Below are 142,352 nucleotides of genomic sequence, written 5' to 3' on the forward strand. Positions count from 1 at the left end.
CGGTTCTAGTACAACATAGTCAAGCACCAGTTTAATTGCGGCGACTACAGCATTGAAGTTATCCCTTTGGGTCCTAGCCTCTTGCACTAGCACATCAAACTATGCCTTGGCTTTATGACGGTAGCCTGTAAGTGTTACAATGTTCCATCATATAAGGAAACTACTTCGACAGTAATTCTGACCAGAAGGTATTCACCTTTCAGCTCCTCGGCCAGTTTGTCTGCTCGCTCAGACTCCTTTGCCTTCTCCCATCAAAGTTGTTCGACGGCCTGGTGCAGTTGGCCGAGCTCCGCATCTTGCTCTACAAGCGCAACAGTTAGCACCAAAAATATGGTTGTTCAGCAATACCAAGTGCATTCACCGATATACTCTACCTACTTTCTGCTCGGATACACTTCTAAGCTCTTCGGATTTCTATTCCAACTGCTCAGAGGCACTCCTTAGTTGTCTAGAGACAGCAGCCAGCTGCTCGGATTGGCTCTATAGCTGCTCAGACTAGCTCCGCAGCTGCTTAGATGCAGCCGCTAGCCGCTCGGACAGGGCACCCTTCTAGTATTCTAGGTCCCGCGTGTTGGACTCTACAAGGTCTCGTTCACGCTGGGCCCTCTAGATGTTTCTCTCCGAGATATTCACCGCCTCTTTGAGTTTTTCGTTCTCCTCGGTGAGGGGCTCCATCCTCTTTATCAGCTGGCGGCGCTGCTCGGCAGTCCGCGTTATCTCCTGCAAATGCATAATGACAATGTCAAAATCCAGTTACAAAAGTCAAAGAGGAGCATTTCAGACATAGTACTAACCTTGATTTGCTTCGTCAACCCAGCAAGGGTGGTTTCTAGTCTCCTGAACTCCCTGGTGGTGTCCTCCTCTTCAACAATTACTATGTCACCGCCATGCTTTTGGAGGATTCGGATAGCTTGGGGTCAAGGTTCCTCACACTCGATCTCCTCCACCTCATCCTCCTCTGTTGCAGCCGGAGGCACCACCTGGGGGCTCGGTGGCTGGATAGCGGGTCTGACTATGCCTTCCAACGACTCGGGGAGCGCCGTCTGCTCCTTCGGCACTGCAAGATTCTCCACTCCAGATTCTAGTGCGATGCTTGTAACTACAGTTTCTACTCCAGAGGATGTGGCGGCGCCTCCCATCGCTGAGGGTACAGTCATCGACTCATTCATCGTTGACGGTAGCTGTTCGTCGCCGCCAAGTCCACCAACGGCGGTAATTGGCTCCACCGCGTGCTAACGAGCACCGAGGGACTCTAGGATGGGGTCCAACGACATTCCCTCTGTCTCAGAGCTAGCCTTCGGCTGCTTGTCAGTCTGGATGGACGGGACTGGATCCATCGTACGCCTTGCTCTGCATCAAGTTAGCTCATCAGTCGTCACAAAAGTTAAGAACCTACAGCAAATTAACTCCAAGGCAAGGATACTTATGGTTTGGTCTACCGGTTCAATTTCTTGAACCGGTGGTGCCTGCCCGAGCCCCCAAGCACAGCCATGGGATCGACTCCCATACTCTATGGAGGAGGTCTTGGCTCCTCCATAGTCAACCTTTGTTCTGCCTGATGCTCTGGGGCCCTCTCCGCCTATTGCTCTGGTTTTCCCTCCGCTTGTTGCTTGGGGACTCCCGTCGTTTGCCCCGTAGGGACTCCCGTCGTCTACTGTGCGGGAACTTCCCTCGCCCACTGCTTAGGGACTTCCCTCATCTATGGCTCAGGGACTTCTTCGACTCCCCTTGGTTGATTCCCCATGGGAGTGCTGCGTGAAGGCTCTTTCATGCTCTATGGAGGATCCGTCGGAACTTCGTCATCATCCGACCAGTCGAATACAGCGGTCCTTCACGTTCGATTGGTCTGATCATCACCAAGCGAGATGCCGTCCGGTTTGATGGAAGCAGAACCCGTCGTCTTTCTCCTCTTCTGGGTCGGCTCATCTGCCGCTGCCCTCTTCCCCTGGGCTTTCTCCGATACCAGGGGAGAACTCTCCGTCCAACCAACATCCGTGCCTCCGGAGTCCGATGAGACGCCGATGGCACTTCATTCAGGTTGAGTTGGTGGTCGTGCATCCATAGCTAGTGGCCAATTGCCCTTTGGCACACTTGAAAAGTACACCGCCCTATCCTGTGAATGGATCTTCGCATAGGTAAATTAGTCTACTGCTCGGCAATGAAGAAGGGTAAAAAGCATCAGGAATACACAACTGAGATATTTACCCGAGGAGGCAGATTTTTGTAGTTGAAGGGCCTCGTATACCCTGACATGTTGAAAGAGGAAAACGGATTGAATAGCTCTGTGGCCTGCTCTTCACAAACGTTCCTCGATAGCATCTCCGGCCTCTCCCGGGTACCTTTGGTTCCCCCCTTGAACTCGAAGGCTAGATGCACCCTCTCTTTATAGGGCTGCACGCGGTGTACTATAAAGCTTGCTGCTACTAATCCGTCGTTGGTTCTCACACCCCTTATTAAGGCAAGAAGCTCCCTCACTTGCTCCATGTCAGTGCTGTTCGGCATCTCCGACCAGCTCCTCCGACTCTCTGGGATGTGGTCGGCATCGCAGCGGACGGCTGGGTGGCTCTATTTTATGTAGAATCACCTGGCGTTCCACCCCTTCAATGATGTGTTCAGCGGCACAGTAAGGTACTCGCCGCCATCCCATCACGCAGCTGAAGGTACACCCCGCCAACCACTTTGGAACCACCGCCGCCTCTCTTTTTTAGCCAGAACAGGTAACGGAAGAGGTTGAAATGGGGGAGGATTCCGAGATTTGCCTCACAGAAATGGATGAAGATTGAAATGTGCAGAATTGTATTGGGATGGAGGTTGCACAGACTAACTACCCAAAGCTCCAACAGATCCATCAGGAACAGATGAACAGAAAATCCCAACCCGCGCTAGAAATAATCCTCGAATACCACCACTTCATCGGTATGAGGTGTTGGGAAGGACTCACCAAGGGTAGGCCGCCATCCGGCGGTGGCACGGTCAGGAAGAATGCTAGCCTCCACCAATCTGTTAAGCTCTGCCTCTCCCGTTCGCGATGGCAACCACTCTTTGTCCCACTGGGCGCCGGCGCTCGCCTTCTTGGGGCTTGTTTTCTTCGATTTGGCAGTTGTTTTCTTCGGCGCCATCTCTCTGATGTGATTGGGGTTTGGTGGTGGAAGCAAATGTGGAAGCGAATCTAGAAATGCGAGGATTGAGGATGAAGACAGAATGGTAGAGTGGCAAAGGTATGAATGCGGGATACGGCGGCGTAGTTATAAAGCACTTTCCCCACCCTCTCGCATTCGAGGGTTTTTGGGAAACCGTGCCCGCAATTTGCGCCCCTCTGAATTCTTTGACGCGGATTAATGGGCCATAGCCTGGGCTTTCGCGTAATTGCAACCCATGTAGCTCATTTATCGCCGCTGTTGGTTATTACTCACCGAATAATCGCCGCCTTCTCCGCCATTTATTGAGGCTCAGTAACGGTTACTGTACATCCATTACTCCAGTTTTTTCTCCATGGTGGAGTTTTTCAGATATCTCCATACACGACTCGGAGACTGGCTGCCTGCTCGATCGGTCTTTTTAATATTTTTCTGTTTCTGACCCTAGCACCACGTGACTGCGTCACCTACTATCAAGCTCGGAGACTAAGTGGGCATACTTCACCTTGCGGTGAATGTGCTCTCTCTCATTTTCAGGGCTACGCTCGAGGACTGGCTTCCTGCTCGGCTGGTCTTTTGCTATTCTTCTACTTTGGACCCTAGCACCATATGACTACGTCATTTAATGTCAGGATCGGGGACTAAGTGGGCACACTTCACCTCGCGGTGAATGTGCTTGCTTTATTCTGGAAGACTCCGCGCCTCTCGAAGCTAAGAAAGATTATCTCCTTTTCTCGTGGACGGACTCTACGTGGGCACACTTCATTCACTATAAAGAAAATTTTTATTATGAACTTGAGCTCCTTACACCTTTATAGCAAGCCGTGCTTGGGTTATGCCGCTCGCCTATGGTTCGTGCTGCTCGGCTACGGTTCGTGCTGCTCGGAAACAATACACGCTGCTTGGCAACTACTCACAACTGCTCAGCAACTCATCACGGTGGTCGAACCATGAGTTCGACTGCTCGGCTTTGTTTGCACCTGCTCGGACAAGCTCAAGACGGCGTTGCATAACGGGTACAAGGCGCTCGGGGACTAGCTGTGGGGGGTATGACCCCGGATACCCATGGCAGACCACATGGGCTGCGCCCTCAGGGGTGGCCCAACCCACAAGACGAAGCCTTACAGGGCATGACTCTGGTCGGCGTCTTCCGCAAGACATCTGGGAGATATCCCAAAGATACTACGAGATTTGTTAGGATATGTATGATCCTAACCGACTTGTAATCCTGCTCCTCGGACTATATAAGGTGGGCCGGGACCCCCTCCAAACACACGCAATATCAGACGATAGCTAATACAAACCAACAGACCACAGGAGTAGGGTATTACGTCATACTGACGACCTGAACATGTCTAACTCGTGTGTCTCTGTTGTCTTCTTGTTCTTGATCTCACGCTCCTCTACCGATCAATCTACCTTCGTGGGATACCCCTCGGAGGACTGCCGACGATATTCTATCGACAGACGGCGACATCAAGGCAGAGATGGTGTCGCCGCCATAGAATAATTTTCTCCGGTATGTTTCTCCGTTTTATTGTGGTTAAATCTAGCCACGATGAAGGACTAGGGAGAATAAGTTTCAGATTGGTCTTCCTCATCCTTCGGCGACAGAAAGAAGGAGACACCAGAAAGAAGAAGTTTCTCAACTCCACCTACATGAATGTTGGTCGTCGTTCGTTGGGCATATGTTCTTATGCCTTTTGTCGATTGTTTGCCTGTACGAACATCCATACGGCAAAGCATCGTACATGTTTGGTTTTGAGATTTGGAGCTATTCACAGCATGGGTATAATTTAGATGAAAATCAGTTTCTAAATAATTGTGTAATCCAGAGTGCTTGTAACGTGTTGATGTACCCCGCTATTACCGAATATAATTCTTCCTTCGCCAAAAAAAAAAACGAGTGAACGTGGATCCAATAACAATATGCACAATATACTTTACGTTGGGCCATCCACCGAGTAAAAAGAAAATCGCGCGACACGGAGGGGCGAGCGGGCTGCGGGCTGCCACGTACGCGGTTGAAGGCCCGGAGAGCGCGGGCCCACGACGTTGGCGCGAGGCCGCCGGTGGGCAGGAGCAGAACGCCTGCCGCGTGCGAAGGCCCGCAACGGCCCACCGGGCTGCTCCGGCGCCGTTCCTGCTCGCTCTCGCCAAGCATGTTGAACTGAAAATCGACTGCGCATGTATCGGTTCACCAGAAGAAATGATTCCAAAAAAAATGATATATAGCATACAAAGTCTTTTTACAGTCAGTTCGTATTGCGCCAACCGACAGTACAAATATCTGTACTGTTGGCTCTACACCTTCCTGCAGACGTTGTGCCTACGTGTTTGGCTCTACATATTGTACTAGTGCGACTTGGTACTATATGTGAGAAAATTAGTTTCTAGGTCCTAAAAAAAAATTTGTGCTTAGTTTCTTGACCCTTTTTCTTTTAAACTTGTCTATTTAGCCTCAAAACGAATTTGGTTTTGTTCCTGGGCCCTTCGTCCATTCTGTCATATTTCACCGTTAACCAGCCAAGTGGAGCAACGCGAAAAGACCAAAGTGCCCCTTTACTTGTTCGTTCCTATCTGCAGCTTGGTCGGTTGGCTGGTTCGTATCGTTGCTTGTTCGTGAAGAAGTACGGTTGACTGGTTTGTGTCAGAGAAAAATACTATTCCGATTGAAAATTTACGATCGTTTACGACAAGCCCAAATAAAATGTAATTCTAGCTAGGTATGCAATTCTATGTACGAATGTGCTTGTCTAGATTCGTATCTAGAACTACATTTTATTTGGGATGAGGTTAGTGTATATTCTTGTAGTTGTAGCAGCAAGAGGCCTGTCTCCATCTATCATCACTTGGCGTAGGACTACTTGACTAGGGTGATTATAAATCAACGGAGTGCGTGCTACTTGGGATGAAGGATGATTGATGGACAACATCTTGGTGAGTCGATTGAGATGGATGGACGAGTGAAAGCAACATGCACTGTCTGTTTGTGAGACGACGACGACTCAACTGTGGCCACTGCTTACTAACCATATGCATGATTCTGTGCGAACACATTCCGCTAGAATTTAGATCTTCCATTAATTTCATACAAAATATCTTAAGATTTGTGTCTTAATCAATTTTTAATTTGACTAAATTTATAGAAAAGACCATTAAAATTCTCTTAATTTATAACATCAAACTAGTATCATTAGATTAGATGCACTATGAAAATATATTTTTTACAGAAATATTGATACTCTCTTTTCCCTGTGTAAAGTAATAAATAAATTCAGAACAACTCAAGAATTTAATATATCTAAGATAGAGGTACGTAGTAGCTCTAGCTGACACTAATGTTTGTTTATATTCATATCGACAAAGATTTAGGCTATATTAATTTTAAAAGAAGAGGTCGTACGTACCTTCTTTTAAAATCATTACGCTAGGAGTATTATTTTAAAATGGCTATGCTTGCCCTTGGTTGACGTTCGAGGCTTACATCACTAAGATGACGATTTACATATGTAATGGCCTGCCTAATGTATGCCTCTGTGGCTGCTTGACTTTCTAGAATCCAGGTAAGCATGTATTATTGGTGAACGTCGAAAGCAGATTTTTTTTTCAACATAGATGTGTATGAGCACGTTTTTTTATTATATTGGAGCAAGGCCCCAAGGCAGGCTCCTTAGCTTAGTCCCAAAGTTTTGCGGTTGACGTCCTTGGTTTCCTTCCAGCTCGATCGTCTCCTCCTTTTCTTTTCTAACTAACGAATGTTTGGTTGGGACCTGGGAGCATGCTTGACCTTTTGAACCCAATCTTTAGCTAGGACACTGCTATTGATACGAAAACCATTTTTATAGGTGGAGAGTAACGCATTTCCACATGTATTTAGCCAATCGTATGCATAAATGCCTATCCCACAACATGCAATTCTAAGTGAACCACCGTGGAGCGGGGGGGGGGGGGGGGGGGGGGGGGGGGGGAGTAGTTTTTTTATTTAATTATGATTGATTAGAACGTGTGTTATGATTAGGGATGAAACGGGTGGAAAAACCATATACAACTGTTTTTCATTTTTGTTTCGTATTTGATCATTGAAAACGGGAATGGGACCGAGATACCTAGGAACCAAAACGAAAACGGGAATATGAAAATGAACAATCACATACGAGAATTGGATCATGGCATGTTCCTATTTGACATGTTAGGAGCTAGCCTCATTGAAGTGCCTCGTGGGTTTTGTGGGCGTGGTTGGTTCCCTGGAGGAGCCTGCGTGTCTGCACTGATTGGTTGGCTGAATGGAGGCTTCAGCTGACGGGTGTAAACTAGCCCACCTAACCTGGTTGTCCAGAAACGAAATGAGATTGGTGAGTCTGGCTCGTGTAGCGCACGACACCCGTTCCCACAAGCACTTTTCTCTCTATAAAGCTAGTTCATCCGTCGACCCAAACAATCTCTCTCTAACATGTCTCTGTTCAGCTGATAACCAAGTAGAATGCTCTTGCACGAGATGAAACTGGTGGGCAGGGGCCTGGCTAGATGGTATGAGCCAGGCTCAACCTTTCTTCGAACCAGTCACGCTCTTGGTGCCTGTCAAGAGAACTTTCTAAATTCTTGAACTAATATTTGACGAAAAGATCTACGGCCTGGTCGTTTGTTGGTTTCAGCCAGCCCAAACCAGCCAGCAAACAGTGTTTTTCTCTTACAACAAACCAGCACCAGCCAGCCCAAACCAGCACAGAAATCAACCAGCGAACATGCCGCTAATATTCAAAGGTTGCTATAGTAATAACCACTAAAATTTATCACGTATTTCATAGATATAGGATGAATACATGTCTATTCCGCCTAAAAACATGATTCCACATAAATACAACCTGTTCGGTTGACTGGTTCGTATCGTTGATGATTCGTGAAGAAGTACTGCTAGCTGGTTTGTGTGAGAGAAAAATACTATTCCGACTGAAAATTTACGATCGTTTACGACAAGCCACAGCCAAACGAGCTGATAAACCGAAACATCTCCTCCCGCGCGCGCTTCCCCGTTCAGTTTCCGTATTCTTTCCACAAATTCGAAAATAAGCACAATAAACATATAGAAAATGGAACAGAGACATAAGTTTTTTTTTTGTGAGGATAACAGAGACATAAGTTATCTGATCCTTTTTTATCTCTGAACAGAATGCAAGTGGTGCTTCTGCATCTTCATTCTTATTTTTTTTTGGAAACCATCAGCTTCACCGTGAAGCATAAGTTTAACTGAATATGTAAGGAATCGAAGGAGAGCCGCGAACAATTTCTTGTTCTCGAATTAGAATGTGTTAACAGCAACTGACAAGTGGGCCCACTGATTAAAGGACTTGGGAGAAGCTTGCAGCCACATCATTCCGCTCACTCAAGTGGTCAGTGACTTGAGTGTCCTGTCTGCCCACCCCGAGAAAAAAAAAAACACCTCGCAGCATTCCGAGTGGAACAGCTTCAGCCTCCAGTGCACGCTGGCGGCGGCGGCGTCCTTTTCTCCTACCGCTGGCCTGCCCGCGCGATAAATATCTCTCCCAACTCCTCTTCCTCTTCGTACTGTTCTCCAGGGCGAGGGCTTGTCCTCGTCTCCAACGCCGGCAAGAGCTACTACAGAGCTTCTTCCCAAGCGCGATATGAAAGATGCGTGCGGCGGAAACGCAGACGGCGGAGCTGTACTGTAGTGCCACCATGGGATTGCCAAATTGGTTAGCTCTTCCTTCACGTACTGTACATGATTTTATTTTTCCCAGCAGCTCGTAGTGGATGTGGATGTTTTGGCTCCTCCATTTCGATTTTTGGGCAAGGAAGCAGGGCTTTAAGGCAGATTCCATTTCCTCCGTTCCAAACACCATGTGCTGTCAGCCAACAAACATGGGACTTGGATCCCTTTGTAATTCCTTTGAAAAGCCACCGATCCAAGCATGGTCGCTGTCCGTTTTTATTTGGCTATTTCCTAGGGGGATTTGGCGATGCTTTCAAGTCACGGTGAACTGTCCTTTGTATTTTCAGATTTGGAACCAAAGAATTAGATTTTTCTTGTCATGATGTTTGATTCTTTTCTTCCAAATTATCCAAGAATTATATATAGGTTTTCCCATCTTTTCTTCCATTTTCACTGCTCAAATTATGCCTTTGCCCACTGGTCCACTGGTTAATTACTCTATTTATTAAATTTCTGTAGATACAGGTGGCCAAGAAGACATCAACAAATGGGGGCTTTCTTGAGCTCCGCCGCCAGCAAGGACCAGCAGTGGGAGCACGACGAAGCTCCACGACCAGATTCCTCCAAGAAGATGCGGATTTCGACCCCTCTCTGCAGCCACGGCCACCCGAGGCTGATCCCGGGGCTCCCGGATGAGATCTCTCTGCAAATCCTCGCGAGGATGCCGCGGATGGGGTACCTGAAGGCCAAGATGGTCTCCCAGAGCTGGAAGGCGGCGGTAACCGGCGCAGAGCTGTACCGGCTGAGGAAGGAGCTTGGCGTGGCCGAAGAGTGGCTGTACATACTGATGAAGATGGCAGATGATCAGAAGCTGGTTTGGCACGCTTTCGATCCTGTTAGCAACCAATGGCAGAGGCTGCCACTCATGCCTGGGATCAGTCATAGCAGAGTCTATGGGTTGGGCTTGGGGGATCTGGTGAGCGCTGGCATAAGGATCTTTGACATTATCAGAGGCTGGCTTGGTCAGAAGGAATTGTTAGGCAGTATACCATTCTGTGGCTGTGCCGTCGGCGCTGCTGATGGCTGCCTCTATGTTTTGGGTGGGTTCTCTAGAGCTTCCACAATGAAATGCGTGTGGAGGTATGATCCCTCTGTCAATTCATGGCAGGAGGTGAGCCCGATGAGCACCGGGCGTGCCTTTTGCAAGACTAGCCTGTTGAACAGCAAGCTGTATGTTGTTGGTGGTGTGAGCAAAGGCAAGAATGGGTTAGCTCCGCTGAAATCCGCTGAAGTGTTTGACCCGGCAACTGGGGTTTGGGCTGAGGTGCCAGATATGTTATTCTCCAAATCGCAAGCTCTACCGATGGCCTTAGCTGATCTACTTAAGCCTATTGCTACCGGAGTGACCTCATACAGAGGGAAGCTGTATGTTCCTCAGAGCCTTTATTCCTGGCCCTTCGCTGTTGATGTTGGTGGAGAGATCTTTGATCCTGAGACAAATTCATGGGAACAAATGCCTATGGGCATGGGTGAAGGTTGGCCTGCAAGGCAGGCTGGAATGAAATTGAGTGCTGTTGTAGATGGCAATCTGTATGCCTTGGAGCCAGCAACTTCTTCTGGCAGTGCCAAGATAAAGATGTACGATGCTCAAGAGGATACTTGGAAGGTTGCTGTAAGCCAGGTACCTGTTGGGGCCTTTGCCGAGTCAGACAGTCCTTACTTGCTTGTTGGATTTCTTGGAAAGCTCCATTTGATCATCAAGGATGCGGGTAGCAGAATTGATGTCATGCAAACGGACTCTCTGAAACCAATGGATTCACCAGCCCTTTTGACTGGCATAACATGCCAAGTCCCAGATGTCTCCTTGGAACAAGCAGATGTTTGGAAAGCCATTGCGTCGAAAAGTATCACAACTGCTGAACTTGTCAGCTGTCAGGTTCTTAGCATTTGAGTTTTTAAGGTTGAGTTTCTCTGGATCTTTGTATAAGTTTGTGCAGTAGATATGTTTGTGCCGCACATCTAATTTGTCAGGCAACTTCTTGTGGTTTCAACCTGAAGAATAGGTAGTCTCCGTCTTCTGTTACAAATGTAATCAGTGAACTGCAGAGATTATTTTCTGTCAGCAATGTACATATGTGTGTGCAATCTGGGTAATTCAGTTTTGTAATTGTTTTCTTCTACTCTTATCTATGTATATAACATTACATAAAACTGAATAAGGTTGTTGCAGCTTTGTCCAATTCCAAAGGCAACAGTGCTGAGTCAATCACCAGAGCAATCTGAACCCAGTTCATTGTTCAAACCGCTGTAAATTCCAGTTTTCATACCATGGACTTTGGTTTCTCCATGGAAAGTGTGTGCAATGATCCCCTTGAAGAGACATGTGTTTCCTCCATCCATGATGCATTCCAGAACCTGTGAATCTTTATTCGCAATTTTTTTTTAAAAAAAATCCTTTTTTTGGTCAGTCAACTTGAAAATATGTTCCGTTCCTGACTTGCTTTCACAATCTTGGATCTGTACATACTCCTATGTTCCTCGAGCTCCGCATCAGAACATTCTAATTCAAGAAGATCGGCATGATCTCTGGATAATATAATTTGGCATTTTAGGAGCAGGCAGTACCAGTATGAATCGAATCCATGTTATCATGATGCCTTACCACAAGTTCCTTTGAACTGTTGCTGGTCAAAAAATGTGAGGCTCTTCAGTTCAGCCGCATACTTGGCGTGTTTTTTTTCTTATTGACTCCTGCTGTCACTTGCGTGATGTCGATATCTGTCTATCTGTTGATTGTCAATAATAGCTGCGAACAAAAAAAAATGTGGAAGCGTCTCATGATTATGATGTTGGCAAGTGCTCTTCGGGCCTAAAATAAAAGCACTTCTAGAATATGTTGGAGAGATCAATTCTGTTACTCATCTGTCCCCAAAAAAACCGAAGTCTCGTTTACCAAAGAGTTAAGCAATCTCTTAGTTTTGTTTGACTTCTCATGAAGCAAGATTTTCATTCTTTGGTTTCTCCAGTTCATTGTTCAAACGTTGGTGTGGTGTTCTGCAGATTGGAGTTTAAACCCTCCATTTCAACATTTACAGGCATTATTCCGATATCTTACATAAAAACGTTGAAGTTTCACAAAGTGTTTAGTGAGATTTGAAAAAATATTGAGATCCTCTTTGGAATGCGGGACCTTTTTTCTATTTCATATGAAAACAAACTTATTCCAAAGTGCCCTGGATCTAGTATTTTCAAATGTTGACTAGTAGTTCAAAATTTTAGATATACTAAATATTTTTAATGTATTATTTCAAAATCTTCACATAAATGTTTCCAAACTGGTAATCAGGTTTTGGGAATTGTTAAACCAATTACACAAAGTATTGAAAACACAAAAACATAAATATAATAACACTAGAAGGGCTCAGGATGCACGACTTTGGGCTGACATCCGCGAAGTGGGCCGACACCAACAGAACCGGGCCGCTACTTGCGAGCCGGATGGGCATTGGGCTCGTACTAACTCACAGACACGTGGGTCCGGAGTCACGCTCCCCTTTCGCACGTGCGCGCCGAAACCGGACGCCGTCACGCCGGTGCCGTCGCCGCCTGAACCCGCCGCGGTTTCGCCATCGCGCGGCCGCCCACCATTTCTGCGACCCACCCCACAGAAAAGCTTCGCCCATGTCGTCGCCGCCGACGCGTCTTCTTCTTCTTTTTCTCCCCCCTGCTCCTCCTCCTCCTCCGCCCCTCCTCATTCGAACCCGCCATGGTCACCTCCAAGCCCCTGCCGCTCCGCCTCGCGGTGCCGCTCGCCCTCGCCCTCCTCCTCGCGCTCGCCCTCGTCGCCAACTTCCTCTGGGCCTCCTCATCTCGTCGAGCCTCCCCGCTCTCGGCCTCCTCTTCCAGAACGGTAACCACGCCTCCGCGCGCCGCATTGCCCTGGCACGAACCAATGGCATGTTCTGAACCATTGCTCCTCTCGCAGGTGATGCGGAAGCGCGCCAAGGCGGTGGGGCACCTGAACGCGACGTACGCAGACCTGCCGGCGCCGCACTGGGACTGGGAGGAGATGCCCGCGGCGCCCGTGCCACGCCTCGACGGGGCGTCGGTGCAGATTGGGGATCTCCTCTACGTCTTCTCCGGGTACGGGAACATCGACCATGTGAGGCACCTTTGCTTACTATCGCCTTGTTCTTCTGGAGTCTGGACGATTTCCCTTTCGTAATGTCTTCACGCTTCCTTAAAAGATTGAACGGCTAGTGTAAGTGTTCGGTTTTGCTGGTAAATAAGTCACCAATCGAATTATGAGCTAATTCCATTACATCGAAGGTGCAATCTGTGTAGTATTAGCTTCATTTGGTTAGCAGCTTTGAGTTTTTCGCTTTAGCATAGAAATAGAATGCCGGAAAAAGGAATTGCAAAACTAATCATACACGTATATCACTGATCGAATCTAGCTGTAAGGTTTTAACTTTTCCGGGGATGTAACATTTAGAATTTCAAATAGTAGGATCTGTAGTATATGAGCAAGATCAAGCATTTCTTACTGCGAATGATTACTACTGCAAATCTTGGCAGTATCCTTCCTTTCTGAACTATTGCTTTGTTCATTGCTTTTCAGGTCCATTCTCATGTTGATGTTTACAATTTCACTTCTAACACATGGGCCGAAAGGTTTGATATGCCCAAGGAGATGGCACATTCTCATTTAGGAATGGCCTCAGATGGTAGGTACATCTATGCAGTTTCAGGACAGTATGGACCACAGTGCCGCGCCTCGATCAATCGCAACTTCGTTTTCGACACAGAGACTAGAGAGTGGCATGAGTTGCCCCCTTTACCATTTCCTAGGTATGTGTGGTACAGTGCACTTAGTTTATTAGCCATAAACCCGTTCATGGAGTGATGCTTATGTCTTTTCTATGTTTTTTTCTTCTATATATCATTTATTATCATGTACACACTTGTTCAAATTTGGTTCTAGTCCATTGGCTTTACCAATTCATGCTACTATCCAACAAACATGTTAAACACATAATGCCAGGCATCTGCTTGTTATAATTTTGCTTCTAATTTTGCATTTTCTAATGTCTGAGCAGTTAACTAAGAATCAAATTGTAGTATTCTGTATGGAGAATAATCTTTTAGTATGCCACTTGATCAGCCTAAACCTACAAAATGACATTAACCTTTTAGCAATACATGGAATTATTGTATTGTAAGGCCCTCTATATACTGCCAATGTTTATTTTCAAAATCTGCTGAAATGGTTTATTGCTTGCATTCTGTATTTCTCTAGTTGTTGCTGGCACATAGCACCAAAAAACTTTAATTTGTGAAAATTTTCAGGTATGCACCAGCTACTCAGCTTTGGCGTGGGCGGCTCCATGTGATGGGTGGAGGCAAAGAGGACCGTCATGAACCTGGATTGGAGCATTGGAGCCTTGCTGTCAAGGATGGCAAGGCACTGGAGAACGAGTGGCAAGCTGAAGTACCCATACCACGTGGTGGACCTCATAGGTATGTCGGAGTGAACTTGTGTCATTTGCCTGCAGTCGCGATGAGTCATGCCTGTTTTGAGGGATGATTGTTGGTATCTAGTGCTTAGAGACTCATACTGTTTATCCTTTGTTGTGGTACAGTACAGATGTTATGTCGGTTGTCATTTCCTTTTTGCGAGACCCAGTTACAGACGACGCTCACAAACACGAGCGCACACTCACCCCCATTAACGCACGCACGCACACCCTACCTCTATGAGCACCTCCGAAGAACTGAGTTGGACCGGCAAATCTTGAGATTGATGAAGTCACCATAGGCACCTCGCTGTCGACGGGCACGTCGCCTACCACTGAAAGTGTCGGTGTTTCGTACGAACACCGGCAAGTAAATTTATAGTAATGCGCGTTAGGCTCGGATGGTGTGCTAAAGGACACAAAATTTATACTGGTTCGGGCCGAATGTCCCTACGTCCAGTTTGTTGCTGCTCGTGTTATTAGCACCGTGAACGGTCTGTAGTAAGGGGTACAAACGATCGAGAGAGGGGGACTGGTCCCAAGTCTCTGATGGAAGGGTTGAAAGGAGGTCAAGAGCTTCGTAGCAGCTTGACTGTGTGTATGTGAGTCTTCTTGTTCGGTTCAAAGTTCGTCCTTTTGATGGAGGAAGCGCATCCCCTTTTATAGAGGAAGGGGCTGGCTTATACAAGGGTGAGGGTTTAGGATGTATACTCTATCTAGTCTTGTGGCTCACGTCTACCTGGCCTGGTTCTTCATTCTGATGAGTACGAAGGAAGATAAGCGCCTACAATACTGTCGATGTCTCTGTAGAATGTCAGATTGATCACAGAATGCTGCCCTGCGCAGGGTATGGGCTGTAGTAGCCTCTCCCAGCCTTGCCCCGCACGCCTTCTGGTTCCTGTGAGTCTTCGTCGGAGGGACGAGGGGTCGGGGTCCGGAGTAACGCCGTGGTCAAGGCCTTCTGACTTGGTGGACCTGAGGGGTCGGGAAGCGGGCGCCGCTCCCTCGGGTCCATGGCGTGGTGACAGAATATCCGTCGTTCGTGGAGATAGCAAATCTTTTTCTGGAGCGTAGCGGTTGTCGTATATCTTCGTCGGGTTCTGTGTCCCAGGGCTAAAGGCGGCGCCTACAACTTTACAGGGCGAGGAGCACGCACCTGTAAAGCCTTTCGGGCTCTGCGGCGCCCGGAAGGGTCTAAAGCTCCTGTCCCATCACTCCCTGGCCTGAACGTCCTGTCTTTGCCCTGTACCTATCATCTCGAGGGAACGGGGAGAAGTTGTCAGGCAAGATGAATCCAGTCTTTAGATATGGAGCAGGGTGAGGCTCGTTCCTTGCCGTCGGGCGAAACGGAGACCAGTCCCTAACTCTCGGGCGAGACCGATCCTGCCCCTCCGGGGTCGGGCGAGGCGGAATCTATCCCTTAGCCCTCGGGTGAGACCGAGCCCGCCCTAAAGGCGTCGGGCGAGACGGAGACTAGCCCTGAGCCCTCGGGCGAGGCAGAGCCACCTCAATGGCGTCGGGTGAGACGGAGTCTATCCCTCGGCCCTCGGGCGAGACCGAGCCCGCCCTAAAGGCGTCGAGCGAGACGGAGACTAACCCTGAGCCCTCGGGCGAGGCAGAGTTATCTCAAAAAGGCGTCGGGCGAGGCGGAACCAAACTCCTGTCATTCGAACAAGGGACGAAACGGCGCTCTTGTGCGTCCAGAAGTTTTTAATGTTTGGTGGTTATTGGTTCCACCTTCTGGGGTACCCCGGTATTAGGTCCCCGACAGTAGCTCCCGAGCCTCTAGGTGATTCGAGCAGAACCGCCTAGAGGGTGTTTTTTGACTTCGTCGAAGTTATTTTGCCGAAGGGTGCGTGCGAGCGCACCCGATGGGTGTAGCCCCCGAGCCCCCGGGTGATTCGAGTAGAGTCGCCCGGGGGGTTGTATTGGTCCCTTCGCGGGTAAGGCTGAAGGACTTAGTTTTTCGTCAACTGGATGTTTTTCCGAGGGGGTCGTGGTATCCCGTTCGCGGGGATTTTATTCAGGGCTGACCTAGCCGGGGCTCGACCATGGATCGAGACCTCAGTAATGCTTGCGCCCTTGATTTTGGATTGTTCGCGGACCCGTCCCTAGTTGGGCCGGTCGCTAAGTTTTTGGGCCTTAGGTGGGCCAAAGAGAGAAAAGGTCTTCGTGGCTTGCGTCTCCCTGGTGGGTAGAGAGTCCGGATTCGCCTGGGGAAGGCGAACCGTCCACCGTGATTTTTGGGGTGAGAGGATAGGGACTGCGAGCACGTGTCCCATGACGTGACGCGGTGGTGCGCGTGGCAGCCCCGGAGATCGAGGCGGACGGTTGCCCTTGTCGCGTCCGTCGCCTCTATAAAACCACGGGGTTCGCCCCCAAGGTTCCGTATTTCGCTCCCCTGCCTTTGCGCTCTGAAACATCCGCCGCCAATCGCCCCAGCCTCCTGCACCCGCATCGCCACCGTCGATCGGCTCGCGTTCGTGTTGCAGCCGCCGTCAAGCTCGCGCCTGCCCTTCTCCCCAATCGCTTTAATGGAGTTGTGGGGCAGATCTAGCATCACCTCACGGCGTTTGGAGGGCCTCGTTCGCCGTGGCCTTCTCCGCCCATTGTCCGCCGTCCAGGAGTGGCTGCTACCTGGCGACGAGGGTGAGCCGGTGCCGCCTGAAGGGTATGTCGTCTCTTTCGCCGTCTTCCATGAGCGGGGATTCGTGGTACCCGCGCATAGATTCCTTCGGGGGCTGCTGGATTATTATGAGGTGGAGCTGCAGCATCTAACCCCGAATGGGGTTCAGCATATGGCGGCGTTTGTTGCCCTGTGCGAGGGTTTCTTGGGGATCGATCCCCACTTCGATCTGTGGCGATATTTCTTTACCGTTAGTTTGTCGAAGAAGAAGGTTGGGGGGAAGGATGTGAGCGTGCCGATGGGATGTGCCAGCGTTCATCTGCGCCATAATCGGTCGAAGGGTTACCTGTCCATGCGTCTGGCAACCTCCAACAAGGGATGGCACTCGCAATGGTTTTATGTCAGGGATGATGTGAGCGCCACCCTGCCGAGGTATACCGGGCGCCTTATTGAAAAGGCTCCGGAATCGTGGGCTTGGGGCGTCCAGTACAAAGACAAGAAACACCTTGCCGACCCTCTTTCCGCCCTCCAAGCCCTGAAGGAACGGGGCGTAAAGGGGACGGGGATTATCGGCGCCTATCATGCGAGGAGGGTGGCGCCGCTGATGGCGCGCGTGCTTCCCCTGCATCGGATGATGCCCGGGATGTCGTTCGAGGGGACGGTGCTCGTTGACGAGGCGCTCCCCTTCTCGGAAGTGGTGCAGCGTATAAAGGAGGCGACGGAGCCGACGAAGGATTCCACAGGCAGCGTCCTCGACATTGTGTATCCGGTGCCCGGACATCCCCCAATGCGGCCGGAACCTGGGTTCCTTGAATTCGTAAGCCCTCTTCTCCCGTGCCCTTTTCTTTTCTCTGAATTTGTATTTGTTGATACTCGCCTTCGTGATGTTGGAACCAGCCGAGGGGGCTAGTCTTCAAGAACAGTCCGGTTCCGCTGCCCAAGGACAAGGCCGTGGCGGCGGCGAATCGACTCGCGGCCGAGCGGGACAAGAAAGCAAGAGAGCAGATGAAGGCGGCGAAACGACTGAAGCAGGAGGCACAGGATCGGGGAGAGGACGTGAGCAGTGAGGATGACGACGATGACGATGACGATGACGACGAGGTAGCCGTCGGCGTGGATTGGCTCCTGGAGGGCGAGGACACGCTGACAAGTGGCCACCCGTCCGTGCAGGACCCTTCCCGTTTCACGTGGAGGGAAGTGAATCGGTGAGGTCGGTGGAGGCCGGCGAGTCCGCCGCTTCGCACGGCGTCCCGGCCGAGGACCGGTGGATAGAGGAAAGCGGGCCTGCCGCTGCCGACCCCATGGTGATGGTGGAGGGGGGTGGCTCTGGTGCCGCGCCCCATGAGACGATGGAGGGGAGCGGCTCTAGTGCCACGCCCCACGAGGTGAGCCCCCCTGCTCCGGAGCAGGGGGCAGGCTCGAAACGGTCCCACCCAGACGAGTCGGGGCAGGGATCTGGGGATCCGTCCCCAAAACGCTTCCGCCGGCCGAGGACGTCAACGTGAGCTGCTGATCCCATTCTTGACACCCTCATTTTATTTTTATTTCTATTCTATTTTAAGCTAATGGTTATTACCTTTGTGTAGGTTCTTGCGGACGGGTCACCCCCTGGGGCTGGCGCCCAAGAAGAGTCTCGCCATTCAAGCGGGACAGATGACGTCGCCTGGTGTCACCCCTGTTTCGAGCAGGAGTGGTGCCGACGTCGGGTCTGCGTTGGCCAACCCGACGGCGTCTGTGGTGGCACCCACGCCCGCGAAGGTTACCGAGCAGGCGGCTTCCTCCATGGTGGACGTGGTACAGCCGGCCGAGGGCCGCATACCGCCGGTGGAGGTGGTCGTGACCGCACCAAGCCAGGATCAGCCGGGGGCGGCCGCGGTGGCGCTCGAGGGCGTGGTGCAATCCGCGCCCCCGGGGGCCCAGGTGGATCCGCCCGTGGCGCTCGAAGCGGCCCAGATGGAGGAGGGCCCAGTCGGAGGGTCCTCGAGCGCGGCAGTGGTGCCGCATAGGGTCAGGAGGGAGCCGCCCCCGGCCCCTTTGTCGGGAGGAAGCCGCTCCCCCGCGTGGGGGGAGCCGCCGCTTCAGTGGATGGCCGCTCAGGACCCGACGTCGGCTCTTTTCTCGCTCGATGATCATTCTGAGAGCATGGAGCGGGAGGGTCTTGACATCGGAATTTCGACCATGCTGGAGGCCCTGGACCAGGCCAGAGGAGCCCTGCGTGAAATCGTTGTTCCTACTACCTAGGTATTCGCTTGATTTTCTTCTTTCTTCACATGTTTTTGTGTTTTCGTATTTCTGATACCAGTCTTCTTCCTCTTCAGGTTCTTGTTGCTCGTAGCTGGAATAAATCCCGATTCCTCCGCGAGCAGAAGGCGGAGTGGGATCGCCTCTCCGAGGAAGCCCGGCTGCGAGCAGATATGGCCGCACAGCTTGCTGCCTTCCAGGAGCGGGAGGCCCAGGCGCGTCAAGACGCGGAGGAGGCCCACGGGATGTTCGAGGATTTGTCGGCGAGGTCCAAGCTGGATGGGGAGGAGATCGTCAGGCTCCAAAAGGAGCGAGACGAGCTGCTGCAGAGGAATGCCGCGGCTAATGAGAAGGCCGGCGAAGTCCTGAAGGAGCTGGAGATGGAGCGGGACCTCTGGCGGAAGGCCGAGAGTAGGGCCACGGCCCTTCAGCAGAAGGTGGACGAGGACGTTGAGGTGGTCCGCTCTCTCCAGGCGGAGCTCGGTGACGCGGTGAGCCGAAGGTTGAGCGCCGAAAACATCTCCGTCAAGCTAGAAAAAGAGGTTGCCCATGCACGAAGGGCCCTTCAGGTTGAGAGCGATGAGCATGATCTTCTGCAAGCTACGGTCGGGGTGGTCCTTAATGCCCTGAAGGTGGTGGAGCCGGTGGAGACCAGCCCGCTCGCGGCTCGTGCTGCAGGTATCACGGCTCGGGTGGGCCAGCTTGAGGAGAGTGCTTTTCACGCCGGGATCACCCAGGCCTTCACTGTCGCCCATGCCCATTACGAGAAGGAAATCAACCTGAAGGTGATGAGCGAAGGTTTCTCGTCCACCTATGAGGATGAAGAGCTGGAGGAAATGGAGAAGATGGTTGCTCCCCTTGCGAAAAACCTGGCGGATAGTCTGAAAGAGATGGTTCTCCCTTCGCGGGAGTAGTTAGTCGAATAATTTTGAGAACAACTTATATGTAATATGTGGACAAGCGTCGGTATTTTCGAGTCTGGACGCGGTTTCGTGATTTTGCGTCGTAATTTCGTTTTGTTTGATTTTTTGCGATCTTACCAATCTGTTCCCCCGAATCTTGTCGCTGGTCTTGATGCGAGGAGATTGTTTTGAAAGAAAGAAGGGAGGTAGCCGTACCTTAACCAGCCCCCGAGTAAGGTCCGACCCCCTGCATTTGCTGGGGTCGGGGGTTACTGGAGATCAGAACTGTGGTTTTGGTGACAGGGTCGACGAAGTCTTTGGATGGCATTGCAATATTCCCCGCCCTGTCTTCAAACAGAAATCCCCAACTGAGGACCCTATGGGCTCGGCAAGGTGGGGCCTTCGAAACTGTGTCCCTGTATTGATTGGCTCAAGCCCCCGGGCCTTGTTAGGGTCTGACAGGGGTCGGCCGTAATTTGTGTGTTACCCCGTCCTCGATTTTCGTAATCGGAGGGGCTGAGTAAACGACACTTGTCTCGACGGCTTGAGTATCGCGCTCAACAAGCTCACTAACGGGTACGTTCGTGTGGAATCCGGGTCCATCATTTGCTGATGGGGTTGGCAGAGCCCTCTGGTGGCACTCCACAATTTCTTAACCCGCCTCCCGGCAGATGCCCGAGCCGTTCGATAGGCTCAGGGGGTCCGATGGCCTCTCCTCGATGGAGATTCTGTGGGTTTGGCTTGGGGTTAGAATCGAACGAGAAAAGGTCGAGACATCCCTGTCTGCGTCTGAGAGGGGTCGGGCAGGGCCGCTGGGGCTTGTCTCAGTTATTTCTCCCTGGCTCTGTTCGGCATGAGGCGGCCTCGAGCCCTTCGCGGGCCGACCTTCGAACCTCGGCCTGTGGCCGCCTATATCGAATGAGGCGACGGTCGTTTCGTGATGCGACACGAAGCGTTGGGATGTTTTGCATATGTATAATGTAATTGAAATGAAGGCGGGGTCGGTAACGTTACCTTGGCGGTATGAGTGACGAAAAGCTCATACTAGATGTGTCCGTGCGGGGTTCGGACCCTGATGTTTGCGATGAGGTTGGAGTAACCTGCATAAGAATCGCTATTCTTTGTTTTTCGTATCTCGGTGGCGTTCCGAGCCGTTTAATTAAATTGGGCAACCTGACAGCTTCTCTTTTGGGGGAGATTCTGTAGGTGGACCCCTCCGAACCCTTCTTGAGAAGGCAGACGTCGAAGCTGGAGACGCGAGGGGTGTTGAGCATGATTTTTCTGGCGAACAGAAACACCGTAGCTACCGAGGCGTAGGGTCTGCTAGTGTCGGATACCGTGAGAAGGGGTACCCCAAACAAGAACCAATAAGATAAACGAGGTCTCAGCCAAAAATCTCCGATTCGCCCGAGGCCCCCTCGCCAAGGCCCCTTCGCCCGAGGCCCCCTCACCGAGGCCTCAGGAGAAGTACCGATTGTCCGATTCGCCCGAGGCCTCCTCGCCAAGGTCTGCGATTCTCCTATTTTCGCGCGAGGCCGGCTCGCCACCAGCCCCGCGACCATCGCTTTAACTAGACTACCCCGGCTGGACATCACATCTAATCAAGGCGCTCAACCGCTCCGACAACCACACGACGGCACAGTACGGCGAAGTGACAGACCAGCACGTCAGCGCCCTGCCATCCACGACGGGACTGTGCAGGGGTTACCGGCTACTGTGCTGCCTAAACTCCTGCACCAAGGACGAACACGACGTGGGGAGTCAGAACTGGGTTCCTGTGACCTCGGGACCAGCGTACTGACCGAGTTCCGCCTCGCCCGAGACTCCCGGTAGGGCCTCAGGCGAGCTGGCCATGCTCCGCCTCGTCCGAGGCTGGGCTCGACCCGCAACCTCGTCGCCTCCGCCTCAAAAGCCGCTCTAGCAGGCTGTCGCATCCAATCAATGCGCCCAGCTGCACCCACTACGTAAGCCACGATCGGCAGTGCACCGCGACAGGAGCGACGGGACAACGATCAAATCGCCTTTTTTACCATCCCTTGCTGACAATACAGGGTACCATATCCTGTAGACGCATGTTCCGCACTGTTCCGCCTAAATCAACTACGACGATGGTCGCCAAGACCCCGCATTGCCGTCTGCAAAGGCCTCGGCACAGCAGGCCTCGGCACAGCGGGTCTCGGCCTCAGCGCAGCGGGTCTCGGCACAACCGACTGTAGCAGCCACCAGGCCTCGGCACTTCATCAAGTCAACAAATGTACAGGAGCGCAGCATGTCGCCGGCCTGGAGACCATACCGACTAGACACCGATGGGAACTCCCATAACGCCGCGCTGCTCCAGGGAGCAGGATACGTCAGCAAATAGTAGCCTTCTCATGTACTTCTGGCTTCCTCCTTGCGGTTATAAAAGGAGGTAGCCGGTACCATTCCGAAGGAGAGCGAGAGGCAGAAAGACGAACTCCCCAATAGAACTACACACTTCTACGCTGCTTGAGGACAACGCCTCAAGCAGCCCGCACCACCCCCGCCGAGACCTGGGACTAGCTCCCTCTCTCACCTAGCTTGTAACCCCCTGCTATGAGCACCCCGGTGCAAGGAATACAAGATCGAACTCTCAGACTGGACGTAGGGCCTCGATCGCCTGAACCAGTATAAACCTTGTGTCTCTTTGCATCACCATCCGGTTCGGGAGCACGCAGCACAAATTTACTCGTTGGTTGAGGACCCCCCGGTTCCGAAACACCGACAGTTGGCGCGCCAGGTAGGGGCAGCTGCGTGTCGTTTTCGTCATCCCAGCAAGACCCGGATGGCAGACCCCATACGACCATTGCGTCTCGGCACCGTAGTTTGGTTCGGGAGCCTAGAGTTCATGTCTCTAGGGCATGAGTACGACATGGTGCTCCTCACTCCTCGAGCCCCACCGTCCGACGATGAAGTCACGCCCCGGCAGCCCAGGCACAGGCGGCGTCCGGGCGGCCGCTCTCGTCGCGCTCGCCAGGCACGACGCGAGCAAGGCGACCCTGATGCTACGCGAACCCGGGGCTGCACGCCACTCCCCGCCGATATCCTACGACCAGCTGTTGGTACGGGGTCCCTGGCTGGGGACCTGTCTGGCCTGAGCCTGGACAAAGGAAAATCGCCGGTGGCTCGCGGCGATGCCCAGTCGTCTAGCTCCGCTCCACCACTCCCTGAAGAGCCGACCCTGGCGAGGCAGAATCTGGAGACGGCGCCGTCCCCATACCCCTTTGGGTTGCGAAATGCCGCCGCCTCTTATGCCTACGCTTACACTGCCGCTCACGAGCACTCCTCGGAACGCCGCCAGCGCTTCGCTCTCGACCTGAGCACCCACTCCGACTCCTCGGACGAGGACGAGGCATGGCCCGGGGTGGATTTCTCCGAACTCCACAACCCTGGGGCTTTGCGCCAATTCTTGGCCGCAAGCGACTACTGCCTCGGCTATTCCGACTCCGACGACGAAGGGACTTACTGAAAGGACCTAGGATGTCGCCTAGAGGGGGGTGAATAGGCGTTTCTAAAAAATCAACACCTTTAAAAGCGGAAACGATTAGTAATAGGAGTTTCCAAAATGGAAACTCCAAATCAAAGTAATACCACCCCTCACAAGTTAGCCACAAAGTATATAAAAGATACTAGATAAACCAAGTGAGCCAAACAGCGGCAACCAAAGAGTTGAATCAAAATGCACTAGTCTGTTAATGTCGGAAGTCCCGACGTTTGGGTCAGAACTTCCGACGTGTCAGAAGTCCCGACGATTGGGTCAGAACTTCCGACGTGTCAGAAGTCCCAACAGTTTGGGTCAGAACTTCCAACGCAAACTGTCAGCACTTCCGACCCCTACGGGAAATGAACTACAAGTGCTAAAATGAACTTTGTGATGCCGATAACTTACAAACCCACTTCCTAGTGGTAAGGTAAGGTGTTGGGTCACTCTCTTGACGTTGATAAGCCACCACTCCGTAGATCGAGTCCCAAACCCTAATGAATAGCTAGAGAGAGGAAGACAACCAAATACATGTAATTTCAAGCAAATTACAACAACAACAAGCACGCGGGAGACAAGAATTTATCCCGAGGTTCGGCAGCCCCACAAAGGAGCTCCTACGTCCTCGTTGTTGAGGTGACCACTTAGGTCGGAGTCTTTTCCACCTCCTTTCCTCACTCAAGGATACCACAAAGGTCACTTGAGTTTCTTCACTAGAAAACAAGGGTAATACAAACTTCCCAAGGCTCTTCCACAAGATGGAAGCGCTTGGGCGACGCCTAGCCGGCTAGGGGAAAATCCCCAAGAGTAACAAATGCAAATCAAACCGGCTTGACGAAGAAATCAAGTGCTCAAGCTTGCTCAAAGTGTTTTTCTCACTCAATCCACTCTCCAATCACTCAAACCCTTTGGGAATCGAAGTTGGAAGCAAAGGAGTGAAGAGAGGGGAGCCTAGAATGCTTGGAGGCTGTTTTGGCCGAGTGTTCGTCGCAATGAAATGAGTGGGCAACGGTTAGAATGGAGGAGACGGGTATTTATACCCCAAGGCAAAATCTAACCGTACAGATCTACGTCGGGAGTTCCGACGCAGATCTCGGGACTTCCGACGTATGAAGAAAACACTGTTCACACGAGGTCAAAAGTCCACGGGTGCAAGTCAGTGTCGGAACTCCCGACTAACATCGGGACTTCCGACGGTCGGAACTTCCGACGTTCGTCGGGACTTCCGACGTGCATAGTTGAACAAACAGTCAGCACCACTGATGCCGGGACTCCCGGCCTGGGTCAAGTCAGTGTCGGAACTCCCGACAAACGTCGGGACTTCCGACGGGCACATACAGCAGGTCAGTAGAACCATCGATGCCGGGACTCCCGGCTTGGGTCGGGACTTCCGACTGCCGGGAGTTCCGACTCACGTCGGGACTTCCGACGTCCACAGTCACCGCGCAGGCTGTGACTGGGAGTCAGCACTTCCGGCAAGAGTCAAGACTTCCGACTGTCGGGAGTTCCGGCTTACGTCGGGACTTCCGACACCGACAGTCACAGGAAAATATGCTATGTGCTCGTGAAGTGCTCGAGTGTCTCTCTATTGATTTTGTTATTATGCTTGAGCACTCTATCTTCCTCAGACCACCTAAACTTGCATCCCTCTTAATAGTACGGCATACCTATTAACTCAAGATCAAAAGAAAAACAAGATTAAACCTTTTGAGTTGATCTTCTTTAAAATTGATGCCGTGTCTTTCAATCTTCATCAAGTGAGGGTGCCAACATGTCAATATTGATCTTGTCACTTGAGCATAGCCATCTTGAGCACGTGACTTGATTCCATTCATCAAATATGAATAACTCCAAAATGTATCAAGTCACTTCCATCAAACATTCCAATAGTGATTTGATCCTCCACATAAACATGGCCATCATAGCTTGATTAGTACCTCAACTAAATGCAAGTACTTCCTTCTTCACCCTAGCTAGGTTCTTCGGCCGCCAAGCCGTCGCTTGCCCTTCACCCTTGCTTAGTACCTCGAAGCCTTTCCTTGCTATCTTCACCATCTCAAGCCATCAAGTCACATCTTGTGTTGAATCATCCATTCATGTATTGTCATCTTTTTCATTTCAATTTAGCAAGCTTCAAATATGAGACCATTCCATATGCAATCCCTTATGTCTCATTAACTAATACTCATGAGCTTGCTTTCACATAGTACATGGAAATCCCACAATAAAAAGCATTTGCATGAATTCCATTTGCATTGTTGTCTTGTGCTTGAACTAGATTGTTTATACAACAACACATCATTTTGGCTTTAATTAAGTGCCTGTGAGATAACCTATTACCTGTCCACACTTAGCAAACGGGTTAGTTCTTTAATCACGTTGTCATTCAATCATCCAAAACCCACTGAAGGGCTAGATGCACTTTCAATCTCCCCCTTTTTGGTGATTGATGACAACTTGATTAAAGCTTACAAAATGATATAAACATTTAAACTTTTGGGTTCAATGATTTATGAGAGGCTCCCCCTTAATATGTGCTTATGATTAGAATTCACAAAATGACCTCAAATGTCAATTGCACATACTAAAACATATAGGAGACTCCCCCTAAATCATTGCATCCGTGGGGTGCATGTGTGTGTGACAAAGTGAAACCATGATGCATATGACAAGATATATCACACAAGAATAAATATAAAGGCATCACATCAAATATTTTCATTCTAGCATGCATAGTCCTTATGAAAATAAATATAACACATGTAATTCACACATAGCACTCATTACGCATTTTCTCAAGTCCACAAGCCACTAAAATATAAATAAAGATCATGTCTCAAGAGATACATAGATAAAGAATAAGTAAGTCTCATCTCTCACATGATACAATCTATCTCAAATCCAAGATACATCAATGAAGCTTAAAAACAAGAATCGACAGCCTGCAGTACATATCTTCAGGTACAAAGATAAGCAAATGAAACTATCCTGAAGCTTTAATCAGTCTCTCTCCCCCTTTGTCATCTATCACCACAAAGGTTCAACAATGACATACTAAGGACAAAGGGGCTACAAGCTGTCACACAAAGCACAAAGGGTGCTTAAGGTTTAAACTTTGTACCAATCTCTCCCCCTTTGTATTAAACTCTCCCCCTTTGTCATAGCGTGGGTCATATTACTTGTCACTCCCCCCTTTGTCATCTTAAAGAGGTTGTACTTGTCACTTGTTAGCAATTCAAAATAGATCAAGTACATGGGTTTACTAGCTCATGAACAAACTCATACACTAACCACTAGATCATATAATCATTCAGGCAATAGTGGTAGTCTATGAATCTAAAAAATTTCATTTGTAGTGCATGATCCTATATGCATGTACTATATGCACTAACCGCATACTAGTAAGGGATGAAAAAATGATCATGCACAATACAATGATACCTTTGCTATGTTGGAGAGGAAGATAGTCATATAGATTTCAATTCATTTCTCCAATAGCACCATGAAGTCCAATTATAAGCTTGGTGAAGACCAATAGATACCAATTCTTTGAATTCCTATTCTTCACCCATATGAATTGAGAATCACTAATGATCAAGTGCACTTTTCTTGTTGTGGTTGGCTTGCTTCTTCTTTGATCATTGCTTGCTTGAGAGAACTGAAAGATGCACCACTTGTAATTACCACTTGAAATTTCATGATACCACTTGAAATTTTATGACTTGTTCTCTTTTGGGTGTTGCTTGCTTTTTAGACCAATCTCTTGATTTTCTTCAACCAAGTACCTCAAATGTCCCTTTAGATTACCACTTAGATTTTAGCCATCCAAGCCTAGAGCGAAGTGACCTCTCTCCAAAGAACCATCCTTGATATTCACTTGAAATAACTTGAAAGAAAATCACTTGATCCACTTGAAAGATTTTGTTTGACTGATCCATATTGTTGGACTTAATTTGATGAATAACTTTAAATCATTCTTTAAGTCCTTTTTTTCTACTTGTTTAAGTCCTTTTCTTTCTATCAAAAGATCTCCAATTATCGCTAGAATTTAAACTCCATCTTCATCTTGATCTTGGTCTTGATCTCTAGCTTGAGTACCAAATGTGTACTAGATACACTCTTCAAATAAATTATCTTGTACTCATCATTTGTCATGCTTCTGTCTCAAACCAAAACCAAGACATAGGTACCTCAATCACTTATAGATATGATTCTAATTTGAGGACCTTTGAATCTAAGTGACTTTTGATCAATCCAATAATTGTCACTTTTCTGGCAGATTCTGTACTCTTCAAAGAATAAATCATATCTCCCAAATTACATATCCAAAAACCACGAAATTTGGTGAAGATGTGACACACTAAGTCTTCTAGTAGCTGTAAAAATTTGAGCTTCTTAGGACTTCTATATTGCTACCAGATTTCATATCTTTCCACACAGGTACATGCTGAAAACTGCTGCACTATAGCTGACAAGATCTACTCTAAATCCGAAGTATCACTTATCCAAATCTCATGAAATTTGCACAGCAACTAATAGCATAAGTGTAGAGCATGCAGACCAAATTTCAAGCCAATACAAATAGATTTGATTACTCAAACATGTCTATGATCACTGCTAGCTCAGATTTTCAATATTGGACAGATTTCAATAATTGAGCCATTTTTCTCCAAATTGAACCAAACTTGAAATCAACTTGTTTGAATACTCTCACAAGACATATGTCCATTCAAACCACTTACTAGAAGAAATCTTATGAACATATCCAATCAAACCAACTTCAAACTTGATTACTTAAGCATTTAATCCATTCAAACATCTCATAGCAAGCAACATATGCATATATATCCAATTCAATTAACTCATATGCACCCAAATAAACTTTGATCAACAAGAGATATACCTTGATAGCTTATGATCATCTTTGCAAGCTTCAACTCCACTTATTTGCATGCCTTCAAATATATCAATAAATTCCCACAACTTGAATATGACACTTGTATGTTGATAGCATATGGACTTCACTCAATTTTGACTTGGCATTGGGATAGAATTGCACTAGGCTTCAATACTTGACTCAACATAAGATGAACAATAATAATTCCATTGAATCAAGTCTCCAATGCCATGGTACCTACAAACGATCATCCACTTTTCGATGGTACCCAAACTAGTTTGGGTCCTCCCATGTTAGACGCAACATACTTATGCATAGCCTTAGTATGAATAGCGGAATATTTTTGCAATACTAACCAATAGGGTACCATAATAAACCTTCCTAGACATAATATTTGCATCAATTGAAATAGGCTTAGGATCTTCACTTAGGGGACATGAATTAGCCAAGAATTGATTTTCTCTTTTTCGAATATTTGGCAAATTTATGATTTTCAAAACTTGAGAGAGATTTTAGAGGGACATAGGGATATTTATAGACTTGAGAGAACCATGTCACGTGTGATTAGGCAAATAATCAACCAAGGGTAGCAATAATCACAATATGACATGACTAGGTCACAAAGACCTAAAAACCACATGATTTTCAAAAACCACACCACCTACACATGCTAGTTAGGGATTTTCAAAAACATCTATCCTATATCATACAAATGCACACACTAGCATATGAAGGACCTTAGATGCACTTACAATGCATGTATGTAAATACATACCTTTGCCTTAAGCCCACAATATCACCACTAAGATAATACATGGCATGACAACATCATGTTGACCTCACTTGTCAAATAATCATACCATATATGAAATCAATTTTCATCCAAAGGACTACAAATAATGCTAGATAAATTTGTTAGTCCACAATAGTGCAAAATAGAAACTGAGCTCCCCCTAAATAAGTACCACAAGTAATTTGAATGACTTTCAACAAGCACTTTATTCTTTTAAGAATTTAGGAGTCAATTTTCTATTTTGACCAACACAAAGTAATTTGCCATATTTAAATTTCGTTGAGACATACTCACAACCCACTTAGGTTTGATGGATCACAAGCTTCTAAGCAAATTAAGGATATATGAAATCATATGGATCAAACCTCAATTGCATCCCAATTAGTGCTCTAGTTCCTGCCATACCAGACACGTTTGGTAGGTGCAGGACAAACACAATTGAAGCGTTGCTTGTGATTCTTCGTTTTAGCTCTAGTACTTCTTGTATGCCTGCATCTGAACAAATGCATTGCTCTACTAGAGAGCCATTAAAAGCATCACATGGCAAACATGATAATCATTAAATGAAACTAATTAGCCACTTCCAATTATTTCACAAATATGCTTATTTGTGAGCCATTGAGCACTAAACACAAAGTGGCTATCCTATAAGATTTTTAGGTACTTGTTACCAATGGTAGAGATGAAGTAAACGATATGGTCATTGATTTATCTTTGGGTCAACCATATATGAGATTATGATAAGAATTGATTGATAGATTGAGTGAATATTTTCAATTTGCTTGCTCAACCACCCCGAAGCTTTCATCTCACCACCAAGTACCTACATTATCAACCTAAGCACATTTTGGTACCCAACTCTTGTTGGGTCCTTTTGGGTTAGTCAACAAATGCTTAGGCACCCAAATGGCTTTAGCACTAGTTTGTGGTGAACACATCACCTTGCTAGTGTTAACTCCATTTGTGGTCTTCCTAAGCATATTATCATAAACAAATGTGTTTGGCTTAGGGATGTTACCATTTGGGCAATCATAACTTAGATGCCCCTTTCTCTTACAAGCATAGCATATGCGGCCTTTGCTTGCTTTATGCTTGTTTTGCTTGTATGGACATCTATCAACCTTGTGGCCCATCTCATTGCATCCATAGCATCTTCTTGTTGCAACTTGGGCTTCCTTTCTTGCCTCCTTGTACATTGGGCATTTCTTGGTTAGATGCCCCAACTTCTTGCACATGAGATAAGTGCTTTGTCCATCACTTTTTCTTTGGTTGACCAACTTGTTTGAGGCCGTTTGATCGGCCACTTCACACTTGTCGGCCCAACTCTTGTGTGGACACATGGTAATCTCATGTCCATTCACTCCACAACCATAGCATAGTCTTTTTTCATGTTTCTTGCTCTTGGTTGTGTTGGCCTTGCTTGAAATATGATTCTTTTGTTGGGATTTAGAGGAAGCAAGGTTTGAACCCTTCTCAAGCTTCTTCACCATGTTAACACGGTTATCTTGCGAAGGTTGTGCTCTCTCCTTACCCTTCAATCGAATCACATCATTTCTTAGCCTTTCCACTTCTTCCTTAAGCTCTACATTTTCTATAAATTTTTGCTCAATCGAAGATTGGCTTGCTTGAGAAGCACACTCATTAGTACAAGAAATATTCAATTTAGATTGTGTACAAGTGAGTGTGTGAGTAGGAGGTTGAGATGATTTTACCGTTGTAATCACAACCTCATGAGCCACCTCAAGCATGATGCTTGATTCTACTAATTCTTCATGAGAGCACTTGAGATGAACATAGTTTGCTTGTAGCACATTATATTTGCTTGAGAGTTCATCTAATTTTGCCTTGAGCTCAAAGTTTTCCTTCTCTAGTTGTGAAACACTAGAAGAGGAGTTAGTAACTAAAGCATGCTTAATTGATAATTTTTCATACCTCTCATTTATGGCCTTTAGCTCTTGCAATTTGGAGATGAGAAACTTTTCTTGATTTTGAAGTGATTGCTCTTGTTTCTCATTCTCTTCCTCTAGCTCATCATTCTTCTCAACTAGCTTCATGAGAATGAGCTTGTCTTTGTTGCTTAGATGATCAAGAGTGTAGCTATCTTCAATTTCAATATCACTCTCTTCTTGATCATCTACTCGTGCTATCTCCTTGGCTTGATCTTTCTTGCTAGCCTTCTTCTTGCTTTTCTTGGCCATGAGACACAAGTGATGAGTATCATGAGATACTGAGGTTGACTCATCACTTGGCCGCCACCGGGCTTGAGCCTCATCATCATAGACTGCCTGCTGTCCGGCTGCCTCAGCCATACCGAACGTGTCAGGTAGGGATACCGGACATGTCCGGCATGCGCTTGCAGACAGCGCAGTCGTCTCGGCTTGCTCCTCTTGCTCCGGCTCGGCGCTCTTGAGGTCTTGTGAGGCTTCTTCGCTACATGAAGACATAATGGACATATTTTTCATTGACTCGACCTCAAGTGCATCATCGCATTTGGATTTTCCATATAACTCAACGAGTTTGGTCCAAATGAGATGAGCACTCTCCGGAGGTGGTTGTCCATTGAATATTGCCTCATCTTGAACCTCTGCACTCAATGTACTCAAAATGATATTAATAGCTTGAGCATAGAGTTGCACGCATATCTCTTCCTCTTTTGATAAATTCTTATAGTTGCTCCAATCAACTATAGGAAGAGGTATGCTTGCAAACACAATATGCTCAACAAGAGGACTAATATTTCTAAAAGCATTGAGTACATGAATTGACCAAGATAGAAAGTTTGAACCATCATTTTGGAGAAGCACCGGCTCCAACTCGATAGGCGTCGACATCCTTTTCTCACGGCGGTGAAGCTTTAGGTGAGAACCTCGCTCTGATACCAATTGAAAGGACCTAGGATGTCGCCTAGAGGAGGGTGAATAGGCGTTTTTGAAAAATCAACACCTTTAAAAGCGGAAACGATTAGTAATAGGAGTTTCCAAAATGGAAACTCCAAATCAAAGTAATACCACCCCTCACAAGTTAGCCACAAAGTATATAAAAGATACTAGATAAACCTAGGGAGCCAAACAGCGGCAACCAAAGAGTTGAATCAAAATGCACTAGTCTGTTAATGTCGGAAATCCCGACGTTTGGGTCAGAACTTCCGACGTGTCAGAAGTCCCGACGATTGGGTCAGAACTTCCGACGTGTCAGAAGTCCCAACAGTTTGGGTCAGAACTTCCAACGCAAACTGTCAGCACTTCCGACCCCTACGGGAAATGAACTACAAGTGCTAAAATGAACTTTGTGATGCCGATAACTTACAAACCCACTTCCTAGTGGTAAGGTAAGGTGTTGGGTCACTCTCTTGACGTTGATAAGCCACCACTCCGTAGATCGAGTCCCAAACCCTAATGAATAGCTAGAGAGAGGAAGACAACCAAATACATGTAATTTCAAGCAAATTACAACAACAACAAGCACGCGGGAGACAAGAATTTATCCCGAGGTTCGGCAGCCCCACAAAGGAGCTCCTACGTCCTCGTTGTTGAGGTGACCACTTAGGTCGGAGTCTTTTCCACCTCCTTTCCTCACTCAAGGATACCACAAAGGTCACTTGAGTTTCTTCACTAGAAAACAAGGGTAATACAAACTTCCCAAGGCTCTTCCACAAGATGGAAGCGCTTGGGCGACGCCTAGCCGGCTAGGGGAAAATCCCCAAGAGTAACAAATGCAAATCAAACCGGCTTGACGAAGAAATCAAGTGCTCAAGCTTGCTCAAAGTGTTTTTCTCACTCAATCCACTCTCCAATCACTCAAACCCTTTGGGAATCGAAGTTGGAAGCAAAGGAGTGAAGAGAGGGGAGCCTAGAATGCTTGGAGGCTGTTTTGGCCGAGTGTTCGTCGCAATGAAATGAGTGGGCAACGGTTAGAATGGAGGAGACGGGTATTTATACCCCAAGGCAAAATCTAACCGTACAGATCTACGTCGGGAGTTCCGACGCAGATCTCGGGACTTCCGACGTATGAAGAAAACACTGTTCACACGAGGTCAAAAGTCCACGGGTGCAAGTCAGTGTCGGAACTCCCGACTAACATCGGGACTTCCGACGGTCGGAACTTCCGACGTTCGTCGGGACTTCCGACGTGCATAGTTGAACAAACAGTCAGCACCACTGATGCCGGGACTCCCGGCCTGGGTCAAGTCAGTGTCGGAACTCCCGACAAACGTCGGGACTTCCGACGGGCACATACAGCAGGTCAGTAGAACCATCGATGCCGGGACTCCCGGCTTGGGTCGGGACTTCCGACTGCCGGGAGTTCCGACTCACGTCGGGACTTCCGACGTCCACAGTCACCGCGCAGGCTGTGACTGGGAGTCAGCACTTCCGGCAAGAGTCAAGACTTCCGACTGTCGGGAGTTCCGGCTTACGTCGGGACTTCCGACACCGACAGTCACAGGAAAATATGCTATGTGCTCGTGAAGTGCTCGAGTGTCTCTCTATTGATTTTGTTATTATGCTTGAGCACTCTATCTTCCTCAGACCACCTAAACTTGCATCCCTCTTAATAGTACGGCATACCTATTAACTCAAGATCAAAAGAAAAACAAGATTAAACCTTTTGAGTTGATCTTCTTTAAAATTGATGCCGTGTCTTTCAATCTTCATCAAGTGAGGGTGCCAACATGTCAATATTGATCTTGTCACTTGAGCATAGCCATCTTGAGCACGTGACTTGATTCCATTCATCAAATATGAATAACTCCAAAATGTATCAAGTCACTTCCATCAAACATTCCAATAGTGATTTGATCCTCCACATAAACATGGCCATCATAGCTTGATTAGTACCTCAACTAAATGCAAGTACTTCCTTCTTCACCCTAGCTAGGTTCTTCGGCCGCCAAGCCGTCGCTTGCCCTTCACCCTTGCTTAGTACCTCGAAGCCTTTCCTTGCTATCTTCACCATCTCAAGCCATCAAGTCACATCTTGTGTTGAATCATCCATTCATGTATTGTCATCTTTTTCATTTCAATTTAGCAAGCTTCAAATATGAGACCATTCCATATGCAATCCCTTATGTCTCATTAACTAATACTCATGAGCTTGCTTTCACATAGTACATGGAAATCCCACAATAAAAAGCATTTGCATGAATTCCATTTGCATTGTTGTCTTGTGCTTGAACTAGATTGTTTATACAACAACACATCATTTTGGCTTTAATTAAGTGCCTGTGAGATAACCTATTACCTGTCCACACTTAGCAAACGGGTTAGTTCTTTAATCACGTTGTCATTCAATCATCCAAAACCCACTGAAGGGCTAGATGCACTTTCAATCTCCCCCTTTTTGGTGATTGATGACAACTTGATTAAAGCTTACAAAATGATATAAACATTTAAACTTTTAGGTTCAATGATTTATGAGAGGCTCCCCCTTAATATGTGCTTATGATTAGAATTCACAAAATGACCTCAAATGTCAATTGCACATACTAAAACATATAGGAGACTCCCCCTAAATCATTGCATCCGTGGGGTGCATGTGTGTGTGACAAAGTGAAACCATGATGCATATGACAAGATATATCACACAAGAATAAATATAAAGGCATCACATCAAATATTTTCATTCTAGCATGCATAGTCCTTATGAAAATAAATATAACACATGTAATTCACACATAGCACTCATTACGCATTTTCTCAAGTCCACAAGCCACTAAAATATAAATAAAGATCATGTCTCAAGAGATACATAGATAAAGAATAAGTAAGTCTCATCTCTCACATGATACAATCTATCTCAAATCCAAGATACATCAATGAAGCTTAAAAACAAGAATCGACAGCCTGCAGTACATATCTTCAGGTACAAAGATAAGCAAATGAAACTATCCTGAAGCTTTAATCAGTCTCTCTCCCCCTTTGTCATCTATCACCACAAAGGTTCAACAATGACATACTAAGGACAAAGGGGCTACAAGCTGTCACACAAAGCACAAAGGGTGCTTAAGGTTTAAACTTTGTACCAATCTCTCCCCCTTTGTATTAAACTCTCCCCCTTTGTCATAGCGTGGGTCATATTACTTGTCACTCCCCCTTTGTCATCTTAAAGAGGTTGTACTTGTCACTTGTTAGCAATTCAAAATAGATCAAGTACATGGGTTTACTAGCTCATGAACAAACTCATACACTAACCACTAGATCATATAATCATTCAGGCAATAGTGGTAGTCTATGAATCTAAAAAATTTCATTTGTAGTGCATGATCCTATATGCATGTACTATATGCACTAACCGCATACTAGTAAGGGATGAAAAAATGATCATGCACAATACAATGATACCTTTGCTATGTTGGAGAGGAAGATAGTCATATAGATTTCAATTCATTTCTCCAATAGCACCATGAAGTCCAATTATAAGCTTGGTGAAGACCAATAGATACCAATTCTTTGAATTCCTATTCTTCACCCATATGAATTGAGAATCACTAATGATCAAGTGCACTTTTCTTGTTGTGGTTGGCTTGCTTCTTCTTTGATCATTGCTTGCTTGAGAGAACTGAAAGATGCACCACTTGTAATTACCACTTGAAATTTCATGATACCACTTGAAATTTTATGACTTGTTCTCTTTTGGGTGTTGCTTGCTTTTTAGACCAATCTCTTGATTTTCTTCAACCAAGTACCTCAAATGTCCCTTTAGATTACCACTTAGATTTTAGCCATCCAAGCCTAGAGCGAAGTGACCTCTCTCCAAAGAACCATCCTTGATATTCACTTGAAATAACTTGAAAGAAACCCTTTCCTTCCTTGATGCGTATTCCGGTTAACACCAAATCAAGATGAAAGAGTCCGACCAGCTCGTGACTTCTTTCATCACTCCATTCGGCATGTACTGTTACGTAACCATGCCGTTCGGCCTCAGAAACGCAGGGGCTACTTACCATCGGTGCATGATCAAGTCTTTGGCGAACACATCGGGCGAACCGTCGAGGCCTACGTGGATGACATCGTAGTCAAGTCCAGGAAGGCCGGTGATCTCGTCGGCGACTTGGAGGTTGCCTTCACATGTCTCAGAGAGAAGGGCATCAAGCTCAACCCCGAGAAGTGTGTCTTCGGGGTTCCCCGAGGCATGCTCCTGGGATTCATAGTCTCGGAACGTGGAATCGAGGCCAACCCGGAGAAGGTCTCGGCCGTGACCAACATGGGCCCGATCCGAGACCTCAAAGGGGTGCAGAGGGTCATGGGATGCCTTGCGGCCCTAAGCCGCTTCATCTCGCGCCTCGGCGAAAAAGGCCTGCCCCTGTACCGCCTCTTGAGAAAGTCCGAGCGCTTTTCTTGGACCACCGAGGCCGAGGAAAGCCTTGCCAAGCTCAAAGCACTGCTCACCAACCCCCCGTCCTGGTTCCACCCTCCGAGGGCGAGCGCCTCTTACTCTACGTCACCGCGACGACCCAAGTGGTCAGCGCGGCCGTAGTGGTCGAGAGGCAGGAGAAGGGACATGCTCTACCCGTCCAACGACCTGTCTACTTCATCAGCGAGGTGCTCTCCGAAACTAAAACGCGTTACCCCCACGTCCAGAAGCTGGTTTACACCGTAGTCTTGGCTCGACGCAAGCTGCGTCACTACTTCGAGTCCCACCCGGTGACTGTGGTGTCGTCTTTCCCTCTGGGAGAGATAATCCAAAACCGGGAGGCCTCGGGTAGAATAGCCAAGTGGGCTGTCGAACTCATGGGGGAAACCTTGTCTTTCGCGCCTCGGAAAGCGATCAAATCACAGGTCCTAGCCGACTTTGTAGCCGAGTGGACCGACACACAGCTGCCACCCGTTTAGATCCAATCAGAATGCTGGACCATGTACTTCGACGGGTCTCTGATGAAGACTGGGGCTGGCGCGGGCCTGCTCTTGGTCTCGCCCCTCGGAGTACACATGCGCTACATGATCCGGCTTCACTTCGCCGCCTCCAACAATGTGGCTGAATACGAGGCCCTCGTCAACGGCCTACAAATCGCCATCGAACTTGGAGTGCGACGTCTCGACGTACGGGGTGATTCGCAGCTCGTCGTCGATCAGGTGATGAAAGAGTCAAGCTGCCATGACCCCAAAATGAAGGCGTACTGCACGATAGTACGTCGCCTAGAGGACAAGTTCGACGGTCTCGAACTCAACCACGTTGCGCGAAAGTTCAACGAGGCCGCAGACGAACTGGCAAAGATGGCGTCGGCGCGGACCCCGGTCCCCCCGAACGTCTTCTCCAGAGATCTCCACAAGCCATCCGTCGACTACGCCTCGGCGACGGAAGAGGGCCCATCGGCCGAGCCCACCGCAGGGCCCGAGGCCCCCTCTGCCACCGAGACCCCGCCAGCCAAGCCCGAAGCCATGGCGATTGACGCAGAGCCTCCCAAGGCCGATCAAGGAACGGACTGGCGAGTCCCTTTCCTTGATCGCCTCGTTCGAGGAGAGCTTCCTGCGGACAGAGCCGAGGCCCGACAGCTTGCGCGACGAGCCAAGACTTACATCCTCTGCAACGGCGAGTTGTATAGGCGTAGCCCATCTGGTATTCTCCAACGATGCATCACCACCGAGGCTGGCCAATCCCTACTTCGGGACTTGCACGCGGGAGTCTGCGGGCACCACGCGGCGCCTCGGGCGCTCGTGGGTAACGCCTTCCGCCAAGGTTTCTATTGGCCAACAGCAGTGGCCGACGCCACGAAGCTAGTGCGCTCCTGCGAGGGATGCCAGTACTACGCTCGACAGACGCACCTCCCGGCCCAAGCCCTCCAAACCATCCCCATCACATGGCCATTCGCCGTGTGGGGGCTGGACATGGTTGGGCCTCTGCAGAAGGCACCCGGGGGCTATACCCATCTGCTGGTAGCCGTCGACAAATTCTCCAAATGGATCGAGGCTCGTCCGATCGCTCAGATCAAGTCCGAGCAAGCGGTGCTATTCTTTACGGATATCATCCACAGGTTCGGAATCCCAAATACCATCATCACCGACAATGGGACGCAATTCACCGGCCACAAGTTCCTGACATTCTGCGACGACCGCCACATCCGTGTGGCCTGGTCGGCCGTAGGACATCCCAGGACAAACGGCCAAGTAGAACGTGCGAACGGCATGATCCTACAAGGTCTCAAACCTAGGATACACAACCGATTGAAGAAATTCGGCAAGAAATGGCTTGCCGAACTCCCATCGGTCATGTGGAGCCTGAGGAATACACCGAGCCGAGCCACGGGATTTACACCGTTCTTCCTGGTCTATGGGGCCGAGGCCATCCTCCCCACTGACCTGGAATACGGTTCCCCGAGACTACAGGCCTACAACGAGCAAAGCAACCGCACTACCCGCGAAGACGCCCTCGACCAACTGGAGGAAGCCCGAGACGTCGCGCTGCTACACTCGGCCAGGTACCAGCAAGCCCTACGACGCTACCAAGCCCGGCGCGTCCAAAGCCGAGACCTGAAGGTGGGCGACCTGGTGCTGAGACTGAGGCAGAGCAACAAGGGCCGCCACAAGCTGACCCCACCCTGGGAAGGGCCATACATCGTCGCTCAAGTGCTGAAGCCCGGGACCTACAAGTTAGCCAACGAGAAGGGCGAAATCTTCACCAACGCTTGGAACATAGAACAGCTACGTCGTTTCTACCCTTGAATTTCCAAACGTTGTTTACATTGTTTTTCGAAATACAATAAAGAAGCGTTCTTAGTTGTTATAATCTTTCGAGGAACCCCCTTATAAACAAGTCGATTGTATAGAACCCAAGGATCGTACGATCGTCTCAAAGGTGAAAAGGCCGGCTGAGCCGTGAGAACGGCCTACGCCTCCGGGCTACGGCAGCTCCCTCACCACCTTTTCACCCAAAGGACAGCGTAGGCTCCGAGGAAGTTCTATACAGAGAGCTTGTCTATCAATAGGGGCTCGACGCCACAATAGCGCTATAAGGGAGACTCGGCTCTGCCTCTGCAAAACCGAGCCTCCCTCGGGGGCTATAAAGGGGGAACCCCCTAAGTCCCGAACACCGTTTGTTAATGGTCTTTCAAAAAATTTCTACGCCAAACTCTCTCGCGCTCCGGCGGGACTTTCACAGGAAACCCAAAGACTAAAAGCTTGTCTCAAGGCCAAAGGGCCGGTCGAGTCGTGAGAACGGCCTACGCCTCTGGGCTACGGCAGCTCCCTCACCACCCTTCGCCAAAGGACGGCTTAGGTTCCGAGGAATTCCTTTGCGGGTTCCCAAGATTGAGACAGAGGGTACAGGCTCGGAAGTAGAACAGAAAACGGTTAAAAGACGCACATACGCAAATACTTTAAAGGCCTCGACGGCCACAAAAACGTCACGGTATGGCAACTAACTCAATCCGGTTACATGGCCCTTTTTGGCCCAGGTCAAAGCTCAAGGGTCGGCGGCCGGCGCGGGAGGGACCACCTCTTCTTCAAATAGACCGGCCAGCGCTGTGCCAGGTGCCTCAGCCGCCTCCAACAGCTTCACGACCTCCGCATCAGCCTCCTCGTCATCTTCTGGCAACACGTAGCCGTCGCTGACAGCCTCGAGGTTGATGGCGTAGTGCGAGGAGACGACGTCCAGGGCGCGCTTGACGCCCGTGTGCAACGCCCCCCGGAGCCTCTCGTGGACGCGGCCGCTCAACGCAATCAGGCGGCTCCCAAGGGAGCTGCCTGATTGGACTCCCTCGACGTCAAGGGCCTCGCAGGCGGTACGGACAGCGCTGCGCAGCGCCTCGTGCTCCCGGACCTCAACATCCAGTGCCGCTTGCGCTGCGACGGAGGCCTCTGCCGCCTGGGAGGCCTCTTTCTCCAGATCTACGTCGCGACGAGGGGTCAGGAGTCAAACGCGAACCAGAGCAAATGGAACGAGGAACATGGTTCGGCGGAACTTACCCTCGGCCTTGCTCTTCCAGGCTGAGACCTCGACCCGAGAGGCCTCGGCCGCCTTGGTAGCCTCTGCCAAGGCGACTTTCGTCGCCTGATGCTCGCTCTGCTCCGCACCCAGCTGCCCGGCTGTGACCTTGGCAGAGGCCGTCGCTTCTTGGGCCCGAGACCTGAAGGAGTCTCGCTCCTCCTCCAGTTCCTTGATCTTCGCCACCAGAGGGGCGGACTGCTCCTTAGCCGTGGCCAACTCGGCCTGAATGTCAGCACAACGAAGGCGGAGGTCCTCCACTTCCGCACTCCGCGCCGACAAAAGCCCCTGGGCATCGGCAAGCAGGCCCTTCTGCCGCTGGAGCTGGTCCCAGATATCCCTCTCATTTCGCAGGAACACCGATTTCCCAAGGGATCGGGTCTCGAGCTCCTAAGGAGGCAAAACAAAAAACGCACGTCAAACATTGCGAGGGGGCTCGGAGAGAAAACAACGCGGCACGAGAGAGGAAAGTATTTACCTGTGTGACACCGGGCAAGTCCCGCCCCATAATAGTCATCGCTGTCTGCAACGACCGCACTGCCAGTTGGCGGTACTGCTCGAGGGTGTCCCAATGCCCCCCCTCTGCGGTATCTTCAAGGGCGAACACGCGCTCCCCCTCGGGGTCAGCCCGGTTCCGCCAGAAAACACGCGGGAAGTTCCACCCACGGGGCTCGGGCCGTAGCCGGACAAGGGCCGAACTCCCCTCGGCGGGATCTGGGACTGGCTGCTCCACGGTACTAGCCGCCTCGACGTCCGCCGCCTCCTTCCCATGGGAGGAATCATCAGACGAGATTGCCTGAACCAGGGGCGGCGCCAAAACTTGCTCCGTCTCCATCTCCATCGCCTCGGCCTCGACGGACCCGGGGGCTCTGGCCTCCGCCGTCTCTACCTCGTCGGCCCCGGCGTCCACCGCCCTGACTTCGGAGGCCTTGGGGGCTCCGGCCTCACCCTCAATGGCCTCGGCAATGGCGGACGCCCCAGCCTCATTCGCCCCAAGACCCACGACATCGCGGGGCGGGGGCTCCTCCTCCTCCACTCGCTCCGCGACCGCCTCGGCACCCTTTTCCTGGGCAGCCGCCTCCTCCGAAACGACCCCGCCCGACGCCGCGCCACGCTGCACGCCAGCCTGCGCCTCCGCTGCCTGATGGGCGGAAGAGCTAACGTTCACCTTGAGCGCCTTACGGGGCGCCAAGGCAGGATCTTCCACCAGATGCTTCTGGCTGGGAGCAAAGACACTCCCAAGGTCAGCATGCGACCAAGGGGTGAACAAGAAGTACTACGGACTCCACCAGAAAAAGACGCTTACCGCGAACGGGGATGCAGCCGCTTCGACACCGCCAGCCTCCTCTGCAACGGCGGCGGTGGTGGCAGCAGCACGGCCTCTGTGTCCACCGGCGCCAGCTGGCCTCCGCCGGACCCCGGCACCTCCTCGACCCTTCGCGGAGACAATGGGGTCGCCCCCACCGTCGCTCGCTCCACCTCCACCATCGAGCCCATCGGGCTGACGGCACGCTCCTCCGACACCCGCGCCTCGGGCATGTCGGCCTCGGCCCCGGGACGGGCCGCCACCGGCCCCGGGACACCTCCTCCAAGGGGCGTCAGGCTCCTTGCCGGCGCCCCGGGCACCATCTCCCTAATGTCGGGGAGGTTTTCCAGGCAAGCCGTCTCCACCTCGCGCCCGCCGCCGTCGCCCGAAGAATCCGACACCGACGGCGAGGGAGACGGCTCCAACGGGAGACCGTCGAGCCTCTGACGCCGGCGACGGGCGTCCAGCTTTTCGCGCGCGAGGAGCTTCTTCGTGCGCTTCGCCTCCTTGGCATCTTTCTTCTTCTTCTGCTCCTCGGCGCGCGCCCTGTTCGCGGCTCGCCGCCGGGCGTCCTCGGGAACGGGCGTCGGGGAGTCTCGCACGTCTCTTATCCCCTGCGGGAACGACGAAGTAAGACAACAGACAAAAAAGGCGGAAAACAAGAAGGCCGCGAAAGCCTCGGCAACATCCAACTTACCAGTGAAATGTGCCCCCACGACGGACGCATCGGGAACGGCGCCAAATCGTCGATCTTCGGCTTCCCGTCTACCGCCTCTCTCACCCGACGCAGGGTCTCGTCGTCGGTAAGGGCGAAGGCGGACATCTTGATGCCGGCAATCGGGTCGCTCGAGGTCATCTCGAACAGCCGCCGCCGCCGGGCCATCAGCGGCAACACCCTCCGGCGGTGAAAAGCCGCCACGACCACGGCCGCCGAAAGGCTGCGGTCACGCAGCTTCCCCAAGGCCCTCAAGAGCGGCTCCAGCCTAGGCTGATCGACCTTGATGACGCCGTATCCCCATTTCTCTGGCTGACTCTCTACAACCCGCCCGGTATAAGGGGGAAGTCCTCCGTCGTCGTTGCGGAGGTAGAACCAGCTGTCATACCAACGACGGTTGGACGATGACAGCTGGGCCGGGATGTAGAGGGACTGCCGGTCTTGGCGCACGTGAAGAGTGCAGCCGCCGGCCCTCGTCACCTTCCGAGCCCCCCTCGTCCCCCCCGGCTTGGTGGTGAACGTCGCTCGGAACAAGTGGAGCCACAGCTCCCAGTGGGGAGCGATCCCCAAGTACCCCTCGCAGACGGCGACGAAGATGGCCGCCTGCGCGATGGAGTTGGGGCTGAAATTGTGAAGCTCCACGCCATAGTAATGCGGGAGCGCCCGCATGAACTGATCCACCGGCGACCCGAGGCCTCGCTCGTGGAAGACGACGAAGCTCACCACGTAGCCGTCACGCGGCCTCGGCTCCGACTCGTCCCCCGGAGCGATCCACTCCGGCTCGTCAGGGTCGGTGATCGGGCGAAGAAGACCGGCCTCCACGAGCGACTGCAGCTTCTCCTCGGTGACATCAGACCGCTCCCAGGGATCCGCCGGGAGGATGACGGGACCACCAGCCATTGCGCGGAGGAGGACGCTGCTACGGCAGTAATCTCTCTCTCTTTCTTTCAGTCTCTCTCTCTCGCCCTTCTCCTCCCCGCTCTATGCTCTCAACGACGGCACGGAGGCAGCGAAAGCGAACGTGGAAAAGGTAAGGAGGGGGAGGGCGAGGCTCTTTGCGTATTTATGCAGGGACGAGACGAAACCGCCGGGCGACGAAATCGGGGGCTCTCCCCAAAAAATCCGCTGCGGTTACCCAGATCCGGTCTTACCGCCCACGCACCCACTCCCTCCTCATCAATTGCGCGTGCAGTTACGTCCCGTCGGCCGACGCCACGTCGCGTCCAACCGCAGCAGCAGCAGGCGCCGTTTCGCCTCCCCGAAAAAGCCGCCTCAAAAGACGCGCCTGCCGTTGTTAGCCGTAGGGAGAGAAATAACCCCCACCCGATTCCTTTCACGCGAAGGAACTGGGCACCGAGCCCACTACGGTCCAGGGGTTCGAAGGCTGGGCCCTTAAGGGTTTCGACAGCCGCCCCAGGACAACAGAGTCAGGGGCGACTACGGGCGAGCCTATGCGAGGCCGAGGCCCAAGCAAGCGAAACGCTTGGGATGCCCTGTGTCGCGTCCGAGACCGGCAGGGAGGTCTCCGAATGGGATCCCACCGTAGGGAGGCACCGAGCCACCGAGGCCCAGCGAACGGCCTCGGCACCCACTAGAGAAACCCTCCGGTACTCTTGGAGCGCGTCTCCGGACCGCTAGCCGACCCCCAGCGAACGGGGTACGGGCCTCCACTCGGACTTACCCGATAACAGCTCACCGGAAATGCCGTCGCTCGCGCCCACCGAGGGTAGCGTGGCATCTTCCACCCCTCCTTCCGAGCGAAAAGGAAGCGCGAGGGTCGAACAAAAAGTCAGGAGAATCCCTGACGGCCCTCTTGCTCCGCGCAGAGGCTAAGGGACTCTTCCTGCGAAACATTGCCGAGTCCCAGCGACTTGGGCCCGCACACGAGGGGGCTCGGCAAAACAAACCCTCCTTCCGAGCGAAAAGGAAGCGCGAGGGTCGTTCAAAAAGCCGGAAGAACTCCTGACGGCCCTCTTGCTCCGTGCAGAGGCTATGGAGTTCCTTCTGCAAAAGACGCCGAGACCCCGCGACCTAGGCTCGCACCCGAGGGGGGCTCGGCAGACAGACCCTCACGCGCGAGGGGCGAACCAAAAGCCAGGGGACCTCTGACCGCTCTCTCGCTCCGTGCGAGAGACTCGGGGGCTCCTCCTGCAACTTTGCCGAGACCCAGCGGCTCAGGCTCGCACACGAGTGGGCTCGGCAAACAACCCCCCGTCCGAGCGAAAAGGACGTGCGAGGGACGGACAAGAAAGTCAGGAGGACCCCTGACCGCCCTCTCGCTCCGTGCGGAGGCTCGGGGGCTCTTCCTGCACCCAAGATAAAGACTAGCGACCCAAGCCCGTTACGGTCCAGGGGTTCGAAGGCTGGGCCCCCAGGGGTTTCGACAGCTGCCCCAGGGCAAAAGAGTCAGGAACGACTACGGGCGAGCCTGTACGAGGCCGAGGCCCAAGCGAGCAAAACGCTTGGGACGCCCTGTGTCGCGTCCGAGACCGGCAGGGAGGTCTCCGAATGGGATCCCACCGTAGGGAGGCACCGAGCCACCGAGGCCCAGCGAACGGCCTCGGCCCCCACTAGAGAAACCCTCCGGTACTCTTGGAGCGCGTCTCCGGACCGCTAGCCGACCCCCAGTGAACGGGGTGCGGGCCTCCACTCGGACTTACCCGATAACAGCTCACAGGAAATGCCATCGCTCGCGCCCACCGAGGGTAGCATGGCATCTTTCACCCCTCCTTCCGAACGAAAAGGAAGCACGAGGGTCGTACAAAAAGCCGGGGGAACCCCTGACGGACCTCTTGCTCCAGGCAGAGGCTAAGGAGCTCTTCCCGCAGCATCGCCGAGGCCCAGCGATCCGAACTCGCATCCACGGGCTCGGCAAACACAATGTAAACCCCTCACTCGAAAGAGAAAAAAGCCCCTGAAGAAGTGAAATCACTCCTCCAGAGCCTCGGGGGCTACACCCGGTGGGTGCGCTCGCGCGCACCCACCGAAACCTTAAATACGGAACACCATCCGGACAGGAACTATCAAGAGCCAATTCTCGTCAGAACCTCAGGGGGAGTGCCTCCACTCCCCCCAAGGCTCGGGGGCTACTGTCGGATACCGTGAGAAGGGGTACCCCAAACAAGAACCAATAAGATAAACGAGGTCTCAGCCAAAAATCTCCGATTCGCCCGAGGCCCCCTCGCCGAGGCCCCTTCGCCCGAGGCCCCCTCACCGAGGCCTCAGGAGAAGTACCGATTGTCCGATTCGCCCGAGGCCTCCTCGCCAAGGTCTGCGATTCTCCTATTTTCGCGCGAGGCCGGCTCGCCACCAGCCCCGCGACCACCGCTTTAACTAGACTACCCCGGCTGGACATCACATCTAATCAAGGCGCTCAACCACTCCGACAACCACACGACGGCACAGTACGGCGAAGTGACAGACCAGCACGTCAGCGCCCTGCCATCCACGACGGGACTGTGCAGGGGTTACCGGCTACTGTGCTGCCTAAACTCCTGCACCAAGGACGAACACGACGTGGGGAGTCAGAACTGGGTTCCTGTGACCTCGGGACCAGCGTACTGACCGAGTTCCGCCTCGCCCGAGACTCCCGGTAGGGCCTCAGGCGAGCTGGCCATGCTCCGCCTCGTCCGAGGCTGGGCTCGACCCGCAACCTCGTCGCCTCCGCCTCAAAAGCCGCTCTAGCAGGCTGTCCCATCCAATCAATGCGCCCAGCTGCACCCACTACGTAAGCCACGATCGGCAGTGCACCGCGACAGGAGCGACGGGACAACGGTCAAATCGCCTTTTTACCATCCCTTGCTGACAATACAGGGTACCATATCCTGTAGACGCACGTTCCGCACTGTTCCGCCTAAATCAACTACGACGATGGCCGCCAAGACCCCGCATTGCCGTCTGCAAAGGCCTCGGCACAGCAGGCCTCGGCACAGCGGGTCTCGGCCTCAGCGCAGCGGGTCTCGGCACAACCGACTGTAGCAGCCACCAGGCCTCGGCACTTCATCAAGTCAACAAATGTACAGGAGCGCAGCATGTCGCCGGCCTGGAGACCATACCGACTAGACACCGATGGGAACTCCCATAACGCCGCGCTGCTCCAGGGAGCAGGATACGTCAGCAAATAGTAGCCTTCTCATGTACTTCTGGCTTCCTCCTTGCGGTTATAAAAGGAGGTAGCCGGTACCATTCCGAAGGAGAGCGAGAGGCAGAAAGACGAACTCCCCAATAGAACTACACACTTCTACGCTGCTTGAGGACAACGCCTCAAGCAGCCCGCACCACCCCCGCCGAGACCTGGGACTAGCTCCCTCTCTCACCTAGCTTGTAACCCCCTGCTACGAGCACCCTGGTGCAAGGAATACAAGATCGAACTCTTAGACTGGACGTAGGGCCTCGATCGCCTGAACCAGTATAAACCTTGTGTCTCTTTGCATCACCATCCGGTTCGGGAGCACGCAGCACAAATTTACTCGTTGGTTGAGGACCCCCCGGTTCCGAAACACCGACAGCTAGTTCGCCTAGTTTTACTCAAAGTTTATGCCCGTATTTCGCGTCCTTAGTTTCAAGTGTACGGAGGGGGTCGGGTGAGGAGGATGTCTAGATTGGTAGACATCCTCGGCAGCCCCCAAGTGATGTTCGTGTTTCCGCCGTTTGACGGGGTCGGAAGCCCGAGAATGAATTTTAACGCGTAAAAGTAAGAAGGCAGAGATGCTTATCTTTCTTCGGACGTTCGTTCGTCGTCTCTTCTGGGCCGAATGGCCGGCCCGGGAGATCTGAAAGGTCCTGTCGTCGGATCGTCCCGTGGTTCCGCATGGGGAGGTGAAGGGTTGTCTGCCTATGTGGGCGCCTTAATTGCCGCGTCTGGAGCGGGTCAGTGGTGGGCCATACCCGGGCAGTGTTCAGTTTGACCAAGGGGGGACGTCTCGCCGACCGGGGCGCGTCCCGTCAGTTCCGGCGTGTCTCCTCAGGTATCAATCAGCATTGATTTCGTATTTAAAGAGGGGAAGAGAGAGGGTTTTTTGTCCAACTTTTCGCCTTTCCTTAGCTACAGCGCCACCTCTTTAAATAGGGAGGGGGAGGGGAGTTCTCATCCCACCTCCCCTTCTGCCTCTGAGCCGCTATCTCTCCTTCTTCCTTTCCGCCGAATGCGTCTGTATGTCGCGGCGGTTCCTGAGTGAGGAAGAGTAATGCCAGAGAGAGAAAACTCACAAATTCGCTCGTGAGTCTGGAGCGTGATGTCGAGCCGGAGGTTATCCAGCGTAGATGAGATGGTGCGTGCCGCCCTTGCCGAGGAGTCACTGCTGCCGAAGGAGAAGAGACGCCGGTGGGCCTCGTACGTCGTCGACTGCGCCGTCGTCCGCTGTGCTCCTCCTTCGGCGGGAGGCGTTTCCTGCCTTTACACCGTTGCCAGGGTGGTGGCTGGTGACGATGGCATAGTCCTCGGACGCCTCGGCGGAGGCGTTGCAGATGATGGTGCCTTCGAGGATCCCGCGAAGCGGCGGGATATCGTTGATGGAGAGCGTGGCGCGGCGACCGCAGTGGACGAGCTGGCCCGTGTACATGCCCCGGGCGTCGCCGATGGAGAGCGTTGCACGGCGACCGCAGTAAACGAGCTGGTCCGTGTACACGCCCCGGGCGTCGACGATGGAGAGCGTGGCGCGGCGACCGCAGCAGTACTTGTAGTAGAGTTAAGCAGAGACTGTAATTGAATAACTTTGTGGGGAAGCCCCCGAGTAAACAGTCCTCTGAATTTACAAGTATATTGTTCCATTTTGTAATGAAATCATTTTGTAAGTGATGAATTTGCGTAGAAAATGAACAAATTTTCATCTTTTGCCTATAGCAAGCAATTTTTTGTCTTTCTCCTTTTTGTGGAAATGATTTTAGTGCTTTTCGACCCTTCTCATGGTCTAAGTCATAAGAACCTTGGAACGTGGGCGAACTAATTCTGATTGAGCTGGTGAGCAAAGAGGTTGCAGCCGCTGGGGCGTGGGTGTCCCGCAGTCCTACCAGTTATATTCAGAATTGGTTCCCAAAATCTTAGCCCTTAGGACTCAAATGGAAAACTTAGAGAATGTTTGTAAATATAACACAGGAGGTTTTTGCAAGCGTAATACTTGTATTACATGTCATATGTTATGTTCACATGCCAGCCCCCGAGTGAGGTCTGGCCCCTCGCGATTTGCAGGGGCCGGAAGTCACTAAGGACCGGGGTTTTGTTATGATAAAAACTGATAAGGAAGAGTATATGCTTATTTTAAGGATAAAAACGACGTAGCTGCTTAATGTTCCATGCGTTGGTGAAGACCTCGTCGTTGATGGTTTTCAACCGGTAGGCACCTGGACGAAGTACTTCCGCGACGACGTAGGGCCCTTCCCAGGGCGGGGAGAGTTTGTGGCGGTCCTTGTTGCTCTGCACAAGACGGAGGACGAGGTCTCCGACGTTGAAGGCTCGACCCCGCACCCGTCGGCTGTGGTACCGTCGCAACGCCTGCTGGTACTTAGCCGAACGGAGGAGGGCGACGTCGTGGGCTTCTTCTAGCTGGTCCATGGCGTCTTGGTGGGATGCCTCGGCTCCCTGTTCGTCGTATGCTCTGATTCTTGGCGCTCCATAGTCAAGGTCCGTTGGAAGAACGATCTCGGAACCGTAGACCATGAAGAAGGGTGTGTAGCCGGTGGCCCGGCTAGGAGTTGTCCTTAGGCTCCAGAGCACGGCCAGGAGCTCAGCGAGCCAGCGTGCGCCGAACTTGTTCAACCGGTTGAAAATTCTGGGTTTGAGGCCTTGAAGGAGCATGCCGTTTGCGCGCTCGACCTGCCCGTTCGTCCGGGGCTGTGCGACGGCTGCCCAATCGATTCAGATGTGTTGTTCATCACAGAATCGAACGAATTTTCTGCCGGTGAACTGCGTGCCGTTGTCTGTGATGATGGAGTTTGGTACTCCAAAGCGGTGGGTGATGTCGAGGAAAAACAGTACCGCTTGTTCGGATTTGATCGTGGATATTGGTCGAGCTTCAATCCATTTTGTAAACTTGTCTATGGTGACAAACAGGTGGGTGAAGCCCCCGGGCGCCTTTTTGAGTGGCCCAACCAAGTCGAGCCCCCAGACCGCGAAGGGCCACATGATGGGGATCATCTGGAGAGCCTGGGGCGGGAGGTGTGTTTGCCGAGCGTAGTACTGGCACCCTTCGCAGGTGCGTACAATTTGCTCGGCCTCGGCTACGGCGGTGGGCCAGTAGAAACCTTGTCGGAATGCATTCCCAACCAAGGTTCTTGGTGCGGCATGATGACCGCACACTCCGCCGTGGATGTCGCCCAGCAGGAGTTTTCCCTGTTCGCCAGGGATACAGAGTTGCAGAATCCCGATGTGACTCCGTTTGTAGAGTTCGCCCTCTACAAGAACGAAGGATTTGGCGCGTCGTGCGAGCCGTCGGGCTTCCGTCTTGTCTGTCGGTAGTATGTCGTGGAGGAGGTAGTCGAGGTAAAGCGTTCTCTAGTCATCGGGAGGGTCGGACTCCGCTGCTAGGTCCTCTTCGAGCTCCATGACCTCGGGGTCGGGCGGAGCGGTTGGAGGATCGGCCCCTGGGGTCGGACTAGATGGGCCATCGTCGGCTTGTTCTGACCCCGTGTAGCGTACCGAGGGTTTGTGTTGGTCGCTGGAAAAGACGCCTGCCGGGACTGGCTCTCGGCTAGATGCTGCTTTCGCAAGCGTGTCGGTTGCTTCGTTGAGGCGCCTTGGGATGTGATTGAGTTCGAGGCCGTCGAATTTGTCCTCCAGCCGTCGGACTTCTTGACAGTATGCCTCCATCTTGGCGTCGTGGCAGCTTGACTCCTTTATGACCTGGTTGACGACCAGCTGGGAGTCGCCCCTGACGTCGAGGCGTCGGATGCCCAGCTCGATGGCGATTCGTAGGCCGTTGACGAACGCTTCATATTCTGCAGTATTGTTTGATGAGGGGAAATGGAGCCGAACCATGTACCTCATGTGGACCCCGAGGGGAGATATAAAGACTAGTCCTGCTCCGGCGCCCTTCTTCATCAGTGATCCGTCGAAGTACATTGTCCAGTACTCTTGATCGATAGGTGCTGGTGGCATCTGGACCTCGGTCCACTCCGCGATGAAGTCAGCCAGTACCTGAGATTTGATCGTTGTTCGGGGGGCATAAGAAATGCCCTGATCCATCAGCTCGAGTGCCCACTTTGCGGTTCTTCCCGTAGCGTCATGGCTACGGACAACCTCGCCAAGGGGGAACGACGTCACTACTGTCACGGGGTGTGACTCGAAGTAGTGGCGTAGCTTCCTCTTGGTGATGAGGACGGTGTAGAGGAGTTTCTGGATTTGGGAGTAGCGAGCTTTGGAGTCGGATAACACCTCGCTGATGAAATATACAGGGCGCTGCACCTTGAAGGCGTGCCCCTCTTCCTCTCGTTCTACCACTAAGGCAGAGCTGACCACTTGGGTGGTGGCCGATATATATAGTAGGAGGGATTCTCCGTTGCATGGAGGAACTAGGACCGGAGGTTTTGTCAAAAATCGTTTAACCATGTCAAGCGCTTCCTGAGCCTCGGCTGTCCACTCGAAGTGGTCAGATTTCTTCAGGAGTCGATAAAGGGGGAGTCCTCGTTCGCCGAGGCGCGAAATGAATCGGCTGAGGGCGGCAAGGCACCCTGTGATCCGCTGAACCCCCTTTATGTTTTGGATCGGGCCCATCCTTGTGATGGCTGATATCTTCTCTGGGTTGGCTTCGATGCCACGCTCGGAGATAATGAAGCCAAGCAGCATGCCCCTCGGGACCCCGAAAACACATTTTTCGGGATTGAGTTTGATACCGTTTACCCAGAGTTTTGCAAAGGTTTGTTCAAGGTCGGCGACAAGGTGGTCAGCTCGCTTGGACTTGACTATGATGTCATCGACATAGGCCTCAACGGTTCGCCCGATGAGGTTTCCGAAGCAATTGAGCATAGAGCGCTGGTAAGTTGCCCCAGCATTCTTCAGACCGAACGGCATTGAAATGTAGCAAAACGATCCGAAGGGGGTGATAAAAGATGTCGCGAGCTGGTCGGACTCTTTCATCGCGATTTGGTGGTAGCCGGAGTATGCGCCAAGGAAGCAGAGGGTTTCGCACCCTGAGGTGGAATCGACTATTTGGTCTATTCGTGGCAAAGGAAACGGATCCTTTGGACACGCCTTGGTGAGGCCGGTGTAATCGACACATTCTCCATTTCCCGCTCTTCTTTCGCACAAGAACGGGATTTGCTAACCACTCTGGGTGGTATACTTCCTTAATGAATCCTGCGGCCAGCAGTTTAGCTATCTCGTCGCCGATGGCCCTGCGTTTCTCCTCGTCGAAGCGGCGCAGGCGTTGCTTCACCGGCTTGGAGCCCGGGAGGATCTGGAGAGTATGCTCGGCGACCTCCCTCGGGATGCCCGGCATATCCGAGGGTTTCCACGCAAAGATGTCTTTGTTGTCGCGGAGGAAGTCGACGAGTGCGCTTTCCTATTCGGAGGAGAGCGCGGTCCCGATACGGACTTTTTTTGCCCTCGAAGCTGCTGGGGTCCAAGAGGACCTCCCTGGAGCCTTCTGCCGATTTGAACGACCCGGTTGATTTCTTCGCGTCGGGTGCCTCTTCAACGACCTCTTCCCTGAGGGTGGCGAGCTCTTCGGAGGCGATGATTGCGGATGCGTGTCCGCAGCATTCGACTTCGCACTCGTAAGCGCGCTGGAAGGAGGTGCCGATGGTGATGACCCCGCGGGGACCTGACATCTTCAGCTTAAGGTACGTATAATTGGGGACGGCCATGAACTTCGCGTAGCATGGTCGTCCCAGGATGGCGTGGAAAGTCCCCGGGAACCCCACTACGTCGAAGGTGAGGGTCTCGGTCCGGTAATTGGACCGATTCCCGAAAGTGACGGGCAGATCGATCTGCCCCAGTGGCATAGCCTGCCTACCAGGCACGACGCCATGGAAAGGCGCTCGGATGGGGCGGAGGTTCGTTCGATCGACGCCCATCTCGTCGAGCGTCTTGGCGTACATGATGTTGAGGCCGCTGCCTCCGTCCATCAGTACTTTCGTGAGCCGCTTAGGTCCGACGATCGGATCGACGACAAGCGGGTACCTTCCCGGATGTGGGATGGCATCCGGATGGTCGGTCCGGTCGAAGGTTATGGCGGACTCCGACCACCGGAGGAAGGTTGGCGTGGCCGGTCCGGCTGTATAGACTTCGCGGCGCGCGAGCTTCTGGCGACGCTTGGAGTCGTAGACCGTCGATCCCCCGAAGATCATGAGGCGCCGGTCGGCGTTGGGAAGGCGTCGTCCTTCTCTGCGTCATCTGTGGCGGGAACAGGCTCCTTCCCCTGCTCCCCTTTGTTAAGGCCCCCAGACAAGTATTTGCGCATGAGGCCGCAATCCTTGTATAGATGCTTGGCCGGGAAGGCGTGGTTTGGGCATGGCCCCTCGACCATTTTCTCGAAGTGGTTCGGAGTGCCCTCCGCGGGCTTCCGGCCACCTTTGCGGCCGGCAGCGGCCACGAGCGAGTTGTCGCGCCGTTGCTTCTTATTTTTCCTTTTGGTGGGACGGTTGGAGGCGCCTTCGCCGGCGTCCTCGTCCCGCCTCATCTTTCCGTCGGAGCGATCAAAGACGGCTCCGAGTGCCTCCTCTCCAGAGGCGTGACTGGTGGCGATGTCCAGGAGTTCCTTGGTAGTCCGCGGGCCCCTGCGTCCTAGCTTGTGGACCAGGGATTCACAGGTTGTCCCGGACAGAAAGGCTCCTATTACGTCGGCGTCGGCGACGTTAGGGAGCTCGTTGCACTGTCGAGAGAAGCGCCGGATGTACCCGCGAAGGGTTTCATCGGCCTTCTGGCGGCAGTTCTTGAGGTCCCATGGGTTTTCAGGGCGTTTGTGCGTGCCCTGGAAGTTGCCCACGAAGATCTCCGTTAGATCAGTCCAACTCTGAATGACATTGGACGGTAGGTGCTCCAGCCATGCTCACGCCGAATCGGCCAAGAACAGCGGGAGATTGCGAATAATGAAATCGTCATTACTCGCACCACCGGCCTGACATGCAAGCCGATAGTCTTCGAGCCAAAGCCCGGGATTTGTTTCGCCAGAATATTTAGGGATGTTGGTAGGCGGTCGATACCTTAGGGGGAACGTGGCGTTGAGGATGTGCCGACCGAAGGCCTGAGGACCTGGCAGGCCGGGGCTCGGGCTTCGGTCCTCGTTGCTGTCGTAGCGTCCACCACGTCGGGGATGGTAGCCGCGGTGTGCTGCTTCTCCATCGTCGCCGTGGGCGTGTTTCCGAGCGTCGATGATGCTGCGTACGTCGCGGCCATGACCGAGGCGTTGACGTACTGGGACGGCGGAAGGTTGCCTGCCGCCTGGCGGTGTTTGGTGAACGGATGCGTCCTTGGTGGGACGCACTGAGGGCGTGCGCTGGCTGGTGTCGGGTTCGCGTCGTCGGGACAACAAACTTTCCGCCTGCTGCGCCGCCGCACGCTCGAGCAACGTGCGAATTTCTCGGCTGGCGCGACGATCCTCGGACGTCGCAGCCTCCGGAAGGCCATGCAGCAAGGCGGTTGCTGCGGCGATGTTCTGGCTGGCTCGGGCAAAGTGAGGAAGGGCCCCATCATCGGTGAGGATCCTTTGGTGTACGGCGCGGGCCGTGGCGCGCGCGCGCCCCCCGTCTTTGCGGCGTTCAATCTCGCGATTGATGTCCGCGTACTCCCGGACGAGCCCTTGCCCGGCCTCATCGATCTCTTGCTGACGGGCCCTCAACTGCTCCATCCTTAGGCGAGATGGGGCAGTCGTCTCTTCCCCGGATCTGCCGTCAGGGTTGTTTGGAGGGGTGACCTCTTCCTCGGGGATACTTTCGACGTGACCCTCGGGGGTCTGAGTCATGAAGCATTCCCGGGAAGGGTGGTGGCTCCCCCTACTGGAATCCGAGCTGGAGAACGATCCTGGTTCCTCGTTGAGGAGCGCGTAGAGGGTCTCCGTATCATGCTCGATCACCCCCACGAACTCGATGTCCGTGGGTGACTGAACCACACGTAGTGCCAGAGGGTGGCCAACGGTCGCCGCAGCGTTGCGGAGACCGAACGGAAACGCTGTCGGGGCGCTCCGTACGGGACCTTCCGGACACAGAGTGACGTTGTGCGTGACCTCCCTTGATGACTGGGGTCCAAGGGAGTTGCCCGGCGGGCCCTCAAGCCTAAGACGGCTGAGGTCGATGGAAGGGAGAGACCGTGCGACCGTGTGGGTCAGCGCCAGCTCTCCTCCTAGTGTGATGATGAAATCTAGGTCGCCGAAACGCACGTGTGCGCCCGGGGCCCAGCTGATTGCGTGGGTTGCCATCCGAGGCCTTTTCTGGAACGCGCAAAGCCCCCTACCTGGCGCGTCAACTGTTGGTGTTTCGTACGAACACCGGCAAGTAAATTTATAGTAATGCGCGTTAGGCTCGGATGGTGCGCTAAAGGACACAAAATTTATACTGGTTCGGGCCGAATGTCCCTACGTTCAGTTTGTTGCTACTCGTGTTATTAGCACCGTGAACGGTCTGTAGTAAGGGGTACAAACGATCGAGAGAGGGGGACTGGTCCCAAGTCTCTGATGGAAGGGTTGAAAGGAGGTCAAGAGCTTCGTAGCAGCTTGACTGTGTATGTGAGTCTTCTTGTTCGGTTCAAAGTTCGTCCCTTTGATGGAGGAAGCGCATCCCCTTTTATAGAGGAAGGGGCTGGCTTTTACAAGGGTGAGGGTTTATGATGTATACTCTACCTAGTCTTGTGGCTCACGTCTACCTGGCCTGGTTCTTCATTCTGATGAGTTCGAAGGAAGATAAGCACCTACAATACTGTCGATGTCTCTGTAGAATGTCAGGTTGATCACAGAATGCTGCCCTGCGCAGGGTATGGGCTGTAGTACAGTGGCTTTGACTTACTAGCCTCTCCCAGCCTTGCCCCGCATGCCTTCTGGTTCCTGTGAGTCTTCGTCGGAGGGACGAGGGGTTGGAGTCCAGAGTAACGCCGTGGTCAAGGCCTTCTGACTTGGTGGACCTGAGGGGTCGGGAAGCGGGCGCCGCTCCCTCGGGTCCATGGCGTGGTGACAGAATATCCGTCGTTCGTGGAGATAGCAAATCCTTTTCTGGAGCGTAGCGGTTGTCGTATATCTTCGTCGGGTTCCGTGTCCTAGGGCTGAAGGCGGCGCCTACAACTCTACAGGGCGAGGAGCACGCACCTGTAAAGCCTTTCGGTCTCTGCGGCGCCCGGAAGGGTCTAAAGCTCCTGTCCCGTCACTCCCTGGCAGTACTTTTCCTGCCAGGGCGCAGGGTATGGTCCTTAGAGCCATGGTTGACCTGAACGTCCTGTCTTTGCCCTGTACCTATCATCTCGAGGGAACGGGGAGAAGTTGTCAGGCAAGATGAATCCAGTCTTTAGATATGGAGCAGAGTGAGGCTCGTTCCTTGCCGTCGGGCGAAACGGAGACCAGTCCCTAACTCTCGGGCGAGACCGATCCTGCCCCTCCGGGGTCGGGTGAGGCGGAATCTATCCCTCAGCCCTCGGGTGAGACCGAGCCCGCCCTAAAGGCGTCGGGCGAGACGGAGACTAGCCCTGAGCCCTCGGGCGAGGCAGAGCCACCTCAATGGCGTCGGGTGAGACGGAGTCTATCCCTCGGCCCTCGGGCGAGACCGAGCCCGCCCTAAAGGCGTCGGACGAGACGAAGACTAACCCTGAGCCCTCGGGCGAGGCAGAGCTATCTCAAAAAGGCGTCGGGCGAGGCGGAACCAAACTCCTGTCATTCGAACAAGGGACGAAACGGCGCTCTTATGCGTCCAGAAGTTTTTAACGTTTGGCACCTTCTGGGGTACCCCGGTATTAGGTCCCCGACAGAAAGCATAGCGCTGTTAATTCCTGGAATAAATCCAGGAAAATGCGAGCACCCGTGTCAAGTTGGAGACTTGAACCCGGGTGGGTAGGTTCCACCGCAAGGAACCCAGTCGGTTGTCATTTCTAAATGAACAATACTTTGTAATTTCTGACTTCAACTTTTTGCAGGGCATGTGTCGTAGCTAATGATAAACTATTTGTGATTGGTGGACAAGAGGGAGACTTTATGCCTAAACCAGGATCACCTATTTTTAAATGTGTTCGGAGGCATGAGGTGTGTATGTGGTTCCTGGAGACGCTTATTCGTGCACCTGTGGTTTATTTTCTCATCATCAAAGACTTGCATTGGACCATGTTGAGTTCTACTCATGAAAACATGGTATCTTTAACACTTTTTTTTGGTGTTCATAATTTCTTTAAACAAATAAGTTCCTGCAGTTGGGATATTACTTCCTAATGATTGCTTGAACTTTGAACCTCAAACAAAAACCGATATTTTCAATATCGGTCCTTCTGTCCAAATTCCTCTTTTGTGTGAACATTTTTCTGCAGCTTAATTCTTATATGTTCAGAATTTCACTCTTTCAGGTTGTGTATGGTGATGTGTATATGCTAGATGATGGAGCCAAGTGGAAGCAACTGTCCCCAATGCCAAAGCCAGATTCCCACATTGAATTTGCTTGGGTTATCGTTAACAACTCCATAGTAATTGTTGGTGGAACTACAGAGAAGCATCCTATCACCAAAAAGATGATTCTTGTTGGTGAAGTCTTCCGTTTTGATTTGGATGCATTGGTAGGTTATGTCCAAGCGATTTTTTTCTTAGGGTCATTTTTAGTTTTATTGTGAATCCATGGCAGTTTCCTCTGAATTTCGAGGGTGCAACTAAATGAATTAAAAGTCTCTATGCCATTCTTGCAGACCTGGTCAGTCATTGGGCGCATGCCTTTCCGAATCAAGACAGCCTTAGCTGGGTACTGGGAGGGGTGGCTCTATTTTACTTCTGGGCAGCGAGATCGTGGGCCTGATAATCCAGCTCCAAAGAAAGTTGTTGGAAGTATGTGGAGGACGAGGCTACATTTGTGATGGTACAAGTTGTGACAGGGTTTTTTCTGAAAATTATAGATCTGTATCTGATTTCTAGTTGAACAGCTAGGGCCCTCAACCTCAGAGAATTGCTTGTATCCTGTATTGTCTTCGGATGCATACTATCTATTTTGACTAGATATTTCAAATTTAACATTTAGGCTATTAGCTTGTAAATTGCCTGAGTACTGGCAGTAAAACCTTGTAAATACCTGCCTTTTCCAACAGAGGTTTGCCTAAACAAAGCAAAGGTTTCTGACTCAAGTTAAATCTGCATGAATGGATCTGTTTCCATTTTCTGACAGCCAGACGCCCCATGTGTTCATCCCACTTTTTGTGTCCTAACATGTCAACCTGATTTCTTGTTAATATTGTTTCAGAAAGGCTAGCGCCCGGACGTCCAGACGGGGGCTAGCGTCCAGACGCCTGCGCCGCACGCCTGCTTCGCGTGGGGTCCCGCGCCGCTCCATGTCCCACGCCTGCTTTGTCCCGATCTGCGCCCGCACGGTTTCCTACCTCTGCCGCTCGCGCCCCTCCACACCCACGCGCATGCAGGCGGGCCCAATAGCTGCAGCAGGCAGCTGCTACAGATAGGGTCCACTGCAACATCTACTTTGCAACATCTAGAGGAAACATTTACGACATACGTCCAAAACAGTTGAAACACTTGCAACATACATCTAAAACATGAGAAAAACACGTGTGTAGCCATTGTAGAACATATGCAACATCTAGGTATGAAACACTTGCAACATATGTGTGAAAATATATGCAACATCCAGATGAAACACTTGCAACATAAGTTTGAAACATAAGCAACACCCAGATAAACACATGTGCAACATCGGTCTGAAACAGCTGAAACATTTGGAATAGATGCTTGCAACATCCATGTATAGCCATTGCAACATATGTAACATCCCGACCTACTTTTGCAACATCACATGAAACACTTGCAACATGCATATGAAGCAATTGAAACACTTGAAACACGCGCTTGCAACATCCGAGGAAGGAAGGGAGTGCGAGGTGCAGCCGGAGAAGCCTGCTTCAAGTTTGGCCACTCCGGATCTCGTGATGTCGCAAGATGAGGTCGAGCGTTGTGGCGGCGATAGCGGCCACGACCTCCTGGTGGGGAACGACGGCGTCGACAGCACCTCGACGCGACGAGGGACGGGGCATGGCTCGCAGGGGCGAGGACCGGGTACGACACGATGAGGCAGAGTTGGCGTGGTGGGGATGGAGCACAACGCGGGAGCAGACGTGTCGCGTCTCGACGCGGGATGGAGGCGCCGCCGCGAGGCGGCTTGGGGCGGGCGACAGCGCGGTGAGCCGCACCGAGCGAAGCGGGGAGTTGGGGATTTCTATGGCTATCTCAGTGGAGTGGATAGAGGAGAGAGCGTAGATGGGCCTGTTGGCCCGATCGCTGTGCTGGAGCGAGCGCAAAGTTTTTTTTAAGATTCTAGACGTATGTTATGTAGTGTTACCAATATTGTTTACCTGTTTTGATTCCCACATCCGGAATCTGAAGTTCAGAGATGTCTCCAAACAACCAGAAGTGATGTCCTAAAGCAATCTTGCCCTCCAATGGATGCAAGCAACTATCGACCTTTGTGAAAAGATTATTCTTGCTGGAAATATTCAATGCAAAGCAATGGAATAAAGGAGAGGCACCATATCCTGATGTATTCTTTCCCTAGCTGTTGCAGGGAGATAGATTTGTTGTAATAGGCCTTTGTGGGCTGACCCAAGGCCCCCCGTCCGAAGCAGGCCTAGAAAAATCCGAAGCTTCAGAAAACGGGCCGAAGCCCAAACCGTCCCTCCCTACAGAAAGCAGCCAGCGTCTTCCCCCAGTCGTCTTTGCTTCCCTCTCAATTCTCAAAGCCACCGCCGCCGCCGCCGCCACCGCCACCGCCACCAGTCCACCACGTCGCACGGCCGGAGTCTTCGTCGGCGCCGTGTAGGCCTGCCCTTCCCGGTAACGTTGCTCCTCCCTCCAGTCCAGTCTATACGGATTATGGACTCACGAGTGAATTCATATGTTCGTTCTTAAATGATCTCCCTGATCCGAGATGGTGTTCTCTTATCTCCGTTCGGTATGTTTCTGTTTTTTTCGTCATCATCATCATTCAGGCTGAAGTACTGTTGCATCCCAGGACATCGTGTGGATCCCTGCCGGCCGGCTCGATGAGTTTCCGGCGGTTCCTGTACATGATGTGGGACGTCGAGGCAATCGACGGCAGCTGCTCCCTTCGCCGCATCGACACGTCGCGCCTCTTCTTCCGTACATCTACCGAGGGCACACCAGCGCCGCTCGACAGCGGCGGCATCGGAGCAGGAGCTACTGATCCGTCGGCGGCACACGACGGCGGTCGCCTGCCTGACCCCGCAATCGAGGTTTTCATTATCAGAAATAAAAATTTATGAGGTCATGGATAAATAGGATATATCGGAAATATCGGACCAAATTTTAAAAAAAATCAAATTGTTTTGAAAAAATTCCATAGAATTTGATTTGAAACTATTCCTAAACCATTAAACACCACTTGTTTACAGATAAAAACAAGAATAAAATATTATAGTGTGGGATTGTCGCACGGCTAAATTTGGGTTGTGTGTGGAAGCAGGAAAGAAGAGAAAAATTTAGCCGATGTTAAATTTTATCGGACCCTGAGGATAGAAAGAAAATTTCAGAAATTTCTGTGAATTTCGGCCGATAAAAAAAACCTTGCCCGCAATAAAGCTGTGCCCTCCTATCTTCCCACGCAAGGTCGGTGAAGTGGTTCATGCTCTTCAAGAACAAGGGCGTATTCGCCATCGACTGCACGGGCTGCAGCTTCATGTGCGAGTGCGACCCCGCCGACGACAAGTCCCTCACCGTCCGCGCCCTGCCCAGCCTGACCGCTCCCAAGTTCTCGCCCTTCTCCCTCGATCACCGTCGGCGAGAGCCTGTACGTCATGGACACGTCCCCCGTGCGCAGCAACGGCAGGCAGAGGCACAGCTTCGAGGTCCTCTCGCACGCCGACCACCGCACCTTCCGAGGCATCAAGGACTGGTGCTGGCGGCCTCTGGACCCGCCGCCGCTCGTGGAGCACTGCGGCAACCAATGCCACTCCATCGACTCCTACACGGTGGACGCCGGGGGGCTCCGGCATCCTCGTGTCCAACAACGCCAGCCGACTCACCTACCGCTTCGACACGGCGAGCGGGGCGTGGCGCAAGGCCGGCGACTGGGTGCTGCCGTTCACCAACCTCGCCGAGTACCTCCCCGAGCACAATCTCTGGCCTTCTGATCTGCCACACCGTCGCCGCCAACCCCGTCGCGTCGTCGTCGTCGTCGGTGGCGATGGCGATGAAGATGAAGAAGCCGCCCGTGGTGCGCGGCGTCTGGAAGGAGTACGCCGAGCCTCCGCCGGAGTGGATCCCCGCGTTGCGCTACGCGGTGCACCTGGGCTCCTCCAAGTTCTGCATCGTCAGGTTCTTCTACACTGGTAAGGTGTACGTCTGCCCGGACCCCGGAGAGCCACCGTTCGTACAAGAGGGAGGAGGAGCTCCATGTGGTGATCACCGGCGTCGAGGTGCAGGGCTGTGGCAGCGGCGGCGGCGGCGGCGACGTCCAGGTGGTCATCAGGCACAAGTCCGAACGTTACAAGGTCGATGTCAGACTCTACTACCAGCTACTCTAAGAAAGGTCGATCGTGTTATCAAATGTAATGCAGTAATAATAAGTTATAAGTATATATAATGGAGTCGTCGTGCCATCATTATATTATTATTCAGAACTACTGTATATATTATCATACTAGCTAAACAACCGTGTGTTATTATGGCCAACGAAAATTGCATTAACAAAAGTTGCTTCACGAGAATTTAACTGTTAGTTGGAAATTGTTTATAACTTTTTCTTATATAAAAACTTCATAATTATTTTCATGGTAACAAAAATCATAAGTTTCTTGCCAATATGAAATTACAATTAATATTGAAACACAAAAATCTCGCATCATGGTGAGTATTGTTCAAAATTGACCCAAAAGGCATCGCAAGCCACAGAAACTATAAATCTGCGCTGTTGGGAGGCCGCGCCACGGGGCACCGTGCTGGGGGCGGCGATGCACCTAGGGGCCGCCGTGCTGGGGCGCCGGGGGCGCCACGCTGCCGCCCGCCTGAGGGGAGAGGGAGAGGGAGAGGGAGAGGGGAGGGGGGGAGAGGTGGGGGGGGGAGAGGACGGGAAGGCGGGGGCGGCGGAGGTGCGTCGGCGCGGGAGGGTGTCGAGGTCGGGGTCGGGGTCAGGAGGGAGGACGAGAGGAGAGAGGCCAATGTTTTTTTTTTCTGAGAAGGGAGAAGTTGAAAGCTGAGTCTATATTTCCTTCTCTAGATTCGGACGAGAAGCTGGATAAGTGCACGAGAAGCACGAGAAGCCGCTACCAGCGAAATCAGCTCCAAGCGATCTGGGCCGTTGGATGAAAGATCTGACGGAGAAGAAAAATTGGGGTGACGTGGCTGGTTGTTCTGGGCGGAAGCTTCACGAGTATTCTAGGGGAGAATCCCAATGGCTGCAGGTTTGTTCCATGCCTGCTTGCTTAAGTTTACCCTGAATAATCGATGGACCAAGGATTTGGACATGGTTGGTCTAATGTGAGATTTGGTTTTGTCTCGCCATGATTTTGGTTGGGCAAGAATTAGAAGCTAACCAAGCAAGCCACCCATGACTGACCGAAGACCAGCGTTCTGGCGCCCCGCACAACAGTCCCAGAGATGGAGCCAATTTTGAATGCTCGTTGACCAGAAGCAGAGTTGAAAGTGGGACCCCAACCAGGCCCCAGCGAGGGTCCACCAGCGCCACAACCGGCACCGCTATCTCCATCAAAACATACCCTCTTCGGCCATGGCGTAGAACGACAACCTCCACCAAGCCCTGGCTAATCATAATGATTTCTGTCATCACTAGCGGACTTGAAGTCATCATCAGAGGACTCCGGCGGCGGGTTCAAGTCATGGAACTCGACGATATGAATGTGTCCTGAGCTTCTGCCCTTTAGGGGAGCCGTCGTCCGCCATGGCTCTAGGAGAATGCCGACCTAGGGAAGGAGAAGTGATGTAGGGTGGCACCGAGGCCAGAGTGGCCATCGGCGAAGAGGGTGGGCACAAGGGCTGGGCTGGCCACCGATGCAGAAGTTGGACACCAAGGTCGGAGTGGCCAGCGGCGATTGGAAACAAAATTTCAAAACAAACGCTTACCCTCTAACAGTCACCTTCTCTCCCAAAATTAGCACGCCAAGCATTGTGAAGATGACCGATAGGTTGCTGAACATGGATGTGTAGGCCGGTTGACAATATTTGGTCTAGATTCTATTTTTAGCAAAATTGGTGAAAAAAATGGGGTACCGTTGTTTTCGCCCCAAGGGGATCTCTCTCATGTTGCACACATATCCTCATGTGCATTCAATGGTGAATGCATATGGGGACATATGCCCCTAAGGGCAAAATTTCTATACTCAAATGAACGACTCCAGCCTGTTTGCTATGGAGATAATTACAATAAATCAAATTTAGGAAATAAATCAGTTGGAGCGCCTTGGAAAGGTAGGGACGACTCCAATCTTTTGCTTATTATTTATCCTTTGTTGTGATATAGATGGCTTATTGACAACATGTAATTTCTAAAATCAACTATTTGTAATTTAAGGAAATTGTGCGGATAAACCAGGATAACCTGTTTTAAATTGCATACGGAGGCACATAAGGTGGTGTGCACTGCACCTATGCTTTATTTTCTCGTAATCAAGATCTGCACTGCATTGGACCATGTTGAGTTTACTAACATGAAAACATTATCTTTAACACTATTGTTTTTTGTACAATTTTCATTAAACAAATTAAATAAGCTCATGTGCGCGGTTGGTATTGTAAATCCCACAGGCCACAAGTCTGTATCTCATACTTTAACTACTGTAATTTTTTTAGAGTGTCTAGTTATCTGTCGATATATTTATATGATCAAATCTGTCAGATTTTTTATAAATGCGACCTAGTAAACAGTTGTAGGATAAATCGTAAAGCACAATCAAATGTATAGAAATCTGACATTCAGTAAAAAAAAATCTATCAACAGATAAATAGCAAAAGTCTATTTTTTGGCTTCAAATTCATAGTATCTATTTTAATTAGATAGATTAGCTTTAACATTTAGGTTATTTGCTTAGCTTTAACATTTAGGTTAATTGCTTCTAAATTACCTAAGGACTGACAGTAAAACCTAGCTTGTAATTATCTCCTTTTCCAACAGAGATTTTTTGACTTAAGAAAGCAAAGGGCTTTTTACTTTAAGCTAGATCTTCATCGGTTTCCATTCTCTTGCAGCCAGGGCCCAGATATTCATCCCACTTTTTTGTATGCTAACATAGCCTCCTGATTTCTTGTTAACTAGTGCAGGGCGCGCACCATCGCATGCATATGTAGTTACAGATTTGAAGCATGAAAAGCGCGATGGCTAATAAGTATGCTACATATGTTTCTCAGGTATGAAAAGAGCTGACGGTGATGCATATTACATATGTTGTTCAGGTCTGGAAAGCGTGGTGATTAACAAGCATATATTACACATGTCGGTTAGATTCACCGAGATATATTATACATGCTGGCATCATGTATGGTGCATTAGGTGGGTTGGGACGGTCCTTTATGGCGTGCTAGGCTTCAAATAAAAGGCAAGAAGGATGGTAGGAACTTGCCGAGGAGCACCATCTATGGTATTGCCGTCTTCGCAGCAGGTAGTGAGCTTGAACCTGAAATAAACAACACATGATTTCAATGCGCAGGCAAGCAGTAGCAGTACAGGAAGGGCTCAACCGCTGCAAGCTCAGGCATGGTAGTAGGCGGTAACTCTGCATCTACAGGCCATCAGGTTATAGCACTTACTGTGTATGAACTGGTTGGACTCTACCACATTGTGGTCTCTTTTTCCTGGCCTCGGGAGCTTGAAGGTCAGGTCAAGCGTCTCCTTGGTGTACCTACAGCTGCAGCCATTTATCAGAATAAGTCGAGCGTTTTCTGAAGCAGCACATTGGAAGTTTAAATTTGGGATATTATGTTGCGTTGATAAGGAAACAAAGGTGAAACTGCAAGAGTTGAAATACAATTGTCGGTGTTTCGTAAACCAGACTAGTAAACTTATACAATTGCCGCGCTGCTCTAGAAAAACTATGGTAGCATCCAATATACACGAGGATTTATACTGGTTCAGGCCGGAGCCCTACGTCCAGTCTCAGAGATGATCGAGTGCGTGTTTCTCGCTTGAATGCTCTGAAGTTCTTACAATGGGGAGTGCAAGAATTGTGGAAGGTCCTATGCTAGGTGAAGGGCTGCCCGAAGAGATGCTCCAGAAGCCCTACTACAATGGTGAATGAATGGAATGGTAGAGGATTCAGAATCGTCTCCGAGATCGGTGCCCTAGCTGCCCTTATATAGAGTTCGGGGCCAGGACTTGTACAATGAGGAGGTTCTCCCGACCGAAGGGTCGAGAGCCTGAGGGAGGGTCTAGCTAATTTGGCTTGCAAGCTACGCCGTCTTCTGGTGCACGTCCGATCGTAGCTATCGTCATGGTCTTCTGGCCACGTTGCGGCAGGATGTGACGTGGCGCTACTGTGCCGACCGTGACGGCACTGTGGCCTTGATGGTGGTTCGTCAGCCGTCCGATACGACGCGGTATCCGTCATGACCTTCGTTGCCATCTCCTGGTTTCTCGGGGCATCGTACGGGAGTTGGTAGCCACCCCGGGTCGTCGATGGCCTGGTCGCTTCTCGGGGCTGAGGGCCACGACCCTGTTCGTCGTGGTCGGGGCTTTCAGCCAGTCTGGATGGCCTCTGTGTTGAGACATTCGTTGTGGATCCCATCTTGTAGTGGGTGGGATCGTACATACATCTTGTTGATCCGAATCTGGACGGTGGGTTTCGTACCCGTTGCCTTTGCTATGCGGTATTGTCTCATCGGTGCGGCATGGCACATGGATGGTGTCTGACCGGAACGAGGTGACTGCTGTCTCCTCGGTCCTTGCGGGGTCAGTGCGGCATACTTGCTCTTGTCAAAGCAGGTGTGCCTAGCTGCGCTCGACCTCCCCCATTCCTTCCGGGGGTCGTGATGGGGAGAGGTCGTGCATCTTGCGAGTGTCGTGTATTAAGGCGGGTGGAAGAGGTCGGGGATGACCCCGGCCTTGGCGGCTGGCTGGCTCCGCTCGGCTTTCGCTAGGCCTCGGCTGTTCGGGCCTTCGTTGGCTTGCTGTACTGCAGGCCGCTCGGCCCGCTAACTAATCGATGCCTTGGGACACCCCGGGGTCATAACTCCGACAACAATCTTCCTTTTTGGTATGACTGACTAACCTATGGATAATTTGCAATAATGTGCACCAAGAGGGTCAAGTTGGAGACATTTCATAGGTCACAATAGGTATGAGTCAGTGAACTAATATGGTGCGTTTTGCTTTGCATAGCTGAACTATAGAAATACCTACTTTAAGTGGTTATGCCTCACTCTACGTCTTAGATATGGCCTTTGTTATTTTGTTGCAGTCACATTTCTATGAAACACATATCAAGTGCACCAAAAAATGGAAAAGGCCACTGTAACCTTGGCAGTATTCATCAGTCTAGTCTTGCTTGGCAAGGGGACATGACACTGATATTTTTATGCCGACAGAAGCACATAAAATTCGAAGCAGAATTGTCACTGAAATAAATATAGGATTAACACTGATTACATGAAGGTAAGTGCATATCGACAAGCTATAGGGTTCGCCATCAGCAGAACGTTATATATTAATTATTGTTTCACAAGATAGGGCCTTACAACTTTAAATATTGGACCCACACGATGAAAAGAGCAATACTGAATTTAGGCCAACTGCATTATCAAATATATACTTGTTTCTCTCCTGTGTACCATTTAGATAATTCAAAATACAGGAGCGAGAAATTTGGAATTTGAAAAGTGACAAGAAAGGTTGTTGCTCTGAGGGGAGTAGAAAAAATCATACCAGCAAGGACACTGGAAAGCGTGTGTTGAAGGTGGAGGAGAGCCTCGCACATCAGGTGTCAGTCTACCAACTGCATGCCATTGCCATAGAGATGGAGCTGACCTTTCTCAGCCCAGTTCGTAATTTTGCGCGGTCCTTGAACTCTATTCACAATCATCCCATCGCCCTCATGTATATAAATCAGCGTGTCTGCAACATAGCAGATGTTCAAAACTTGGGATAATGGTCGTGTTACTGAATCCATTTATTTTAAGTCTGAGATAGGTTTTTCTAAAACAACAACGCAGGGATAACATGTCATGCATTCTGTAGGTATCCAAGGACAATTATAAAGGAAACACGAAACTTGTTAAATCTATTTTAGGCTTTCGAAGCTGTACAACTATTCCACTGAAGCTGAAATATACACGACACAACTTTTATCTGAAATAACACTCAGAAGTTAATTAAAGAAGAGTAAAACCACAATTTGGGATGGATGAATCAAATAATTGTATTTACTAATTGAGTTGCCAATGTCATCCCCATGCATATCATTTATTTAGGATAACTAATTAGCAATAAGATATGAATAAGAATGAAACTTGTATATATGAAGAACTGCATCATATTTCTTTAATGTTCACCAGCCAAATTCAACAATGTATGAGACGAATAGGGGGTGAGCGCATTGATCAAGTTCAGTAAGACGAACACAGTTTTAAAGGTTAATTTGGACCGGCGTGCTCCCTTGGAATGGCAAGCCGTTATATATTTCCTGCTGTAGATATACATTTAGGACAACTCTTGCAGCAATGCATTGCAGTTATAACCATATACTTGACTACTATGAAAGCACTTCTAAATAAAAAATTGTACCACTCAAGACACTACAAATACGTACCATGTTATTATTATAATATTGGAAGCAAGACACAGAAGTGGAAACAATGGTAGCAACATAGCAAGCATTTGGAACTGCACATAGCTTGGGATAATTTCAGAACCACCGATACCTGCACATACCATGTACATAGAGTCAATAATATAGAAAAATAGAAAATTATTTAACCTGCGTGAAGTGTGGAAAAGCGCCCAAATATAATGTTGATTTGCTTGGACAATTGCACAACCTAGCACCTGGTTCATACAAATGAACAACTGTCGTAGATCAGAGTACATGAAGGTTCAAGTATAGAAACAAAAAAAATGCAAAACTTGCTTTTTTTGGTTCAAGGATGCATTTGTCTTCATTTTAAGAAGATTACTGCAACATGGATCATGGCAGTTACATAATTTCTGTATGTGGTCCATAAAAACCAACACAGTTCAGCGAAAAGTTCACTGACCTCTAGACAGAATAGGCCATTTAATAATTAATATATTGAACATTGTAATGGTTAGTTGAAGTGCAATGTTTAAGATATTTCCAGGAAATATATATCAACCTTTTTGACGGGCTCAGAATTGCAGAAATGCATAAGTTACTTATTTAAAATGAGTACATAGTATATACTACTTCCCCAAACAAAGCTGACAGCTAATAAAACTTAATGGGTTGGAACATAGTAACAAATGGTGGATAATGCAAGAAAGAGATTGATTGGTACGAAGCACCACTGAATTACCTCTTTGGATTTCCATGCCGTCATAGAATTTCTGTTTTGACCAGATCTATGGAGTTCACAGTAGTCACAGGACCATTATATCCATCAAGAACTATCCGAAATAAGCAATCTACTATGTTGGGATTGTCCCTTCATATCCACAGTAGCTCTTCCTTGGAGAAGAGGCATGGTGATGTACTTTTCTGGTATTTCAAAGGGAAAGCCATCGACCCTGTCTTCTTCTACACCACAGAAATGCAATGTCCCAGGAAGATTTCAGCTGCAGAGTCAAAGACAAGGTATAAATGAGAAGAGATGCTATATTATATTGATAGACACGGCAACTTTCTGGCAAGAAATTTCACATGTGGCGTCTAGAATAGGTTTCAAAATATTGTTGCTTTACATCATAACACTGGCATGAAAAAGAACACGGTAGTTTTGCTTCAAGGAGTAAAAGTTAACTCACGTCCCAACATACATATAGAAAGAAGGACCATAGTAAAAGTTAACTCCCAGAATAGGTTTCAAAATTTGGATTGTTGGCAGGGAAAAGTAGGTCATCATTGCATATGCCAAAGTGCCTCAGTTCATTAAGAATAGAAAGAAGGACCATGTATATGTAATGGTTCGTATGACTCCATATGCCAAATGCCTCATTTCAAAAAAAGGGTGGAATAGAAACATCATAAAACACCGGTGGCCACCCCCATGGCACAGTGGAGGCCGGGTTTTTTTTTTCTATTTTCCTTTTTTTTTTTGCTGGAAGGATCGCAAAGGGAAATCGGAAGCCCGCATATATATTTGGTGGGCCGGCTCCAGAGTAGAAGCCGCACAACACTGAGAGAAGCAGAGGAAAAGCCGATGGAAGTGACGGAGGAGCAGCAGAAGCCGCTTTCGGCAAAATCCGCTCCAATCAATCATGGCCGCACGATGGAAGATCCAACGGGCACGAGATTTTGGAGCGACGTGGACCCTGCTTTTCCTGCTGGAATCGACCGGGTTTTGTAGGGAAGAAAAATACATGTTTGGCCAGCATCATTGGCACGGGCATATGGTCAATCGAAAAAAAATGCAAAATAGCAAATGCACAAAAATATGGTCAAGTTTACCAGAAGCTCCTCACATGTATCATCACATGCTCAAATTGCAATAGGTACATCATGAGCAGTGGCACATGCTCAGACAAAAATAATAGAGTGTTCGATTGAGCTGGATTATTTACTGTTCATGCCGGAAAATACTGTTTATGCTGGAACGTTGTGAGAGAAAAACACTGTTCCGGCTGGAAAAATAAGCCGAACAAGCCGACTTTAAGTACAGCCGAACACTGCCTAAATAAAGCAGCACCATAAGAAAGCACCTATATATACTGATAAGAAGATTACAGGAGCAGCACAGCGCACTGAGACAAGCTCTGTTTTGTTTTGGCAGAACACAAACCTTATGCGTAAGAAAAAAAAATTCATACATACAGGAAACGAATTCAAGGGACCAGAGACATAAGCTAGAAAATGAGATAAAGGGTTTTTTTTAATTTTACCGTACCAAGACAAAGCAAGTTGGGGGAGTAAGAAATAGAGCACAACACTAATTTGCAGCATTTTTATAAGAATACAACCGTAAAAAGAATGCTTCTCTTCCTTTATCCTTTAGTAATCAGGATAGAGGTGGATATTTGAGAAACAACAATAAGCTTATAAGAGTATTCCAATTTACTTTTTTCATAATGGTAGTGCTCGATGATAATTTATATTAATGTAGTAATTTCTAAACCCTAAGAATTGACCTTGAGTTTTTTTCCCAAATACCAGTTGGGATTAGTTAGATCTAATTTGTTCTCTTCGTCTTATATAAGGTATTAAAGTATGAGGTAGCTGATAAATAGTGATAGGACAATTTTCTATGTATAGATGATACACATATCAGAGCAGAACTCTTTTATTTCCAAGGGAAAAAATAACAAAGTATATACGTAAAGGACGCTGGGTTTCCAGATGGGACATACTTATCTGTGAAGCTGGAACAGTTAATAGGCGCCAAAGATGAACGGAGAAGAGCAACAACACAACAAGGTAAGCACTCATTGTTGCAGGGATCTGAGAGACGGAAGGCATCAATTTGGGGGATATTTAACTTTTTATCATTATAACGGATGTCACCTCTTCAGATAGCACTCTTAAAATTACTCCTACATATTTACCATCGAGAGAGAAGAATTCATAACTTTAAGCCATTTTTACATACGTGGCAGGACACGTAGAGAAGCCGGCGTGTCTGTGGGATGCGAAATGACTTTGTTACCCCTCATCTATTTCTTCTTGGTCCGTCTCATCCTCATCGCTTGGTAAAGATGCATCCCGGCCTACGCGCCTCTCAGCTCCGCCTCCTCCTCCCTCCCAGACACGAGCAGCAGCAGATGAAGCCGGCGAGCGCGAGGTCTGCGCACCACCCCAGCTAGCAGCGCTGCTCCGATGGCAAACGCAGGCACGAGATCCGCCACGCGTGGGCTCTGCCGCGGGCGCGGGCTCTACCGCGCGTGCGTCCCCATCCCCGGCGTGCCTCCCCCATGGTCGGCCGTGCGAGGTCCAGCTCCTCCCCTTCCGGTCGCTGCTCCCCCATCCTCAGCGGCGCGCGCGAGGTCCGGCTCCTCCCCTTCTGGCCGCGCGAGCTCCTAGGTCCGGCGAGGTGCCACTATGTTCGTCGCCGGTGGGGGAAGCTGGCTCGCCGGTACCGGCAGCGACCGCGCACGAAGAGATGCGGCGCAGCTCGTCTGTGGCCGGGGATGCGCGTCCTCCACCGGCGAGGAAGCAGAGGAGCACGAGCACAAGGAGGCACGGGGCCGCCATGTTCGTCGCCGGCGCCGAGGAGGCCGTGCTCCTGCGCGTGCTCCAGGTGCCGCCATGTTCGTCGCCGGCGTCGGGCACGACCATGGACCTGCAGGCCGTGGCCCCGGCTGCCTCGCCCCCAACTTCCCCTATGTCCTATCAGCTGCCGCCATGGACCCCATCGTCGGCCATGGCCGGAGCTCGAGCGAGGAAGGGATAGATATAGAAGAAATAGATGAGGGGGCAAAAATATCATTTCCCGTGGCCGGTCTATGCTGTCAGGTTGAGTTGGCGTGCCACGTCAGCAAAAATGGCAAGAATGTATCAAATGCTCTCTCTTGATGGTAAATATGTAGGAGCAATTTTAAAAGTGCTATCTAAAGAGGTGACATCCGTTATAATGGTAAAAAGTTAAATATCTCTCAATTTGGGGATCCTAGAGGAACCCTAAGGAATAGAAGGAAACAAGCTGAAATCAATCCCGAAAAACAAAAACGAAACCAGATCAGAAGAAGTAACAAGCATGTAACCAATTTGCAGCATGCGTATAGGTAGCTAGGGTTTCGTGAAGCAGAGGAGCACACGGTCCCCAACGGGAGGAGGCATTGAGGAGCCCATGTGGAGGATGGGGGAGAGGTAGGGGACCGGTGGGCCTCACCAGCGCTCGCCAAACGCAGGGAGCGCCGCCGCTGCCTCGGGAGGGAAGGGGAGAGAGAGAGAAAGGGGAGGGAGAAACGAAGGTGAGAGGCAGGCTAGGGAGAACGGAGGAGGATGAGGAGGGTGGGCGCCGTCGCCGAGCTCCGCTGGTCGGGAGAGAGGGAGAGGAAGGGGAGGCACGGGCAGGGGCGCAAGCGACGGCGGCGTCGTGCCGAGCTGCGGGAGGAGCGGGGGAGGTCGGGAGGACAAGGAAGAGGTAAGGTGGAGACCGACCTTTTTTTCTTTTCTTTTTTTGCTGGAAGGATCGCGAAGGGGAATCGGAAGCCCACGTATATATTTGGTGGGCCGACTCCGGAGCAGAAGCCGCACAACACTGAGAGAGGCAGAGGGAAAGCCGATGGCAAAAAGCAAAGGAGGAGCGGCAGAAGCCACTTTCGGCAAAATGCGCGCCAATCAATCATGGCCGCACGACGGAAGATCCAACGGCCACGAGATTTTGGAGCGACGTGGACCCTACTTTTCCTACTGGAATCGGACGGGTTTTGTAGGGGAGAAGAATGCTGTCTACTTGGCCCAGTTCGCTTGGCTTATAAGCCGTACTTTTTCAGCCAACAAACAGTATTTTCCTCTCCCAACAAATCAGCCTTCAGCCATGGCTTATCAGCCAAGCGAACGGGTCATTGTTTTGACTCCCACACGTCTGGAATCTGAAGTTCCTAATAAAGCAATCTTGCCCTCCAATAGACTTTAAGCAACTATCGACCTTTGTGAAAAGATTATTCTATTTGAAATGTGAAATGTTCCATGCAAAGCCACGGAATAAAGGAGAGTCACTATCTGCTCATGTATTCCTTCCCTAGCTGTTGCAGAGAGGATGGAATTGTTTCGGTCTTTTGATTTTTCCCCTTGCCTTTTTTTTCTATTTAATTTAGCTTTGAATGTAGTATGCTCACAAATTGACCTGAACATGATGCCTTGTATTGTACACTGGTGGATGTCTCAGCAAAGACCGTTCCTTTTTAGCTTTATATATTTGCCGCCACAAACTAATGATCAGGTTCAATATCAGATAGTATTTATTTATTGGGGCTCTTGCGTTTATACCCTTGTTTTGTATCGAAATTGTGATTTTGCCCATATTTTTTTGACTTTGTGAATTTACCCCTACTGTGCCATTCACGAAGCACCAGTTTGCCCCTGCTCCGTCATCCACCCCTAACGGTGTTAAACTTTGTACAAAAGGACATAAATGTCCATGCGATTTTGCCCCTGTTTGTTCGGTCTAATTGTGATTTTACCCTGATTTGGAATTAGACTTTTTTATTGTATGCTGACAATTGATTAAATTTGGTCAAACATATTTGGCACAACTTGCAATTATTTAAACTTAGATTTAATATTGATAAATATTCAAAATTTTGGGATCAAAAGGTTCATAATGTTGGGATGGGAGATTACATAAGATGCTACAGAGATCGATTCATATGTAGACAGTGGACTGGACTCCACCGTGTTTCCGTGTGTTCTGGTCTCAGATTAGTTCTTGTATAGCAGAAACCAAATGTAAATGATCACGCTGCACACATACGCCTCTCCATGTACAAGCTAAGGCTAGGATCATCAGCGACTCTAGCTTTCAGAGGCTTTGGTCTCTGCTCGATGCCGTCGCGTCCAGCGTCGGCATAGCCCTGGACGCTGCCGCCTTCTCCCGGTGAAACCTCCTGAAGTCGGCGCCGAGGCCGACGTCCACGTCCCGCTTCATCTTCTCCGACAGCCTCGACAGAACCTGCATTGCATTACTTGGCTCCAGCTTTCAGGAATCAGAAGAGTACTGTTTTGGTTGCTAGGCGAGGCGAGAGCTACTGAGCTAGGTACCGATTCGGCGACGTCGCGCAGGATGGTCTTTGGCACGAGGCGCAGGGGCGGCGGCAGGACGCAGGTGATGGCGATCTCCAGGTGGCCCCTCATCCGGCACCCGCGGCTCTGGCTCCGGTCGGCGTACAACGACCCGCTCACGCCGAGGTCGAAGCTGGAGGGGGCGTACCCCTCCCTCTCCCTCTCCAGCCCGGCGGCGCCTCACCACTCCCCTCCCAGCGGCGTTCCTCCCCCCGGCGGCGCGATGGCTGGAGCTCGTGGTGGCGCGGTGGTGAGGGCCGCAGCTGCGTCCCTCGCGGCTCGAGGCGGGTGATGCGGCGGGAGGCGAGATCCGGCGACGCTCTCCGCTCCCCCGGCCAGATCTAGTGGCGGTGCGGGGGATCGAGCCCTCTCTCTCCTCCCTCCGGCGATGGTGCGACGCGTGGACGATGGATCCGGTGGCAGCTCGGCGCGGGGACGTCGGATCCGGTGGCAGCACGGGGAGCCCCCTATCTCCTCCTTCCAGCGACGGCGCGGCACGGGGACTGAGGAGCTCCTCTGTCTCCTTCTCCGGTGGCGTGGATCTGGGCGAGGAGGTCCTCCCTCTCCCTCAAGCCCGCCGGCCATGCCACGACGCCCGCCCAACGGCACCCGCCGCGCCGCGAGCTCGCACTGCAGCAGCGCCCACCCAGCCGCGGCCCCTCTAACCGCGTGCCCCTGCAGCCACACACCCATGTGCCTAGAGGTAGAAGACGACCCACGGCCAAGAGCTGCCGGGACCTGCTAGCGGACGCCTGGACCTGCAGGCGGACGTCGCCAGTGATTCGAGGTAGGGCGCCACCGCCGCCGCCCAATGCGCGTAGGCCGACCGGCAGGCGGGTGCCGCGGCCCCTCCCCGCGCCTGGAGGAAGGCCATGCCCGCACCTAGAGCCGTGGCCCCGCGCCCACGACCAGGAGGCAACCCCTTCCCACGCCCGCGCTCTGGAGCCACGGCCTCCCCTTTGGTGCTTCTGTAGCCGCCGCCGGGAACCCGCACTCACGAACAGCCCGAGCCCGATGTAGACAGACGACGCCCGTGCTTCAGTCTAGGATGAGGAGATAAGGATAAGGGGCATTATAGTCATTTAGCCCTTGCTTTTTAGATTTGGATTTTTTTAATTCATTTAATCCATATTAATATGACGGACGTGAGAAGCAGGGGCAAATGTACCATTCAACTTAAAATAACAAGGGTAAAAACACAAAGTTAAAAAAGTAGGGGCAAAATCACAATTGACTTACTGAACAAGGGTAAGAACACTATTATCTCTTATTTATTTATATCCTCCGTCACAGCTGGGTTCGTTAGACATTTGTTTGTACAGTTTTGTCCTGCCATCACTGACCATGACAAAAAAAAAGTCCAGTTTTCTGAATTCATTATGGGCAGAAATGTTCTCCCCAAATGTAATTGCATTGAAATATTATCAATTATTGCATCCTTTTTCTCTTCTCATGTAGGAGTACATCTTTTGCGTGCAAAAAAAAAAAATAGAGCTGATTTTCCAAGATGAAGAATTAGCTTGGCCTGCTAGAATAATAATCACCAGATCCGTAGTAACAACGGTATGAATTCTTATAGCTTTTTTTCCCTTTCTGATGATGATGCGGATCCCGCCCAGCTTTAGCTGTTTGGGGATCGGAGAGGACACACACGCCGGATGATGGCTACTCACAACAAAAATAGTTTCAGCCGCCTTATCAGCTAGAATCTACAGTATTTTTTTTCTCATAACAAAACAGTTTCCGCCGGCTTATCAGCCGCCGGCTTATGTATCCGCCGAACCGAAACATTACCGGCGTTTACGTGGGGCTGTCATGTTTAACACTGACTAATCACGTGAGCCTCTAGCCTCAGCTCACCGTCTTCTTTAATTAGTGACTCTGAACTCTGAAAGAGCGTTCGGCACCACTGTCATCATCAGTTGTTGAACAGGCGGTGGCGGATGGACGACCGGGCGGCTGGCCGGCGATGAGCCGTCGCTGTTGCGGCCAGGCAAGCTGCGCGGTCACCAACTCCCACCGCAAATGCATGCAGTGCACGGGTATTCTGGTAAATCTGACAGTGCCATATATGTAACTCATTTTCCTTTTGTTTGTTTGTTTTTAATTTTTCGTACACGCATGTGTGCATTCCTTTGATTTTGCTGAATATATATCCCTGCATCCAGGTGAGGTGTGTTGTTGGTGCCTGACAAAAGGGAACCATAAGCAACGTCGTAACGGTGATTCTAGTGCCCCGACGTCCGGCGTGCGACTGTGTTTGGACGCCGGTCCCTTCTCAAAGCCCGCTCCCTGTTCCCCAACACACCCCGTTCCCCCACCGCGCCCCTGTCCCAAAAGAGCGTGAAACACTTCAAGTGCAACATCGCAAACATATGGGCAAACTATGTAGTGCAACACCGAGATATAAATACTGTAACATCGCAAAAATATGTAGTGCAACATTGAAAAACATGCACTGCAATATCGAAAAATATGTACTGCAACAATGAAAAACATGTAGTGCAACATTGAAAAAATATGTACTGTAACATCAAAAACATGTACTGCAACATTGAAAAATATATACTGCAACATCGAAAATTATGTACTGCAACATCTCCAGCAGTAGTACTGCAACATTGCAAAAACATCTGTTGCAACGACAAAAAAAAATCCCATTGCAACATTCGAAAACATCTGTTGTAACATAAAAAAAAACCATTGCAAAACAAGAGAAAAAAACAAAAAAGCGTACGAAACAGCCACTGGTCCATCACCTTCGAGCTCGCCGGAGGGAGGAGGAGCACTCAGATCCAGAGGAGGAGGAGGGCTCAGATCCCGAGAAGGATCCACCTACCTCGCCGGAGCCGCCGCCGTCGTCCTCGTCTCCGGTGGGGGTCGCATGGAGGTCGCGAAGGGAGAGAGGGAGTGGCGGCAGCGACCTGGCGGGGCGTTCGTCCCTGGGCGGCTCGGAGAACGGCGCGGCAGCGAGTGGGTGCGGAGAGCGGGGGGGGGGGGGGGGGGGGGGGGGGGGGGGGGCGGAGGCGGGGGTTCACGGCCTTGGTCGAGTCGTTCTGTGTGGGTACGTATCATTGTCGACATCGTAATCATGCAAGCACCGGCAAGCCTAATGGATGTTTTCCCTCAACTGCAGGCTGCCACTTTTGTTCGCCATCGCCCATCGGCGTCGAGCAACTGGCCACACCGTTTGCCGGCGCCGCCGGATCCTTTCTGCCGTCGATATCACCGTTGACCGGTGGGTTCGGACCCACCTGTCAGTGGCAAAATCACCGGACTCAATTGTAGGAGACCTCCGTGTCTGCGTGGTGAGTCAATATTATCTTTTTTTTTTACAACGGTGAGCCATTTTTCTGCAGACATTATTATATTTATTTATATTTATATGGCGTGCAATGCAATGCAACGACGATCGATTGGGTAGCGCCTTTAGGAAGGGACCCGACCCGACCCGACCTGACAAACGCATGCAATCACACGCGTTGTGGATGTTGACGTGCTAATTCTGTTGGGTTGTGTGTTTCATCGGCTTTGAGCCTTTGACTGGGGCACCCATGCGCAAGAATGAAACCATGACTTGGATGCAGTCATGCAGACAAAACAAGTTGTTAGGGAAATAGCCATTCTGTCAAGATATGCAGCACAAATAAGGCCTAAACTTACTGAACATTTATAAACGAGAGGCGACATGCTCTATGCTGATCCGAAGGCGATGAAAAGACAAGCGCATACTTGTCCGGTCAGTATTATTTCTGTTATATAAAAAGTGTTATTCTAGCATTTATTTTTGTCCCAAAATGAGTGTCGCACGTAGAGCTTTCTACTCCAACCCACTGAGAAAACACACACTATAGGCTACGTAGCTTTTTTAAATGCATTTGGCCATTTACGAGTTGCATTGGTATCTTTGTGAGATGGAGGGAGTATATGTATATGTACCGTGTCCATCAATGGCTGACTGCCATGTGTTAGTAGTGCCGACGGTAGGAGTGAGAATGACCACGGAGATGTTTGGATCTATTGTCAGGAACGGTGTAACCTTGCCAAGCGAAGTTACACAGTAAATCTGCTGGTTTAGATTCCTTAACCTACTGTCTCGATTTCTATGCAAGCGAGATTTTCCTTGTTAGCACAGGAGAGCCAAAACGGCTCGCCTGGACTGGCAAGGTGAGGCCAGCTGAGCAGAGAACCAAACGTGCCCCTCATCTCCTCGTATATTACTATCTATTCATGTACTTTCTCCGTCCATAAAAAAATACAATTCTCGTTTTTTGAGAAGTCAAACGGTTTGAACTTAGACTAAATCCATATAAAAATGTACAAACATTTATGATACAAAATAACTATCATTAGATTAATTATATAATATATTTTTATAATAAATTTATTTGAAAACATAAATGCTAATAACATTTGCTATAAACTTGATCAAACTTAGTTTCTTTGACCGGCACGTATCCCATAATTACATTCTTTTGCGGAACATACTCGGACTAGTTGTTGCTAATTGCTATAGAGAGTGCATACCATCACTGGTTTTGCTTTCAAGTGGATAAAAATTGCTTTCACTAGCTTTGCGCCTGCCCTCGGGCAGCTGCGCACACCTCAGCCAGCCAGGCGGGATCCTTCTGGCATCATTCGTCTCCCTCACGCCACGTGTCCTTTCCTCCCGACGCCGTCTCGGGAGGTCTCGACCCCGACCCCGAGGCCCAAGCAAAGCACAAATCCCTCCCTCGACTCGAACCCACCTGGCACTCCACCGCGAGTCTTAGGCCCTCCACAGCGTAAGGTTTGAGCGGTGCTTGTAGAGGAAAGAGAACTTTGGGAGCCGCTCCTTCCCACTGCAGCGAGTGATTCCAACTTATACCGGTGCCAGAAAAACAAGGAGCAACGCAACTACTTGCGCCGGTGCCAAAACAATAGAATATGATTTTGTTGGTACTTCCCTGACCGATCCAGAGTACTAGTTCGCTTTAGCTAGTGGTTCTGTGTACTTTTTTTTTTCTGCCATATGGGTCCTACCAGTGATGCCAACAGCTTTACACGCTGCAACAACTGAAGAACGCTCCTGGTTTTGGTAGTGGGGTCCGATTTTCGGGCTGGCTCTACTTCCACACTGTGGAAGGCCTTAAAAGGCCCACTTCCTCCTCGTGCCGACCAGACCAAGTCGACCCCTCAACCGCCGGCATTTTACAGCTCTGACCTGACCCTCCGGCGAGGCCAGTTACTTTTCTTTCCCGCCCGCGGCCGGCCCGCATGGCCTCCACCGGCGACGGCCTCGCCGGGCCTCGCCCGCCGCCGTCTCCGTCGCGGCCACCGGCCGAGACCCCAACCCCGAGCCCGACCCACGCGGCGATCTCCTCGCCGCTGCTGGAGCCCGCGGCGCCAGGCACGGACGCGCCGCTCTCGCGGTGGCTGCGCCGCCTCGAGGCGTTCCTGTCGGCGGCGGGGCTGGCGGCGTCCACGCCGCTGGGCGTGGCCGCGGCGGCCTCCGCGCTCGCCGTGTTCGGCCTGGCGCTTCCCGCCGCGGCCGTCACGCTCTCCCCGTGCCGCGCCCGCAGAGGCTCCTGCGACGACTTCGAGGTCGAGGTGTTCGAGGTCTGCGTCCTGCTCTCGCAGGCGGCCGCCGCCGCCGTCGCGCTCGCCTGCGTCTCCCGGAAGATGGCCATGTACGGCCTCCGCAAGTTCCTCTTCGTCGACCCGGACCTCGGCATGAGGATCCGATTCCAGAAGGAGTACGTCGCCAAGATCCAGGTGAGGTACTGTCGTACTGAGGTGATGTGATGTTGCCCGCGCGATCTCGTTGGGATTCCTCGCTATCCAGTCCCTGCTTCGGATTTATTTGAATTTGTATTAATACGGGAAGCAGTTAAAATCGAATGCTAGGAGCAGTGTCCAAATCCGATAGTGAGAGCAGTTGCTATAAATGGTCACTACTCGTGTCACGTCTGATACTTCTACTTACTGCCCTCCACTAGTGGATAATTAGGTGCAAATTTGTCCCATTTTGACCAAATTTGGTGTAACTTTATGCATCTCAAGGTGGAATTGTTGAATTCAGGTGCCATTTGAGTGTTACTAGGAGACTTGGAGAATATTAAGGCTCTGATTGTCATTTTGTGCTTATAATATTTATTTGGATGCTTGCGTGTTGCAGTCTCTAGCGGCTTCTACTGAAACCTCATGTCTAGATCTTTGATTGGCACTTCTGAATTTTCTGTTGCATGGTACATTGACATGTGGAGCCAGGGGGGCATACATGTCTGTGAGATGATAGATGTCTAGTCATCTTACCTATAACGAATGGAGCTAAAGATCCTAAAATTGCTTGTTTAATCCTAAAGTTCCTTGTGTAGTCTGTGCCGCCCTGGATCCGGCTTTGTCCCTACTGAAGTGGCTTATTCTTTCAGTTACCTATGTGATCTACATGTGCCTCCTTTATGTTACCATGTGAGTGGAGCTCATGTGCGTGTGGCACCCAGTTTGTTGCTCTGTTCGCTTGGCTGATAAGCCATGGTTGAAAGTACTGTTGGCTGATTTGTTGTGAGAGAAAAATACTGTTCGTTGGTTGAAAAAGTATGGCTTATAAGCCAAGTGAACAGGGCAATGTGAGAGAAAAATACATGTGTTTGTGCCGACATGTCTAGTTGTCTTTCTTCACTGTTTATACACGGAATTGCATGTTAGGGGCTGGTCAAGGATTTGGGATATGGAACAGGAACCTGTAGTATTTCCTTTGCTTTGTTATTACCATTATGATTTTTTTTGTTAAATGAAGTACACATTTCCATTTCCTATGGAAGTGGTCTGACTGAAGAACGGCTCTTGCCCTTCCAAGATTTACCTTGAGAATTCTAGTGGAAATTAATTTAAAATTTTAAATTGGAAAACTTAATTTTTAATATGGCATCTATCATATCATCCATTAATCTTGCATCATACTAAGACCTTTGGTGTATCTAATTTTATGTTGACAAGTGTTGCAACCCCTTGCCACAGGACTTCTTCCGCACTCTTACATGGTGGATAGTGCCATGTTTTGTTGTGAAGGTCACCCGGGAATTCTTCCGCTTCTCCCACATCTTCCAGGAGTCAGTTTGGAGAGCCTGCGTTGTATTTTTCGCTTCCATCATGTCATGGATGTACTTGACAACGATCCTATTGTCGTCCTGCATGCTCTTCAATTTGGTCTGCAATCTGCAAGTTATCCACTTCGATGACTATGGCAAGCTTCTGGAGCAGGACGCAGATCCTCTGGTCTATTTGAAAGAGCACCTGCAGCTCCGCCACAATCTCTCCAAAATCAGCCACAGGTTCCGCATGTTCCTCTTGCTGCTCTTCTTTTCTGTTACAGCAAGCCAATTTGCCATTCTTTTCAAGACGACAGCTTACAGCGGGCCAATCAATTTCACCAATGGAGGTGACATTGCTGTGAGTACCTCATGCTTTTACATTAACTTTTTGTTCATCATTATGTGTTGCGAAATCAGAGTCATGAGCAGATTTCCTCTTATACCGCAGGTGTCTTCGGTTGTTCAAGTTGTCGGTCTTGTCCTCTGTTTGCACGCTGCTGCTAAGATCTCCCATAGAGCTCAAAACATTGCTTCATTGGCTAGTCGATGGCATGCGTTAGCAACATGCTCTACTGATTCTACTTATGTGACCACCCCAAACAGTTCAGGGAACCTTGTGCCCTTTCCTGCGCATCTGTTTCTGAGAGATTTCTCGGAAAGTGATCTGGAGTCCCTGGACAGTGGGTCGCTTCATGTCAATTCTCACGGCACAGCTCAGTTGGCTTCGTACATGTCTTCGTACCACAAGAGGGAATCGCTCGGTAAGTAATATAAAGCTAGCGTTCATTCTCATGCTTAATCTTCAACCATCCAATGTGATAGTTTGAAGATCATGCTCCACAATATCCACATCATTTCAGTGCTTATGCTCTGCTTCTCCTCTGCATGATTTTCAGTTCTGTACCTGCTGGCCAACCCAGGCGGCATCACGATATTTGGCTGGATCGTCGACCGAGCATTCCTGAACACCATCCTGATGCTCGAGTTAACTCTTGTGCTCTTCGTGCTTAGCAAGACCGTTGTGATCCCGGCCAAGACACTGGTACACAGCTACATCGGGTTCCCATGATTACGACACCGTTGCGAATCTGCGTTGCACAGATTGAAGCATTCAGGTTCAGGATCAGTTAGAGATGGGATTTGATGACAGGTCGCCGGGGTTTGCACGCCAGAGTGAGAGAAACCGGTAGGAATGGTGGCAGATTTGGTCATTGGTCCAGAAAGCGCAAATCATATGCGCTGCCAATCCAGGCATTCAGACTTTCAAAAAAAAAAAAAAATCCAGGCATTTAGGGTCGTGACGTGTACAGTTTTGGGCGGGTAAGTGATCCGGGGCTTCCATTCTTTATGCCGTGTATATATATATAAATAATATAATACGCAATGTATATGTACTAATATACTATAAACGAATATGATATAAAAAGTATTTTTTCTACATTTTTTAAGTCATGGAACGGTCATTTAAATGTATATATACAACAACAACAACAACAACAACATAGCCTTTCAGTCCCAAGCAAGTTAGGGTATGCTATCTACAACGACAACATAAAAATGATTGACGAGATGAATTGTGAAAGTAGGGATACCGTATTATTTAATTGAAATAAGGTGCTCTGCTTCTGTTCAAGATCATCCACGACAAATTTCTTTAGTCCACACACGGTATTGTTGAACAGAGTCCTAAATTTAGCCTGACTTCTTATTAATAAGAGTTCCGTAAATCTGTCTGAAGAAGCTAATGTAAAAGAATAACCAATATTTTTCCTCTAAACTGTCCAAGGTTAACAAGTACAAACAGAGCTACAAATCTAGTCAGGGTGGCCCGACAATGGTTGGAACGGACCAAAAAGAATCAAAATTGACTATATTCTATCGAAGAAACCTAAATGAGCTCTCCTACTAGAGGATGGGTTGTGAGGAAAATTCAGTACATTCCTTTGAAAACTGGGCTTGTTCTGCAGATGCTGGCTCCATGTTCCTCGTATTCCTCCTTTGTGTGGCAAAACTGCATGAGAAAAGGGAAATCACTTAGATTTCATTCGCACAAAATGAATTCACGAGGAATAATTGTATACATAACCATGTTCATAACTCAGTTATAACACTGCTTTATAGCGTTATGAACTCACGCATTGCAATTCACCACATTTTAGTGGCATTATAAATTTATATCAGATAGCAGAAATACAGGCATGATTACTGAAGATTGCCAGTTTATTGAGGCCCCTAGAATGTCAAGTGGCAGGTACCTCAAAGAATTCAGGGTTAGATGCAGCTACTGACCCCCCGAACCAAACTGCGTAACTCTGTATTGGATGAGCAACCACGTTGACTTCAATAGGCTGACAACAGGGAAAAGGTCAAATTAAATGGCAGTACAAAACACATAACATTATTCACATGTAGCCTATCGACTACAACAGTATATTAAATGGTGACTGCGAATCAATCATCTGTACTTACTTTCACTTCCACACAATGACGGGCATTAGTCGCAGCAACACGCTCATCCACTATCTTCTTTATATCATTTTGGAGTCTCTTGTGGAAGTCTTTAAACATGGTAGATCCACCAGATAATACTATATTCTGCAAAATATATATATATATATATATATATATATATATATATATATATATATATATATATATATATATATATATATATATATATATATATAGAATTCTGATAAATGTCACAGCATTCACATATATCACTTCCCATCTTAGATATCCATGCAGGGTTTGAAGAAAGCACCTTGTACAGAGCTCTCCTTGTGTCAATTGGTGCAGACTGAACACAGTTATCAATCAACTCAGGTAAAGGAGTGGAGAAATCGGCAGAGTAAATCTCAGGATTGAAGAAGATCTGCATTTGTTGGTAGATGGTTAGAGATGCACACTTAATTCCAACTTTAAAAAATCATGACCAACTGTACAAAGTTAAAAGTTTATTCTAACAAAAAGGTTAAATACCAACAAAATTAAGCTCAAGGCAAAACGCGCTTATAATTTCTAGCACCTAATAACCTTTTCAAGATATATTTGATAACACCCATTTTTTAGTGCCAATTTCATACCCATGATGTACAGGAACAATTCTGAACTACTACAAAAGCTTATCGATATCACTTGACAGTGTAAAAATGATGCACATGGTAGTATTCCATTGGAGGTAGAGACCGATGTTTATATAGTAACTACAAGGAGGTAATGAACCAAGATAGTGCCAAAGGTTAAGACAGTTCCAGAGAATAATAGCAATTGGCAAGTATTTCATTTTGTAGATGAACCAAGGAAACCATGATCTCAGTTCCTAAATAGTAGCAAATCTATATGCCAAAAGATGCTTCTATAAGTATGCGAGACTGTCATCCGCAGCTCTACATCTACAAATCCATTCATTGATGTGACCTCACTCTTCAAGTTGGTCATAAATGTTACATTCTAATATGAAGCTTTACTTCAGTATGACAATGTAAATGACTATAGTTCATAGAAACAAATAGTGCTGCAATCATATGAACGGCAGATTGGCAATCCTTGATCCGTGTTCCCATGAACTCCATTGATATTGCCACAGGACAAGAATAAGTACAGTGTGAAATGGCCATGCAGTGAAGTCTGTACATTCACATTGTTAACCAGTTCCTTTACTACACAATTAACAGAAAGAAATGCTCACAAGAAACCCGGATATCTTGTATGAATCTTATCTCTTAATTTACAGCAACAATGAGCTAAATTTCTTAGCTTTCAATATATTTACAATATATGAATTATCAGAGTAATGTAAGATCAAAAGCTATAATAAATTCATCACTGCAACACAGTGTAATTGACACTCAAAAGATGATTGTTAGCCATAATATTATACCATTTTGGATGAATAGTTTGGGAACAAAAAACTATTGCAGTTTTGATGACAGACTATTGCAGTTTTGATGACAGAAATAGGAATAAACCTCTGGCCCAAGGAAGCGTTCATATCCAATGTCAATTGTATATGGGACCCCAGTCTTTGGTTTAACAGCTGTCCAATGTTTGATGTACTTATCAGGCTTCTTGTCATGCTTCTTGAACTCCTGAAATTGTAATGGAGATGCATAAGAATCTAAATCTTTCTGTTTGTTTAACATAGATGCCTACTGTATGGCCTCTTGCTAGAAGTACTACTTATATCAAACTTGCCACATATATATTTGTAAAAGAAAATAATGCATAAAATTAGTCTACATGTTGAGAAGCTGAAGACCAAAAGGTATCTACAGTCATTGTTAAGCAACACAAGCAATCATAAAATAACATTAAACAGATTCTCCAACCAGGTCAAAAGTAGTATTTACACAGGGAACAAGTTTTACAAGCATGTTTAACTTCATTAGGGGGACTTCAACTCCCATTAAACAATTTTACTAGTTCTGAAGAGTTGAAGACCAATGGATAATAAAAAGTCAATACCTTGACAATGTCTGAACAAGTATAGCAATACATTTCTTTCACTTTACGAGATATATCTAAAGAATCCTCAGGTGGCAAAAGCTCACCTCTTTCCTGCAAAACCACCAGATGACACTAGTCAATAACAGAACTTATAATGTAATACACCATCAGCAGGACAGCATCCATGCGCCTGAGAAAATCCATCCAGCTTTTACAGAGGACCACAAGAGAATACCTCAAAAGTAGAAGTAAATATTGAGAGCATAAAGGACTAATACCAATCAGTACAACTCTAATTGCGAATATGGTACTGCAGTCAGATGCAATTTCTCACCAGGTGGCTAATCATGGTAATATGAGAATTCCCCATTTTCAAGTAAATATTTTCCCAATCACACAATAATAGTCAAGGATAGGATGGCATTCAAATACTATATACTCTCTCCGTTCAAAATTATAAGTCGTTTTGTTTTTTCTAGGTACATAGCTTTTGCTATTATCTAGACATAGCGTTCTAGGTGCATAGAACTCCGCCTATGGTGGGGCGCCTTTGGTGTCCCAGCATAGCAGGTCCCAAGCCCTGGTAAAGGAGGAGGGTTGTGTTAGGCGTGGCGAGCCAATGTAAAAACTTAGCCACTTAAATGGACTACAGAGGGACGGGGATATTGATGAAGATGTTAGTCATAGAATCAAAGCAGGGTGGATGAAGTGGCGGCAAGCGTCTGGTGTCCTATGTGACAAAAGGGTACCACAGAAGCTAAAAGGCAAGTTTTATAGGACGGCGATTAGACCTGCTATGTTGTATGGTGCAGAATGTTGGCCTACGAAAAGACGACATATTCAACAGCTAAGTGTCGCGGAAATGCGTATGTTGCGTTGGATTTGCGGTCATACAAGAAGGGATCGAGTTCGGAACGATGATATACGTGAGAGATTAGGGATAGCGCCAATTGAAGAAAAGCTTGTCCAACACCGGTTGAGATGGTTTGGACATGTGCAACGGAGACCTCCAGATGCACCGGTGCGTAGTGGAATCCTAAGTCAGGATAGTAACGTGAAGAGAGGCAGAGGAAGACCGAAGTTGACTTGGGTAGAGGCAATAAAAGGAGACTTGAAAGGATGGAATATACCCAAAGACTTAGCCTTAGATAGGAGTGCTTGGAAGACAGCTATTCATGTGCCTGAACCTTGATTGCTTCTGTTGGGTTTCAACTCTAGCCTACCCCAACTTGTTTGGGACTTAAAGGCTTTGTTGTTGTTGTTGTTGTTGTAGCGTTCTAGGTGCATAGCAAAAACTATATATTTAGAAAAGCCAAAACGACTTATAATTTGGAACAGAGGGAATAGGAATTAATGAATAACGTACCATTCAATTTATTCTAGAAGAATGGCCAAAATAACAAGTATCCAGATTTTATGTGTTACTGATTGAATTTCTAGTGATAATGTATGATCTGCACGCTAACACTTTGGAGGGTCAAAACTTGATTTCCTGAGACAAGGCAAGCCAACATTTTAAGGTATTGTCATTAACAATGTGAATGGATTAATATAACATAACTGAGTACGAGCTATGCTAATTCATCCACACATCATCTCTGTACATAAAACAAGAGTAACACTAGCATTAAGAATAACAAGCAATCCAGCAAAAAAATATCTAGGGTCGACCCAATCTACGTTTCACTTGCGGACTGTTCAAAAGCATCATTATTGGTCTTGTTTTTTTGGATCAACAACATTTTAGCCTGGGATATCAAAATATCCATTGCTGTCCCCAGTCGCAGCACTAAAATAGCCTGGTTTTGCCCCTGTTTCCATGCAGCAGGCAGCATTCCCACTGACATTAACCAACCTGCAGTCTTATCTAATAATCAATCTTGTTGAGCAATCCAGATCAATATTCTCGCATTTTACAATACTTGTTGTTGGCATCCATAAAACTCAATCATTACATTTTTCCTATGCAAAGCATATTGAAACAATATGTAAATATGTCTGCTTGGTGTAAAAAAAAACACCAAGTTTATTATAATGCTAAAATAAACCTTTGATTTAAGAGCACAGAACCGGAGATCGATACAGCCCTAATTAGGAACAATACGAGAAATTTTGCATCTGAAAGTAATTACAACAAAATTTGGAGTGCATGATGTACCTGTAAAAGCTGCGAAACAAACTGGGTTACATCACTTCCGGAAAAAGGAAAAGACTTTATGCTACTCCCAATTACATAGCCATTTACAACTGGCACAACTTGTGGAGCTCCATCCCCAATATCAACTACTACTCCTGTCATATCAGACTGACAAAGTATATTGGACAAAGTTAATGAGAAGCAATGTGCTCTACCACAGAATTTATAGGTATTAAATGAAAAAGGGTTAAGAGATTGGAACAATAAACAGTGATTGCTAGGAACTACAAATGCCTGCCCTCAATCATGAGTTCCAGAATTTGACAAGAAACAGATTATATATAAATATTATGCTGCTGACGTTATTAAGACACATCATGATTCAAAGAAACATATATAATGTAAAGGGGTGGCCGACCTTTGTGAGGGCATGAGATCACTACAATAACTTTACATTTTCCATTTAAAAAAAAAGATTCAATAAAAGCAATGAATGCCAATCAAGAAGATGCGGTTTACGCAGTAATAAATACTTGATAAACAAAGCACGAAAGGGGGTATTTTCAGAACCTACCGTGGTATCTGAATCGTCATCAGAAATACTTTTCAGATAGGCATATCCAGCAGAAAGGCTGAGGACAGACTGAACAGAAATATATAGTCCAGGGACATTGAAGGTCTCGAACATTATTTCTCCTGTACATTCACGACTTTCAGGTGTACTGACAGGACTATCCGTAAGAAGGAAATAGTGCTCTTCAGGATTGCAACGTAGATAATTGAAAATACATTGCTGCCAAAATCTCTCCATTGTATCCCAGTCATGAACCTGCACAACAGGAAAGAGGATAAGGCATATGGGGGTAGAACGCAAACGAAAGGACAACATCACTAAAAGGAAATGTATATACATACCTGACCATGACGGATTGGACTTCTTAGTGTGTACAGCCCACTAGATCTAAACCGTGACAGAGCCTCATCTCCAATAAAAAAATCAAGATCAGCCATGATGCCTGCATTATACTGCGCTATCCAGTTTGAACTACTCAACAGCTCTGTCTGGTCTAGAAAAGATTCGTTCGCAGCTACGACAGTAGGGAGAGTGAAAGACGGCTCTGAGTTCCCAGAAAATCCAAGTTTGCTATACCTGAACATAAGAGTATAAAAATCTTGTAAGAATAAGAAATGATGATAGTCATAAACTCATAGTAGAAATAGGCGGTAAGTGTTAGTATGTCAATAAAAGAAGCAGTAAAAGTGACATAGTTTAGCAATTGCAGAGAAATCAAAGCAATACAGAATCAATTATTACTGTTTATATCCTAAGAAGATTCGTTTGTGGCCGTTATTACTTTAGGATCTGTTCTCGTGACTTTGTTAGTTGCTCATAAAAAGATATGGGATCTTAATGTGAGAACGATGCATGGGATCATAAACCCAGCATTCAAGACATATCCCTTATATACAACCTAACTTGCTGGGAGCTGAGAGTACGGAAAAGTCACCGTGGAATCTGCCTAATATGCACCATAAAGTACAGCACAAGCAGGACAGAGATGTAATTTCACATTTTACTTGGAGAGAAACTGAGGACCAGTCCCAACTAAACTAAAGGCTCCCACTCTAAAAGTTCTCTCCATATTACAAAGCAATCCCCAACTCTTCCCCTCACAACTGCACGGATTTATCCTGACTGCACAACAGCACAACCAACAAGAGCAGAACAGGCAGCTTGGCTTGGGTACTGTCTCCCAATCCCAGCCGACCATCTAGAATTCTAGACGGAGTTGTCCTAACCTAACCAGTGCCTCCAAACTGTACAACGAGAATGTCCCACGACAAACCAAAGCCACGGGCCCCATCCCCTGGCACGGGCAGTGGGCAGTGGGCACCCATTTCAGGAGCCAACCGCGGGATCATGGCTGAAAAAGCTCGGCGAGAAGCCCCCGAGCGCACGGGGGAATCGCGCGGCGATAGAGCAGTACTGGCACCAGCGACTCCGAGGTCGGAGACAGCGAGCTGGTGAGACCGCGAGAGGGAGGGGGGGGGGGGGGGGGGGTGGGATCGGGGTTACGGGTTACCCTGTGCCGTTGTCGATGACGATGGCTGGGCGCGCGGTGGCGTCCATGGCTGGCAGCTCCGGCGAGTCCCCGCCGGCTCATGCCTCCACCGCCGCCGGAGGGGCCGGGAGGCGGGGCATCGGGGGGTCCGCCACGATCGAGGCCTCGCTCCCCTGGGGGCGTCTGATCGAGCCGAGCCGAGGCGGGCGGGTGTTGGCCGGCGGCGGGCTAGGGTCGGGCCGATCGATTAGGGATCGGATGGCGCGCGGGCTCGAGAGATTCGGGGCGGCGGGGCGGGCGGGCGGTGCGCGGCGCGTGGCGTGGCGATGGGGAGGAGTCGAGGAGACCTCACGAGTTGGTTTGGTTGACGAGGGAAGCGGGAAGGAAGGAACCGGCCAGACCAGGCGAGAAGTCGAAGAGGTGGGTGGCTTGTCAGTTGTGACTTGTGACTTTGTGAGTGCCTGCCTGCCTGCCTGCGCGCCGCGTTTGTGGGCTCTGTCCGTGTCTGTGAAGTGGGTTGGGGTGGGGGCGCACTCACACTCACTCCTATCCCGGGCCCACCTGGCAGCAACGGACTTCTGGCCATGGGTCCCTTCTTCTCTCTGACGATGCGGAATTGCTGACACTGGCAGTTGGACTTCTGGGCTCGGATGACGACCTTCTTCTTCTTGCGTTAGGGACTGTCTAGAGGAGCCCTAAACGCGACACCCATTTCAGGTTTTGGGTTATGCACAGAAAAATGTCACACGCCCATAACTCAGCCCTCTCCAACAGCGACGCAAAAGCAGAACCCTATCCCGCCGAGCAGAGGACGCCGCCCGGCTGCCTACCTCGCCCGCCGCGGCGGCGACCCGTATCCCGAAGCAGAGGACGACCGCCCGGCTCAGGACGCCGCCAAGCTGCGGTCCCGTGCGCCTCCTCCCCTGTCCTCATCCCTCCGCAGCGGAGAAGACGAAGACGCGGCCGCGGGAGTACCCGACGACGAAGTACTTGGCGGCCGGCGGTGGGGGATCCGAGTCCGACGGCGAAGTACTCCGCGCAGCTCCTCCAGCATCGCAAGCTGTGCCGCGTGCCACTCCAGCAACGCCGCCGCCTCCGCCGCCGTGGCCGGCACCGTCACTTCCTCTGACGCGGCGGCGAGCGGGCCACCTCAGCGGTGCGGAGGCGTGCGCGGGTGAGAGGCGGAGGCGTGCGCGGGCGGGCCACCATCGGAGATTTGCGTAGCGAGGAGAGAGACGATGTTTTTTTGCGTATCGTTTGGGCTGGTACGCAAAATGGGTCATGTGTTTGGGTCACCTGTTCGAGGGTGTTTTTGGGTAGGCAAAACACCATGAGAGACGTATTTTGGGTTTGGATTTCCCTGTTGGAGACAGCCTTAGTGTGCCAGTTGTATCATCACATCAGCAAGTGTTTACAATAGGCTTAGCATGAGCATTAGCCCAATAAGAAAAGACACACGGGCGTCAATTTTCTATATTTTCTTTTAATCAGATGGGTTGCTCCGCCAAATAACTTTTTTTTTATCAATGTAAAAACTTCTAATCAGAGTTCTCCTTTTGTTATTTGCTTATTCTTCTAATTTTCTATGGATGCCTTTTGGGCCCCTTCGCTTCTGCTAGAACCTGCAGCGGCTGCAGCATCTCTAGCTGGTAATGTAGCTGAAGCTGCCAGAAGCAGAAGCGAACACAGCCTCATGGACACAGTTTGATTTACCGTTATCGATTCATATTCAATGAATATATGAATTCAACACTATGCATGGCTGTGTATCTTTCTTTTAATTAGGCAGCCATGTTATGCTTTGTTTTGATGCGCACTGGATTAGAGTGGAATTGAACTAAATTCCATACCATTCTACTTACGGATTAAGGTGGATACGCATGTATGCCTTAAGGTGCATGAAACTTTTTTTTTTTCAGTAGCAACGCATGCATTTAGCCGTCTCCAAGCAAATGTAAATTTCCTTTCGCAATCCCAAACAGAAAAACCATGCCACAAGTTTTCTTCTCCCAATATAAAACAGCTACCAAGCCGCCTCATGTCAGCTTCGCCATCTCAAATGAACTTACCATCAGGTGTAGCAACAACAAAAGGCGAGGCTACCACAAACCAAACAACCAGAAAGGATACAGATAAGTCATATAAGTCGTACTATTAAATAACTTGATCCATCATAAACTTTCTACTTTCTAGCCCGCACAGGGTGCCGTTACAGAACATCCAACGCCCAACGAGCACCCAAGTGCCACTACCAAGTTCATTCGGCTACTATACAAAGCCATCCAGACAGCCAGGTTGTACTCCCAGACTTGTTTGCAGTTCAACGATGTGGCTAAACCATTTCATTCTAACAATTCCTCACATCTCACAAAACTAGGTTCACTGCTCAACTATACAGCATGACATCAGAAAACGACCATGTGCCCTCGCTCCTCACTTCCTCAGAAAAAAAAAAAAACTGGCAACAACTCCATGCCCTGTACACCCCTTGTTAATCATCCTGGATAAGATGGGTCATAGGAAGCATTAGACAGACAGCATCTGTGCCCGACCACAAGATCACACGTCAAAGGAACTTCCAACTAACCTCATCAGAAATCGTAGTCTTTAAGGTCCTTCTTGGAGTCGGCCAATTCCATCTCCAGCATGCACTCCTCTTGGCTCAGAGGGGGGAGCCCGTTCTTGTGGCGTGTATAGTTGTGCTTGTGCCACCCACTCTTGCAGTGCTCTCTGTATAGCTGGTCCTCCACGAGCACATCAGACTCCCTGCAGCTTCTCTGCGGCTTGCCTTGTGCACTGCCCTGGCTTTCAGTAGAAATGCTCTGTTTCTGCATTGTCTCGCTTATCTGAGCAACAGCATCAGGCTCCTTTGCAGGAGCTGCCTGTGGCACTTTGACACTGTCATGTTACTCCACAGATGGGCCACCCTCTGCATGCGCTGAGACAGACAGCACTTCCACCCTCCCTTGCACATCCTTCAGCTGGTCCTCACATGAGCGTAGAATAGATGGCTCAATGTCACATACCTGTAAAAAGGTATCCACATCCACAGTTAAATGTAGTAAGCTCATGATAATAAGGTTCAGCATAGAGAGGCATTTTGGTTTCAGCAATTGATCCCATCAGCAACACAAAAAAGGGAAAAAAACACTAAAAACAGCCCACTTTGGAGGCGCATAATCTCCACCTATTCTTTCTAATTGGAGATCAGGCGCTAGGCACCTCCCATGGGCCAACTCGAGCATTGTGATTTTTAAACATTTACTACAGATAACATGGACCAAGCTTCTAGGCTGTTAATCATGTGAGACAAATAACTACTAGCCGATATCAGAATCACGTGACACATGAATGACCAGAAAAAAAAAAGACTTACAATAGAAGGCTGAGTGCCAGATTCATCCTTTGAAATCACAGTAGCATTCCATTCAGCAACCTTTTCCATAAGGCCAGTAAAATTGAACTTTGGTGCAGTGAACCGCACCCTCAGTGGTGCATGCTTTATGGGGAAGTGTTCTATGAGCTTCTTGATAACCTTAAGAGTCTGCAAGACCAAAGGGAACACAGATAAAAAAAAGCGTGTACGATGGTAGACAAAGGAATTTCACATGGCCAAGTAGCTCTGTGTCTATCATCATGTCCAGAGAACAGGTAATATTGACAAGTTTCTAAGTACTACGCTATACAAAATATATGATAGCCCGATAATCATTCATTGAAGTATACAAATTCAGAATCAAGGTGTATGTGATACGCAGTTAATGGCCATGTAAACTGTAGCTACGCTATAATTTGTTATGCTATATATGACGATGAATTCAGTGTTGTAAAACTAAAACCCAAAACTCAATCATCCGCCCATCCTATTAGCAATATTGTGGTGTTACCAAATCCATCAAAGGCACCTATCTTTTTTCATACAGTCATTAATGGTGTTAAGTTGCAATTGCAACTCCACAGGAAGAGAAATGAGAAATTAATTCATGAGTCATCACATCATTGTTCTTGTTTTATAATCTAGTATAGATAGAAGAGAAAAACTGGCCAGCTATTGAAAAACACATAGATAAGAGCAACACACTAAGATATATATGATGATGAATTCAGTGTTAAAAATAAAAACCAGCCCTACATGGTGATAAATTCAGTGCTGTATAACAAAACTCAAACTCAATCGGTAGCCATACCCCTACCTATTAGCAAAATTGCTGAATTAATAATTCCATCCAACTAGTTGATATCTAGGTACCTGTTCCTTGGAGGTGAGATTTGGGTCAACAGCGAAGTGTATCTCATGCATGAGGCGCTCAATCATGGTGATGGTGTAGGGGCGGCGGGTCTCCGGGTTGATGGTCTTCTCCATGACAATGGTGGCGATATCACGGAACTGGCTGGAGAGCTGCGCCTCCCTCTCCTTGCCGGAGACCTGGAGCTCCCCTTTCTCCAGAATCTGAAGAAGCAGCAAGGTGTGGTCACAGGGAGGGAGCACAGGGGACTGCATTGGATCGTAGAGGGGATTCAAAAGGTACCTCGATGCAGATTTGGGTCTGGTCGTCAGTGCCAAAGGCCTCAATGAGGTCCTTGGACTTGGCAAGGACGCCCTTGGAGACGTTGGAGTAGACGGTGTGGGACTGGAGCACCTCGTCGATGTCCTTCTCGACACGGGAGCGCCAGGAGAGCACCTTGTTGGGGAAGCACGTGATCTCGACGCGCTGGCCGTGCTTGCACAGCCGCACCACCGCCACGTTGGTGAGGCGCTTCTGCCCCACCGGCTGCACCAGGGTCCGTGGCATCTTCGGGGCCGGCCACGAGCGAGTTAAAACCCTAACCGAAGTTGGGGATGGCGGCGGAGGTGTCGTCTACCAACAATGGCGGGCCTAGGATTTTGGCCTTGGGTATTTGAAAATATGAAACGGTGTCAAAATAAATTTTGGCAACCTAATAACCAAAACCTAAAGCCTGGCATGTATAACACCGCATAGTTCTCATTGTATAACATATAGCAAATCTATAAATTGAGCATGTGATTTCATAAATTCATGGAATAGTAAATCATTTTGCGGACTGACTCATTCTCCCTCATTACAATTTGATTTGCAAGTGATTCACAAATTGTTGTCTGTAATGTATTCACCGGCGGAGCCAAGGGGGGGGCTGGCAGGGGCCATGCCCCCCCCCCCCCCCCCCCCCCAATGTTTCACAACAAAAAAAATCAGTAGTATGACTTAATATTTTTTATTTATATTAAGAGGGAGATTATATAAAATTCTTGTCATATATACCTATTAATATCTTCTAAATAATATAATCATACAAAACCCAACTAGATAATAAAATTATCGTAATGAAAAAGACCGAGCCGGCCCCCCAAGTATAATTCCTGACGGCCGGCCCCCCTGAGCATAAATCCTGGCTCCACCACTGAATGTATTGAATGGGAAATTGGGAAGCCACTTGACTGGGTTTGAACCTACAAATTTCAATCCAGAAGAAGAGAAAGGCCCCCTGCCGGGCGACCTGCGGATGGGCGGACCTGCGCTGCTCCCTGCTCGCCGGCTGGCCGCTCAGAGCCTCGGCGTCTCCACGACTTCGCGTCTGGCGGCTGCCGCTGTAGCCTGCGGCGCTACGCCCTAACTCCCTCGAGGCAGCGAGCGAGAGCGTGCGGGGTGCGGGAGAGCCGGGGAGGTCGAGAGGGGACGCCGATGTCTCGTGCGGACGTGCCCTGGGGGAGATTTGGGCCGTGAGCCGGCCCTTCTTGTGAGTGGGGAGAGTAGAAACATGCTCGAGGATAGGAAAGCGAGCAGGGAAGCAAGATCCATTCGGGCTAATTTGGAAGCACCGATCCCCGCCGGATTCCCTGATTGTCCGGGACGGGAACCCGCGGGGCGATCTGTCACGGGGTAATCTTCCGCTGGAGACGTGGAATACAGACCCCTTCCCTGCGTTTTTCACGTGGGAGCAATCCACGACGCAAGAGGCCGGGAGCGCTTCCTGGGACCCGGTTCCTCCTTTCGCGAGTCGCTGTCGGCTGTCGCAGTGTTGGCATTGGACTCTCCGATGGCGGCGCAGGTGGCGACGCGGCGCAAGAAGATGACAAAGCAGCTGACGGGGAAGCGGGACGACACCGCAATGCACGCGGCGGCGCGCGCTGGCCAGCTCGGGTCCATGCGGAGATGATGTCCGGCATGGACGCTGAGGAGCTCGGGGCGCTGCTGTCCAGGCAGAACCAGGCTGTGGAGGTGGTGCACGCTGCTGGAGGCGGAGCCCAGCATCGCGCTGTGCACGGACAAGAAGGGCCAGACAGCGCTGCACATGGCCACCAAGGGCACCGGATACCCAAGGGCACCAGGCTGGACCTCGTCGACACGCTCCTCGCCGCCGAGACGTCGCTGCTCAACCAGACGGACAACAAGGACAATACCGCGCTGCACATGTCCGCGCACAAGGCGCGCCACGAGATCATCAAGCGGCTGGTCACGATGCCGAACCACGGTCCCGCGAGACCCTGCTGGACACGGCGGATAAGATGGGCAACGCAGACGCGGCGAAGCTGCTGGCGGAGCACGGCGTGCAGTTGGCGCGCACCATCAGCTAGGGCGGCGGCGGCGGCGGCAACAAGCAGGCGCGCGAGCTGAAGCAGCAGGTGAGCGAGACATCAAGCACAAGGCGCACTCGCAGCAGACGCGCGTGCGCATGCAGGGCATCGCGAACAACGCCATCAACAAGCTGCACGAGGAAGGACTGAGCAACGCCATCAACTCGACGACGGTGGTGGCCGTGCTGATCGCGATGGTGGTGCCGCAGCGGCTTCGGCCTCGCTGTCGCAGTGTCGCTGGCCTCCAGCTCGGGGTTCGCTCCACGCCTGTCATGGCCGGTGTGCACATCCTGGTGAGCGGCCTCGCCATCATGCTGCTCAGCTGCTTGGAAGCCTGCTCCGATGTCTTCCTGATCATCAGGAACAAGAAGAGGAGATAGCGGTCATACTTTTGTTTCTAGTTTTTCTCTTTTTTCATGATTTTGTGAGAACATTTTTTCCCCTGAGATTCCTGCTCTTTTCTTCAAACAGCGACATGGAACTAAACCTCTGACGGGGAAGACAACCCAGGGAAACGAATTGGCGTCAGAATCCTCTCGGGGGCTTCTCTTCCCTGGGCTAGACTCCCCATACTTCCAAAGTAGCCTTTCCTAGGAAAAGAGGGAAGGGTGAGAGGATCAGTCGAAGCCTAGGGGTGTGAATGGATGTAGGGTTTCTAGGAAAAGAGGGAAGGGTGAGAGGATCAGTCGAAGCCTAGGGGTGTGAATGGATGAAGGGGGTGTTTGGTTTCTACGTGCCTAAAATTCCTGTCATATCGAATGTTTGGACACATGTATGGAGTATTAAATATAGACTAATTATAAAACTAATTACACAACTTACGACTAATTTACGAGACGAATCTTTTAAGCCTAATTAGTCCATGATTTGACAACGTGTTGCTACAATAAACATGTGCTAATGATAAATTAATTAGGCTTAAAAAATCGTCTCGTAAATTAGCCTCCATCTATGTAAGTGGTTTTGTAATTAATCTAAATTTAATGCTCTTTATTAGTATTTAAACATTCGATGTGACATGAACCCGTAATCTAAAAATCTTATCAGAAACTTATAGCGGAAATTAGTATGGTTGGGATGTCCGGTTTTGACACTGGATATCCAATGGTAGTCTAAGCGGAACCCCTACTCAAACTACAAGATCTACAAACGAAATGAGATACAATTCGTTACCAGACTTGTAGAGTGAGGATAGAGTTGTCTTCCAATGATTTCTGCACTCAAATATACTAGCAAGTATTTCACAATAAATAACACAAAACAACAAGAACAAGTAGAGCACAAGAGACACGATTTTATTCGAGGTTCGGCCAAACCACAGGAATGCCTACGTCCCCGTTGTTGAGGTGACCACAAAAGTCAGAGTCTATTCCACCTCCTTGCCTCTCTCAAAGTGATCACAAAGTTTACTTGAGAAATCCACTAAGAATTAATAGATAATACAAACTTACTGAGGCAGATCCACAAGTTGGAAGCTCTCGGACAACTCTTTGTCGACTAGGATTCAAGAACCCAAGAGTAATAAACTCAAAGCAAGCCTTGTAGAAGTCTCAAATGCTCAAGAGAATCAATGTGAAGTTTGTGGGCTCAAATCTCAACTCTGAAGCAAGTCTCCTCTCAAATCCACACTTAAAGCAAGCTCTCAAGTCAAAGCCAAGGTGTGTGCGAGAGAGAGAGGGGGAATGGAGAGTCATCGCGCACGGGCGTTTTGGCTCAAGGTAGGTGAAGAGGTATGGCTGGAGAGAGAGGGAGTTTAAATACGACCCCTCTCAGATCCAGCCGTTGGAGTGTTGAAATGCCAAAAATCGGACCTCTGGTAGAAACTGGAGCTCCGAAAACAAATCTAGAGCAAGTTAGTCTGCTCGGAACCGGAGCTTCGGTTTGGAGAACTAGACCTCTAGTGGAGGTGCTCAGGTTCAGAAAAAATAATTTTAGAGTAAATATCGCAGCTCCGGTTTGCAAAACCGGAGCTCTGGTAGGAGCTTTTAGTCAGGACCAATTAAAAAATAGTTTTTGCTTAAACTTTTTTCGCAGGGATGTTTGGGTAAATAAAGGGGTTAGTTGGCCACTTTTGGGGCATTGAGACACCTGCAAGATCAATACTTTGAATCTCTCTTTATAGTGCGGCATTTTTCTATACTCAAATGCGAAAGATAAAGAATATAAAGCACTTTGATGCTCCATATGCCACAGTTCATCTTTGAATAAAATTGGAGGGTCGTTATTCCTTAAATGTGCCATTTTGACTTAGATTAAACCTGCTCAAACACTTGATAACACATTAGATCTTTGATTGCTTGCCATAATCCACCAAAACCCACAACGAGGGCTAATGCACTTTCAATCTCTTCATTTTTTAGTGATTGATGACAACCAAATCAAAGCTTACAAAAGATGTTATAATTGAAACACATTTCAATTCATAATCATAGAATTTGCTCCCCCTAAATTTGTGCATATAGAATTGAATTCTTTCAAGGCCATGAAACGCCACATTTGCACAAAATTAGGAAATGTGTCAGGTCCCCCTATGTATATGAATTTGTGGGGTGCAACAATGTGTGAGGCAACAAAACTATGATGCATATATGACAAATATATATCACCCAATAAACAAAAAGAAACAATACATCATCACAAAGATATAAACCAACAAAAGCTAGCAATATGACCTTGCATAAATGAAGTTCTACAACTAGTTTATAATCACATTGTTCATCACAAAGTCTTACATAACGCATACATAAATGTCTTGCACGCGCTAGCTTACAGCGTCGTTTTCCCCTTCCCCGCTCCTCGGCCACCGACGCCGGGCTGCCGTGCCGCATCCGGCTGCCCGCGACCCTTGTCCTGCACGCCCGCACCCCGCTATGGCCACGCCCGCCGTACCGAGCCGCAGCGCCCTGCCATGGCTGCGTCCGTCGGTGCCAGCTCTCCCCCGCGCGTGAGGCTCCCTTGGTCCTGTGCTGGAGCCACGGCCCCAGCTCCTGTTGTTTCCCCCCATGCCGTTCGCCTCGCCTCGCTCCTCCGCACCATCGTGGCCGCTTCCTCTGCCGCCACCGCGCGCGCGAGTCCACGGTGCGCCCGGGCTGTGTGGATCCATGCCGCTCCACCTCCGCCGTCGCTGCGCCTTCCATAGTTCATTGTCGGCGCATCCACGTGTTGCGCCGCTCCGCCTCTTGTGCCGCTTGGTCGCTGTTCCACCGGCGGGAATCGGTCGGAGCTTGTGCTCCTCTGTTCCTCTATTTCGCCGTGGGAGAGAGAAGGGTAAGAATCCAAGTAGAAAGTTTGTACAGGGTTCTAGGTGTAAAATACGTGACTCACATGAATAGTGCATTTGTACTGCGGGTTGATTTGAGGAGAACTCGAGGGCCCTCGTGCAAATTTGCCATCGCACCTGTGGGCTCGTCCGCGTGGGCCGGCCTATTGGGCCGCTCACCCTGCGTCTCCGTGGCTGTGGCCTGCTTCGTGCCCCGCCTAGGCCGATTCGCGCCGCTAGGGCCGTGATAGCCCGTCTGGGCTGGTCTCGGGCCGCCTGGCTAGGCTGCTGTGCGCCTGGGCTGCGCACCCGCTGGTCCGGTCGCGTGTCGCCCACGCCTAGGCCGCACACGCTATGCCCCGCCTGGGCCGCCTTGACCGCTAGACTAGGCTGAGCGGACCGCTGGGTCGAGTTGGTGGTTGCTGGTCCATTTAGTTTCGAAGAAATTGTTAATTTAGTTTCGTAAATAAACTTGTAAAATTCATAGTAAATCATTAAAAAATTGTAAAAATGTCAAACCAATTTTGTTAGGCTCCTAAAATCATGATCTATCTATTAGCGTAATTGGTTCATCTAGTCTTAAAATTTTTTCATGGTTGCTCTAATTATTTTAATATGTTTAGTATTGTTAAAATGTGAACTTGTAGAAATTCTCGTGATAAATCGGTAATAGTGTTAGCTCTAAAAATTTTACAGTAAATTACTAATATTATTAGCTACTCACTGTAATTTATGTAGCACCAGAATAATTAGTTTGCAAGATAGATAATGATGCCCTATTTCGAATAATGATTAAATCGATAGAATGAAATAAAGGAACACCTTGGAATTTTATAACTAAAACATTTGTTGGGAAATAACGCATTATTCAACAACATGGATATGTAGCCTAAGTACGATCGTCGTTAGAACTAGCTTATTAACTTGAGAGGCGTAAATCATTATTTACGAGTCATGATTGTAGTTGATTAATTACGTCTTTGCATTGTATCGCATTGCATATCATAATAGGGACGTCGATGGATCATGGAGTCATCGGGAGTTGCTGGAGAATGGTACTTTTGGAGATCGTGTCGCCATGATGGAAAGCTAACTTCTGATTAAATCTTACCTAGGCAAGCCCCGGTGCATAACCCCTACTTTTCTGTACTTTAAATTATATTTGTGCATTAAATTTTAAGGAGTTGAATGAAACCCACTTGTATATATATCTTTATCCTATGAGTCTTACTAGTATGATAGGATCATGTAGATTGCTATGCGACAGGACTCCGATAGAAATAGAGTGATTGTATGTCACTCGCGAGAGATAGGAAATACATTACTGTATTATTATCACTTGGAAAATATAAATGGTGGAAAGGAAAATGGAGACCGGACTAGGATATGGTTTGGGTATTGGTGGGTGTAAGAGGTTGTATCCTGCGGCCACGGGGCATAGCTTGGTTACACTGCTTTCCCTGTCTGTGTCGGTTAAGGACCGGCCGTTGCATAAGACGCTAGGCAAGTCATAGACTTATTATCCCAAGCACATACTTGGGTATGGGCGCTTGAATGACTTATTACTCTCTTATCATGGGTTCTGGCTCTTTTCGAACTGACTGTCATGGTGGTTTTTGAGTTAGGAGGTCCTTGCACCGCACTGAGTCCGGGACTCAAGGGCGGGGGCTTGGAGTCCCAGTTTAGACGGGGACCTAGACCCCGTGACAGGAGGGTAGTAGGTTGGTCCTGTTTGTGCCCGAGGTATAAGCGGGGCATGTGTTTTTAGGGTACCCAGCTAGGGGCTTTGATTCACGAATCGTCGGCGTTCTGGTATGACTTGTCTAAACTCTAGCACCGTAGTAAGAACTAAAAGATGAAAGATGGAAAAAGGAAATCTGATTGCTTACCACCTACTTGAAAGTAGCACAGGTGCTTACATAGAATGGTTAGATAATGAACTAATGCACTGCTAATAAAAAATCAAATATAAGGACACACTTTTAGTAATGCTTCTTACAGATGTAATAAACCCACAAGCCAGATTGCCTTGCATATCCTTGGAGTCTTTTCTTTCCTCCTATCGGGTAAGTCTTGCTGAATACAATTGAGTACTCAGGGATTTATTTTCCCCTGTTGTAGGTGACAGACGGATGCTGGAGCTAACTCTTGTGTGTGGATTCCTCCTGGTGGGCTTAGAGAGGATTTCCTTTACGCTGCGATCATAGTTTTTTATTTATAACTCTCACCAAATGTTTTTATAAATGAAAGTTTTATAATTTGTTGTCATAGTTTATATATCAATGCTTCATCATGCCATTAATAGCTATTTATTTCCACTATAATTCAGATCACATGTTTATATTCCGCTGTTAATTAAATTGTTCATAACTCTGATAATATGATTACATTCCACTGTTATAACAATAAATATTATACTCTGATGTTGTATTAAAAGTGATGTAAGAAATGGTTAAGAATGATGTAAGCTTTATTCTCTTATTTGTTATCCTGATGAAAAAATATGGATTTTTGGGTTTTTCCTTGGGGTGTGCCTGACGGAACTGTGTAATTTAGTGTTCTCCCTTGAGTGCTTAGTGTCTAATGGAAGACAAGCACTCCTAGGAGGCATTAGATTAGGCGGTTCTGCCATAGCAAGCCATTTGGTTGGCCGTCTTGTTTATTGGTATGGTTGGTGCTTGGCTCGGCCTGTCTTGGCCTTGAGTTGGGTTCGGGGTGTGCTGGGCAGGCTTGTCAAAGATGTAGTAGCAGACGACTTCTAGTGGTGACCATCAGTACCTTGCCTTCTTGGGTCGGTTGCCTGGCCGTTAGATCAGCGATAGCCTTCAAGGGCTCGCCTTTTGCTTGACCAGCTAGTGCATTCACGGTGGTGGACGGACCATGGCTTGGTCTAGCCTCCCCAATGAGTGGGATCGAGGGGGCGTTGAGGCTGTCCAGGAACACACTATGCGAGGGCCAGCCCTGGGTGGAGGCTAGCTTCACGAGAGCATCTGCTTCCTCGTTGTTGTATCGGATGATGTGATGGAGTTTGATTCCATCAAATCTTTCCTCCAGCTTATAGACTTTTTTGTAGTAGGCCTCCATCTTTTCAACCCGATAGGTCGACTCCTTCATCACTTGGTTGATTACCAGCTCATAGTCTGCTTGGACATAGAGATGGCGTGCCCTGAGGTCAACCGTCGCGTGAATCCTATGGAGGAGTGCTTCATACTCAACAACATTGCTAATAGCACGAAAGTGGAGCTGAAGTGCATACCTTAGCTTGTCACCGCTCAGGGATATGAAAATACTTAGTCCGCTCCTCCGTCAATTTTGCCACGAAGTCGGCGAGGATCGAGGACTTGATGGCAGTGCAAGGGGTGTAGGAGATTGTCGGAAGAATTAGCTCCAACAATACCTAGTAGCTATTCTTGTAAGATGAATCAGATGGATAGCACACAAGACACATGAATTATATTGATTCAGGCATGTGGTGCCCTAAGTCCAGTTTGAAGTAGCTTCTCTTTGTATTCGTATGCTCGGTTATAGGGGTTGCTACGTGTAGCTATGCCCTAGAATGTAGTAGATTGGATCCTGATAGGGAGGCCCCTACCCTCCTTATATTTGGGAAGGGTTATAGTAGGTCCGATCGGCTAAAAGATGGGTTTGCTAGTTTGTTACATGGAATGCGCAATAGAATGATTCTATCGTATCGCCTAGATGTGACGGCATCGAATATTCTTGAAATGACTTGATGTCCAAGCTAGTGGATTTCCCTAGCCTTCATGGGCCTCATCCCATGTCATCTTTGGCCTGGTAGGCAGGCATGGATCAGGCATTTGGGTGATGAAGGTACCTCAAGCCATATATCCGACAGAGATGTTGAGGTCCATGAGCTCCAATCCCCACTTAGCGATGTGCCCGGAGGACTCATGGTTGTTGATGACATCACCCAAGGCACTGGGGGACATGATAATGATGGGGTGGCTATCAAAGTAGCGATAGAGCTTGCGCTTGGTGATGAGCACGGCATGGAGTAGCTTCTAGTCTTGCGAGTAGCGTGCTTTGGAGTCAGAGAGGACCTCGCTGATGAAGTAGACTGGTCTCTGGACCTTGAGGACATGGCCCTCCTCTCGCTCGACCACCAAGGCTACGCTTACTGTGTGCATGGTGGCAGCAACATAATGGAGTAGGTTCTCCCTAGTAACTAGGGAGACTAGCACTGGGGGCATGGTGAGGAAACTTTTCATCTGGTCAAGGGCCTACTGGGCTTCCTCCATCCACTTGAACTATTTAGATTTCTTCAAGAGTTTGTAGAGCGGCATCCCATGCTCTCCTAAGCATGAGATGAAGCTACTGAGCATGGCCTCTTGTGAGCTTCTAGGCTCCATATAGAGGTTCTTGAATGGCTAAATGTTGATGATGGTAGAGATTTTCTCAAGGTTGGCTTCGATGCCATGCTCGGACATAATGAATCCAAGTAGCTTCCCAGATAGGACCCCGAAGATACACTTCTCGTGGTTAAGCTTGATCTAGTTGGCTCGGAGGATCAAGAAAGTTTCTTCAAGGTCAGCCACCAACTGCTCGACCTTCCAAGTCTTCACCACGAGGTCGTCGACATACACCTCAAGGTTCTAACTGACCTCCTTCGAGAAACACTTCTGCATGCACCGCTAGAAGGTTGCCTCTGTGGTCCTTAGGCTGAAGGGCATCAATACATAGCAGAAGGAGTCGAAGGGGTGATGAAGGAAGCGCACCCCATAGTCAAGTTGACCACCTGGTCGATGTGGGGTAGAGGGAATGGATCTTTGGGGCATGCCTTATTGAGGCTTGTGTAGTCGACACACATCCTCTACTTCTCATTCTTCTTCTTGACCAAGACGGGCTTAGCTAGTCACTCAGGGTGCTTCACTTCTTTAATTAATGAAGCCCACAACCAAAGCCCTAGCAATTTCATCTCCGATCGCCCTCCACCTCTCTTCATTGAAGCGGCATAGGCACTGTTGGACCGGCTTGGCCTCTAACTTGATGTTGAGGCAATGCTCGGTGACCTCATGAGGTATGCCAAGCATGTCAAGGAGTTTCCATGTGAAAACACCAGCATTCTCAAGCAGACTCTATGAGGGCCACCTCCATAATTTCTAGTGGCAATCGGACCCTAATGCGAATGACCTTGCCTGGGTCTTCGATGTCGACCACGATTGCCTTGGTGTCGTCCGTTGGCCTAAAAGTGCTTGTTGGGTGTCTCTGTTGCTATGTGGGTCCTCTTCCCTTAGCTAGTGCTAGATCTGAACGAAATTATCAGTGAGCACTGCCGTGGCCTTGGGGTCGCACCTTCATGCTCACAGAGGTAGGCCTCACGGGTAGGGGAATCCATAGTGATGAGTCCCTGTGGTCTGGGCATCCTGAGCTTCATGCAAGCATTATGAGGAACAACCATGAACTTCGGGTAGCATGGCCTCCCAAGCAACGCATGGTAGGTGCCCAAGAAGTCTACCACCTCAAAGGTAAGGACCTCCTTTCAGAAATTGGTCGGTTCCTCTAATGTGATGGGGAGCTGGATGCTACCGAGAGGCGTGGCTTGCATCCCGAGGATGATCTCGTAAAAGGATGCTTCGCTCGGGCAAAGTCTCCTCTTAAAATCCCCATGCGGTCCACGGTGTCGGCGCAGAGGATGTTGATCCCGCTTCTACCATCCATGAGCACCCTAGTGAGTCGGACTCCGCCAATGATGGGGCTAGCGACTAGGGGAAAGCGACCGGGACTCGACACGTGGTTGGGGTAGTCATGGCGATAAATAATGATCGGCACCTCCTACCACCGCAGGTGCTGGGACTGCGCTGGCGCAACCACGTGCACCTACAGCCGAGAGACTTTTCGCTGCCTCCGGGACTTAGGGATCTCTTCTCCCCTAAATATGATACGACAGATTTGGCTTTTGGTGGGACAACGATGGCATAGGACGCCTGGCCATGCCGCTTGATTGGGTCAGGAAGGCAGCTCGGTGCGGGCCGATGTTCTGTTCTATCGCCCGGAGCGGTGGCATGCCCGAGACCCTTCTAGAGTGCCGGTCTGGTGGTGTTCCGCGACCGCACGGGGGTGCCGACCGGTGTATGATAAGAACTCGAAAGCGATGTCTGAATAACGTGTCTAATCTTTCAAGGTAAAAAATTTCAGCAACAAAATATTTATCAGGCAGCTTTTTTTGACAATAAATTATGTGCAGGCGTGCAGCAACTAAAATCCTCCTACTAACGTGAGCAGCAGCAAAGGCAAATCAGCATCAAGCTAACAGAGTATCCAAAGAAATCAATGTTCACCTCCTTCAGCTATTACACCAGGCTATTGGTTGAGATTAATTTAATGGCCAACACCAAACAATACAACAGCATTAGCACAAGAGGATCACACAGTTCAATGTCATGTAACAAGAAATAGAGACAACAAACTCGTGCTATACGGCAAGAAACAATTTGTCGAAACAGAATTTCCTTAGATAAAGATAATGCATTCACCAAATCTGAACTAATACAAAACTCCCACCATCAATAATCAATTTGCATACTTTATCTTGAATTTTGCACTTCGACTGAAATATATTGGGCCGTTGTCCCTTTCACACTAGAAGCGCTACAAACACTATGTATTTCTTTTGCCATCGTAGATAACCCATCTGATGCATCATCTATATCATCAAGTTTAAGCTCAGATTGAGTATCACAAGAGGAAGCACTAGGATGCATCCCATATGCTAAAGAATCAGCACTCCCATGTATAACTGTCAGTTCGGGCACTTCAGCCTTCATCAACAACTGAGAATCTTCTTTCTTCATTTTCTTAGAATTATGAACCGGCTTGGTGGAGAGAGATTTTGGGCCATGAGTATAGCTACCTTTTTCCTTGACAAGTGGAGAACAAATCGGCGTCGTAGCACAACCTTCATATCCCTCCATGTCCAACTAGGGAAATTTTTGTCCCAAACAAGCCACCAAATCAAAACATCTCTAGCAAATATCTCTTATGCATAATACATCTGTAGGGCCGAATTGAGTCCACGACCCACGGAAGAAATCCTCCATATAATCTTCCCAATCAAGTACTCCTCGGGACTTGTTGCTAGAGATCATAACGATTTCAAATCAGCCATCATAACGAGGAAGCGAAAAGTGTCGTGAGCAACCCAGTAGCCGATACCAAATTAGAAGAACTCGAAAGCGATGTCCGAATAATTTGCCCATTCTTTCATGCTACAAAATTTCAACAATAAAATATTTATATATCAAGCAGCCTTTTTAGACAATAAATAATGTCCGGCAACTAAAATCCTCCGACTAACGTGGGAGCAGCAGTAAGGCAAATCAGCATAAGCTAATAGAATATCCAAAGAAATCAATGTTGACCTCCTTCAGCTATGACACCAGGCTATTGGTTCAGATTAATTTAATGGCCAACATGAAATAGTACAGCAGCAGCAGCAGCACAGGACGATCACACAGTTCAATGCCACGTAACAAGAAATAGAGACAACGAACTCGTGCTATAAGGCAAGAAACAATTTGTCAAAACAGAATTCCCTCTTTCACCAAAAATAGGAGATCGAAACAAAGGTTTTCAAGAGTAACCAGAATAAAATAACTCTATCTCCCCAACCAGCAGTAGTAACACCAATAAAGGCGTACCAGTAATTCCTTTCCAGTGGTGAGAGAAAACAATACGAGCAGTAGTGATATCAGTGATAGATATAGGGACCGGCTTACAATTAGATGCAATCCAAACTCTAGGATAATTCTTCCACCCGCGGCCTTGACGAACTATGATTAGAAGATGAGGAATTTCGACAATTTCAAGTCACGCACCCAAGCAGTAGCAGCTTGATCACGCACTCCATGTAGATCCAGAAGGAACCGAAAGATAATCTTCAATATGAAGAACCTGATTGAAACACGGTTTGGCGAGCGGAGGCTCGACGGAGAATAACTCCACAAAAATCCAATCTCCACAGGTATTGACCCAATTGTCATACACCTCGCCAGCTTACATTGTTTCATGCGCCAATTAGCTCCTTTAAATATTAGCGTGGACATATTAGCAGCACTGGCAAGAACTTTCCAAAATTTGGCATCTCACCAAAGAAAAATTATCCAAACTGCAGATGAGAATAATTAGTAGTCTCACAAGCTGAAATAATTTGAGAAGCCATAGAAGTCTTGCAAGCTGAAATAATTTGAGGAGCCATGGGTTCATCAGTGTCCTCCCCGGGCGAGGCATGGCCCCAGACCGAGCCAGATCTCTGGTGAGCCAGGGCCTTCAGATCGGCCTCTTGAATGCCCTGCGGGCTGCGGGGGATATGACGCCGGGGGCTCGGTGCCATGTCCTGATTACTTGGATTTCTTGTTTTACTTCTGCCACTGGGTAAGCATATAACCTTTTCAGACAATAAATAATGTCCAGCAGCTAAAATCCTCCTCCTCCCACTAACGTGAGCAGCAGCAAGGCAAATCAGCATAAGCTAATAGAATATCCAAAGAAATCAATGTTGACCTCCATCAGCTATGACACCAGGCTATTGGTTGAGATTACTTGGATTTCTTGTTTTACTTCTGCCACTGTGTAAGAATATAACCTATAGTTTAGTGCATCCAATCTTGTGACAAGGACACATGCAATTATATAATAAAACGAGCTAGTTGCATGCGCTGTTAACTAACAGGTGGGGGAGGTGTCTGCAGGGCCTGGCCGATTTTCTTTTTGTTACCGTCATGATATATATATATATATATATATATATATATATATATATATATATATATATATATATATATATATATATATATATATATATATATATATATATATATATATATATATATATATATATATATATATATATATATATATATAGTATATTCGGTAGCCAGCTACAAAATAAGTTATTCTGTAGCCACCTCCATTTACGATAATTTTATATACTAATTTACGATAATGTCAATACATATTTACAATAGTTGGGTTACTATAACACATGGGGATATTTATCATAACGTTATAGTAAACCACTTAGTAAGGAGTTACTATAATCTCGTAAATTAACATAGTAATTATCGTAACTCAAAGTGGCTACAGAATAAGTTATTTTGTAGCCAGCTACAGGGTAGTGGTATATATATATATATATATACTTAATTTCTATATATATATATTATATATATATATATATATATATATATATATAGAGTATATTCGGTAACCAGCTACAAAATAAGTTATTCTGTAGCCACCTCCATTTACGATAATTTTATATACTAATTTACGATAATGTCAATACATATTTACAATAGTTGGGTTACTATAACACATGGGGATGTTTACCGTAACGTTACAGTAAACCACTTAGTAAGGAGTTCCTATAATCTCGTAAATTAACATAGTAATTATCGTAACTCAAAGTGGCTACAGAATAAGTTATTTTGTAGCCAGCTATATAGTAGTAGTTATATATATATATATATATATATATATATATATATATATATATATATATATATATATATATATATATATATATATATATATATATATACTGTTTTGCTATAATACACCTGGGTGCATCCTGTATATAGAATGCACCCAGGCCAGCGGGCACACAAACTTGGAGCAACCAGCGCGCCCAAGCAATTACATGCATGCATGGAATTTTTGTTGGTTCCAATCTTTGAAATAATTTTTTTCCTAAACCGTAACCCCGAGTGACAAACCGTTTGTTGCATCCGACTCAAAAAAATATTCTGAGCAAAACTAGATCCAATATGGATATATTTTTTATCCTTTAAACGAGTTGCATGTCAATGTACTACCGATTGCAACTCTGTCTACCACCTAGTTGCAACTACTAGATTATAATTAGTTGCAACCAGTGCTAAATACGCTACAGCCAAGTTGCAATTATGTTGTAGAAGTGCTTGCAACTCATAGTACAATATATTGCAATTACGTATTTGAAAAAAAAACTTCATCAAATACAGCCTTTATTGCAACCAGTGCTAAATACGCTATAGTCAAGTTGCAATTGTGTTATAGAAGTGCTTGCAACTCATAGTACAACATATTGCAATTACGTATTTAAAAAAAAACCTTCATCAAATACACGTGCTTTGAGATGCGCGTGAGCGCGGGGCAGGCGGCGCGATACGACAGTGTGTCGACACTACCGGACTCAGTGAATTTGCCGAGTGCCAGGGGCACTCGGCAAAGCCCAATTTGCACTCGGCAAAGGCTTTGCCGAGTGCTACACTCGGCAAAGACCACTCGGTAAAAAATGAGTCGGCAAAGACGTCTTTGTCGAGTATCTTTTGTTGGGCACTCGGCAAAGCCTTTGCCGAGTGCCCGACACTCGGCAAAGTTGGAACCGAAAAAAACCCCGAAAAAATAGGAATTTTTACCCAAAAAAATGAATTTTTTTTAATTGGTGGAGGACCCCACCGGTCAGCGCCCATCCATCTCCGGCTTTTTTCGCGTAAATTTCACGGCTACGCGGCCGACAGGATTCGAACCCGAGACCTCCCGCTGCGCACAAACCTCCTCTACCACTACACCACACTGTCACTTGTGTCTGGATTCCGTTTTAGTTCCCAATATATTATACTAAACCGAGTGTAAATTATTTGTTTGAGGCCCTAAACGAATTCAAATAAAAAAGTTGTGAACTACAAAGTTTCGTAACTTTTCGAGATCTACACTTTTAGTTTAGGAAGTTTTTCCATTCGAGGTCGTTTACAAAATTTTAATTTTAAAATTTGGAAATTCAAACGCAGTTTTGCATGACAAGATGTTTTCAAATCAAAAAGTTGCCAACTACAGTGTTTCATAACTTTTCGAGATCTACAGAGTTTATTTTGGTTGTTTTTCCATCCGAGGTCGTTTATAAAATTTGAATTTTAAAATCATGAAATTCAAACGCAGTTTTGCATGACAAGATGTTTTCAAATCAAAAAGTTGCCAACTACAATGTTTCATAACTTTTGGAGATCTACAATTTTTATTTAGGAAGTTTTTCCATCCGAGGTCTTTTGAAAAATTCAAATTTTAAAATTTTCAAATTCAAACGTCGTTTTTGCATGACAAAATGATTTCAAATCAAAATGTTGCCAACTACAAAATTTTCATAACTTCTCAAGATCTACAAAGTTTATTTTGGTCATTTGTTCATCCAACATAGTAGTAGTAACATTGTTCACAAATCTTATATATTTGTCTTCTACTTTCATGAAACTAATGAGAGATATGAGAGATGTAGATTTTATGAACAACGTTATTGTCGCTTTGTCAAATGAAGAAATGACCAAAATAAACTTTATAGATCTTGAGAAGTTATACAACTTTGTAGTTGAAAAGTTTTTCATTTGAATTCATTTAGGGCCTCAAAAATTGATTCGAAAAACTGATTTGCCGAGGGCCAAAAAAATGCACACGGCAAAATGGCTCTTTGCCGAGTGCCAAAACATAGGCACTCGGCAAAATACGGCTTTGCCGAGTGCCAGAAAAAAGGCACTCGGCAAACTGAGAGTAAATTGCTTGTTTGAGGCCCTAAATGAATTCAAATCAAAAGGTGGTCAACTACAAAGTTTCATAACTTTTTGAGATCTACAATTTTCATTTAGTAAGTTTTTCCATCCGAGGTCGTTTGAAAAATTTGAATTTTAAATTTGAGAGATTCAAACGTAGTTTTGCATAATAAGATGATTTCAAATCAAAAAGTTGTCAACTACATAGTTTTATAACTTTTGGATATCTACAATTTTCATTTAGGAAGTTTTTCCATCCGAGGTCGTTTGAAAAATTCAAATTTTAAAATTTTAAAATTCAAACGTCGTTTTTGCATGACAAGATGATTTCAAATCAAAATGTTGCCAACTACAAAATTTCATAACTTATCAAGATGTACAAAGTTTATTTTGGTCATTTGTTCATCCGACATAGTGGTAGTAACATTGTTCACAAATCTTATATATCTGTCTTCTACGTTTATGAAACTAATATGAGAGATATGAGAGATGTAGATTTTATGAGCAACGTTATTGTCGTTTTGTCAAATGAAGAAATGACCAAAATAAACTTTGTAGATCTTGAGAAGTTATACAACTTTATAGTTGAAAAGTTTTTCATTTGAATTCATTTAGGGCCTCAAAAAATACTTCGAAAAACTGATTTGCCGAGGGCCAAAAAAAAATGCACACGGCAAAAAGCCTCTTTGCCAAGTGCCAAAACAAAGGCACTCGGCAAAATACATCTTTGCCGAGTGCCAGAAAAAAAACACTCGGCAAAGACGTATTTTGCCGCGTGTTTTTGTTTGCCGAGTGTATTTTATTTGGCACTCGGCAAACACGGTTTTTACCGAGTGCCCAATAAAATACACTCGGCAAAGCCTCCGACGCTCGGCAAATCGCCGGTTTCCGATAGTGCGAAGTCGGGTGCCTCCTCCGAGCGAGACGTTTGATTAGGCACATGGCCATGACTTTTTAGGTGTACAGAGACAGTGGAACATGTACGTTGCCTCGCACATTGAGGAATTTCTAACGGTCCAAAGCTCTTTTTTTTCCTCTCCGGTGACCATCACCGAATAAATCCGGTGAGGTCAAGAACCTTGATGTATCCAAACCCAAGAGCTCTTAGGCACCAACAAAAACAGTCTGGTGATTAAGCAGTCAGTACTTAAAAATCACACGCAGTTCTTCTCAACCCTTTTCTCCGGTGCTGTGTTCGGAACGGCACATATAGTGAATAACACCTAGTCATATAGTGAATAACACCTACTTACAGCTACTAGATTATAATTAGTTACAACCAGTGCTAAATACGCTACAGCCAAATTGCAAGTGCTTGCAACTCATATTACAACATATTACAATTATGTATTTGAAAAAAAAAACTTCATCAAATACAACCTTCATTACAACCAGTGCTAAATACGCTACAACCAAGTTGCAATTGTGTTGTAGAAGTGCTTGCAACTCATAGTACAACATATTACAATTACGTATTTGAAAAAAAAAACTTCATCAAATGCCGTCTTCATTGCAACCAGTGCTAAATACACTACAGCCAAGTTGCAATTATGTTGTAGAAGTGCTTGCAACTCATAGTACAACATATTGCAATTACGTATTTGAAAAAAAACTTCATCAAATACAGCCTTCATTGCAACCAGTGCTAAATACGCTACAGCCAAGTTGCAATTGTGTTGTAGAAGTATTTGCAACTCATAGTATAATATATTGTAATTACGTATTTAAAAAAAAACTTCATCAAATACAACCTTCATTGCAACCAGTGCTAAATATGCTACAGCCAAGTTGCAATTGTGTTGTAGAAGTGCTTGCAACTCAAAGTACAATATATTGCAATTACGTATTTGAAAAAAAAACTTCATCAAATACAGCCTTCATGGATCTCGTTTTGTTAAGCATATTTTTTTCAACAACCTACTTCAAACAGAACTAAAATCAGATATATAGTTTAGAATATATCGCATTTTTTCGTTTGGAATCAACAAAATATTCCCTGTATGCATGGAATTTTTTTTAATTTTAACCCTTTTTTGAATATAATTTTAAATCTAACATTGTCAGTTTTTTTAAAAACTAACACTTTTGGCCGCGCCTATTGCCATGGCGCGGCCAAATGCCTGTGCCGCGCCATGCATGGCGGCGCGGCAGACGCGTTACGTGGCGACGACCATCACCGCTGACCGCTGACGTGGCAAGGCTCTGCCGTGCCACCGATCTTGGCGTGGCAGAGCCGCGTCCCGATCCATGGCGTGGCAGAGTCTGGTATAAACGCCACCGCTGCCTCTTGCCCGAGTAGTCGGCGTTCCGCGAGAAACAGAGCAAGACAGTGCCGCCGCGCCCGCCTTCACCCGTGCCTACCCGCGGCCGAGGACGCCGTCCGCCGCGGCCGCGTCCACCCATGCCAGCTATCCCGCCCGCGCCAGCAAGCCAGCCGAGGCAGTAAGTGAGCCGCGCCTGCCAGGCCGCCGGCCGCCCGGTGCAACCATCGCGCCCGCACGCAGGCATGCCTCCCCCTCTGGCCAGAACCTCCGGTCACGCAGGGTGGCTGCCCGCCTAGGTGCTGCAACGAGGTACTCCACTAATATAGTTAGCACAGTTAATAAAGTTAGTAAAATTATCAAAGTATAGCTAATATAGTTAGTAAAGTTAGTTAGTTTAGTTAGTATACGTAATATAATAAGTTAGTATAGGTAGTAAAGTAAGGTAGTTTAGTTAGTACAGTTATTTACTCTAGTTGTACATTGGATTTAGTCTAATAAGTTGTTGTAGTTAGCCTTGTATAGATGTTAATATTTGATTAGTTAGTATAGTTATAGTTAGAAAATGTAATAATGTTAGTATGGACATTACGTACGATGATTTCGACGACTTCATGAAGTTTCTTGAAATGCTTTTGCAGATGTATTGTTGTGTTAGAGTTTTGTTTGGAAGAAGTGTTAGGAGAGAAGATGGTATGTTTGAGGATATGGAAGAAGAATTGGAATGGTTTGATGAACCTCCTAGCTTCAACGACCTTTGTGTCTGTTTGAATACAAAGTTTAGGGGTGATTTCACACTCAAGGAGAGGTTTGATATTGGAAAGACCAGGGCATACTATGTCCTCATGCCCTTGCGCGACCCTGTTTACTGGTCTCGCTACACAAGGGTTCTCTAAGGTTCCAATGTGCCCATGGCTGAGGTGATGGTGGAGAATGGGTATAGGATGCATGGTGTGTAGGACGGCCCATAAATTGATGGTTTTGGAGGCAATGAACAAGAATTAGGTGTCGAAGGGGAAGCAAGTCAGGATAACATGGATTTGGATGGTCAGTTGACGCAAGAGCAGTTTCATTCAATTGCAGTAGGCTGTATAAGCAATGACTTTGATGTGAATGAGTTCGAATAAGAAGAGGAGGAGTAGGAGGAGGAGGACAGGATCGATGATGTAGTTAGCAGTGATTCAGACGATTCTGATGATGACCAAGGAGGTACAGATGCTGTGGCAACACCGGCTGATGCCATGCCAGTACCGGTTCATACTATGCCATTACTAGTATGAACCGAGGTTTTACATGGTGTCCATGTTCAAGGTAGACTAGTCACAGATTTGGCTGCAGATGATAACCCCTATGATTCATGGGCCAAAATTAGCGAAGCGCAGCAGTATGTTCCACCACCACCTTACACAGCGACTGAGCTTAAGCAACTAAGGTCTAAGAACATACCTTTCTGGGGCATTCCGAACTATAGGGATGTCAGCATGACGGATATGATAGTTTGTGATACTAGTCTCCAGCTGTGTAGGATTCATTGTATAACCATGAGAAAGAACCCCTTAGGAAGGGGATGATATTCAACACAATGTCAGAGATGAAACTCTTTCTTTAGGACTATGCTGTGTACCACCATAGACCGTACACCATAACTCATTCGGACCAGGAGTTGAGGTACCACTTGATATGAAAAAATGGTTGTCTATGGAGGTTAAATGCATGAAGGAGACAGAGTGATGGCAAGTGGAGGATAACTAAAGTTGTTGAACTCCACACTTGCCTAGACAATAGGGGGAAGGAAAATCATTAGCAGCTCACTGCAAGTTACCTTGCCCATCGTATATTGGGCCTCGTTGATGACAATAATGACATCTCGGTGTCTTCTTTACAACAGTCTATATCTGGATTCGTTAGGTACGATGTGTCATACGAAAAGGCTTGGCGTGCTAAGCAAATCGCTCTCGCGATTCGATGGGGTACTTGGGAGGAAGCATACAATAGGGTGCCCCGCATCTTATGTGCAATGCATGATTACAACCCTGGCTTGAAATGGTTTGTGGACACTGGAGGGATGTTTTTTTGGGACCCATTGAGACATGTCCTCTATCATGTGTTCTGGTCATTCGTGCAAACAGAACATGCATTCTAGTTTTGTCGGCCAGTCATACTTGTTGATGGCACTTTCCTGATAGGAAAGTATAGGGGCACCTTGATGATGGCTGCTGCTGTTGATCCTGAGGACCAGATAGTACCCTGTGGCTTTTGCTTTGGCAGAGGGAGAGAACAATGAATCGTGGTCTTGGTTCATGCGGCTACTACATGTCCAAGTGCTTGGCCCAACTCGCACTATATGTTTGATCTCCGACCGTCACACAGGGCTTCTTAATGCTACAGGTGAGCAAATAGATGGGTTCCCGCCTCTAGTACATAGATGGTGCATGTGACACTTTGCCACAAATTTCTGGTGGCGTCAGCGGAAGAAGGAGGTATGTGACAAAGTAAAGGCTCTATGTTGTGTACATACAGAGCACGAGTTCAAGGAGACAAAGAGAGAAGTAGACAAGATGATAAATGCAGCGGGAAAGGCCTGGTTAGAGGCGCAGATGGAACAGAAAGCTCAGTGGGCGTTAGCATATGACGAGGGGGGTTTCAGGTATGGCATCATGACTACTAACTCCTCACAGTCCTTCAACCGTGTATTCAGCGGAGTTCAATCGTTGCCTATGTCTGGAATTGTTGAGTTCTCCTTTCATAAGTGCAACGAATATTTTGTGAAGAGGTGGGAACTTGCACAGAGGAATATAGCTGAGCAAGGGCGTTTTGGAAAGGCCGGAGCTGAACATTTGAAGGAGGTCGAGGAATTGGCCAAGCAGCACACCGTCGAGCTGTATGGACCCCGCCGCCATATCTTTAGTGTACGGGGCAAGGGTGACACAAGCTTGGGCGGCGAACGTTATGGTGGACGAAACTACCGAGTTGAACTTGAGAAGGTAGAGTGCAGTTGCAACGTCCCTCAGATCATGCATGCCCCTTGCTCTCATATGATCACGGCCTGCAGGGTTCGTTGGTACAACTATGAGGATCTACCAAATATGTCAACCTTGTATCTCCATTCGAACATCGTTAGTATTTGAGAGATGAGCTTCGAGCCATACCTAGACCCAACATAGTGGCCACCTTATAATGGTTATGACTACGTGCCGCATCCGGATCTAATGAAGGTAGGGAAGGGTAGAAGGAAGAAGAAGCGACTGAAGGGGGACATGGACACTATGAGAGGGTACGGCGAAGACATGTACGACGGGGGAGACTTCAACGAGACCCGTGGCAGGAATCTTTGCTCCGTTTGCAAGCAATCTAGCCACAAGGCTAGCCGGCATAGAAGACAACAGGTGATTTTATATTGTGTTCATATTACATAACAAGTAGTTCAAATTGTGCTATGGTACATAATGTTTATCTAAAAAAATATTAATTTGAATACTCTAACCCTTTGTTTATCATTTTGTAATAGGATGGCCCCTCCCACGCCGCACCAGCTGTACCCCCTTCTTAATGTGGAGTACGACGACCCCCTTCTTATACTGGACGAGGAGGTTTCCAAGAGGCATTCAAGGGATCCTTACATTCATGGGACTTAGTTCATTACGTCAAACTTATGTCGAACGAATATTATCATTGAAAACTTGTACTCATAAACAAATGAAAATATTATATGCCAACTCGTCGTCCATTTATTAGCTTAATGTTCGTTTTGTACAGCACTTGTAGTTTAGCACAACACCGACAACAACTAAATTGTTGCTGGCTGGCCGTTGGCTGACCGCCTCACTAATGCGCCATGTGCGATGGCGCATCACTGACACGCCATGTACTATGGCGCGGCACAGACCGCCATGGCCTATGGCGCGGCAAATGATTATGTTCATTTTATAAATTTTGAATACATGATACAAACAGTTGTGATCACTTAAGATCGATCATGGGTAATTCGAGTACATGATACATGGGTACAATACATCAGTAGTTCAAATCAAATAATGCATGGAACTAACAGATGTCGCAATCAAAAACTCTCAGTCAGAAACATATTGAGTCAGCAACTCGTCGTCCGAGTACCAATCCTCAACCACAACCCTGTTGTTGTGGCTAGAGTCACCTGCATTGCACTGATCTACCTTTCGCCTGTAGTAAGCGGCCTCCGCTTCATCTACGGCCTCTTGCGGCCTAAGTGAATAACGTATCGTCATCCTCCTCCTGCCTGCAAGCCCGTCCTCTGCTAGAGCAATGAGCTCGCTCAGTCTAGAAGTGTCGTCCTTAGCCTCCTCCGCCGGCAAGCCTGCCTCTGCTAGAGCGATGAGCTCGCTCAGTCTGGCAGTGTCATCCTCAGCCTCCTCCGCCGGCAAGCCCGCCTCTGCTAGAGCGATGAGCTCGCTCAGTCTTGCAGTGTCATCCTCCTCCTCGTCCCCCTCATCAGACACCACAATCGGTGATTCAACGGTGCGACCAGCTCGCTTTCTGTGCTCATCTAGCTTCTTTTGTTTTGCTTTTGGAGATTCTTCGGGCCATTTGTTCTTAGGACCATACAACCACTCCTTAAAACGACACTTCACCATTGAATACACCTAAATAACGTGACATTAGTACCTGACACATATACCTCAACTTTTGAACAAATACACTTTGCACTTACTTCATGCTTGTTTGGATACACAAACTCCAACGTATTGTTAGGGTTTATCATGGCTCGGTCTCCTGCAATGGCACAGAGGAGGTTCCTCGAGTCGTCTAACTGTGGCTAAGTGCTTCTCCTTAGCCTGTCATTGGAGGGGGGTTAGGGGGAGGTGGAACCCACCGCTCGAAGTGCTCTCAGTGGATGTCGCCCTCTCCACCAATCATCGAAAAGGAGGTATCTGGGGTCAAACTTGTCTGCACCGTCGATCCACTGAAAGAAAAAAGCACCTCTCATGGTCCTACACAACAAAAATTCAATAAAATATTAGTAACCTAGTAATACAAATGAAAAGAAAAATATACGAAAATAATTACTTACATTAAAACGACTGCACGTGTAGAAGCAACGAGCCACTGTGTCCGGATGTCTCAATTGAAACACTGTCGGCCGGACGACCACAGTCACAATTAGGGACAGGGAGTTCAGGAGAGACGGGGGCATCTTTGCTAGACTCAGTCGGGGTATATTTCTCTAGGACGACCCCGTTTTCGTCATAACTGCTCCCGAAACATGTCTTCCATCTAATAAAACGGTTCAAATTAAACATCAATCAAAACAACGCAAATTAATGAAAAATGTAATCATTTGCAATGGAACTAAAATATTATAAACAACAATTATAGCAACAAAAAATTACATGGCAAACATACTTCTAACTAAATAATTAACCTTAACATTGATAAACTCAAACTTATATCTTCACTATAGTTTCCAAACAAAATTTTTCTGCTAACCTTAACTCCATTCATAATATTATATCCATTATTCAAACGAAAATAAAATATGCATCAGAACCTTAAACGAGGACGAGGAGGGATGGAGGCGACCGGAGGGGGAGGCGCACCTGCGTGCGGGCGCGGTGGCGGCGTCCTCGGCCGCAGCCAGGCGCGGGCGAAGGCGGGCGCGGCGGCACTGCCTTGCTCTGTTTCTCGCGGAATGCCGACTGCTCGGGCAAGAGGTAGCGGCGGCGTTTATACCAGGCTCTGTCGCGCCATGGATCAGGGCACGGCAGAGCCTTGCTACGTCAGCGGTCAGCTGGTGATGGTCGCCGCCACGTAACGCGTCTGCCGCGCCGCCATGCATGGCGCGGCACAGGCATTTGGCCGCGCCATGGCAATCAGGCGCGGCCAAAAGTGTTAGTTTTAAAAAACTGACAGTGTTAGATTGAAAATTATATTCAAAAAAGGGTTAAAATAAAAAAAAGTCCATGCATGAGTGTGTTCAGGTGGCATCACGTAATAACGGCTGGCTGGTTGTTAGCATGCAGGAGCGTGGACTCACCTCGTGCTCGCCGCTCGCGCTCGCATGTCGGGTGCACTCGCTTCACAGAATGCACCCAGGTGCATTTTAGCCTCGGTCATATATATATATATACCCCCCACACCAAGCTAACACTTGGGTCTTAGTCTCTGCTAGCTTGGTAATCCACCGAGGCCACAACACAATACAATGGTACTCAGCAGCGAGGACACTAGGGAGTTGCTCCAAGCCCACGTCGAGCTATGGAACCAGACCTACGGCTTTATGAAGTCGGTGGCGCTCGCCGTTGCTTTGGACCTCCGCATCGCCGATGCCATGCACCGCCGCGGTGGCGGCGCCACCCTCTCCCAGATACTCGGAGAGATCGGTGTCCACCCATGTAAGCTTCCCGGCCTCCGTCGCCTAATGCGCGTTCTCACCGTCTCAGGAACCTTCACCATCGTCCAGCCATCAGCGGAAACCATGTCATCGGAGTCGGACTGGGCGTGAGCCTGTCTATAAGCTGACAACAGCGTCCAACCTCCTCGTCTGCAGAAACGGTGGCGGCGAGAGCTCGGCGACGGCGAGCTTGTCTCCTATGCTAAACCATGTTCTTAGCCCCTTCCGTGACTCGCCGCTCAGCATGGGGCTCACTGCGTGGCTCCGGCATGATGAAGATGAACAGGCACCTGACCCGTGCCCGTTCACCCTGATGTACGGCACAACCTTGTGGGAGGTGCGCAGGCGCGACTGACGCAATCAACGCGTTGTTCAACAACGCCATGGCCGCAGACAGCCATTTCCTGATGCAGATTGTCTTGAGGGAGTTCGGCGAGGTCTTCCATGGGATAGACTCGCTGGTCGACGTCGCCGGCGGGGTTGGGGGAGCCGCCATGGCCATTGCGGTGGCGTTTCCGCGTTTGAAGTGTACCGTACTGGACCTCCCTCACGTTGTCGCTAAGGCTCCTTCCAGTTCTATTGGCAACGTGCAGTTTGTTGGGGGTGACATGTTTGAGAGCATTCCACCGGCAAATGTTGTCTTCCTCAAGGTATGTCGTCATGTAGTTATGTATGTTTCTTTTCTACTAGCTTGTACGCCTAGACTGCTAAAATTCAATTTCCGAGTTTAAATACTCATTCAACGAACTGCCTATTGAATTGGTTTTGAGTTTTGGCCGGCCCTGATAACAATTAATATAACATATAAGTTTAAGTATTGCTAGACTTAAGGTGTCATAAATCTTTCAAAACATAGAGACATTTGAAACTTGAAAGTGGAAGTTGGCAATAAGGACGGTTGGATTTCAGATCAAATGATTCATAGGATAGATGAAATGGAGCTTCTAAATCGTGTTAGAACTAGTAGGCACACACTTAGCTTCTAAACACGTCAAAGGGGCCTACTGTTTGAATTGAAAGAACAACAAATCGGAAGGACAAATGTTTAATTTGTTCATGTGAAACTATAAAGACATAATGCTCAACAGTTGGCTTATTATTGCTTTTTTCAGTGGATTTTGCATGACTGGAGCGATGACGAGTGTATCAAGATATTAAAGAATTGCAAGCAAGCTATCCCTTCTACAGATGCAGGAGGAAAGATAATAATCATTGATATTGTGGTTGGGTCTGAGTCATCAGACACCAAGCTTCTGGAGACGCAAGTAATCTATGATCTCCATCTCATGAAAATTGTGGGGTTGAACGAGATGAGCAAGAGTGGAAGAAAATATTCCTCGAAGCTGGATTTAAGGACTACAAAATTATGCCAGTTTTAGGCCTCCGATCGATCATTGAGCTATATCCATGAATGCTCAGCAAACAAGTCTGCTAGAGAAATAAAAGCATATGGCATGTTGAGTGTTCTAGTGACTTCAATTTATGTTGTTGGGATTGGTGAAATTTCAGTTTGACCCTGCCTGAATGTTATTGTTTGAAACTGTTTGAATTCAATAATTTTCCTTTTTTATGTTTTAGCCTGATAGTCATATCACACCCTGGCACCCTTCTAAAGAGCATGACCAATTGTCCATTTATATACCATGAATTCGTTGCTTTGGAATCTCTCTATTTGTTTTGAGGGTTACGTGATGGGTCCGTCCCATTTTTCATGGTGTTTGATTCAGAGTCACGAAGAATCGAGAGAGATTATCATGAAAAGTATTGTCGCAAAAGTACTTCATTTGAATATATATTATAAATATATTATAAAAACTATTAGTAACCTAACTTTATTTCAAATTACTTTGAATGAACCGCCATGCCAAAGATGGGCCCGAGAGGCTCCAGTAGTGGTGTGGGCGCACCAGGGGTGCGGCCGCGCCCCAATTGGGTTCAAATGTGCCCAGCTTTGGTGGGTGGCCTTCTTTGGGCTTCTAGAAGGGGCATGTAGAGTTTGGCGCCAATTGGAGATGATTTCATATGGGTTTTGGTTTTTTTCTCCATATGACTGGGCCCTAATTCGCTTGGTTAGTGGGCCTTCTCCTCTTGAGCTCATGTTGGATGATGTTATGCCTTGTTCTATTGTGCATTTTATGTGTGTTTTCTTTGTTATTCAAACATGTGTCCTTCAAAACATGAAAACACCAAAATTTGTGGAACTTGTTAGTTATAAGCCCTAATTCTAAGTTTGGTGTTCTTATGAGTTCATTTTTTGTTATATTTGGCGGTTAAAATTAGGAGTTAAGGTCCGCCAACAAGCACAAAACTCACAATCCCATGCACCTCATGGTCAACCCTAGTCCAATCAACATCGGCGGCAAGCAGGACCGTTCGGCAGTGCCTGGGAGGCATGCTCCGTCATCGATAACACTCAAGTATGTTATCCCGAATGCTGTTTCCGAGGCCCGCAAGAAGCAGGCCTACCTAGACATGTTCGATAGATTATGAATAGCCTCTGTCAGAACCACGGCTTCCCCGTGACCCACCTCGCCAAAGATTGCATCGACAATAGGAAGCATATCACTCAGGAAGATGAGATGCAAGCGGCGCTAGGACGGGTATTGGGGAGATTGTGATGATGATGAGGGTGACAACGCAACCTCCGAGTATACGATGCTCATATTCGGTGGCCCCCAAGCCTATCAAGATCGAAGTCTCCAGAAGCTGGCCCACAGGCAGGTCTATGTGGCCACCCCAGCTGTACCGCTGCACTTGCGGTGGTCCGAGCGGCTAATTACCTTCGATCGCAGCGATCATCGAAGCCGGACGATTCCCCTAGGTGGTCAGTGCCGTCATCGAGACTATGAGGATGACGAAGATCCTCATGGATGGAGACAGCGGTATCAACATCCTTTACAAGGATGCGTTCGACAAGCTCAACGTGGACATAAGGAAGCTGCACACGTCGCAGTCCCCCCTTCCACAGCATTGTCCCTGGGCGGCGTGTCATGCCCCTAGGCACAATAGATCTCTCTGTAACATTCGGTGACACGGTACACTACCAGAAGGAGATACTCTTCTTTGAAGTTGTTAGATTTCCAGGGACCCTACAGCACCATATTCGGGAGGCCTGTGTTACTGCCAAGTTCATGGCGGGCCCGAATTACGCCTACCTCAAGCTAAAAATGTTGTGGCCGCGCAGCGTCATAACGTTATCAAGAAATTTCCAGAACACCTACTAGTGTGAGAGGGATGTCCGTCGAATATGCGGAGGCCAATGCCCCAGATTTGGGGCCAAGAGGTAGGATTCGCTCGGGGGCTTCGGGTTACCCCTACTCGCTGCCCGAGAAGAAGCTCATGCCGATGGCCCCAAGGCAACCGTCTCCCGTCGCCCTCGATCCCTCGGCATCAACTCGATCCGCCACCGCCCCCTACTCCCGAAGACACACCAAGCAAGCACAGGACGAAGGCCTCATCAACAATGGGAAGAACCCCATCGGATCTTGAGGAGGCGACCGATGATTTCCTGCTATGTGAGGTTCATTTTATTTTTCAGTCTTTATGGTTATCGTTTCAATTCTGCAAAACATTTCATTGTCACATGAATAAATTGCAAACTCGCGAGTACCTTGCATAGAACCTCTCTAGGATACTCGGGGGCTGGCTTTTGCAGTCGTTCTTTTGAGATTGTCCCCATCCTATGTAAAGCACATCAACATGTTATACTAACTTGTTGACGTGCTTGGGGGCTACAACGATAATCATGCATGCCGCCTGTCTATGCTCTCTTTTCCTCTTTCAAAGTCTCATAGATCACGGTATGGCATAAGGGACTCGACAAAACCCTGTGTGGATCCGCTCAAAGCACCTCGTTTTGACGATAATCCCCAGGCAGCTAAAGTCCAAAATTTAGCCAGAACCAAACACTAAAGACGATGAAAAGCAGGATACATGCAATCGGGTGGTCATTACAAGTGACCTCAAGGGCCGCTTGACCCCTCTGATCAATCGAGCATAATGCGTGAGGAAAGAAGATGAGATGCGGCAGATCCAGAGGGAGAGCAAGTGGGAATCCAAATCCTCCATGGATTAGCCTTAGCACGAGCAAATCCCTCAATTTATGAGCATGTGGGTGTGCACAGTGCACGGGAAAGAGGGAGCAAGAGGTACTGCTCGAGGAACAAGAAAGTGACTGGGGAAAACGAGATGTGATGAAAAGTCACGGGCAAGTCTTATATAGGCGTCCCAGACCGGACATCCGTTGGCCATTACCAGAGCTCCGGAAAATAGATGTGCAGAATTAAGCGACCGGTAAAATTGCGAACCAAAGAACAAAACAAACCCTGAGCTTTACGACTGTTACAAAAAGTACCCTTTATGATATTGCCATTGGCATGCTACAAATTTACCATCCATCTCTCGTAAATAAAAGCAGCAGGGCATGTGCTATCTAATTATATATCGATCGTCAGCGTTGTCAGCGATGAGAAAGTATCCCTTCTGAATCTTGACCAGATGCTTTTGTTCCAAGTCGGCTTACACATACAGGCTCGTTCAGTCTTCTGGTGCTAGTTGTCGTCCATGGATTCTTCCTCCTCGGGATGTATGTACTGCTTCATGTATTCTTCCGCGATCGTCTCCTTCAGCAAAGTTAACCTCTGGATGATCACTGGGTCACTCATCTTTCTCGCATCCATAAAATCCGTCTCCTCCTTGTTGAGATGGTATGAATCGAGCAGCATTTTGATCCATTTGTGGAGTTCGTTGGGAGTTCTGCATGGAAAGACCGGATTATGCCAATGCATTGAAAGTATCTTTACTATCCTATCACAACCTTATCACACAAAAAAAAACGCTCAAAAGTAAAATGGCACCCATTTATTGGGCAAGCCAACCACCTGCTTTCTAACAAGACGAATGCACAGTCTATTCTGGCCTTCAAAGTTCAGCCTCCCTTTGAAGTACGAACATTTGTTCCACATTGCAAATCCAATGCATCAACATAAAAAGACAATGTTCCCATAACCATTTAACATGCATAGTTTACATGGACACACGAGAAACTGAAAATAATAGTTAAGCACCAAGGCAGTCCCAAACATTAACTAGTTGAGCTACACAAAATCAGGAAAAGGGCAGCAGCAATTGTGAACTATCATTTTCTTAGGTAAAATGTTATAATTTCCTCATTAAAACCCTTTCCAAAGATATTACTCTGATGCCAAACTTTTGTGGTAACACATAAGGAACTCAATAAGCTATAATGTTATTAAAGCATTTAGATAACAGAATTACCCGTACAGATTCATGCAGCCAATTTTATATTATACATTCTCATTAAGAATTGACTATCTCATGACATAATGATTGGACAATCCAGCTTAACACTTGATAACATTAGCTCACAGTTAAGTGGAGCATGTGACCAGAAAAAAAAAAGTTAATTTTGAGGATAAACTAATCAAATTCCCCATGGATCAATCCAATCAATTCAAATAGTAGCAAAGAAAAGGAATAAATCTACATAACCTCATGCTGTTTGTCAACTTAACTCCCTTAACTATGAGCCAGGTATCGAGCATCCCGAAATATTTGAACCCTCAAAATAACAAGTAGGTGGTTTTGATCATGTGGCACATTACACTCATTGGTGTGGTAGTGACTTAGTGAATGAGATGTTGATCGTCATCGTCAGACAAAGAGAGATGTTGTCATTGTCTTGGCTGCATAGAAAGAAAGATGTGGTTTGGCGAAGCTTTCACATGATTTGATCCCCTTGGAGTTAGCGTATTTATCAGCCTACGTTGACATGGTGGTCGTTAGTGGTGGAGAGAGGTGAAGGGAGTAAAGAGATGGAGAGAGTAAGACACTGAAGTGTGGGTCTAGAGTGATGTGGCATATGGTGTAGTTAAGTTTGTCTATGCCAGCAAGCCATATCAGTAAAACTGCCCTCCAAAATCCAAAAGGAAGTTATTTTGACAATTTTTTAGAAGTTAGTTGTCAAACATCAATTCCTGAGGGGATTATGTAGACTTATTCCTAAGGAAAATAAGGGAACAAGAACAGCTACATGTCTCCGACAAAACTGATATGCCACATCATGAAGACTTTTGCAATAATAAAATCAATAGAGACAACAAATAAATATCTTTGTTGAAAAAATCTTACGTGTAAAGAGCATCTTCGTCCTTGGCTTCACGCTCATCTCCGGGAGAGAAAGCAGTTGCAAGAGCACCAAATCTCTCTTCAGGCTCTTCAATATTCAGCAAATACTTCAGAAGCTTCATCTCCGGAGGTGAGATGTTCTTGAGGCTTTCTTTTGTAGTTGTATAAATATGATACATTATGTCCTTGACCTATGCCATGTATATGAATCAGCAAATACTATCTACAATGTTTAGGCACTAGTTTTATAATAGTGTCATTTGCCTATTCAAAATATTAGCCAATGTTACTTACTTCACCATACAACTAGTAAGTACCAAAAAGGTATCTGGTTTTATACAACATGTTGGTGATTCAGTTTCAAATATGAATTGGAAATAGAATCCACTTAGGTCTTGTTTGGCAAAGATCTAGCTCCAAGAATTCTTAGAGCTGAGTACTCCTAGCTTCAGAAATCTGTGGAGTTGGAGTTGGGTTTTCCTAGATCCAGACTCCAGGAATGTGGAGTTGGAGCTATGGGTACAGGGTACACCTGAATTGTTTGATTAAGCTGTTTTCTTTCCACTCTAGAAAAAAAAATAGTCTCAAAGTTCTTGATTTTAGAATACAAACTGAGCTGTGCCAAACAACTCATTCAGTATCATGTAAGCTAGTTTGTTACATTTGTACACTTGTAAAAGGCAAAGGTAGGCTTGAGTTAATCATAATATCCTAGATGTGCATTATATGAATAGTAGTGATCTAGCACACATATTACAATGATGCATGGAAAAACATAGTAGATGTACCAGAAAAATAATCCTGGCACTGAAGACAACAATTTTATTTAGTTAAAAAGTTGTGGAGGATTATTAGAGTCATCTAGATTAACTTTACCATGATATTTGCTACACCTAGTCTTGTCTACATTTTTACGAAGGCTCACTGAACCCTAATAAGCATTATGACGAATTATAAGTTTTGAACTTCCACAACAGACAATAGAAATCATTAGACATTCGCCTATTCAAGATTTACATAAAAAATATATATATATCAAAGAGAATATAAAGGAAAAATGAAACTTTATGCAAATTTACCAAACAATGAAGCGGGGTGGTATTACATCAACTCTCAGGATACCAAAATGCTATGTTACATTTCTTATACATATATACCAATTTTTCATTACTTAATGCCTGATTTCTGCTGAAGCACAAATTGACAAGATGGTTATATTTCTAGCCTCGATGGTCTATGTTGTTTGATAGTACCACAGTGCGCCAATCAACACGATATTGATATCTCATAATGGGTTGAGTGTAACACTGTACCAACAACCCAGGTGGGCCAGAGTGTAGCAAGAAATCATGCTTAAACACAGGGAAACTTATACAACTTTGTTTATATTGCACTAAGACTAACCTTATCATTCATAGTTGTAGATTCTTTTGCAGCAGCCCAAGCTCTGTTAATGAGAAGAATTAGAGATGAATCAAGTTCTTTAGCCTTGGCTAAGCTTTTGATCTTGTCACAAGCACCATTTAGTGAAGACGAATTCAGTATATCATCAAACTTCAACTGAGCAGATTCGATATCCAACTGTTCCAGTGTGCAATCATATGCATGAATTGCAGATAGGCATTTGGCCCCAAGCCTGACTATTCCTGCATAATATTGAGAACTAATCAGCTCATAATATAAAGTACAATATTCAGAACAATAACTAAAAGTAAAGTAGATACATTTGCCTGCCAATTCACACGACAAGAATTTGGTACTAACCAGTAACCACATGCTCATTACAATATGTTGATCTTGTCAACCAACCCAGATGAAGCAACAAACAAGACTAAATAAAGACAATCTAGTGATACTTCTATGTTCTGCATGTAACATTTTTGTTCTTCTGCAATTTTGGCTAACCAGAAATCATGATCCATGTGCTCAGGAAACAAAGAATCAAGATCTCAAATTTGATCTGTTTCAATAACCTTAATATGGTGTGATTATATGTTAGCGGTTAATCACCTTGGTATGAATCAAGTAATAAAGTGCGATACGTGAGTAAAAATTGATAGAAGGTAGGTAGTTACCATCTCGCTCATCAAGGCCATTATAAGCATTCACAAGGAAGTTAAGATGGCGGAAGAACTCCCCAGTGAAATCCTTCCGTCGTCTTGCAACAATAGCATTAATATCAGCAGGGTTCTCTCTGAGCTCAGTGAAGAGTTCCATGTGCTTCTCTATTTCGTCATCTATCTGAATTAAAAACATGAACAATATTCACATAATTATGAGAACATCTGGATATTTTTTGTTTTGATTATAGTGCACCTAATCTAACAATAATATCTTGTAATCTTATTACATGGAGTTCTTAAGGTTGATGTGACAGAAATTATACCAGCAACTGTGAAAACTCACTTAAATTGGTGATTGTACGTAAGGAGAACAGATAAGGACTTACCTTCTTAACTTTTCTAGCAAGTACAACCAACTTTTGTTTCAATGAAGGATCAGTCTCCATATCTATGCGCACTTGACAGCACTTGTAGAAGTGCTCCCTATACCTTCGCCACTCCTCTCTAAACACCAATAACTTTCTCCAGTCCTTTGTTTCTGGTTTCGTATACATGAAGAACTCAATGAATTTGTCGCAGATTTCAGTCATTGTGTACCCCATTGCAACTTCAGCATCAGTTTGGTTTTTCGAATTAGCAATGGTAGGACTAGCTACACAACCTGTAATTAAATGTAGTTCATGATGTAGGACATATTTTTCAAAGTTATATAATGTAAGCATGAGCGTCTGGAGCATACACACTGAGAGAAAGGGGTATAATCAAACTCAATAAAGGCCCCCTTAACAAGCATAGATTAGTCATAAGAAAAAAAAAACAATTGAATTGCAGTAAGATCATTCCCTAAAAGGAATTTTCAATAAGAAAATACTCTATTATTTTGCAGTTCTGATTTCAATCACATAACCCAATTCCACAATTTCCTAATATATGGAAAGAAGTTCATTGACATATCCACCCAGGTAATCTTATCTTACTGTTACCAGATGTGGGCTCTAGATCAAAATTTGCACTTTCCATTGTCTAAAAAACGTTCAAACTTTGCAAGGCTCGGGTTCCATCTTTTATGATCAATCGAAGCAAGCAGTTAATTTTTTTTAGAATTTTCACAAAAGGAATATCGCAATTGGCCTAGGAAACAAAAATACTTGTGCCTCATAACTGAATCCCTTCAGTGCCTCATAACTGAATCCCTTCAGTGCTCAGCAACATCCAATGGGGCATTACGGCGATTCATTGAACACCTCTAAGGCAACACAAACGTGGTATAACCTATCCCTAGCTCCTCGCCCCAAGTTGCTTCTAAGTTCTCCGGCCCTGTTCGAATTGACTAAAAAAAGTTGCTAGCAGCTAAAAAAAATTCTAGCAAATACAAACACCTCAGCTTATGGTTCTTTTTTTAAAAAAATAAAGAGCTTATAGTCCATTTTGAACTATTAAACCACCCATAAGCTTATAAAAAGCTATTAGAGCTGAATTCACGAATTGACAAAAGAGAGACACGGGGGGGGGGGGGGGGGGGGGGGGGGGGGGCGGCGGGGGAGGAGGAATGTATTGGTGCCTTACGTCGTGGTGGTGGAGCTGCGGCGAGGCGGCCGCGCTGGGTCGACTGGGGAATGCGTACGAAGGCGGAGGAGGGAGAGAGGGACTGCGACGGGGCGGCGGCCGTTGACGCAGGCGAGGGTCGGGGAGCGTGGCAGAGGACGCCCGGGTTCGTCGCCATCGGTGGCAGCGTGGTGAGAGGAACCAGCTGGACGAGCGGTGGTGGACTGCGGGTTAGGAAGTTTATCGTTCAGAAATGCTATATACATGTGTTTTAGAGGAAAAAAACACATAGATTTTCTCTCTCTTTTTTCATCGGTGATCACCGGCTCCAACGAGCTCGCCCCTCAGGTCCTGCCACGCCATCCTGTCGGAGCTGCAGGCGCAATGATTCCCGGCCTGGCCTCAGTTCCGATGTGTACGCGGCACAGTGCAGTGACGGATCTTGCTCCAGGTACCTCCTCCTTTTCTGCCCTCCCATAGAAAAAAAAAATTATTTCTTGTGATCTGTGGATCTGACCTGTGATCTTGTGATTTGTGATTGTCTGGATATAGAAGAAGGCTGGAGGTAGAAGGGGGATGGAGGCTGTTGATCTTAATTCTATGGTGCAAAAAAATTCATGTGTTAAAACTGCATAAAACATATGGTTGTTGGATAGACAGACTCTTATCGTTTGCCTCGCCAAGCTCGAGCAGCAACAGCTGGACCCGCGACCCGGCCGAGGCGTCGTGCCTTGCCGCCCGCGAGGTGGACGCCGGGACCGCTGCCTTGCCGGGTTCGAGTCGCTCTGTCGCTGCGTGGGACACCGGAGGCGCAGCTCGCCTCGCCATGGTGGTGAACGGATAAATCTTGGGAACGGACAAAATCGTATAAGAATCTCTTATTATCACACCGGGGGACTTTGGCCGCCGCCCACGCCATGCACGTCACCCGAAATAGTTCCAACCCTCCGATTCTACGATGGATGCTCAAAAACGACTCCACCGACCGCTACAGCGCCTCCCACCTCTGCTTCCCGATCGTTCTTCTCGCCCCCTCCGCTCTCTCTTTCTTCGCTCGCTCGCGCTCTTCCTCCCGACGCGGACAGCACCGACGACGCCAGGCGCGTGCCGCCCGCCGCGGCGGCGCTCGCCCTCCTCCTCCTCCCTCCCTCCCTCCCTCGCCTGCCTCTCCCTCTGTTTCTCCCTCCCCTTCCTCTCTCTCCTCTTCCCTCCCGATAAGGCAGCGGGCGGCCTCCCGACGCTTCTCCTCACCCGCACCGTCCCCAACCCGCCCACCGACACATCCGCCCCCGCCCTCGCCTAGGCTGCCCCTCCGGCGAGGTTGCCACTGACGGATGCGCGTCCGCCTCTCCGCCCCCGGATCGCCACGTTGGCCTGGGCGGCCAGCCAGCGCCGCGACGGTGACGCCAACCTAGGGTTTCGCCAGCGGCTCAGCTCCTCGCCCATACCTCCTGGTACCTCACCCTCTCTTCCTCCTCCTAGTTCGTCTTATCGCTCCTCCCCAAGTCCTCTCTCCATCCATCTCCCCTTTGCACAGGTGATTGGACGGCGCTGCAGCTTGCGCTGCCTCCCTGGCGCGGCGGCCCTCGGCCGCGGCAGTCCCGGCGCAGGCACCTCATGTAAAATAGACATACCTGTTTGTTCCAAGGGAGTGCCTTCTTTTGTTACATTGTTTCAGATGGGAAAGCTGAGGTGACATTAATTTTTTTTTCAGCTTTAGGGAAATGAAATTGGGGGTGCATCCTGGAGCTTGGGTTCCCTGTGTTTTTAGCTGTATGCTGATTCTGAGAAATCTACTGCATGCAGCCCTTGTTTTTACCGATCCCCTTTATAGGCTTAAGCAGCAGTAGTCCAACTCAATGTAAGCAAGTCTCTTCCTGATCGGGTCTCTACATTCTGATGTTTTTCCAATCTCATTTCATCTTACTGATTTTTTACAGCTATGTTGCTTGGGCTTCATCAATTGAGCAGAATTAATCGCTCCACTATTTTTTCCTTTTGATAACCCAGTCAATACCTGCTACTTTTAGGTACTTCTTTGGATTAATCTCCTCACCCTCTTCTTAAAGGTACATTAGGTTGCTCCTCTCATTTAAGTTGATTTTTTCCCATGGAAGTTGTTTTTGCCATAGATGCAATTGACATCTGGCTAGCCACAGGAACAAGGTATGTTCATCCATTTTTTCCTTGTTTCTTATTGGTATCTATTTATGGGGTATAAATATGACCTGTTTCTTTTCCTTCACCTTCCATTGATCAGTGATGTTTCAGAGGTTACATATCTTTCTATTGCAATAATTATTTCTTAGCTTACAAAATAATGACCTTCATATCATGTGTGTTTGATTCTGAGAATAGAACAAAGCCCGATGAAACTTAATAGTTTGGTTTGTTCATACACGGTTGGCCCCCAGCAGTGCTTGCTAGAATAGTGTCAATGCCAAAATAGGACTACATATTTTCGGTAATACAGATATCAGGATATTGCATTACCAAGGATAGAACATTTGAGTGCATACTAATTACACAAGCATATTTGCAGAAGTAATAATAATCAATAGCAGCTCTATGAATAAAAACAGTTGCCTTTGTTTTCTCTGCTACCTTATATTTATATTTCAAATGAAGAAGTATGCCAGTGCTTAGGACCAAGCCTTCCATCAGGAGGCTTCAGCTTGACTGCCTAAGCAGGTAAGCCTGCTAAATCAGGAAGTAACTACCTCATGGTTTAAAAAAAACGTTCATAAAACAGACTTTCCCTGTCATGATTCCGCTGCTCCAGGTTAGTAATAGGGTACTTAAATTTGTTCTACGAAAAGCAACTACGCCGCTGCTATTATTTTCCACCGCAAACATCTAAATTCACTGGCAAGTTAGCATTTGTAATTGTAACTTTTGCTTCTGCGAAATTGTACTGCCAAACCCATAGCAAAAATGTATTTGTCCACAGAGCAAAATTCTAGGTTTTTCTGGTTATGCTTCAGTACCAAATTGTAGAATGTATTAGGCTCCTATATTCTTCATAACCACAGAATATATCAGGCTCCAATATTTTAGACTTATGATTTGTTCTTCTTCACTGATGATTTGTTCCCGGTTACTTTCCGCAAAGTAGCCTACCTACAAACTAAATTCAATTCATTATTTCTGCTAATGCAGTCATGTCACCGGTGTGTCACTGTAAAGTAATTCAGCTTTGAATACCAAAATGTCTGAAACCATTTAGAGCTCCACTTATATACACTGGCCTTTTATTTTGCCTTCCATGCTGCCCACACATCTATAATGCAATTCTCAGATTTCCTTGTTCACTGCAGCATTTTCAGCGAGAGCCCATACTATATCAATCAGAAATTATTTGCCAATTATTTACCGTTTACATGTACTTGCCAACCATAGCTCTGGAGTTGGTAATTCATGTCCCATGCTATATTACATTAACTGAATGTGGGGCTACACAGCTTATTACCTTTGAAGCCCCATTGTTGTATTACTAATTCAACAGCTCTCTTCATTCACGCACCATCTGACGGCCGTTTCTCAATATCTCATTCCATCATTTGTTTTAATACAAGGTTATCCCACACTTTCTTATATTGATTTAAACTACTATTTCTGATGGGAAAATAGTTTTAGTGTGGCCTCACTGTTCTGCATTTTGCCGCAGGTTCATGAGAAATGCTCTTTTAATTCCAGTGACTGAGCTATGCATGAGTTTGAGCTCTAGCTCTGATAACCTGTCTATGGCAATTAATAGCTCCACCTTCCTCCTATTTCTCTTCTGGTAAACAAGATGCGGGTTGTTACACACCTTCATCACCCTTTTAAGCGGTTGGTGTTCATGCTGGATACTTGATGATCAAACGATTTGAAATTCAACCTTTTAGCCATAAATCTTCAGCTTCTAATATCTACTTTGCGTCTGAAGTCACACAGCGCAGTTCATACCTGCCACCATTTCTTGTGAACTATAGTGTGTGTTGATAAGCCATTAAAATTCCTTGTTGCACATAACCCATTTTATTGTTCAGAACAGTAGTCCTTTCAACATTATATCACAATACTCATACATAGGGATATTGTCATAAATGGTATGATATAAAATATGTTTCCTCTTCTTTTGCTTTACATAGTCTTTGACACTAAGATGCCAATAAGCTTAAATTCTTGGCTCCAATTGCTGCATTTTTTATACATTTTTTAAGATTATTATTGATATGTCAGATAGTCCTAGGAAAGAAGAGATTAGGAAAGTTTTAAACTTATTTATATGGAACGCTAAAAGATACAGCAACCTCATGAATAGGTAAGGCATCATATAGTAAGAAAAGATTGTTGATATGTGTCTACAGGATTCGGTCACAGAACTACGTATTCTTTTACTCTATTTCCCTATAGAACCCATAATTATTCGTTATTGTTGTTTTACCGTATTAAATATAAAAAGACCTCCAATCGTTCAGCTTTTGTACAACAGATATCTACATTAAACTCATAATATTATTTCCATACAGATATTAAACATATTTTTTACCTGCTCCTTAACCAGGTATTGGCCGGCGCGCGCGAGGGCGCGCGTGATGGACTAGTGAACTATGATTCCGGGTAAGTGGGTCTGTTCGAGTAATACAGAGAATTTTTTCATATATAGATATAATAAAGCTCGTGACCCCACTTAAGTTTTGTTTGAGTTTTGAATTTAGCTTTATTTGCAAAACGATAATGATAAGCCATGGTCGTCCGCCTGTGACTACTGTCCGGATGTGATTTCGTAGGAGCGGGCTCTATCTCTTCATCTCTCTCATAAACCAAAAAATAAATTCCCACTCACTGCACCCGACATAGCAGCGTGCCCACTCATTCGTCCGTGCCCCTTCCCCAACCATGAGCTCATCGGCTGCATGCGCCCTACTACCCCGCACCCCATCGCCGGCCACACCACGCGCCTATCCCAGACACTTGTGCCGCTCGCTCCCTAGCCGTCCATCCATCCGCCTCACATCGCCATCGCGCACACCGCTGACCCTGCCATGGCCACGGGCCGCGTGTGCCGTGGCACATCATGTCTTTTCCGGCCAAGCCAAGAGCACCCACGAGCGTGGGCGGTGCTCGCACGCCACGGCTCGCCGCCGGTTCCGACCCCGATGGCTGGAATCGATCGGTCTGGCCTTCCCTTCCCCTATGTTGCATATGTATGTTTTAAGTGTTTCAGATGTATGTTGCAATTGTGTTGTCTTGATGTTGCAAAAGTAGATCGACGGTGTTGCACATTTTGCATATGTTGCAAGTGTTTCAGGGGCATGTTGCAAACGTTTGTTTAAAATGTTTCATCTATTTCCACACGTATGTTGCAATTGTTAAAAATCTAGATGTTGCATATGTTGCAACAGTATATTCCAAATATTTAAGTTGTTTCAGTCTTATGTTGAATCAAGTGGTTTCATGTTGCAAGTGTTTTTTTTGGATGTGTTCATGTGCTTTACACACATGTTGTAAGAGTATGTTCCAAATGTTTGATCTGTTTTTAGTCTTATGTTGCATTTATGTTACAAGTGTTTTATGTTGTTCTGCTGGGGGCAAGCCGAGGGCTGGCGGACAGGGCACGTGGTGCGCCGAGGGCAGGGATGGAGCCAGGAAGTTGATTTTTCAATGTTAGGGGGCCAACAATGTTGAACTTTCAAATATTATTTGAATTTTAAAAAAATAGTGGAAAGTTCACGTTCATAGGGGTTGGGCCCCTGCCCGCCCCTCTTGTCTCCACCCCTGGCCGGGGGGGGGGGGGGGGGGGGGGGGGGGGGGGGCGACGGACAGGGGCACTAGGGGCTGACGAATCGGGTTACTGCGGGTTGGGGCATGCTGGGGGCGTGCTCGTTCTCAGTCTCGCTCATCCCAGCTCCTGTGTGTCGCCCGCGCGGAGAGTCGGAGAGAGAGGAGGGGGTTAGCGGAAGTACCAGCAGGCACAAAAATAGGGGTGGAGTGCACTCGTGGGCAGGCGAAGGCGGATGGGGACGGACTGTACGGCCTTCTGGACGCCCGCGTCCGTCCAGGCATCCAGAAAAACTAAAACCTATCTTTTTCTTTTATGCTCTTCTCGCCCAACCGAACAGACGGCCCAGCCACAGCCGTTCCGGCCCGCTCTCTATGAGGGTGTTTTTTGTCACGCGTGATGACAACGCACGGGCACACAAATCTTCACCGCAGGTGGCAGTGGCACCGACTCTTTTTTGTTTCTCCATCCATCCTTGTGGATGCTCGCTAGCTCCAACACCAGCAACCACGAATCCGAACACCACATCGCCACGGCATGACGAGCGCCGACCCGACCGTCGTCTTGGTTCCCGTCTGGGGCGTCGGCCACTTCGTGCCCATGATCGAGGCCGGCAAGCGGCTGCTCGCGCGCAGCAGCCGCCCGCTCACGCTCACCGTGCTCATTATGCCGGCGCCGTCGGAGAAGCGCGCGTCCGAGATCGCCGACCACATCCGCGAGGTGGAGACGGGTTCAACAGGTTTATGGCTTTCTGGATGGACAAGAACCAAAGTAACGGGAGTAGTAATAACTGGGCGTAGGGATGGATCTTATAAAAAAAAAGAAATATCCGTATTCAACGTTGATATGCGTATTCCACATCCGTATTTGATGGTAAAATATATGCTAAGTGAATATATCTGAATTTAATTTCTGCGACTTTTCTTCATCCGATTCATAGCCGTATTTGAAAAATATAAAATATTCAATATTATTCTTTTTTTTCGAATTACACAGGTACAAACGCAGGTGCTCAACACGCACGCACACTCATCCCTACGAACATACGTACACAGACCCTAACAAAGTACTTCCATATGAATAACAATGTGTTCTACTTGAACTATTGATATATAAGCAAATAGATACGTGTAATCGTCAAATCTAGTAGATATTCAAAAGTGGATCCAAATTCGCGATGGTGGAGGTGGCACGGCGGTGCTGCAGAGGAGTGGGTGGCTCTCCCCTACCCCGGCGGCGCCCTCCCCACCCCAGCGATCGAGCTCTGTCCACCTCGGCGGCCATGGCGCTCCCCACCCCCCAATCCCCCACCGTCGCCGCTCGAGCCAAGCTCGGTGCCAGTGCTGCTGGTGCTCGCACGCGCCGCTCGCTGCCGACTCCCACCCTGTCGATTGGAATTGACCGGCCCAGGCCTCTCCCCCCTCCCCATATTGTTTTAATTGTTTCAGACGTTTCAGAGGCACGTTGCAATTCTTTCGTATGGATATTGCAAAAGTAGATCGGAGAATGTTGCACATGTTGCATATGTCGCAAGTGTTTCGGAGGCATGTTGCAAGCGTTTGTTCAAAATGTTTCATCTATTTTCAGACTATGTTGCAAGCGTTTTTATCTGGATATTGCATATGTTTTCACACATATGTTGCAACAGTACGTTCCAAAATATTTCATCTGTTTCGGTCTTCTGTTGCAGCAAGTGCTTTCATGTTGCAAGTTGCAAGTGTTCTATCCGGATGTTGCATATATTTTCACATATACGTTGCAAGTGTATATTACAGATGTTTCATCTATTTTAGATGTATGTTGTATTCAAGTGCTTCATGTTACATGTGTTTCCTACTATTTGGAGAGTCAGCGGACGCCGCTGAAGTTCTTTGAAACTGACTTTTGGATGATGAACTCGAGCGCGCATTACACCGTGCACTTTGCAGCTTGCAGCTTAGGCACCAAGAGTCATCACCAGCTCAATGATATTCCTGTCAACAAGCTTGTCCAAACAACCGGGAGCAACTTGTTCGTCACTGAGGGTGCCATCTGCGACAACTAATCCTTCGGCTATCCATCTTTGAATTAGAGCTAATTGGACGATGCCAGGGGAATACACTGACATAAAGCAAGCAGCTCTTGTGAACAAAGTCGGGCAGGTCGTCGTACCAATCGGTGAGAGTTCTCATAATTTTCACAAACTCGATCAGCTTCTCTGCCTCCAAGTATGTTGTCGCCGAATGCCCTGTCGGCGAAATTTCGCTTACATTCGTCTACTCTCTCCGTCCCAGAATATCTGTCGTTCTCGCTTCCCGAGAAACAACTTTAACAAAAATATATATTAAAAAATATTATTATTTATGATACATAATTAGCATCATTGCAAAGATCTTTGAATCTAGTTTTTTAACAAATTTATTTAGAGACACAAATGCTGCACATATTTTGTACAAATTGAGTCAAAGTCGTGGCACGGACACAAAAAACGACAGTTAAATTGGGACGGATGGAGTATTTGATATGATGTCAGCACTCCAACGTGGAGGATCCATAAGAAAAGACGAGGATACCACTCTCTTGTCATTTTCAATAAGGGCCCTGACCTCTCCTCTTTTTTACCCAGGCCCTTCAACTTTCACTTGTTTCCACTTTTCTCCACTCAGAAAAGAGCGCGACGCACAGGGAGGGGTCCCATTCGGCCAACAATGACTATCCGGACATATTGCAAGAGAAATTAAAGGTTAAATGACTTTTCTCTAGTCAAAATACCCTTATGCTTTGTAAAAAAAAAACTCATATAAATCTTTAGTACACAAAACAAACACACTAATGACTATCAATGCAATCTGCAGACTAGATCGACATCCATGTTTCTGGTAAAAAAAACTCATTTATGACCTTTTACACAAGTGTTGACACACTGCAGCAATCAAATCATGTGTATATGGAGAATAGCAAAGGAGCAGAGCTAGTGGTTAAATAAATAGATAACCTACAATGGAGATGGTTTTTTCTTTTGTCAAAAACCATGTCATTTCAGCATAGCCTTAAGGACCAATAGGCACCCATGACTAATAGGAATAATAGTTTCGAGTCCTTATTAGTTCTAGAAGTTGAGTTAACACCTATTGGGTTGTTATGGTAAGTTGATGACACACCACTCAAAAGGACTGATGAACATGTGTAGAGCAATTTGTAGCAAATGGCTAAGTCACACTCAATGCGCACCTTGTGAAAGCTGACTAGAAAAGTTGAGTTTGTACTTAGGATGCCAACTTGAGAGGAGCTATATTAACATAGAACTTTTTATCATCTATCCATTCATATCTTTGTTGCAATTTTCTGAACAAACGTACCTAGCCATCTTGAGTCCTCCGCTGGTAATGAAAAATGAATTTTTAAATTAGTAATTAAATTGAGTGAATTTATTCAATCTTTGATGCATTTAACATAGGCCAAAATAACATTTTAAGCAATTAATTAAATATGAGGCATAGGAACAACTTGGTTGCATTCATTCTGGTGCATAATATTTTTTATTATATAGCGTAAGTTTTGTTTGAGTTACATTCAAATTCCATTTAAATTTTGCTGCAGGACACCGTTAAAATACGTAATATGCTGATGGACATCGCCTGGAGCGGAATTTGTCCAGTACCATTACAAAATCATATCCATTTGGCGTAACACTCCGTGTTTATTATTTTATTCATTTCTCAGGATTCAAGAGAGAGAAGGTGGGGGAAATGTCGTTTATACCCTTGTCTTCAACCTCCGTCTCTTCACTGATAGTTGCTCAAAATCATTGAAGTGAAGGAAGATATTGCCAAGGGAAACAATTCTTTATCGGTGTTTAGTTGTCAGATTAGTTAGAAGGGAAACATTTTTGAGCAATTAACTAAATCTAATTAAATATAAAGCATAGGAGCACCTTTGTTGCACTCATGCTGGTGCGTAGTATTTTTTTTTTTTTTGTAGTGTAGGGTAAGTTTTGCAAAATCTAGAAAATGAAAACTCATTTCTTATCTTTTCTGCTCTTTTCGCCCAACCGAACAGACGGCCCAGCCGGAGCCCACACTCTCCCTCTCTTTCTTCCGCCCGCAGAGCCGCCGCTTCGCGGCCTGTTGGCAGCCCAGTGCTAGCCCGCTCTCTATGAAACTTTTTTTTTTCTTTTCGCCCGTGACAACGCACAGCCACAAAAGCTTCGCCAGAGACGTGGCAGCAACGCCGGTGCGGTCTTGGAGCGTGAACGCATTGACTCGCCAGGGCCCCACTTTGTGTCGTTGGCTCGTTGCGACAGTGTAGAAGGTGACAGGTATCGCGGGATTCCAGGCCCATTCTCTCTTTCCCATCTCTACTCTCACTCCTCTTTCGTCACTCACTCCGCTCCTCGCTCGTCGGCTTTCCTTCCGTTCCACCCCGAATCCGAACCGAACATGACGAGCGCCGACCCGACCGTCGTCTTGGTTCCCGTCTGGGGCGTCGGCCACTTCGCGCCGATGATCGAGGCCGGCAAGCGGCTGCTCGCGCGCAGCAGACGCCCTCTCACGCTCACCGTGCTCATCATGCCGGCGCCGTCGGAGAAGCGCGCGTCCGAGATCGCCGACCACATCCGCGAGGTGGAGACGGAGTCCGCCGGCCTCGGCCTCGCCATCCGCTTCCACCACCTCCCGGCAGCCGAGCCCCCGGCCGTGGCCACCTACTCGGGCCCCGAGGAGTTCATCTCCCTCAACATGCAGCCGTACGTGCCCCACGTTAGGGCGGCCGTGTCCGGCCTGGCGTGCCCGGTGGCCGCGCTCGTGGTGGACATCTTCTGCACGCCGCTGCTCGACGCGGCGCACGGCCTCGGGGTGCCCACCTACGTGTACCTCATCTGCAGCGCGGCCATGTGCGCGCTCCTGCTGCGCTCCCCGGCGCTCGACGAGGAGGCCGCCGGCGCCGGCGACGTCGAGTTCGAGGAGATGGACGGAGGGGAGGTCCACGTGCCGGGGCTCCCGCCGGTGCCCGCGTCCTGCCTCCCGTCGGGACTGGTGGACAGGAAGGTCCCGACCTACAGGTGGTTCCTGTACAACGGCAGGCGCTACACGGAAGCCGCCGGCATCATCGTCAACACCGTTGCCGAGCTCGAGCCACACGTGCTCGCGGCCATCGCCGACGGGCGGTGCACGCGCGGAGACCGCACTCCGACGGTGTACGCCGTCGGGCCGGTCCTCGCCGCAACCATTACTACTCCGCCGCCCGCGGACGCGGGGCAGCAACAGGAAGAACACGAGTGCGTGCGGTGGCTCAACACGCAGCCGCCGGTGTCCGTGCTGTTCCTCTGCTTCGGCAGCGCGCGGTTCTTCACCGCACGGCAGGCGCACGAGACCGCGCACGCCCTGGACCGCAGCGGCCACCGCTTCCTGTGGGTGCTGCGCGGGCCGCCGGAGCACGGGACGAGGCTGTCCTCCGACGGGGACCTGGCCGAGCTGCTCCCGCCGGGCTTCTCGGAGAGGACAAAGGGCAGAGGCCTCGTGTGGCCCAGGTGGGCGCCGCAGAAGGAGATCCTGGCGCACGCCGCCGTGGGAGGCTTCGTCACGCACTGCGGGTGGAACTCGGTGCTCGAGAGCCTGTGGTTCGGCGTGCCCATGCTGCCGTGGCCATGGGCCGCCGAGCAGCACTACAACGCCTTCACGCTGCAGGTGGGCGGCATGGGGGTCGCCGTCGCGATGGAGGTGCGTAGGAAGGAGGACAGCTTCGTGGAGGCTGCCGAGCTGGAGCGGGCAGTCCGAGCTCTCATGGGAGGCGCCGAGGGGAGGGCGGCGAGGGAGAAGGCGAGGGAGATGAAGGCGGCTTGCCGGATGGCCGTCGAGGAGGGCGGCTCATCGTATGCGTCCTTGCAGAGACTCTGCGATGCATTCCATCAAGGTGCAGTGCTCCCTGCAGGAATAATGTGATTGATGAGGTCAGTGGCGGAGGCAGAAATAATTTTAAGGTATGGCTGGTTTACAAAGGTCAATCATGTATAATGTAATTATGTGAGGACTCATTAAAATATTATATAAATATATATATTACTTTGTGATCAGCAAATATAACAGAAATTCAAAAGCAAAGCACTGCACTTAAAATACCTCACTAAATGATTCGTTGGTGGTGCCATTTTTTTGATGTTGATCCGTTGTAAAATTGTACTGAGACTCAGCCAGCATCATACGGCAGCGCGACCAGTAAGACGTACAGTCGGAGACTGGATTGCCGATCGGCCAGAGAGACGTACGGGACAAATTAGCTTCCTTCTGTGAGTTTTTGCCGTAGGCCCATGACCATCACTTGATCAGGACGACCAGCCACCAGACACCAGCGCAGCCATGTATTGTATTTCACGTATATACACATAATATACTAGTCTTTTGTATAAAGGTTAGGTATGGCGGCCGCCAAACCTTGCCACACAGCTGCCTCCGCCCATGGATGAGGTGTTCCAGTTTCAGAATTCAGTTGTGTGTGTCTCTTCAGCCCAACTCTCAATAATCGAGGCTATCGAGCTTCACTTTGTTGATGTTGTAAGGACATTCTGTTCAAAGTTTGTTTATTAGATGACAACCATCCATACTTCAAATAAATTGTAATCGTTCAATCAGATTGTTTATTGGTGGTCGAAACCATGAAGAACGGTAGGATTTTCAGCAACTTCAGCGGCTTTATTTTAGAAGATCTTGTAAAGGATGTGACCATTCTCATGAATCAATAAAGCTCGACGTATGGCCTTCCCTCGAAAAGAAAATAAATTGTAACTATATAAATGATTGAAGTCCTATGAGAACCAACCTACCAAGCATCCACAAAATTCATGAAACAGAAACATAAATGTGAAATAAAGATATATATAATCATACATATGCATATATACCGATTTATTCATATCACGCATAGAAAAATGATGTAACATATGTTTGGTAATATAAGAGAAAGTTATTTTAGTTACATCTCTACTAGCTTGAATTTAACTCGATGAGTACCAACTAGATCATAAGATTTAATAATATTTTTGGAACTAATCTTGGCTACCGGTTTCTTTTCAATGCAAACTACCATGAAACTTCACAAAAAGCCATATGCAATCTTACTTCTGCTACGTGTCTTGACAAGTTCCCTACATGTAAGAGCCCTCTCAGTGGTCGTAGTAGATACTAGAAGAGAGTTATGACTAATTTTAGGGCACTCACAGTATAGAAACTACGGTGATTTCTATATATATTAATTGCACTACCATATAGGTAATTTGCTGATGTGGCAAGTGATTTAATGAGGAGAGAGAGAAAAGTCCAAGAAACCATGTCTAACTAAGGCCCCGTTTGGTAGGGATCCAGATTCTCCTGAAAACTTTCAGATCCAGATTCTCTCTAGAAACGTTTCTCTATTGAAATAGGAATCACTTATTAAGAATCGGTGAAACGTTTGGCTTTTGATCCAAATTCTTCTTGAAATGAACTAGAATCACTACGAAATACATATTTGGGTGATTCTCATTCCTAGTACAAAAACGAGAAACGTTTCTCTGGTGAATCACTTCGCCAGATACCCGCTTGGCACATATTCTGGTGATTCTTATGAGAAATGGAACCGATTCTGCAACAGAACGGGGCATAAGAAACTGGGTCTTCACGGTTATCGATGGACAAGAAACTACTCTAACCGCGTTGGGAGAGCAAATATGGTTTTTCTTCTATCCAAAATAAAGAATGTACCCGATCACTACTTATATCCTATGCTATAGAAAATCTTGCATTGGGAATGATAGTTTCTTGATATAATGTCCTATGCTATAGAAACTGCTAATAGTTTCTTGCATTGTGAGTGCCCTTAGGAACCTATCAACCATTGGATAAATAGATTTTCACTAGTCCCTTTCCTAAATCAACAAGTGATATTGATATACTT

General features: G+C 48.1%; 7 protein-coding genes, 1 long non-coding RNA gene and 2 pseudogenes across 11 annotated transcripts; 6 read left to right on the forward strand and 4 right to left on the reverse strand.

Annotated features, from left to right (window-relative positions):
• Positions 1-8,554: 8,554 nt before the first annotated feature.
• On the forward strand, positions 8,555-11,110 carry LOC136472553 (F-box/kelch-repeat protein At1g22040-like). The gene is made up of 2 exons (XM_066470256.1): positions 8,555-8,851; positions 9,328-11,110. The coding sequence occupies exon 2, from the start codon at positions 9,356-9,358 to the stop codon at positions 10,757-10,759; it is 1,404 nt and encodes a 467-aa protein (XP_066326353.1). The 5' UTR covers positions 8,555-8,851; positions 9,328-9,355; the 3' UTR covers positions 10,760-11,110.
• A 1,273-nt stretch (positions 11,111-12,383) lies between these two features.
• On the forward strand, positions 12,384-57,434 carry LOC136476662 (kelch repeat-containing protein At3g27220-like). 4 transcript variants are annotated; one of them, XM_066474592.1, is made up of 7 exons: positions 12,439-12,718; positions 12,794-12,970; positions 13,430-13,659; positions 14,158-14,328; positions 56,265-56,370; positions 56,685-56,891; positions 57,018-57,434. In XM_066474592.1, the coding sequence occupies exons 1-7, from the start codon at positions 12,575-12,577 to the stop codon at positions 57,180-57,182; spliced, it is 1,200 nt and encodes a 399-aa protein (XP_066330689.1). In that variant the 5' UTR covers positions 12,439-12,574; the 3' UTR covers positions 57,183-57,434. The 4 variants fall into 4 exon arrangements, with proteins under 4 accessions (XP_066330685.1, XP_066330689.1, XP_066330688.1 ...); XM_066474588.1 differs by lacking the exons at positions 56,265-56,370; positions 56,685-56,891; positions 57,018-57,434 and adding exons at positions 18,537-19,191; positions 19,269-20,237 and having other exon boundaries at positions 12,384-12,718; positions 12,794-12,951; XM_066474591.1 differs by having other exon boundaries at positions 12,439-12,970.
• A 1,627-nt stretch (positions 57,435-59,061) lies between these two features.
• LOC136472554 (uncharacterized) lies at positions 59,062-60,879 on the forward strand. Its single transcript, XM_066470257.1, has 3 exons — positions 59,062-59,160; positions 59,316-59,579; positions 59,953-60,879. The coding sequence occupies exons 2-3, from the start codon at positions 59,370-59,372 to the stop codon at positions 60,676-60,678; spliced, it is 936 nt and encodes a 311-aa protein (XP_066326354.1). The 5' UTR covers positions 59,062-59,160; positions 59,316-59,369; the 3' UTR covers positions 60,679-60,879.
• Positions 60,880-63,837: 2,958 nt separating this feature from the next.
• Positions 63,838-66,384, reverse strand: LOC136472555 (uncharacterized). The gene is made up of 3 exons (XR_010762377.1): positions 66,215-66,384; positions 64,105-64,202; positions 63,838-63,971 (listed from the first exon to the last, which is right to left on the reverse strand). It is a non-coding gene; the product is annotated as an uncharacterized lncRNA (long non-coding RNA).
• Positions 66,385-77,634: 11,250 nt separating this feature from the next.
• On the forward strand, positions 77,635-81,689 carry LOC136476663 (uncharacterized). The gene is made up of 5 exons (XM_066474593.1): positions 77,635-77,946; positions 78,307-78,935; positions 80,181-80,612; positions 80,703-81,015; positions 81,151-81,689. Exons 2-5 carry the CDS (start codon positions 78,438-78,440, stop codon positions 81,321-81,323), a joined length of 1,416 nt encoding a protein of 471 aa, XP_066330690.1. The 5' UTR covers positions 77,635-77,946; positions 78,307-78,437; the 3' UTR covers positions 81,324-81,689.
• Positions 81,690-81,828: 139 nt separating this feature from the next.
• LOC136476664 (actin-related protein 3-like) lies at positions 81,829-89,357 on the reverse strand. The gene is made up of 10 exons (XM_066474594.1): positions 88,925-89,357; positions 87,756-87,990; positions 87,415-87,669; positions 86,862-87,008; positions 84,722-84,814; positions 84,226-84,345; positions 83,019-83,129; positions 82,724-82,849; positions 82,510-82,602; positions 81,829-82,265 (listed from the first exon to the last, which is right to left on the reverse strand). The coding sequence occupies exons 1-10, from the start codon at positions 88,969-88,971 to the stop codon at positions 82,185-82,187; spliced, it is 1,308 nt and encodes a 435-aa protein (XP_066330691.1). The 5' UTR covers positions 88,972-89,357; the 3' UTR covers positions 81,829-82,184.
• A 1,648-nt stretch (positions 89,358-91,005) lies between these two features.
• On the reverse strand, positions 91,006-94,783 carry LOC136472556 (uncharacterized; annotated as a pseudogene).
• Positions 94,784-118,677: 23,894 nt separating this feature from the next.
• LOC136472558 (5-pentadecatrienyl resorcinol O-methyltransferase-like) lies at positions 118,678-120,336 on the forward strand (annotated as a pseudogene).
• Positions 120,337-123,264: 2,928 nt separating this feature from the next.
• On the reverse strand, positions 123,265-129,549 carry LOC136472559 (uncharacterized protein At4g37920-like). The gene is made up of 7 exons (XM_066470258.1): positions 129,345-129,549; positions 128,702-128,920; positions 127,522-127,796; positions 127,148-127,313; positions 126,477-126,718; positions 125,076-125,263; positions 123,265-123,680 (listed from the first exon to the last, which is right to left on the reverse strand). Exons 2-7 carry the CDS (start codon positions 128,856-128,858, stop codon positions 123,476-123,478), a joined length of 1,233 nt encoding a protein of 410 aa, XP_066326355.1. The 5' UTR covers positions 128,859-128,920; positions 129,345-129,549; the 3' UTR covers positions 123,265-123,475.
• A 9,186-nt stretch (positions 129,550-138,735) lies between these two features.
• LOC136472560 (anthocyanidin 5,3-O-glucosyltransferase-like) lies at positions 138,736-140,915 on the forward strand. The gene is made up of 2 exons (XM_066470259.1): positions 138,736-140,403; positions 140,614-140,915. Exon 1 carries the CDS (start codon positions 138,866-138,868, stop codon positions 140,363-140,365), a length of 1,500 nt encoding a protein of 499 aa, XP_066326356.1. The 5' UTR covers positions 138,736-138,865; the 3' UTR covers positions 140,366-140,403; positions 140,614-140,915.
• The last annotated feature ends 1,437 nt before the right edge of the window (positions 140,916-142,352 follow it).

This window comes from Miscanthus floridulus, chromosome 8 (genome assembly GCF_019320115.1).
Source record: "Miscanthus floridulus cultivar M001 chromosome 8, ASM1932011v1, whole genome shotgun sequence".
NCBI classification, from domain to species: domain Eukaryota; kingdom Viridiplantae; phylum Streptophyta; class Magnoliopsida; order Poales; family Poaceae; genus Miscanthus; species Miscanthus floridulus.

What these genes read in the sequence shown, in the direction of transcription:
- LOC136476663 (XM_066474593.1), top strand. Translation starts at nt 78,438, where the DNA reads ATGGCCTCCACCGGCGACGGCCTCGCCGGGCCTCGCCCGCCGCCGTCT. An exon ending in AGTACGTCGCCAAGATCCAG is followed by an intron (nt 78,936 to 80,180) that starts GTGAGGTACTGT and finishes CCCTTGCCACAG; the next exon opens with GACTTCTTCCGCACTCTTAC. An exon ending in CCACAAGAGGGAATCGCTCG is followed by an intron (nt 81,016 to 81,150) that starts GTAAGTAATATA and finishes CATGATTTTCAG; the next exon opens with TTCTGTACCTGCTGGCCAAC.
- LOC136472560 (XM_066470259.1), top strand. Translation starts at nt 138,866, where the DNA reads ATGACGAGCGCCGACCCGACCGTCGTCTTGGTTCCCGTCTGGGGCGTC.
- LOC136472554 (XM_066470257.1), top strand. Translation starts at nt 59,370, where the DNA reads ATGAGTTTCCGGCGGTTCCTGTACATGATGTGGGACGTCGAGGCAATC. An exon ending in TGCCTGACCCCGCAATCGAG is followed by an intron (nt 59,580 to 59,952) that starts GTTTTCATTATC and finishes TTCCCACGCAAG; the next exon opens with GTCGGTGAAGTGGTTCATGC.
- LOC136476664 (XM_066474594.1), bottom strand. Translation starts at nt 88,971, where the DNA reads ATGGACGCCACCGCGCGCCCAGCCATCGTCATCGACAACGGCACAGG. An exon ending in CTTGTTCAGACATTGTCAAG is followed by an intron (nt 84,346 to 84,721) that starts GTATTGACTTTT and finishes TTACAATTTCAG; the next exon opens with GAGTTCAAGAAGCATGACAA. An exon ending in CAAGGAGAGCTCTGTACAAG is followed by an intron (nt 82,850 to 83,018) that starts GTGCTTTCTTCA and finishes TATATTTTGCAG; the next exon opens with AATATAGTATTATCTGGTGG.
- LOC136476662 (XM_066474588.1), top strand. Translation starts at nt 12,490, where the DNA reads ATGTCGTCGCCGCCGACGCGTCTTCTTCTTCTTTTTCTCCCCCCTGCT. An exon ending in CGGCCTCCTCTTCCAGAACG is followed by an intron (nt 12,719 to 12,793) that starts GTAACCACGCCT and finishes CTCCTCTCGCAG; the next exon opens with GTGATGCGGAAGCGCGCCAA. An exon ending in CCACGTGGTGGACCTCATAG is followed by an intron (nt 14,329 to 18,536) that starts GTATGTCGGAGT and finishes ACCTTTGTGTAG; the next exon opens with GTTCTTGCGGACGGGTCACC.
- LOC136472559 (XM_066470258.1), bottom strand. Translation starts at nt 128,858, where the DNA reads ATGGCGACGAACCCGGGCGTCCTCTGCCACGCTCCCCGACCCTCGCCT. An exon ending in TGGCCTTGATGAGCGAGATG is followed by an intron (nt 126,719 to 127,147) that starts GTAACTACCTAC and finishes AATATTATGCAG; the next exon opens with GAATAGTCAGGCTTGGGGCC. An exon ending in GACGAAGATGCTCTTTACAC is followed by an intron (nt 123,681 to 125,075) that starts GTAAGATTTTTT and finishes CTTTCCATGCAG; the next exon opens with AACTCCCAACGAACTCCACA.
- LOC136472553 (XM_066470256.1), top strand. Translation starts at nt 9,356, where the DNA reads ATGGGGGCTTTCTTGAGCTCCGCCGCCAGCAAGGACCAGCAGTGGGAG.